The sequence below is a fragment of the Diplotaxodon limnothrissa genome, linkage group LG13, assembly GCF_057381915.1.
Source record: "Diplotaxodon limnothrissa isolate DT_005_m linkage group LG13, D_limnothrissa_male_GT1.1, whole genome shotgun sequence".
In the NCBI taxonomy this organism is placed as follows: domain Eukaryota; kingdom Metazoa; phylum Chordata; class Actinopteri; order Cichliformes; family Cichlidae; genus Diplotaxodon; species Diplotaxodon limnothrissa.
Window position 1 is genome coordinate 28,379,665 of NC_140608.1, and position 144,179 is coordinate 28,523,843.

Consider the following 144,179-nt stretch of genomic DNA (forward strand, 5'->3'; position numbering starts at 1 on the left):
ACTCGACCGAAACAAAGTATAAGTTTTCATTATGTGAATAACTTGGAAATCTTAGCTCAAACAGCTGCAAAACCTGTTTTCCCAGCACGGAGACCTTGAGTTCTATAATATAAGGCCATAAACATGTTTGTCTGAGTCTTCTATCAAAAGTTACAGCTATTTCTATGAAGTTGTACAAAAACGTTTTCTTTCGCCACGACAGTGCGTTTCTCACTGTTACATGCATTTTGAATGGGGAACTCGACCGAAACAAAGTATAGGTTTTCATTATGTGAATAACTTGGAAATCTTAGCTCAAACAGCTGCAAAACCTGTTTTCCCAGCACGGGAACCTTGAGTTCTATAAGATAAAGCCATAAACATGTGTATCCGAGTCTTCTATCAAAAGTTACAGCTATTTATATGAAGTTGTACAAAAACGCTTTCTTTCGCCAAGACAGTGCGTTTCTCACTGTTACATGCATTTGAATGGGGAACTCGACCGAAACAAAGTATAAGTTTTCATTATGTGAATAACTTGGAAATCTTAGCTCAAACAGCTGCAAAACCTGTTTTCCCAGCACGGAGACCTTGAGTTCTATAAGATAAAGCCATAAACATGTTTGTCTGAGTCTTCTATCAAAAGTTACAGCTATTTATATGAAGTTGTACAAAAACGCTTTCTTTCGCCAAGACAGTGCGTTTCTCACTGTTACATGCATTTGAATGGGGAACTCGACCGAAACAAAGTATAGGTTTTCATTATGTGAATAACTTGGAAATCTTAGCTCAAACAGCTGCAAAACCTGTTTGCCCAGCACGGAGACCTTGAGTTCTATAAGATAAAGCCATAAACATGTGTATCCGAGTCTTCTATCAAAAGTTACAGCTATTTATATGAAGTTGTACAAAAACGCTTTCTTTCGCCAAGACAGTGCGTTTCTCACTGTTACATGCATTTGAATGGGGAACTCGACCGAAACAAAGTATAAGTTTTCATTATGTGAATAACTTGGAAATCTTAGCTCAAACAGCTGCAAAACCTGTTTGCCCAGCACGGAGACCTTGAGTTCTATAAGATAAAGCCATAAACATGTTTGTCTGAGTCTTCTATCAAAAGTTACAGCTATTTATATGAAGTTGTACAAAAACGCTTTCTTTCGCCAAGACAGTGCGTTTCTCACTGTTACATGCATTTGAATGGGGAACTCGACCGAAACAAAGTATAAGTTTTCATTATGTGAATAACTTGGAAATCTTAGCTCAAACAGCTGCAAAACCTGTTTTCCCAGCACGGAGAGCTTGAGTTCTATAATATAAGGCCATAAACATGTTTGTCTGAGTCTTCTATCAAAAGTTACAGCTATTTCTATGAAGTTGTACAAAAACGCTTTCTTTCGCCAAGACAGTGCGTTTCTCACTGTTACATGCATTTGAAGTGGGAACTCGACCGAAACAAAGTATAGGTTTTCATTATGTGAATAACTTGGAAATCTTAGCTCAAACAGCTGCAAAACCTGTTTGCCCAGCACGGAGACCTTGAGTTCTATAAGATAAAGCCATATACATGTGTATCCGAGTCTTCTATCAAAAGTTACAGCTATTTATATGAAGTTGTACAAAAACGCTTTCTTTCGCCAAGACAGTGCGTTTCTCACTGTTACATGCATTTGAAGTGGGAACTCGACCGAAACAAAGTATAGGTTTTCATTATGTGAATAACTTGGAAATCTTAGCTCAAACAGCTGCAAAACCTGTTTGCCCAGCACGGAGACCTTGAGTTCTATAAGATAAAGCCATAAACATGTGTATCCGAGTCTTCTATCAAAAGTTACAGCTATTTATATGAAGTTGTACAAAAACGCTTTCTTTCGCCAAGACAGTGCGTTTCTCACTGTTACATGCATTTGAATGGGGAACTCGACCGAAACAAAGTATAAGTTTTCATTATGTGAATAACTTGGAAATCTTAGCTCAAACAGCTGCAAAACCTGTTTGCCCAGCACGGAGACCTTGAGTTCTATAAGATAAAGCCATAAACATGTGTATCCGAGTCTTCTATCAAAAGTTACAGCTATTTATATGAAGTTGTACAAAAACGCTTTCTTTCGCCAAGACAGTGCGTTTCTCACTGTTACATGCATTTGAAGTGGGAACTCGACCGAAACAAAGTATAGGTTTTCATTATGTGAATAACTTGGAAATCTTAGCTCAAACAGCTGCAAAACCTGTTTGCCCAGCACGGAGACCTTGAGTTCTATAAGATAAAGCCATAAACATGTGTATCCGAGTCTTCTATCAAAAGTTACAGCTATTTATATGAAGTTGTACAAAAACGCTTTCTTTCGCCAAGACAGTGCGTTTCTCACTGTTACATGCATTTGAATGGGGAACTCCACCGAAACAAAGTATAAGTTTTCATTATGTGAATAACTTGGAAATCTTAGCTCAAACAGCTGCAAAACCTGTTTTCCCAGCACGGAGAGCTTGAGTTCTATAATATAAGGCCATAAACATGTTTGTCTGAGTCTTCTATCAAAAGTTACAGCTATTTCTATGAAGTTGTACAAAAACGCTTTCTTTCGCCAAGACAGTGCGTTTCTCACTGTTACATGCATTTGAATGGGGAACTCGACCGAAACAAAGTATAGGTTTTCATTATGTGAATAACTTGGAAATCTTAGCTCAAACAGCTGCAAAACCTGTTTGCCCAGCACGGAGACCTTGAGTTCTATAAGATAAAGCCATAAACATGTGTATCCGAGTCTTCTATCAAAAGTTACAGCTATTTATATGAAGTTGTACAAAAACGCTTTCTTTCGCCAAGACAGTGCGTTTCTCACTGTTACATGCATTTGAATGGGGAACTCGACCGAAACAAAGTATAAGTTTTCATTATGTGAATAACTTGGAAATCTTAGCTCAAACAGCTGCAAAACCTGTTTGCCCAGCACGGAGACCTTGAGTTCTATAAGATAAAGCCATAAACATGTGTATCCGAGTCTTCTATCAAAAGTTACAGCTATTCATATGAAGTTGTACAAAAACGCTTTCTTTCGCCAAGACAGTGCGTTTCTCATTGTTACATGCATTTGAATGGGGAACTCGACCGAAACAAAGTATAAGTTTTCATTATGTGAATAACTTGGAAATCTTAGCTCAAACAGCTGCAAAACCTGTTTGCCCAGCACGGAGACCTTGAGTTCTATAAGATAAAGCCATAAACATGTTTGTCTGAGTCTTCTATCAAAAGTTACAGCTATTTATATGAAGTTGTACAAAAACGCTTTCTTTCGCCAAGACAGTGCGTTTCTCACTGTTACATGCATTTGAATGGGGAACTCGACCGAAACAAAGTATAAGTTTTCATTATGTGAATAACTTGGAAATCTTAGCTCAAACAGCTGCAAAACCTGTTTTCCCAGCACGGAGAGCTTGAGTTCTATAATATAAGGCCATAAACATGTTTGTCTGAGTCTTCTATCAAAAGTTACAGCTATTTCTATGAAGTTGTACAAAAACGCTTTCTTTCGCCAAGACAGTGCGTTTCTCACTGTTACATGCATTTGAAGTGGGAACTCGACCGAAACAAAGTATAGGTTTTCATTATGTGAATAACTTGGAAATCTTAGCTCAAACAGCTGCAAAACCTGTTTGCCCAGCACGGAGACCTTGAGTTCTATAAGATAAAGCCATATACATGTGTATCCGAGTCTTCTATCAAAAGTTACAGCTATTTATATGAAGTTGTACAAAAACGCTTTCTTTCGCCAAGACAGTGCGTTTCTCACTGTTACATGCATTTGAAGTGGGAACTCGACCGAAACAAAGTATAGGTTTTCATTATGTGAATAACTTGGAAATCTTAGCTCAAACAGCTGCAAAACCTGTTTGCCCAGCACGGAGACCTTGAGTTCTATAAGATAAAGCCATAAACATGTGTATCCGAGTCTTCTATCAAAAGTTACAGCTATTTATATGAAGTTGTACAAAAACGCTTTCTTTCGCCAAGACAGTGCGTTTCTCACTGTTACATGCATTTGAATGGGGAACTCGACCGAAACAAAGTATAAGTTTTCATTATGTGAATAACTTGGAAATCTTAGCTCAAACAGCTGCAAAACCTGTTTGCCCAGCACGGAGACCTTGAGTTCTATAAGATAAAGCCATAAACATGTGTATCCGAGTCTTCTATCAAAAGTTACAGCTATTTATATGAAGTTGTACAAAAACGCTTTCTTTCGCCAAGACAGTGCGTTTCTCACTGTTACATGCATTTGAAGTGGGAACTCGACCGAAACAAAGTATAGGTTTTCATTATGTGAATAACTTGGAAATCTTAGCTCAAACAGCTGCAAAACCTGTTTGCCCAGCACGGAGACCTTGAGTTCTATAAGATAAAGCCATAAACATGTGTATCCGAGTCTTCTATCAAAAGTTACAGCTATTTATATGAAGTTGTACAAAAACGCTTTCTTTCGCCAAGACAGTGCGTTTCTCACTGTTACATGCATTTGAATGGGGAACTCGACCGAAACAAAGTATAAGTTTTCATTATGTGAATAACTTGGAAATCTTAGCTCAAACAGCTGCAAAACCTGTTTTCCCAGCACGGAGAGCTTGAGTTCTATAATATAAGGCCATAAACATGTTTGTCTGAGTCTTCTATCAAAAGTTACAGCTATTTCTATGAAGTTGTACAAAAACGCTTTCTTTCGCCAAGACAGTGCGTTTCTCACTGTTACATGCATTTGAAGTGGGAACTCGACCGAAACAAAGTATAGGTTTTCATTATGTGAATAACTTGGAAATCTTAGCTCAAACAGCTGCAAAACCTGTTTGCCCAGCACGGAGACCTTGAGTTCTATAAGATAAAGCCATATACATGTGTATCCGAGTCTTCTATCAAAAGTTACAGCTATTTATATGAAGTTGTACAAAAACGCTTTCTTTCGCCAAGACAGTGCGTTTCTCACTGTTACATGCATTTGAAGTGGGAACTCGACCGAAACAAAGTATAGGTTTTCATTATGTGAATAACTTGGAAATCTTAGCTCAAACAGCTGCAAAACCTGTTTGCCCAGCACGGAGACCTTGAGTTCTATAAGATAAAGCCATAAACATGTGTATCCGAGTCTTCTATCAAAAGTTACAGCTATTTATATGAAGTTGTACAAAAACACTTTCTTTCGCCAAGACAGTGCGTTTCTCACTGTTACATGCATTTGAATGGGGAACTCGACCGAAACAAAGTATAAGTTTTCATTATGTGAATAACTTGGAAATCTTAGCTCAAACAGCTGCAAAACCTGTTTTCCCAGCACGGAGAGCTTGAGTTCTATAATATAAGGCCATAAACATGTTTGTCTGAGTCTTCTATCAAAAGTTACAGCTATTTCTATGAAGTTGTACAAAAACGCTTTCTTTCGCCAAGACAGTGCGTTTCTCACTGTTACATGCATTTGAAGTGGGAACTCGACCGAAACAAAGTATAGGTTTTCATTATGTGAATAACTTGGAAATCTTAGCTCAAACAGCTGCAAAACCTGTTTGCCCAGCACGGAGACCTTGAGTTCTATAAGATAAAGCCATAAACATGTGTATCCGAGTCTTCTATCAAAAGTTACAGCTATTTATATGAAGTTGTACAAAAACGCTTTCTTTCGCCAAGACAGTGCGTTTCTCACTGTTACATGCATTTGAATGGGGAACTCGACCGAAACAAAGTATAAGTTTTCATTATGTGAATAACTTGGAAATCTTAGCTCAAACAGCTGCAAAACCTGTTTGCCCAGCACGGAGACCTTGAGTTCTATAAGATAAAGCCATAAACATGTGTATCCGAGTCTTCTATCAAAAGTTACAGCTATTTATATGAAGTTGTACAAAAACGCTTTCTTTCGCCAAGACAGTGGGTTTCTCACTGTTACATGCATTTGAAGTGGGAACTCGACCGAAACAAAGTATAGGTTTTCATTATGTGAATAACTTGGAAATCTTAGCTCAAACAGCTGCAAAACCTGTTTGCCCAGCACGGAGACCTTGAGTTCTATAAGATAAAGCCATAAACATGTGTATCCGAGTCTTCTATCAAAAGTTACAGCTATTTATATGAAGTTGTACAAAAACGCTTTCTTTCGCCAAGACAGTGCGTTTCTCACTGTTACATGCATTTGAATGGGGAACTCGACCGAAACAAAGTATAAGTTTTCATTATGTGAATAACTTGGAAATCTTAGCTCAAACAGCTGCAAAACCTGTTTTCCCAGCACGGAGAGCTTGAGTTCTATAATATAAGGCCATAAACATGTTTGTCTGAGTCTTCTATCAAAAGTTACAGCTATTTCTATGAAGTTGTACAAAAACGCTTTCTTTCGCCAAGACAGTGCGTTTCTCACTGTTACATGCATTTGAAGTGGGAACTCGACCGAAACAAAGTATAGGTTTTCATTATGTGAATAACTTGGAAATCTTAGCTCAAACAGCTGCAAAACCTGTTTGCCCAGCACGGAGACCTTGAGTTCTATAAGATAAAGCCATAAACATGTGTATCCGAGTCTTCTATCAAAAGTTACAGCTATTTATATGAAGTTGTACAAAAACGCTTTCTTTCGCCAAGACAGTGCGTTTCTCACTGTTACATGCATTTGAAGTGGGAACTCGACCGAAACAAAGTATAGGTTTTCATTATGTGAATAACTTGGAAATCTTAGCTCAAACAGCTGCAAAACCTGTTTGCCCAGCACGGAGACCTTGAGTTCTATAAGATAAAGCCATAAACATGTGTATCCGAGTCTTCTATCAAAAGTTACAGCTATTTATATGAAGTTGTACAAAAACGCTTTCTTTCGCCAAGACAGTGCGTTTCTCACTGTTACATGCATTTGAATGGGGAACTCGACCGAAACAAAGTATAGGTTTTCATTATGTGAATAACTTGGAAATCTTAGCTCAAACAGCTGCAAAACCTATTTGCCCAGCACGGAGACCTTGAGTTCTATAAGATAAAGCCATAAACATGTGTATCCGAGTCTTCTATCAAAAGTTACAGCTATTTCTATGAAGTTGTACAAAAACGCTTTCTTTCGCCAAGACAGTGCGTTTCTCACTGTTACATGCATTTGAATGGGGAACTCGACCGAAACAAAGTATAGGTTTTCATTATGTGAATAACTTGGAAATCTTAGCTCAAACAGCTGCAAAACCTATTTGCCCAGCACGGAGACCTTGAGTTCTATAAGATAAAGCCATAAACATGTGTATCCGAGTCTTCTATCAAAAGTTACAGCTATTTATATGAAGTTGTACAAAAACGCTTTCTTTCGCCAAGACAGTGCGTTTCTCACTGTTACATGCATTTGAAGTGGGAACTCGACCGAAACAAAGTATAGGTTTTCATTATGTGAATAACTTGGAAATCTTAGCTCAAACAGCTGCAAAACCTGTTTGCCCAGCACGGAGACCTTGAGTTCTATAATATAAGGCCATAAACATGTTTGTCTGAGTCTTCTATCAAAAGTTACAGCTATTTCTATGAAGTTGTACAAAAACGCTTTCTTTCGCCAAGACAGTGCGTTTCTCACTGTTACATGCATTTGAAGTGGGAACTCGACCGAAACAAAGTATAGGTTTTCATTATGTGAATAACTTGGAAATCTTAGCTCAAACAGCTGCAAAACCTGTTTGCCCAGCACGGAGACCTTGAGTTCTATAAGATAAAGCCATAAACATGTGTATCCGAGTCTTCTATCAAAAGTTACAGCTATTTATATGAAGTTGTACAAAAACGCTTTCTTTCGCCAAGACAGTGCGTTTCTCACTGTTACATGCATTTGAATGGGGAACTCGACCGAAACAAAGTATAAGTTTTCATTATGTGAATAACTTGGAAATCTTAGCTCAAACAGCTGCAAAACCTGTTTTCCCAGCACGGAGAGCTTGAGTTCTATAATATAAGGCCATAAACATGTTTGTCTGAGTCTTCTATCAAAAGTTACAGCTATTTCTATGAAGTTGTACAAAAACGCTTTCTTTCGCCAAGACAGTGCGTTTCTCACTGTTACATGCATTTGAAGTGGGAACTCGACCGAAACAAAGTATAGGTTTTCATTATGTGAATAACTTGGAAATCTTAGCTCAAACAGCTGCAAAACCTGTTTGCCCAGCACGGAGACCTTGAGTTCTATAAGATAAAGCCATAAACATGTGTATCCGAGTCTTCTATCAAAAGTTACAGCTATTTATATGAAGTTGTACAAAAACGCTTTCTTTCGCCAAGACAGTGCGTTTCTCACTGTTACATGCATTTGAATGGGGAACTCGACCGAAACAAAGTATAAGTTTTCATTATGTGAATAACTTGGAAATCTTAGCTCAAACAGCTGCAAAACCTGTTTGCCCAGCACGGAGACCTTGAGTTCTATAAGATAAAGCCATAAACATGTGTATCCGAGTCTTCTATCAAAAGTTACAGCTATTTATATGAAGTTGTACAAAAACGCTTTCTTTCGCCAAGACAGTGGGTTTCTCACTGTTACATGCATTTGAAGTGGGAACTCGACCGAAACAAAGTATAGGTTTTCATTATGTGAATAACTTGGAAATCTTAGCTCAAACAGCTGCAAAACCTGTTTGCCCAGCACGGAGACCTTGAGTTCTATAAGATAAAGCCATAAACATGTGTATCCGAGTCTTCTATCAAAAGTTACAGCTATTTATATGAAGTTGTACAAAAACGCTTTCTTTCGCCAAGACAGTGCGTTTCTCACTGTTACATGCATTTGAAGTGGGAACTCGACCGAAACAAAGTATAGGTTTTCATTATGTGAATAACTTGGAAATCTTAGCTCAAACAGCTGCAAAACCTGTTTGCCCAGCACGGAGACCTTGAGTTCTATAAGATAAAGCCATAAACATGTGTATCCGAGTCTTCTATCAAAAGTTACAGCTATTTATATGAAGTTGTACAAAAACGCTTTCTTTCGCCAAGACAGTGCGTTTCTCACTGTTACATGCATTTGAATGGGGAACTCGACCGAAACAAAGTATAGGTTTTCATTATGTGAATAACTTGGAAATCTTAGCTCAAACAGCTGCAAAACCTATTTGCCCAGCACGGAGACCTTGAGTTCTATAAGATAAAGCCATAAACATGTGTATCCGAGTCTTCTATCAAAAGTTACAGCTATTTATATGAAGTTGTACAAAAACGCTTTCTTTCGCCAAGACAGTGCGTTTCTCACTGTTACATGCATTTGAATGGGGAACTCGACCGAAACAAAGTATAGGTTTTCATTATGTGAATAACTTGGAAATCTTAGCTCAAACAGCTGCAAAACCTATTTGCCCAGCACGGAGACCTTGAGTTCTATAAGATAAAGCCATAAACATGTGTATCCGAGTCTTCTATCAAAAGTTACAGCTATTTATATGAAGTTGTACAAAAACGCTTTCTTTCGCCAAGACAGTGCGTTTCTCACTGTTACATGCATTTGAAGTGGGAACTCGACCGAAACAAAGTATAGGTTTTCATTATGTGAATAACTTGGAAATCTTAGCTCAAACAGCTGCAAAACCTGTTTGCCCAGCACGGAGACCTTGAGTTCTATAAGATAAAGCCATAAACATGTGTATCCGAGTCTTCTATCAAAAGTTACAGCTATTTATATGAAGTTGTACAAAAACGCTTTCTTTCGCCAAGACAGTGCGTTTCTCACTGTTACATGCATTTGAATGGGGAACTCCACCGAAACAAAGTATAGGTTTTCATTATGTGAATAACTTGGAAATCTTAGCTCAAACAGCTGCAAAACCTATTTGCCCAGCACGGAGACCTTGAGTTCTATAAGATAAAGCCATAAACATGTGTATCCGAGTCTTCTATCAAAAGTTACAGCTATTTATATGAAGTTGTACAAAAACGCTTTCTTTCGCCAAGACAGTGCGTTTCTCACTGTTACATGCATTTGAATGGGGAACTCGACCGAAACAAAGTATAAGTTTTCATTATGTGAATAACTTGGAAATCTTAGCTCAAACAGCTGCAAAACCTGTTTGCCCAGCACGGAGACCTTGAGTTCTATAAGATAAAGCCATAAACATGTGTATCCGAGTCTTCTATCAAAAGTTACAGCTATTTATATGAAGTTGTACAAAAACGCTTTCTTTCGCCAAGACAGTGGGTTTCTCACTGTTACATGCATTTGAAGTGGGAACTCGACCGAAACAAAGTATAGGTTTTCATTATGTGAATAACTTGGAAATCTTAGCTCAAACAGCTGCAAAACCTGTTTGCCCAGCACGGAGACCTTGAGTTCTATAAGATAAAGCCATAAACATGTGTATCCGAGTCTTCTATCAAAAGTTACAGCTATTTATATGAAGTTGTACAAAAACGCTTTCTTTCGCCAAGACAGTGCGTTTCTCACTGTTACATGCATTTGAATGGGGAACTCGACCGAAACAAAGTATAAGTTTTCATTATGTGAATAACTTGGAAATCTTAGCTCAAACAGCTGCAAAACCTGTTTTCCCAGCACGGAGAGCTTGAGTTCTATAATATAAGGCCATAAACATGTTTGTCTGAGTCTTCTATCAAAAGTTACAGCTATTTCTATGAAGTTGTACAAAAACGCTTTCTTTCGCCAAGACAGTGCGTTTCTCACTGTTACATGCATTTGAAGTGGGAACTCGACCGAAACAAAGTATAGGTTTTCATTATGTGAATAACTTGGAAATCTTAGCTCAAACAGCTGCAAAACCTGTTTGCCCAGCACGGAGACCTTGAGTTCTATAAGATAAAGCCATAAACATGTGTATCCGAGTCTTCTATCAAAAGTTACAGCTATTTATATGAAGTTGTACAAAAACGCTTTCTTTCGCCAAGACAGTGCGTTTCTCACTGTTACATGCATTTGAATGGGGAACTCGACCGAAACAAAGTATAGGTTTTCATTATGTGAATAACTTGGAAATCTTAGCTCAAACAGCTGCAAAACCTATTTGCCCAGCACGGAGACCTTGAGTTCTATAAGATAAAGCCATAAACATGTGTATCCGAGTCTTCTATCAAAAGTTACAGCTATTTATATGAAGTTGTACAAAAACGCTTTCTTTCGCCAAGACAGTGCGTTTCTCACTGTTACATGCATTTGAAGTGGGAACTCGACCGAAACAAAGTATAGGTTTTCATTATGTGAATAACTTGGAAATCTTAGCTCAAACAGCTGCAAAACCTGTTTGCCCAGCACGGAGACCTTGAGTTCTATAAGATAAAGCCATAAACATGTGTATCCGAGTCTTCTATCAAAAGTTACAGCTATTTATATGAAGTTGTACAAAAACGCTTTCTTTCGCCAAGACAGTGCGTTTCTCACTGTTACATGCATTTGAATGGGGAACTCGACCGAAACAAAGTATAAGTTTTCATTATGTGAATAACTTGGAAATCTTAGCTCAAACAGCTGCAAAACCTGTTTGCCCAGCACGGAGACCTTGAGTTCTATAAGATAAAGCCATAAACATGTGTATCCGAGTCTTCTATCAAAAGTTACAGCTATTTATATGAAGTTGTACAAAAACGCTTTCTTTCGCCAAGACAGTGCGTTTCTCACTGTTACATGCATTTGAAGTGGGAACTCGACCGAAACAAAGTATAGGTTTTCATTATGTGAATAACTTGGAAATCTTAGCTCAAACAGCTGCAAAACCTGTTTGCCCAGCACGGAGACCTTGAGTTCTATAAGATAAAGCCATAAACATGTGTATCCGAGTCTTCTATCAAAAGTTACAGCTATTTATATGAAGTTGTACAAAAATGCTTTCTTTCGCCAAGACAGTGCGTTTCTCACTGTTACATGCATTTGAATGGGGAACTCGACCGAAACAAAGTATAAGTTTTCATTATGTGAATAACTTGGAAATCTTAGCTCAAACAGCTGCAAAACCTGTTTTCCCAGCACGGAGAGCTTGAGTTCTATAATATAAGGCCATAAACATGTTTGTCTGAGTCTTCTATCAAAAGTTACAGCTATTTCTATGAAGTTGTACAAAAACGCTTTCTTTCGCCAAGACAGTGCGTTTCTCACTGTTACATGCATTTGAATGGGGAACTCGACCGAAACAAAGTATAGGTTTTCATTATGTGAATAACTTGGAAATCTTAGCTCAAACAGCTGCAAAACCTGTTTGCCCAGCACGGAGACCTTGAGTTCTATAAGATAAAGCCATAAACATGTGTATCCGAGTCTTCTATCAAAAGTTACAGCTATTCATATGAAGTTGTACAAAAACGCTTTCTTTCGCCAAGACAGTGCGTTTCTCATTGTTACATGCATTTGAATGGGGAACTCGACCGAAACAAAGTATAAGTTTTCATTATGTGAATAACTTGGAAATCTTAGCTCAAACAGCTGCAAAACCTGTTTGCCCAGCACGGAGACCTTGAGTTCTATAAGATAAAGCCATAAACATGTTTGTCTGAGTCTTCTATCAAAAGTTACAGCTATTTATATGAAGTTGTACAAAAACGCTTTCTTTCGCCAAGACAGTGCGTTTCTCACTGTTACATGCATTTGAATGGGGAACTCCACCGAAACAAAGTATAGGTTTTCATTATGTGAATAACTTGGAAATCTTAGCTCAAACAGCTGCAAAACCTATTTGCCCAGCATGGAGACCTTGAGTTCTATAAGATAAAGCCATAAACATGTGTATCCGAGTCTTCTATCAAAAGTTACAGCTATTTATATGAAGTTGTACAAAAACGCTTTCTTTCGCCAAGACAGTGCGTTTCTCACTGTTACATGCATTTGAATGGGGAACTCGACCGAAACAAAGTATAAGTTTTCATTATGTGAATAACTTGGAAATCTTAGCTCAAACAGCTGCAAAACCTGTTTTCCCAGCACGGAGACCTTGAGTTCTATAATATAAGGCCATAAACATGTTTGTCTGAGTCTTCTATCAAAAGTTACAGCTATTTCTATGAAGTTGTACAAAAACGTTTTCTTTCGCCACGACAGTGCGTTTCTCACTGTTACATGCATTTTGAATGGGGAACTCGACCGAAACAAAGTATAGGTTTTCATTATGTGAATAACTTGGAAATCTTAGCTCAAACAGCTGCAAAACCTGTTTTCCCAGCACGGGAACCTTGAGTTCTATAAGATAAAGCCATAAACATGTGTATCCGAGTCTTCTATCAAAAGTTACAGCTATTTATATGAAGTTGTACAAAAACGCTTTCTTTCGCCAAGACAGTGCGTTTCTCACTGTTACATGCATTTGAATGGGGAACTCGACCGAAACAAAGTATAAGTTTTCATTATGTGAATAACTTGGAAATCTTAGCTCAAACAGCTGCAAAACCTGTTTTCCCAGCACGGAGACCTTGAGTTCTATAAGATAAAGCCATAAACATGTTTGTCTGAGTCTTCTATCAAAAGTTACAGCTATTTATATGAAGTTGTACAAAAACGCTTTCTTTCGCCAAGACAGTGCGTTTCTCACTGTTACATGCATTTGAATGGGGAACTCGACCGAAACAAAGTATAGGTTTTCATTATGTGAATAACTTGGAAATCTTAGCTCAAACAGCTGCAAAACCTGTTTGCCCAGCACGGAGACCTTGAGTTCTATAAGATAAAGCCATAAACATGTGTATCCGAGTCTTCTATCAAAAGTTACAGCTATTTATATGAAGTTGTACAAAAACGCTTTCTTTCGCCAAGACAGTGCGTTTCTCACTGTTACATGCATTTGAATGGGGAACTCGACCGAAACAAAGTATAAGTTTTCATTATGTGAATAACTTGGAAATCTTAGCTCAAACAGCTGCAAAACCTGTTTGCCCAGCACGGAGACCTTGAGTTCTATAAGATAAAGCCATAAACATGTGTATCCGAGTCTTCTATCAAAAGTTACAGCTATTTATATGAAGTTGTACAAAAACGCTTTCTTTCGCCAAGACAGTGCGTTTCTCACTGTTACATGCATTTGAAGTGGGAACTCGACCGAAACAAAGTATAGGTTTTCATTATGTGAATAACTTGGAAATCTTAGCTCAAACAGCTGCAAAACCTGTTTGCCCAGCACGGAGACCTTGAGTTCTATAAGATAAAGCCATAAACATGTGTATCCGAGTCTTCTATCAAAAGTTACAGCTATTTATATGAAGTTGTACAAAAATGCTTTCTTTCGCCAAGACAGTGCGTTTCTCACTGTTACATGCATTTGAATGGGGAACTCGACCGAAACAAAGTATAAGTTTTCATTATGTGAATAACTTGGAAATCTTAGCTCAAACAGCTGCAAAACCTGTTTTCCCAGCACGGAGAGCTTGAGTTCTATAATATAAGGCCATAAACATGTTTGTCTGAGTCTTCTATCAAAAGTTACAGCTATTTCTATGAAGTTGTACAAAAACGCTTTCTTTCGCCAAGACAGTGCGTTTCTCACTGTTACATGCATTTGAATGGGGAACTCGACCGAAACAAAGTATAGGTTTTCATTATGTGAATAACTTGGAAATCTTAGCTCAAACAGCTGCAAAACCTGTTTGCCCAGCACGGAGACCTTGAGTTCTATAAGATAAAGCCATAAACATGTGTATCCGAGTCTTCTATCAAAAGTTACAGCTATTCATATGAAGTTGTACAAAAACGCTTTCTTTCGCCAAGACAGTGCGTTTCTCATTGTTACATGCATTTGAATGGGGAACTCGACCGAAACAAAGTATAAGTTTTCATTATGTGAATAACTTGGAAATCTTAGCTCAAACAGCTGCAAAACCTGTTTGCCCAGCACGGAGACCTTGAGTTCTATAAGATAAAGCCATAAACATGTTTGTCTGAGTCTTCTATCAAAAGTTACAGCTATTTATATGAAGTTGTACAAAAACGCTTTCTTTCGCCAAGACAGTGCGTTTCTCACTGTTACATGCATTTGAATGGGGAACTCCACCGAAACAAAGTATAGGTTTTCATTATGTGAATAACTTGGAAATCTTAGCTCAAACAGCTGCAAAACCTATTTGCCCAGCACGGAGACCTTGAGTTCTATAAGATAAAGCCATAAACATGTGTATCCGAGTCTTCTATCAAAAGTTACAGCTATTTATATGAAGTTGTACAAAAACGCTTTCTTTCGCCAAGACAGTGCGTTTCTCACTGTTACATGCATTTGAATGGGGAACTCGACCGAAACAAAGTATAAGTTTTCATTATGTGAATAACTTGGAAATCTTAGCTCAAACAGCTGCAAAACCTATTTGCCCAGCACGGAGACCTTGAGTTCTATAAGATAAAGCCATAAACATGTGTATCCGAGTCTTCTATCAAAAGTTACAGCTATTTATATGAAGTTGTACAAAAACGCTTTCTTTCGCCAAGACAGTGCGTTTCTCACTGTTACATGCATTTGAATGGGGAACTCGACCGAAACAAAGTATAAGTTTTCATTATGTGAATAACTTGGAAATCTTAGCTCAAACAGCTGCAAAACCTGTTTTCCCAGCACGGAGACCTTGAGTTCTATAATATAAGGCCATAAACATGTTTGTCTGAGTCTTCTATCAAAAGTTACAGCTATTTCTATGAAGTTGTACAAAAACGTTTTCTTTCGCCACGACAGTGCGTTTCTCACTGTTACATGCATTTTGAATGGGGAACTCGACCGAAACAAAGTATAGGTTTTCATTATGTGAATAACTTGGAAATCTTAGCTCAAACAGCTGCAAAACCTGTTTTCCCAGCACGGGAACCTTGAGTTCTATAAGATAAAGCCATAAACATGTGTATCCGAGTCTTCTATCAAAAGTTACAGCTATTTATATGAAGTTGTACAAAAACGCTTTCTTTCGCCAAGACAGTGCGTTTCTCACTGTTACATGCATTTGAATGGGGAACTCGACCGAAACAAAGTATAAGTTTTCATTATGTGAATAACTTGGAAATCTTAGCTCAAACAGCTGCAAAACCTGTTTTCCCAGCACGGAGACCTTGAGTTCTATAAGATAAAGCCATAAACATGTTTGTCTGAGTCTTCTATCAAAAGTTACAGCTATTTATATGAAGTTGTACAAAAACGCTTTCTTTCGCCAAGACAGTGCGTTTCTCACTGTTACATGCATTTGAATGGGGAACTCGACCGAAACAAAGTATAGGTTTTCATTATGTGAATAACTTGGAAATCTTAGCTCAAACAGCTGCAAAACCTGTTTGCCCAGCACGGAGACCTTGAGTTCTATAAGATAAAGCCATAAACATGTGTATCCGAGTCTTCTATCAAAAGTTACAGCTATTCATATGAAGTTGTACAAAAACGCTTTCTTTCGCCAAGACAGTGCGTTTCTCATTGTTACATGCATTTGAATGGGGAACTCGACCGAAACAAAGTATAAGTTTTCATTATGTGAATAACTTGGAAATCTTAGCTCAAACAGCTGCAAAACCTGTTTGCCCAGCACGGAGACCTTGAGTTCTATAAGATAAAGCCATAAACATGTTTGTCTGAGTCTTCTATCAAAAGTTACAGCTATTTATATGAAGTTGTACAAAAACGCTTTCTTTCGCCAAGACAGTGCGTTTCTCACTGTTACATGCATTTGAATGGGGAACTCCACCGAAACAAAGTATAGGTTTTCATTATGTGAATAACTTGGAAATCTTAGCTCAAACAGCTGCAAAACCTATTTGCCCAGCACGGAGACCTTGAGTTCTATAAGATAAAGCCATAAACATGTGTATCCGAGTCTTCTATCAAAAGTTACAGCTATTTATATGAAGTTGTACAAAAACGCTTTCTTTCGCCAAGACAGTGCGTTTCTCACTGTTACATGCATTTGAATGGGGAACTCGACCGAAACAAAGTATAAGTTTTCATTATGTGAATAACTTGGAAATCTTAGCTCAAACAGCTGCAAAACCTATTTGCCCAGCACGGAGACCTTGAGTTCTATAAGATAAAGCCATAAACATGTGTATCCGAGTCTTCTATCAAAAGTTACAGCTATTTATATGAAGTTGTACAAAAACGCTTTCTTTCGCCAAGACAGTGCGTTTCTCACTGTTACATGCATTTGAATGGGGAACTCGACCGAAACAAAGTATAAGTTTTCATTATGTGAATAACTTGGAAATCTTAGCTCAAACAGCTGCAAAACCTGTTTTCCCAGCACGGAGACCTTGAGTTCTATAATATAAGGCCATAAACATGTTTGTCTGAGTCTTCTATCAAAAGTTACAGCTATTTCTATGAAGTTGTACAAAAACGTTTTCTTTCGCCACGACAGTGCGTTTCTCACTGTTACATGCATTTTGAATGGGGAACTCGACCGAAACAAAGTATAGGTTTTCATTATGTGAATAACTTGGAAATCTTAGCTCAAACAGCTGCAAAACCTGTTTTCCCAGCACGGGAACCTTGAGTTCTATAAGATAAAGCCATAAACATGTGTATCCGAGTCTTCTATCAAAAGTTACAGCTATTTATATGAAGTTGTACAAAAACGCTTTCTTTCGCCAAGACAGTGCGTTTCTCACTGTTACATGCATTTGAATGGGGAACTCGACCGAAACAAAGTATAAGTTTTCATTATGTGAATAACTTGGAAATCTTAGCTCAAACAGCTGCAAAACCTGTTTTCCCAGCACGGAGACCTTGAGTTCTATAAGATAAAGCCATAAACATGTTTGTCTGAGTCTTCTATCAAAAGTTACAGCTATTTATATGAAGTTGTACAAAAACGCTTTCTTTCGCCAAGACAGTGCGTTTCTCACTGTTACATGCATTTGAATGGGGAACTCGACCGAAACAAAGTATAGGTTTTCATTATGTGAATAACTTGGAAATCTTAGCTCAAACAGCTGCAAAACCTGTTTGCCCAGCACGGAGACCTTGAGTTCTATAAGATAAAGCCATAAACATGTGTATCCGAGTCTTCTATCAAAAGTTACAGCTATTCATATGAAGTTGTACAAAAACGCTTTCTTTCGCCAAGACAGTGCGTTTCTCATTGTTACATGCATTTGAATGGGGAACTCGACCGAAACAAAGTATAAGTTTTCATTATGTGAATAACTTGGAAATCTTAGCTCAAACAGCTGCAAAACCTGTTTGCCCAGCACGGAGACCTTGAGTTCTATAAGATAAAGCCATAAACATGTTTGTCTGAGTCTTCTATCAAAAGTTACAGCTATTTATATGAAGTTGTACAAAAACGCTTTCTTTCGCCAAGACAGTGCGTTTCTCACTGTTACATGCATTTGAATGGGGAACTCCACCGAAACAAAGTATAGGTTTTCATTATGTGAATAACTTGGAAATCTTAGCTCAAACAGCTGCAAAACCTATTTGCCCAGCACGGAGACCTTGAGTTCTATAAGATAAAGCCATAAACATGTGTATCCGAGTCTTCTATCAAAAGTTACAGCTATTTATATGAAGTTGTACAAAAACGCTTTCTTTCGCCAAGACAGTGCGTTTCTCACTGTTACATGCATTTGAATGGGGAACTCGACCGAAACAAAGTATAAGTTTTCATTATGTGAATAACTTGGAAATCTTAGCTCAAACAGCTGCAAAACCTGTTTGCCCAGCACGGAGACCTTGAGTTCTATAAGATAAAGCCATAAACATGTGTATCCGAGTCTTCTATCAAAAGTTACAGCTATTTATATGAAGTTGTACAAAAACGCTTTCTTTCGCCAAGACAGTGCGTTTCTCACTGTTACATGCATTTGAAGTGGGAACTCGACCGAAACAAAGTATAGGTTTTCATTATGTGAATAACTTGGAAATCTTAGCTCAAACAGCTGCAAAACCTGTTTGCCCAGCACGGAGACCTTGAGTTCTATAAGATAAAGCCATAAACATGTGTATCCGAGTCTTCTATCAAAAGTTACAGCTATTCATATGAAGTTGTACAAAAACGCTTTCTTTCGCCAAGACAGTGCGTTTCTCATTGTTACATGCATTTGAATGGGGAACTCGACCGAAACAAAGTATAAGTTTTCATTATGTGAATAACTTGGAAATCTTAGCTCAAACAGCTGCAAAACCTGTTTGCCCAGCACGGAGACCTTGAGTTCTATAAGATAAAGCCATAAACATGTTTGTCTGAGTCTTCTATCAAAAGTTACAGCTATTTATATGAAGTTGTACAAAAACGCTTTCTTTCGCCAAGACAGTGCGTTTCTCACTGTTACATGCATTTGAAGTGGGAACTCGACCGAAACAAAGTATAGGTTTTCATTATGTGAATAACTTGGAAATCTTAGCTCAAACAGCTGCAAAACCTGTTTGCCCAGCACGGAGACCTTGAGTTCTATAAGATAAAGCCATAAACATGTGTATCCGAGTCTTCTATCAAAAGTTACAGCTATTTATATGAAGTTGTACAAAAACGCTTTCTTTCGCCAAGACAGTGCGTTTCTCACTGTTACATGCATTTGAATGGGGAACTCGACCGAAACAAAGTATAAGTTTTCATTATGTGAATAACTTGGAAATCTTAGCTCAAACAGCTGCAAAACCTGTTTTCCCAGCACGGAGACCTTGAGTTCTATAAGATAAAGCCATAAACATGTTTGTCTGAGTCTTCTATCAAAAGTTACAGCTATTTATATGAAGTTGTACAAAAACGCTTTCTTTCGCCAAGACAGTGCGTTTCTCACTGTTACATGCATTTGAATGGGGAACTCGACCGAAACAAAGTATAGGTTTTCATTATGTGAATAACTTGGAAATCTTAGCTCAAACAGCTGCAAAACCTGTTTGCCCAGCACGGAGACCTTGAGTTCTATAAGATAAAGCCATAAACATGTGTATCCGAGTCTTCTATCAAAAGTTACAGCTATTCATATGAAGTTGTACAAAAACGCTTTCTTTCGCCAAGACAGTGCGTTTCTCATTGTTACATGCATTTGAATGGGGAACTCGACCGAAACAAAGTATAAGTTTTCATTATGTGAATAACTTGGAAATCTTAGCTCAAACAGCTGCAAAACCTGTTTGCCCAGCACGGAGACCTTGAGTTCTATAAGATAAAGCCATAAACATGTTTGTCTGAGTCTTCTATCAAAAGTTACAGCTATTTATATGAAGTTGTACAAAAACGCTTTCTTTCGCCAAGACAGTGCGTTTCTCACTGTTACATGCATTTGAATGGGGAACTCCACCGAAACAAAGTATAGGTTTTCATTATGTGAATAACTTGGAAATCTTAGCTCAAACAGCTGCAAAACCTATTTGCCCAGCACGGAGACCTTGAGTTCTATAAGATAAAGCCATAAACATGTGTATCCGAGTCTTCTATCAAAAGTTACAGCTATTTATATGAAGTTGTACAAAAACGCTTTCTTTCGCCAAGACAGTGCGTTTCTCACTGTTACATGCATTTGAATGGGGAACTCGACCGAAACAAAGTATAAGTTTTCATTATGTGAATAACTTGGAAATCTTAGCTCAAACAGCTGCAAAACCTGTTTGCCCAGCACGGAGACCTTGAGTTCTATAAGATAAAGCCATAAACATGTGTATCCGAGTCTTCTATCAAAAGTTACAGCTATTTATATGAAGTTGTACAAAAACGCTTTCTTTCGCCAAGACAGTGCGTTTCTCACTGTTACATGCATTTGAAGTGGGAACTCGACCGAAACAAAGTATAGGTTTTCATTATGTGAATAACTTGGAAATCTTAGCTCAAACAGCTGCAAAACCTGTTTGCCCAGCACGGAGACCTTGAGTTCTATAAGATAAAGCCATAAACATGTGTATCCGAGTCTTCTATCAAAAGTTACAGCTATTCATATGAAGTTGTACAAAAACGCTTTCTTTCGCCAAGACAGTGCGTTTCTCATTGTTACATGCATTTGAATGGGGAACTCGACCGAAACAAAGTATAAGTTTTCATTATGTGAATAACTTGGAAATCTTAGCTCAAACAGCTGCAAAACCTGTTTGCCCAGCACGGAGACCTTGAGTTCTATAAGATAAAGCCATAAACATGTTTGTCTGAGTCTTCTATCAAAAGTTACAGCTATTTATATGAAGTTGTACAAAAACGCTTTCTTTCGCCAAGACAGTGCGTTTCTCACTGTTACATGCATTTGAATGGGGAACTCCACCGAAACAAAGTATAGGTTTTCATTATGTGAATAACTTGGAAATCTTAGCTCAAACAGCTGCAAAACCTATTTGCCCAGCACGGAGACCTTGAGTTCTATAAGATAAAGCCATAAACATGTGTATCCGAGTCTTCTATCAAAAGTTACAGCTATTTATATGAAGTTGTACAAAAACGCTTTCTTTCGCCAAGACAGTGCGTTTCTCACTGTTACATGCATTTGAATGGGGAACTCGACCGAAACAAAGTATAAGTTTTCATTATGTGAATAACTTGGAAATCTTAGCTCAAACAGCTGCAAAACCTGTTTTCCCAGCACGGAGACCTTGAGTTCTATAAGATAAAGCCATAAACATGTTTGTCTGAGTCTTCTATCAAAAGTTACAGCTATTTATATGAAGTTGTACAAAAACGCTTTCTTTCGCCAAGACAGTGCGTTTCTCACTGTTACATGCATTTGAATGGGGAACTCGACCGAAACAAAGTATAGGTTTTCATTATGTGAATAACTTGGAAATCTTAGCTCAAACAGCTGCAAAACCTGTTTGCCCAGCACGGAGACCTTGAGTTCTATAAGATAAAGCCATAAACATGTGTATCCGAGTCTTCTATCAAAAGTTACAGCTATTCATATGAAGTTGTACAAAAACGCTTTCTTTCGCCAAGACAGTGCGTTTCTCATTGTTACATGCATTTGAATGGGGAACTCGACCGAAACAAAGTATAAGTTTTCATTATGTGAATAACTTGGAAATCTTAGCTCAAACAGCTGCAAAACCTGTTTGCCCAGCACGGAGACCTTGAGTTCTATAAGATAAAGCCATAAACATGTTTGTCTGAGTCTTCTATCAAAAGTTACAGCTATTTATATGAAGTTGTACAAAAACGCTTTCTTTCGCCAAGACAGTGCGTTTCTCACTGTTACATGCATTTGAATGGGGAACTCCACCGAAACAAAGTATAGGTTTTCATTATGTGAATAACTTGGAAATCTTAGCTCAAACAGCTGCAAAACCTATTTGCCCAGCACGGAGACCTTGAGTTCTATAAGATAAAGCCATAAACATGTGTATCCGAGTCTTCTATCAAAAGTTACAGCTATTTATATGAAGTTGTACAAAAACGCTTTCTTTCGCCAAGACAGTGCGTTTCTCACTGTTACATGCATTTGAATGGGGAACTCGACCGAAACAAAGTATAAGTTTTCATTATGTGAATAACTTGGAAATCTTAGCTCAAACAGCTGCAAAACCTGTTTTCCCAGCACGGAGACCTTGAGTTCTATAATATAAGGCCATAAACATGTTTGTCTGAGTCTTCTATCAAAAGTTACAGCTATTTCTATGAAGTTGTACAAAAACGTTTTCTTTCGCCACGACAGTGCGTTTCTCACTGTTACATGCATTTTGAATGGGGAACTCGACCGAAACAAAGTATAGGTTTTCATTATGTGAATAACTTGGAAATCTTAGCTCAAACAGCTGCAAAACCTGTTTTCCCAGCACGGGAACCTTGAGTTCTATAAGATAAAGCCATAAACATGTGTATCCGAGTCTTCTATCAAAAGTTACAGCTATTTATATGAAGTTGTACAAAAACGCTTTCTTTCGCCAAGACAGTGCGTTTCTCACTGTTACATGCATTTGAATGGGGAACTCGACCGAAACAAAGTATAAGTTTTCATTATGTGAATAACTTGGAAATCTTAGCTCAAACAGCTGCAAAACCTGTTTTCCCAGCACGGAGACCTTGAGTTCTATAAGATAAAGCCATAAACATGTTTGTCTGAGTCTTCTATCAAAAGTTACAGCTATTTATATGAAGTTGTACAAAAACGCTTTCTTTCGCCAAGACAGTGCGTTTCTCACTGTTACATGCATTTGAATGGGGAACTCGACCGAAACAAAGTATAGGTTTTCATTATGTGAATAACTTGGAAATCTTAGCTCAAACAGCTGCAAAACCTGTTTGCCCAGCACGGAGACCTTGAGTTCTATAAGATAAAGCCATAAACATGTGTATCCGAGTCTTCTATCAAAAGTTACAGCTATTCATATGAAGTTGTACAAAAACGCTTTCTTTCGCCAAGACAGTGCGTTTCTCATTGTTACATGCATTTGAATGGGGAACTCGACCGAAACAAAGTATAAGTTTTCATTATGTGAATAACTTGGAAATCTTAGCTCAAACAGCTGCAAAACCTGTTTGCCCAGCACGGAGACCTTGAGTTCTATAAGATAAAGCCATAAACATGTTTGTCTGAGTCTTCTATCAAAAGTTACAGCTATTTATATGAAGTTGTACAAAAACGCTTTCTTTCGCCAAGACAGTGCGTTTCTCACTGTTACATGCATTTGAATGGGGAACTCCACCGAAACAAAGTATAGGTTTTCATTATGTGAATAACTTGGAAATCTTAGCTCAAACAGCTGCAAAACCTATTTGCCCAGCACGGAGACCTTGAGTTCTATAAGATAAAGCCATAAACATGTGTATCCGAGTCTTCTATCAAAAGTTACAGCTATTTATATGAAGTTGTACAAAAACGCTTTCTTTCGCCAAGACAGTGCGTTTCTCACTGTTACATGCATTTGAAGTGGGAACTCGACCGAAACAAAGTATAGGTTTTCATTATGTGAATAACTTGGAAATCTTAGCTCAAACAGCTGCAAAACCTGTTTGCCCAGCACGGAGACCTTGAGTTCTATAAGATAAAGCCATAAACATGTGTATCCGAGTCTTCTATCAAAAGTTACAGCTATTTATATGAAGTTGTACAAAAATGCTTTCTTTCGCCAAGACAGTGCGTTTCTCACTGTTACATGCATTTGAAGTGGGAACTCGACCGAAACAAAGTATAGGTTTTCATTATGTGAATAACTTGGAAATCTTAGCTCAAACAGCTGCAAAACCTGTTTTCCCAGCACGGAGACCTTGAGTTCTATAAGATAAAGCCATAAACATGTGTATCCGAGTCTTCTATCAAAAGTTACAGCTATTTATATGAAGTTGTACAAAAACGCTTTCTTTCGCCAAGACAGTGCGTTTCTCACTGTTACATGCATTTGAATGGGGAACTCGACCGAAACAAAGTATAAGTTTTCATTATGTGAATAACTTGGAAATCTTAGCTCAAACAGCTGCAAAACCTGTTTGCCCAGCACGGAGACCTTGAGTTCTATAAGATAAAGCCATAAACATGTGTATCCGAGTCTTCTATCAAAAGTTACAGCTATTTATATGAAGTTGTACAAAAACGCTTTCTTTCGCCAAGACAGTGCGTTTCTCACTGTTACATGCATTTGAAGTGGGAACTCGACCGAAACAAAGTATAGGTTTTCATTATGTGAATAACTTGGAAATCTTAGCTCAAACAGCTGCAAAACCTGTTTGCCCAGCACGGAGACCTTGAGTTCTATAAGATAAAGCCATAAACATGTGTATCCGAGTCTTCTATCAAAAGTTACAGCTATTTATATGAAGTTGTACAAAAACGCTTTCTTTCGCCAAGACAGTGCGTTTCTCACTGTTACATGCATTTGAATGGGGAACTCGACCGAAACAAAGTATAAGTTTTCATTATGTGAATAACTTGGAAATCTTAGCTCAAACAGCTGCAAAACCTGTTTGCCCAGCACGGAGACCTTGAGTTCTATAAGATAAAGCCATAAACATGTTTGTCTGAGTCTTCTATCAAAAGTTACAGCTATTTATATGAAGTTGTACAAAAACGCTTTCTTTCGCCAAGACAGTGCGTTTCTCACTGTTACATGCATTTGAAGTGGGAACTCGACCGAAACAAAGTATAGGTTTTCATTATGTGAATAACTTGGAAATCTTAGCTCAAACAGCTGCAAAACCTGTTTGCCCAGCACGGAGACCTTGAGTTCTATAAGATAAAGCCATAAACATGTGTATCCGAGTCTTCTATCAAAAGTTACAGCTATTTATATGAAGTTGTACAAAAACGCTTTCTTTCGCCAAGACAGTGCGTTTCTCACTGTTACATGCATTTGAATGGGGAACTCCACCGAAACAAAGTATAGGTTTTCATTATGTGAATAACTTGGAAATCTTAGCTCAAACAGCTGCAAAACCTATTTGCCCAGCACGGAGACCTTGAGTTCTATAAGATAAAGCCATAAACATGTGTATCCGAGTCTTCTATCAAAAGTTACAGCTATTTATATGAAGTTGTACAAAAACGCTTTCTTTCGCCAAGACAGTGCGTTTCTCACTGTTACATGCATTTGAATGGGGAACTCGACCGAAACAAAGTATAAGTTTTCATTATGTGAATAACTTGGAAATCTTAGCTCAAACAGCTGCAAAACCTGTTTGCCCAGCACGGAGACCTTGAGTTCTATAAGATAAAGCCATAAACATGTGTATCCGAGTCTTCTATCAAAAGTTACAGCTATTTATATGAAGTTGTACAAAAACGCTTTCTTTCGCCAAGACAGTGCGTTTCTCACTGTTACATGCATTTGAAGTGGGAACTCGACCGAAACAAAGTATAGGTTTTCATTATGTGAATAACTTGGAAATCTTAGCTCAAACAGCTGCAAAACCTGTTTGCCCAGCACGGAGACCTTGAGTTCTATAAGATAAAGCCATAAACATGTGTATCCGAGTCTTCTATCAAAAGTTACAGCTATTTATATGAAGTTGTACAAAAACGCTTTCTTTCGCCAAGACAGTGCGTTTCTCACTGTTACATGCATTTGAATGGGGAACTCGACCGAAACAAAGTATAAGTTTTCATTATGTGAATAACTTGGAAATCTTAGCTCAAACAGCTGCAAAACCTGTTTTCCCAGCACGGAGAGCTTGAGTTCTATAATATAAGGCCATAAACATGTTTGTCTGAGTCTTCTATCAAAAGTTACAGCTATTTCTATGAAGTTGTACAAAAACGCTTTCTTTCGCCAAGACAGTGCGTTTCTCACTGTTACATGCATTTGAAGTGGGAACTCGACCGAAACAAAGTATAGGTTTTCATTATGTGAATAACTTGGAAATCTTAGCTCAAACAGCTGCAAAACCTGTTTGCCCAGCACGGAGACCTTGAGTTCTATAAGATAAAGCCATAAACATGTGTATCCGAGTCTTCTATCAAAAGTTACAGCTATTTATATGAAGTTGTACAAAAACGCTTTCTTTCGCCAAGACAGTGCGTTTCTCACTGTTACATGCATTTGAATGGGGAACTCGACCGAAACAAAGTATAAGTTTTCATTATGTGAATAACTTGGAAATCTTAGCTCAAACAGCTGCAAAACCTGTTTGCCCAGCACGGAGACCTTGAGTTCTATAAGATAAAGCCATAAACATGTGTATCCGAGTCTTCTATCAAAAGTTACAGCTATTTATATGAAGTTGTACAAAAACGCTTTCTTTCGCCAAGACAGTGGGTTTCTCACTGTTACATGCATTTGAAGTGGGAACTCGACCGAAACAAAGTATAGGTTTTCATTATGTGAATAACTTGGAAATCTTAGCTCAAACAGCTGCAAAACCTGTTTGCCCAGCACGGAGACCTTGAGTTCTATAAGATAAAGCCATAAACATGTGTATCCGAGTCTTCTATCAAAAGTTACAGCTATTTATATGAAGTTGTACAAAAACGCTTTCTTTCGCCAAGACAGTGCGTTTCTCACTGTTACATGCATTTGAATGGGGAACTCGACCGAAACAAAGTATAAGTTTTCATTATGTGAATAACTTGGAAATCTTAGCTCAAACAGCTGCAAAACCTGTTTTCCCAGCACGGAGAGCTTGAGTTCTATAATATAAGGCCATAAACATGTTTGTCTGAGTCTTCTATCAAAAGTTACAGCTATTTCTATGAAGTTGTACAAAAACGCTTTCTTTCGCCAAGACAGTGCGTTTCTCACTGTTACATGCATTTGAAGTGGGAACTCGACCGAAACAAAGTATAGGTTTTCATTATGTGAATAACTTGGAAATCTTAGCTCAAACAGCTGCAAAACCTGTTTGCCCAGCACGGAGACCTTGAGTTCTATAAGATAAAGCCATAAACATGTGTATCCGAGTCTTCTATCAAAAGTTACAGCTATTTATATGAAGTTGTACAAAAACGCTTTCTTTCGCCAAGACAGTGCGTTTCTCACTGTTACATGCATTTGAAGTGGGAACTCGACCGAAACAAAGTATAGGTTTTCATTATGTGAATAACTTGGAAATCTTAGCTCAAACAGCTGCAAAACCTGTTTGCCCAGCACGGAGACCTTGAGTTCTATAAGATAAAGCCATAAACATGTGTATCCGAGTCTTCTATCAAAAGTTACAGCTATTTATATGAAGTTGTACAAAAACGCTTTCTTTCGCCAAGACAGTGCGTTTCTCACTGTTACATGCATTTGAAGTGGGAACTCGACCGAAACAAAGTATAGGTTTTCATTATGTGAATAACTTGGAAATCTTAGCTCAAACAGCTGCAAAACCTGTTTGCCCAGCACGGAGACCTTGAGTTCTATAAGATAAAGCCATAAACATGTGTATCCGAGTCTTCTATCAAAAGTTACAGCTATTTATATGAAGTTGTACAAAAATGCTTTCTTTCGCCAAGACAGTGCGTTTCTCACTGTTACATGCATTTGAAGTGGGAACTCGACCGAAACAAAGTATAGGTTTTCATTATGTGAATAACTTGGAAATCTTAGCTCAAACAGCTGCAAAACCTGTTTTCCCAGCACGGAGACCTTGAGTTCTATAAGATAAAGCCATAAACATGTGTATCCGAGTCTTCTATCAAAAGTTACAGCTATTTATATGAAGTTGTACAAAAACGCTTTCTTTCGCCAAGACAGTGCGTTTCTCACTGTTACATGCATTTGAATGGGGAACTCGACCGAAACAAAGTATAAGTTTTCATTATGTGAATAACTTGGAAATCTTAGCTCAAACAGCTGCAAAACCTGTTTGCCCAGCACGGAGACCTTGAGTTCTATAAGATAAAGCCATAAACATGTGTATCCGAGTCTTCTATCAAAAGTTACAGCTATTTATATGAAGTTGTACAAAAACGCTTTCTTTCGCCAAGACAGTGCGTTTCTCACTGTTACATGCATTTGAAGTGGGAACTCGACCGAAACAAAGTATAGGTTTTCATTATGTGAATAACTTGGAAATCTTAGCTCAAACAGCTGCAAAACCTGTTTGCCCAGCACGGAGACCTTGAGTTCTATAAGATAAAGCCATAAACATGTGTATCCGAGTCTTCTATCAAAAGTTACAGCTATTTATATGCAGTTGTACAAAAACGCTTTCTTTCGCCAAGACAGTGCGTTTCTCACTGTTACATGCATTTGAATGGGGAACTCGACCGAAACAAAGTATAAGTTTTCATTATGTGAATAACTTGGAAATCTTAGCTCAAACAGCTGCAAAACCTGTTTGCCCAGCACGGAGACCTTGAGTTCTATAAGATAAAGCCATAAACATGTTTGTCTGAGTCTTCTATCAAAAGTTACAGCTATTTATATGAAGTTGTACAAAAACGCTTTCTTTCGCCAAGACAGTGCGTTTCTCACTGTTACATGCATTTGAAGTGGGAACTCGACCGAAACAAAGTATAGGTTTTCATTATGTGAATAACTTGGAAATCTTAGCTCAAACAGCTGCAAAACCTGTTTGCCCAGCACGGAGACCTTGAGTTCTATAAGATAAAGCCATAAACATGTGTATCCGAGTCTTCTATCAAAAGTTACAGCTATTTATATGAAGTTGTACAAAAACGCTTTCTTTCGCCAAGACAGTGCGTTTCTCACTGTTACATGCATTTGAATGGGGAACTCCACCGAAACAAAGTATAGGTTTTCATTATGTGAATAACTTGGAAATCTTAGCTCAAACAGCTGCAAAACCTATTTGCCCAGCACGGAGACCTTGAGTTCTATAAGATAAAGCCATAAACATGTGTATCCGAGTCTTCTATCAAAAGTTACAGCTATTTATATGAAGTTGTACAAAAACGCTTTCTTTCGCCAAGACAGTGCGTTTCTCACTGTTACATGCATTTGAATGGGGAACTCGACCGAAACAAAGTATAAGTTTTCATTATGTGAATAACTTGGAAATCTTAGCTCAAACAGCTGCAAAACCTGTTTGCCCAGCACGGAGACCTTGAGTTCTATAAGATAAAGCCATAAACATGTGTATCCGAGTCTTCTATCAAAAGTTACAGCTATTTATATGAAGTTGTACAAAAACGCTTTCTTTCGCCAAGACAGTGCGTTTCTCACTGTTACATGCATTTGAAGTGGGAACTCGACCGAAACAAAGTATAGGTTTTCATTATGTGAATAACTTGGAAATCTTAGCTCAAACAGCTGCAAAACCTGTTTGCCCAGCACGGAGACCTTGAGTTCTATAAGATAAAGCCATAAACATGTGTATCCGAGTCTTCTATCAAAAGTTACAGCTATTTATATGAAGTTGTACAAAAACGCTTTCTTTCGCCAAGACAGTGCGTTTCTCACTGTTACATGCATTTGAATGGGGAACTCGACCGAAACAAAGTATAAGTTTTCATTATGTGAATAACTTGGAAATCTTAGCTCAAACAGCTGCAAAACCTGTTTTCCCAGCACGGAGAGCTTGAGTTCTATAATATAAGGCCATAAACATGTTTGTCTGAGTCTTCTATCAAAAGTTACAGCTATTTCTATGAAGTTGTACAAAAACGCTTTCTTTCGCCAAGACAGTGCGTTTCTCACTGTTACATGCATTTGAAGTGGGAACTCGACCGAAACAAAGTATAGGTTTTCATTATGTGAATAACTTGGAAATCTTAGCTCAAACAGCTGCAAAACCTGTTTGCCCAGCACGGAGACCTTGAGTTCTATAAGATAAAGCCATAAACATGTGTATCCGAGTCTTCTATCAAAAGTTACAGCTATTTATATGAAGTTGTACAAAAACGCTTTCTTTCGCCAAGACAGTGCGTTTCTCACTGTTACATGCATTTGAATGGGGAACTCGACCGAAACAAAGTATAAGTTTTCATTATGTGAATAACTTGGAAATCTTAGCTCAAACAGCTGCAAAACCTGTTTGCCCAGCACGGAGACCTTGAGTTCTATAAGATAAAGCCATAAACATGTGTATCCGAGTCTTCTATCAAAAGTTACAGCTATTTATATGAAGTTGTACAAAAACGCTTTCTTTCGCCAAGACAGTGGGTTTCTCACTGTTACATGCATTTGAAGTGGGAACTCGACCGAAACAAAGTATAGGTTTTCATTATGTGAATAACTTGGAAATCTTAGCTCAAACAGCTGCAAAACCTGTTTGCCCAGCACGGAGACCTTGAGTTCTATAAGATAAAGCCATAAACATGTGTATCCGAGTCTTCTATCAAAAGTTACAGCTATTTATATGAAGTTGTACAAAAACGCTTTCTTTCGCCAAGACAGTGCGTTTCTCACTGTTACATGCATTTGAATGGGGAACTCGACCGAAACAAAGTATAAGTTTTCATTATGTGAATAACTTGGAAATCTTAGCTCAAACAGCTGCAAAACCTGTTTGCCCAGCACGGAGACCTTGAGTTCTATAAGATAAAGCCATAAACATGTGTATCCGAGTCTTCTATCAAAAGTTACAGCTATTTATATGAAGTTGTACAAAAACGCTTTCTTTCGCCAAGACAGTGCGTTTCTCACTGTTACATGCATTTGAAGTGGGAACTCGACCGAAACAAAGTATAGGTTTTCATTATGTGAATAACTTGGAAATCTTAGCTCAAACAGCTGCAAAACCTGTTTGCCCAGCACGGAGACCTTGAGTTCTATAAGATAAAGCCATAAACATGTGTATCCGAGTCTTCTATCAAAAGTTACAGCTATTTATATGAAGTTGTACAAAAACGCTTTCTTTCGCCAAGACAGTGCGTTTCTCACTGTTACATGCATTTGAATGGGGAACTCGACCGAAACAAAGTATAAGTTTTCATTATGTGAATAACTTGGAAATCTTAGCTCAAACAGCTGCAAAACCTGTTTTCCCAGCACGGAGAGCTTGAGTTCTATAATATAAGGCCATAAACATGTTTGTCTGAGTCTTCTATCAAAAGTTACAGCTATTTCTATGAAGTTGTACAAAAACGCTTTCTTTCGCCAAGACAGTGCGTTTCTCACTGTTACATGCATTTGAAGTGGGAACTCGACCGAAACAAAGTATAGGTTTTCATTATGTGAATAACTTGGAAATCTTAGCTCAAACAGCTGCAAAACCTGTTTGCCCAGCACGGAGACCTTGAGTTCTATAAGATAAAGCCATAAACATGTGTATCCGAGTCTTCTATCAAAAGTTACAGCTATTTATATGAAGTTGTACAAAAACGCTTTCTTTCGCCAAGACAGTGCGTTTCTCACTGTTACATGCATTTGAATGGGGAACTCGACCGAAACAAAGTATAAGTTTTCATTATGTGAATAACTTGGAAATCTTAGCTCAAACAGCTGCAAAACCTGTTTGCCCAGCACGGAGACCTTGAGTTCTATAAGATAAAGCCATAAACATGTGTATCCGAGTCTTCTATCAAAAGTTACAGCTATTTATATGAAGTTGTACAAAAACGCTTTCTTTCGCCAAGACAGTGGGTTTCTCACTGTTACATGCATTTGAAGTGGGAACTCGACCGAAACAAAGTATAGGTTTTCATTATGTGAATAACTTGGAAATCTTAGCTCAAACAGCTGCAAAACCTGTTTGCCCAGCACGGAGACCTTGAGTTCTATAAGATAAAGCCATAAACATGTGTATCCGAGTCTTCTATCAAAAGTTACAGCTATTTATATGAAGTTGTACAAAAACGCTTTCTTTCGCCAAGACAGTGCGTTTCTCACTGTTACATGCATTTGAATGGGGAACTCGACCGAAACAAAGTATAAGTTTTCATTATGTGAATAACTTGGAAATCTTAGCTCAAACAGCTGCAAAACCTGTTTTCCCAGCACGGAGAGCTTGAGTTCTATAATATAAGGCCATAAACATGTTTGTCTGAGTCTTCTATCAAAAGTTACAGCTATTTCTATGAAGTTGTACAAAAACGCTTTCTTTCGCCAAGACAGTGCGTTTCTCACTGTTACATGCATTTGAAGTGGGAACTCGACCGAAACAAAGTATAGGTTTTCATTATGTGAATAACTTGGAAATCTTAGCTCAAACAGCTGCAAAACCTGTTTGCCCAGCACGGAGACCTTGAGTTCTATAAGATAAAGCCATAAACATGTGTATCCGAGTCTTCTATCAAAAGTTACAGCTATTTATATGAAGTTGTACAAAAACGCTTTCTTTCGCCAAGACAGTGCGTTTCTCACTGTTACATGCATTTGAAGTGGGAACTCGACCGAAACAAAGTATAGGTTTTCATTATGTGAATAACTTGGAAATCTTAGCTCAAACAGCTGCAAAACCTGTTTGCCCAGCACGGAGACCTTGAGTTCTATAAGATAAAGCCATAAACATGTGTATCCGAGTCTTCTATCAAAAGTTACAGCTATTTATATGAAGTTGTACAAAAACGCTTTCTTTCGCCAAGACAGTGCGTTTCTCACTGTTACATGCATTTGAATGGGGAACTCCACCGAAACAAAGTATAGGTTTTCATTATGTGAATAACTTGGAAATCTTAGCTCAAACAGCTGCAAAACCTATTTGCCCAGCACGGAGACCTTGAGTTCTATAAGATAAAGCCATAAACATGTGTATCCGAGTCTTCTATCAAAAGTTACAGCTATTTATATGAAGTTGTACAAAAACGCTTTCTTTCGCCAAGACAGTGCGTTTCTCACTGTTACATGCATTTGAAGTGGGAACTCGACCGAAACAAAGTATAGGTTTTCATTATGTGAATAACTTGGAAATCTTAGCTCAAACAGCTGCAAAACCTGTTTGCCCAGCACGGAGACCTTGAGTTCTATAAGATAAAGCCATAAACATGTGTATCCGAGTCTTCTATCAAAAGTTACAGCTATTTATATGAAGTTGTACAAAAACGCTTTCTTTCGCCAAGACAGTGCGTTTCTCACTGTTACATGCATTTGAATGGGGAACTCGACCGAAACAAAGTATAAGTTTTCATTATGTGAATAACTTGGAAATCTTAGCTCAAACAGCTGCAAAACCTGTTTGCCCAGCACGGAGAACTTGAGTTCTATAAGATAAAGCCATAAACATGTGTATCCGAGTCTTCTATCAAAAGTTACAGCTATTTATATGAAGTTGTACAAAAACGCTTTCTTTCGCCAAGACAGTGCGTTTCTCACTGTTACATGCATTTGAATGGGGAACTCGACCGAAACAAAGTATAAGTTTTCATTATGTGAATAACTTGGAAATCTTAGCTCAAACAGCTGCAAAACCTGTTTTCCCAGCACGGAGAGCTTGAGTTCTATAATATAAGGCCATAAACATGTTTGTCTGAGTCTTCTATCAAAAGTTACAGCTATTTCTATGAAGTTGTACAAAAACGCTTTCTTTCGCCAAGACAGTGCGTTTCTCACTGTTACATGCATTTGAAGTGGGAACTCGACCGAAACAAAGTATAGGTTTTCATTATGTGAATAACTTGGAAATCTTAGCTCAAACAGCTGCAAAACCTGTTTGCCCAGCACGGAGACCTTGAGTTCTATAAGATAAAGCCATAAACATGTGTATCCGAGTCTTCTATCAAAAGTTACAGCTATTTATATGAAGTTGTACAAAAACGCTTTCTTTCGCCAAGACAGTGCGTTTCTCACTGTTACATGCATTTGAATGGGGAACTCGACCGAAACAAAGTATAAGTTTTCATTATGTGAATAACTTGGAAATCTTAGCTCAAACAGCTGCAAAACCTGTTTGCCCAGCACGGAGACCTTGAGTTCTATAAGATAAAGCCATAAACATGTGTATCCGAGTCTTCTATCAAAAGTTACAGCTATTTATATGAAGTTGTACAAAAACGCTTTCTTTCGCCAAGACAGTGCGTTTCTCACTGTTACATGCATTTGAATGGGGAACTCGACCGAAACAAAGTATAAGTTTTCATTATGTGAATAACTTGGAAATCTTAGCTCAAACAGCTGCAAAACCTGTTTTCCCAGCACGGAGAGCTTGAGTTCTATAATATAAGGCCATAAACATGTTTGTCTGAGTCTTCTATCAAAAGTTACAGCTATTTCTATGAAGTTGTACAAAAACGCTTTCTTTCGCCAAGACAGTGCGTTTCTCACTGTTACATGCATTTGAAGTGGGAACTCGACCGAAACAAAGTATAGGTTTTCATTATGTGAATAACTTGGAAATCTTAGCTCAAACAGCTGCAAAACCTGTTTGCCCAGCACGGAGACCTTGAGTTCTATAAGATAAAGCCATAAACATGTGTATCCGAGTCTTCTATCAAAAGTTACAGCTATTTATATGAAGTTGTACAAAAACGCTTTCTTTCGCCAAGACAGTGCGTTTCTCACTGTTACATGCATTTGAATGGGGAACTCGACCGAAACAAAGTATAAGTTTTCATTATGTGAATAACTTGGAAATCTTAGCTCAAACAGCTGCAAAACCTGTTTGCCCAGCACGGAGACCTTGAGTTCTATAAGATAAAGCCATAAACATGTGTATCCGAGTCTTCTATCAAAAGTTACAGCTATTTATATGAAGTTGTACAAAAACGCTTTCTTTCGCCAAGACAGTGGGTTTCTCACTGTTACATGCATTTGAAGTGGGAACTCGACCGAAACAAAGTATAGGTTTTCATTATGTGAATAACTTGGAAATCTTAGCTCAAACAGCTGCAAAACCTGTTTGCCCAGCACGGAGACCTTGAGTTCTATAAGATAAAGCCATAAACATGTGTATCCGAGTCTTCTATCAAAAGTTACAGCTATTTATATGAAGTTGTACAAAAACGCTTTCTTTCGCCAAGACAGTGCGTTTCTCACTGTTACATGCATTTGAATGGGGAACTCGACCGAAACAAAGTATAAGTTTTCATTATGTGAATAACTTGGAAATCTTAGCTCAAACAGCTGCAAAACCTGTTTTCCCAGCACGGAGAGCTTGAGTTCTATAATATAAGGCCATAAACATGTTTGTCTGAGTCTTCTATCAAAAGTTACAGCTATTTCTATGAAGTTGTACAAAAACGCTTTCTTTCGCCAAGACAGTGCGTTTCTCACTGTTACATGCATTTGAAGTGGGAACTCGACCGAAACAAAGTATAGGTTTTCATTATGTGAATAACTTGGAAATCTTAGCTCAAACAGCTGCAAAACCTGTTTGCCCAGCACGGAGACCTTGAGTTCTATAAGATAAAGCCATAAACATGTGTATCCGAGTCTTCTATCAAAAGTTACAGCTATTTATATGAAGTTGTACAAAAACGCTTTCTTTCGCCAAGACAGTGCGTTTCTCACTGTTACATGCATTTGAAGTGGGAACTCGACCGAAACAAAGTATAGGTTTTCATTATGTGAATAACTTGGAAATCTTAGCTCAAACAGCTGCAAAACCTGTTTGCCCAGCACGGAGACCTTGAGTTCTATAAGATAAAGCCATAAACATGTGTATCCGAGTCTTCTATCAAAAGTTACAGCTATTTATATGAAGTTGTACAAAAACGCTTTCTTTCGCCAAGACAGTGCGTTTCTCACTGTTACATGCATTTGAATGGGGAACTCCACCGAAACAAAGTATAGGTTTTCATTATGTGAATAACTTGGAAATCTTAGCTCAAACAGCTGCAAAACCTATTTGCCCAGCACGGAGACCTTGAGTTCTATAAGATAAAGCCATAAACATGTGTATCCGAGTCTTCTATCAAAAGTTACAGCTATTTATATGAAGTTGTACAAAAACGCTTTCTTTCGCCAAGACAGTGCGTTTCTCACTGTTACATGCATTTGAAGTGGGAACTCGACCGAAACAAAGTATAGGTTTTCATTATGTGAATAACTTGGAAATCTTAGCTCAAACAGCTGCAAAACCTGTTTGCCCAGCACGGAGACCTTGAGTTCTATAAGATAAAGCCATAAACATGTGTATCCGAGTCTTCTATCAAAAGTTACAGCTATTTATATGAAGTTGTACAAAAACGCTTTCTTTCGCCAAGACAGTGCGTTTCTCACTGTTACATGCATTTGAATGGGGAACTCCACCGAAACAAAGTATAGGTTTTCATTATGTGAATAACTTGGAAATCTTAGCTCAAACAGCTGCAAAACCTATTTGCCCAGCACGGAGACCTTGAGTTCTATAAGATAAAGCCATAAACATGTGTATCCGAGTCTTCTATCAAAAGTTACAGCTATTTATATGAAGTTGTACAAAAACGCTTTCTTTCGCCAAGACAGTGCGTTTCTCACTGTTACATGCATTTGAATGGGGAACTCGACCGAAACAAAGTATAAGTTTTCATTATGTGAATAACTTGGAAATCTTAGCTCAAACAGCTGCAAAACCTGTTTGCCCAGCACGGAGACCTTGAGTTCTATAAGATAAAGCCATAAACATGTGTATCCGAGTCTTCTATCAAAAGTTACAGCTATTTATATGAAGTTGTACAAAAACGCTTTCTTTCGCCAAGACAGTGCGTTTCTCACTGTTACATGCATTTGAATGGGGAACTCCACCGAAACAAAGTATAGGTTTTCATTATGTGAATAACTTGGAAATCTTAGCTCAAACAGCTGCAAAACCTATTTGCCCAGCACGGAGACCTTGAGTTCTATAAGATAAAGCCATAAACATGTGTATCCGAGTCTTCTATCAAAAGTTACAGCTATTTATATGAAGTTGTACAAAAACGCTTTCTTTCGCCAAGACAGTGCGTTTCTCACTGTTACATGCATTTGAATGGGGAACTCGACCGAAACAAAGTATAAGTTTTCATTATGTGAATAACTTGGAAATCTTAGCTCAAACAGCTGCAAAACCTGTTTGCCCAGCACGGAGACCTTGAGTTCTATAAGATAAAGCCATAAACATGTGTATCCGAGTCTTCTATCAAAAGTTACAGCTATTTATATGAAGTTGTACAAAAACGCTTTCTTTCGCCAAGACAGTGCGTTTCTCACTGTTACATGCATTTGAAGTGGGAACTCCACCGAAACAAAGTATAGGTTTTCATTATGTGAATAACTTGGAAATCTTAGCTCAAACAGCTGCAAAACCTGTTTGCCCAGCACGGAGACCTTGAGTTCTATAAGATAAAGCCATATACATGTGTATCCGAGTCTTCTATCAAAAGTTACAGCTATTTATATGAAGTTGTACAAAAACGCTTTCTTTCGCCAAGACAGTGCGTTTCTCACTGTTACATGCATTTGAAGTGGGAACTCGACCGAAACAAAGTATAGGTTTTCATTATGTGAATAACTTGGAAATCTTAGCTCAAACAGCTGCAAAACCTGTTTGCCCAGCACGGAGACCTTGAGTTCTATAAGATAAAGCCATAAACATGTGTATCCGAGTCTTCTATCAAAAGTTACAGCTATTTATATGAAGTTGTACAAAAACGCTTTCTTTCGCCAAGACAGTGCGTTTCTCACTGTTACATGCATTTGAATGGGGAACTCGACCGAAACAAAGTATAAGTTTTCATTATGTGAATAACTTGGAAATCTTAGCTCAAACAGCTGCAAAACCTGTTTGCCCAGCACGGAGACCTTGAGTTCTATAAGATAAAGCCATAAACATGTGTATCCGAGTCTTCTATCAAAAGTTACAGCTATTTATATGAAGTTGTACAAAAACGCTTTCTTTCGCCAAGACAGTGCGTTTCTCACTGTTACATGCATTTGAATGGGGAACTCGACCGAAACAAAGTATAGGTTTTCATTATGTGAATAACTTGGAAATCTTAGCTCAAACAGCTGCAAAACCTGTTTGCCCAGCACGGAGACCTTGAGTTCTATAAGATAAAGCCATAAACATGTGTATCCGAGTCTTCTATCAAAAGTTACAGCTATTTCATATGAAGTTGTACAAAAACGCTTTCTTTCGCCAAGACAGTGCGTTTCTCACTGTTACATGCATTTGAATGGGGAACTCGACCGAAACAAAGTATAGGTTTTCATTATGTGAATAACTTGGAAATCTTAGCTCAAACAGCTGCAAAACCTGTTTGCCCAGCACGGAGACCTTGAGTTCTATAAGATAAAGCCATAAACATGTGTATCCGAGTCTTCTATCAAAAGTTACAGCTATTTATATGAAGTTGTACAAAAACGCTTTCTTTCGCCAAGACAGTGCGTTTCTCACTGTTACATGCATTTGAATGGGGAACTCGACCGAAACAAAGTATAAGTTTTCATTATGTGAATAACTTGGAAATCTTAGCTCAAACAGCTGCAAAACCTGTTTTCCCAGCACGGAGAGCTTGAGTTCTATAATATAAGGCCATAAACATGTTTGTCTGAGTCTTCTATCAAAAGTTACAGCTATTTCTATGAAGTTGTACAAAAACGCTTTCTTTCGCCAAGACAGTGCGTTTCTCACTGTTACATGCATTTGAAGTGGGAACTCGACCGAAACAAAGTATAGGTTTTCATTATGTGAATAACTTGGAAATCTTAGCTCAAACAGCTGCAAAACCTGTTTGCCCAGCACGGAGACCTTGAGTTCTATAAGATAAAGCCATAAACATGTGTATCCGAGTCTTCTATCAAAAGTTACAGCTATTTATATGAAGTTGTACAAAAACGCTTTCTTTCGCCAAGACAGTGCGTTTCTCACTGTTACATGCATTTGAAGTGGGAACTCGACCGAAACAAAGTATAGGTTTTCATTATGTGAATAACTTGGAAATCTTAGCTCAAACAGCTGCAAAACCTGTTTGCCCAGCACGGAGACCTTGAGTTCTATAAGATAAAGCCATAAACATGTGTATCCGAGTCTTCTATCAAAAGTTACAGCTATTTATATGAAGTTGTACAAAAACGCTTTCTTTCGCCAAGACAGTGCGTTTCTCACTGTTACATGCATTTGAATGGGGAACTCCACCGAAACAAAGTATAGGTTTTCATTATGTGAATAACTTGGAAATCTTAGCTCAAACAGCTGCAAAACCTATTTGCCCAGCACGGAGACCTTGAGTTCTATAAGATAAAGCCATAAACATGTGTATCCGAGTCTTCTATCAAAAGTTACAGCTATTTATATGAAGTTGTACAAAAACGCTTTCTTTCGCCAAGACAGTGCGTTTCTCACTGTTACATGCATTTGAAGTGGGAACTCGACCGAAACAAAGTATAGGTTTTCATTATGTGAATAACTTGGAAATCTTAGCTCAAACAGCTGCAAAACCTGTTTGCCCAACACGGAGACCTTGAGTTCTATAAGATAAAGCCATAAACATGTGTATCCGAGTCTTCTATCAAAAGTTACAGCTATTTATATGAAGTTGTACAAAAACGCTTTCTTTCGCCAAGACAGTGCGTTTCTCACTGTTACATGCATTTGAATGGGGAACTCGACCGAAACAAAGTATAAGTTTTCATTATGTGAATAACTTGGAAATCTTAGCTCAAACAGCTGCAAAACCTGTTTGCCCAGCACGGAGAACTTGAGTTCTATAAGATAAAGCCATAAACATGTGTATCCGAGTCTTCTATCAAAAGTTACAGCTATTTATATGAAGTTGTACAAAAACGCTTTCTTTCGCCAAGACAGTGCGTTTCTCACTGTTACATGCATTTGAATGGGGAACTCGACCGAAACAAAGTATAAGTTTTCATTATGTGAATAACTTGGAAATCTTAGCTCAAACAGCTGCAAAACCTGTTTTCCCAGCACGGAGAGCTTGAGTTCTATAATATAAGGCCATAAACATGTTTGTCTGAGTCTTCTATCAAAAGTTACAGCTATTTCTATGAAGTTGTACAAAAACGCTTTCTTTCGCCAAGACAGTGCGTTTCTCACTGTTACATGCATTTGAAGTGGGAACTCGACCGAAACAAAGTATAGGTTTTCATTATGTGAATAACTTGGAAATCTTAGCTCAAACAGCTGCAAAACCTGTTTGCCCAGCACGGAGACCTTGAGTTCTATAAGATAAAGCCATAAACATGTGTATCCGAGTCTTCTATCAAAAGTTACAGCTATTTATATGAAGTTGTACAAAAACGCTTTCTTTCGCCAAGACAGTGCGTTTCTCACTGTTACATGCATTTGAATGGGGAACTCGACCGAAACAAAGTATAAGTTTTCATTATGTGAATAACTTGGAAATCTTAGCTCAAACAGCTGCAAAACCTGTTTGCCCAGCACGGAGACCTTGAGTTCTATAAGATAAAGCCATAAACATGTGTATCCGAGTCTTCTATCAAAAGTTACAGCTATTTATATGAAGTTGTACAAAAACGCTTTCTTTCGCCAAGACAGTGCGTTTCTCACTGTTACATGCATTTGAATGGGGAACTCGACCGAAACAAAGTATAAGTTTTCATTATGTGAATAACTTGGAAATCTTAGCTCAAACAGCTGCAAAACCTGTTTTCCCAGCACGGAGAGCTTGAGTTCTATAATATAAGGCCATAAACATGTTTGTCTGAGTCTTCTATCAAAAGTTACAGCTATTTCTATGAAGTTGTACAAAAACGCTTTCTTTCGCCAAGACAGTGCGTTTCTCACTGTTACATGCATTTGAAGTGGGAACTCGACCGAAACAAAGTATAGGTTTTCATTATGTGAATAACTTGGAAATCTTAGCTCAAACAGCTGCAAAACCTGTTTGCCCAGCACGGAGACCTTGAGTTCTATAAGATAAAGCCATAAACATGTGTATCCGAGTCTTCTATCAAAAGTTACAGCTATTTATATGAAGTTGTACAAAAACGCTTTCTTTCGCCAAGACAGTGCGTTTCTCACTGTTACATGCATTTGAATGGGGAACTCGACCGAAACAAAGTATAAGTTTTCATTATGTGAATAACTTGGAAATCTTAGCTCAAACAGCTGCAAAACCTGTTTGCCCAGCACGGAGACCTTGAGTTCTATAAGATAAAGCCATAAACATGTGTATCCGAGTCTTCTATCAAAAGTTACAGCTATTTATATGAAGTTGTACAAAAACGCTTTCTTTCGCCAAGACAGTGCGTTTCTCACTGTTACATGCATTTGAATGGGGAACTCGACCGAAACAAAGTATAAGTTTTCATTATGTGAATAACTTGGAAATCTTAGCTCAAACAGCTGCAAAACCTGTTTTCCCAGCACGGAGAGCTTGAGTTCTATAATATAAGGCCATAAACATGTTTGTCTGAGTCTTCTATCAAAAGTTACAGCTATTTCTATGAAGTTGTACAAAAACGCTTTCTTTCGCCAAGACAGTGCGTTTCTCACTGTTACATGCATTTGAAGTGGGAACTCGACCGAAACAAAGTATAGGTTTTCATTATGTGAATAACTTGGAAATCTTAGCTCAAACAGCTGCAAAACCTGTTTGCCCAGCACGGAGACCTTGAGTTCTATAAGATAAAGCCATAAACATGTGTATCCGAGTCTTCTATCAAAAGTTACAGCTATTTATATGAAGTTGTACAAAAACGCTTTCTTTCGCCAAGACAGTGCGTTTCTCACTGTTACATGCATTTGAATGGGGAACTCGACCGAAACAAAGTATAAGTTTTCATTATGTGAATAACTTGGAAATCTTAGCTCAAACAGCTGCAAAACCTGTTTGCCCAGCACGGAGACCTTGAGTTCTATAAGATAAAGCCATAAACATGTGTATCCGAGTCTTCTATCAAAAGTTACAGCTATTTATATGAAGTTGTACAAAAACGCTTTCTTTCGCCAAGACAGTGGGTTTCTCACTGTTACATGCATTTGAAGTGGGAACTCGACCGAAACAAAGTATAGGTTTTCATTATGTGAATAACTTGGAAATCTTAGCTCAAACAGCTGCAAAACCTGTTTGCCCAGCACGGAGACCTTGAGTTCTATAAGATAAAGCCATAAACATGTGTATCCGAGTCTTCTATCAAAAGTTACAGCTATTTATATGAAGTTGTACAAAAACGCTTTCTTTCGCCAAGACAGTGCGTTTCTCACTGTTACATGCATTTGAATGGGGAACTCGACCGAAACAAAGTATAAGTTTTCATTATGTGAATAACTTGGAAATCTTAGCTCAAACAGCTGCAAAACCTGTTTTCCCAGCACGGAGAGCTTGAGTTCTATAATATAAGGCCATAAACATGTTTGTCTGAGTCTTCTATCAAAAGTTACAGCTATTTCTATGAAGTTGTACAAAAACGCTTTCTTTCGCCAAGACAGTGCGTTTCTCACTGTTACATGCATTTGAAGTGGGAACTCGACCGAAACAAAGTATAGGTTTTCATTATGTGAATAACTTGGAAATCTTAGCTCAAACAGCTGCAAAACCTGTTTGCCCAGCACGGAGACCTTGAGTTCTATAAGATAAAGCCATAAACATGTGTATCCGAGTCTTCTATCAAAAGTTACAGCTATTTATATGAAGTTGTACAAAAACGCTTTCTTTCGCCAAGACAGTGCGTTTCTCACTGTTACATGCATTTGAAGTGGGAACTCGACCGAAACAAAGTATAGGTTTTCATTATGTGAATAACTTGGAAATCTTAGCTCAAACAGCTGCAAAACCTGTTTGCCCAGCACGGAGACCTTGAGTTCTATAAGATAAAGCCATAAACATGTGTATCCGAGTCTTCTATCAAAAGTTACAGCTATTTATATGAAGTTGTACAAAAACGCTTTCTTTCGCCAAGACAGTGCGTTTCTCACTGTTACATGCATTTGAATGGGGAACTCCACCGAAACAAAGTATAGGTTTTCATTATGTGAATAACTTGGAAATCTTAGCTCAAACAGCTGCAAAACCTATTTGCCCAGCACGGAGACCTTGAGTTCTATAAGATAAAGCCATAAACATGTGTATCCGAGTCTTCTATCAAAAGTTACAGCTATTTATATGAAGTTGTACAAAAACGCTTTCTTTCGCCAAGACAGTGCGTTTCTCACTGTTACATGCATTTGAAGTGGGAACTCGACCGAAACAAAGTATAGGTTTTCATTATGTGAATAACTTGGAAATCTTAGCTCAAACAGCTGCAAAACCTGTTTGCCCAGCACGGAGACCTTGAGTTCTATAAGATAAAGCCATAAACATGTGTATCCGAGTCTTCTATCAAAAGTTACAGCTATTTATATGAAGTTGTACAAAAACGCTTTCTTTCGCCAAGACAGTGCGTTTCTCACTGTTACATGCATTTGAATGGGGAACTCCACCGAAACAAAGTATAGGTTTTCATTATGTGAATAACTTGGAAATCTTAGCTCAAACAGCTGCAAAACCTATTTGCCCAGCACGGAGACCTTGAGTTCTATAAGATAAAGCCATAAACATGTGTATCCGAGTCTTCTATCAAAAGTTACAGCTATTTATATGAAGTTGTACAAAAACGCTTTCTTTCGCCAAGACAGTGCGTTTCTCACTGTTACATGCATTTGAATGGGGAACTCGACCGAAACAAAGTATAAGTTTTCATTATGTGAATAACTTGGAAATCTTAGCTCAAACAGCTGCAAAACCTGTTTGCCCAGCACGGAGACCTTGAGTTCTATAAGATAAAGCCATAAACATGTGTATCCGAGTCTTCTATCAAAAGTTACAGCTATTTATATGAAGTTGTACAAAAACGCTTTCTTTCGCCAAGACAGTGCGTTTCTCACTGTTACATGCATTTGAATGGGGAACTCCACCGAAACAAAGTATAGGTTTTCATTATGTGAATAACTTGGAAATCTTAGCTCAAACAGCTGCAAAACCTATTTGCCCAGCACGGAGACCTTGAGTTCTATAAGATAAAGCCATAAACATGTGTATCCGAGTCTTCTATCAAAAGTTACAGCTATTTATATGAAGTTGTACAAAAACGCTTTCTTTCGCCAAGACACTGCGTTTCTCACTGTTACATGCATTTGAATGGGGAACTCGACCGAAACAAAGTATAAGTTTTCATTATGTGAATAACTTGGAAATCTTAGCTCAAACAGCTGCAAAACCTGTTTGCCCAGCACGGAGACCTTGAGTTCTATAAGATAAAGCCATAAACATGTGTATCCGAGTCTTCTATCAAAAGTTACAGCTATTTATATGAAGTTGTACAAAAACGCTTTCTTTCGCCAAGACAGTGCGTTTCTCACTGTTACATGCATTTGAAGTGGGAACTCGACCGAAACAAAGTATAGGTTTTCATTATGTGAATAACTTGGAAATCTTAGCTCAAACAGCTGCAAAACCTGTTTGCCCAGCACGGAGACCTTGAGTTCTATAAGATAAAGCCATATACATGTGTATCCGAGTCTTCTATCAAAAGTTACAGCTATTTATATGAAGTTGTACAAAAACGCTTTCTTTCGCCAAGACAGTGCGTTTCTCACTGTTACATGCATTTGAAGTGGGAACTCGACCGAAACAAAGTATAGGTTTTCATTATGTGAATAACTTGGAAATCTTAGCTCAAACAGCTGCAAAACCTGTTTGCCCAGCACGGAGACCTTGAGTTCTATAAGATAAAGCCATAAACATGTGTATCCGAGTCTTCTATCAAAAGTTACAGCTATTTATATGAAGTTGTACAAAAACGCTTTCTTTCGCCAAGACAGTGCGTTTCTCACTGTTACATGCATTTGAATGGGGAACTCGACCGAAACAAAGTATAAGTTTTCATTATGTGAATAACTTGGAAATCTTAGCTCAAACAGCTGCAAAACCTGTTTGCCCAGCACGGAGACCTTGAGTTCTATAAGATAAAGCCATAAACATGTGTATCCGAGTCTTCTATCAAAAGTTACAGCTATTTATATGAAGTTGTACAAAAACGCTTTCTTTCGCCAAGACAGTGCGTTTCTCACTGTTACATGCATTTGAATGGGGAACTCGACCGAAACAAAGTATAAGTTTTCATTATGTGAATAACTTGGAAATCTTAGCTCAAACAGCTGCAAAACCTGTTTTCCCAGCACGGAGAGCTTGAGTTCTATAATATAAGGCCATAAACATGTTTGTCTGAGTCTTCTATCAAAAGTTACAGCTATTTCTATGAAGTTGTACAAAAACGCTTTCTTTCGCCAAGACAGTGCGTTTCTCACTGTTACATGCATTTGAAGTGGGAACTCGACCGAAACAAAGTATAGGTTTTCATTATGTGAATAACTTGGAAATCTTAGCTCAAACAGCTGCAAAACCTGTTTGCCCAGCACGGAGACCTTGAGTTCTATAAGATAAAGCCATAAACATGTGTATCCGAGTCTTCTATCAAAAGTTACAGCTATTTATATGAAGTTGTACAAAAACGCTTTCTTTCGCCAAGACAGTGCGTTTCTCACTGTTACATGCATTTGAATGGGGAACTCGACCGAAACAAAGTATAAGTTTTCATTATGTGAATAACTTGGAAATCTTAGCTCAAACAGCTGCAAAACCTGTTTGCCCAGCACGGAGACCTTGAGTTCTATAAGATAAAGCCATAAACATGTGTATCCGAGTCTTCTATCAAAAGTTACAGCTATTTATATGAAGTTGTACAAAAACGCTTTCTTTCGCCAAGACAGTGGGTTTCTCACTGTTACATGCATTTGAAGTGGGAACTCGACCGAAACAAAGTATAGGTTTTCATTATGTGAATAACTTGGAAATCTTAGCTCAAACAGCTGCAAAACCTGTTTGCCCAGCACGGAGACCTTGAGTTCTATAAGATAAAGCCATAAACATGTGTATCCGAGTCTTCTATCAAAAGTTACAGCTATTTATATGAAGTTGTACAAAAACGCTTTCTTTCGCCAAGACAGTGCGTTTCTCACTGTTACATGCATTTGAATGGGGAACTCGACCGAAACAAAGTATAAGTTTTCATTATGTGAATAACTTGGAAATCTTAGCTCAAACAGCTGCAAAACCTGTTTTCCCAGCACGGAGAGCTTGAGTTCTATAATATAAGGCCATAAACATGTTTGTCTGAGTCTTCTATCAAAAGTTACAGCTATTTCTATGAAGTTGTACAAAAACGCTTTCTTTCGCCAAGACAGTGCGTTTCTCACTGTTACATGCATTTGAAGTGGGAACTCGACCGAAACAAAGTATAGGTTTTCATTATGTGAATAACTTGGAAATCTTAGCTCAAACAGCTGCAAAACCTGTTTGCCCAGCACGGAGACCTTGAGTTCTATAAGATAAAGCCATAAACATGTGTATCCGAGTCTTCTATCAAAAGTTACAGCTATTTATATGAAGTTGTACAAAAACGCTTTCTTTCGCCAAGACAGTGCGTTTCTCACTGTTACATGCATTTGAAGTGGGAACTCGACCGAAACAAAGTATAGGTTTTCATTATGTGAATAACTTGGAAATCTTAGCTCAAACAGCTGCAAAACCTGTTTGCCCAGCACGGAGACCTTGAGTTCTATAAGATAAAGCCATAAACATGTGTATCCGAGTCTTCTATCAAAAGTTACAGCTATTTATATGAAGTTGTACAAAAACGCTTTCTTTCGCCAAGACAGTGCGTTTCTCACTGTTACATGCATTTGAATGGGGAACTCCACCGAAACAAAGTATAGGTTTTCATTATGTGAATAACTTGGAAATCTTAGCTCAAACAGCTGCAAAACCTATTTGCCCAGCACGGAGACCTTGAGTTCTATAAGATAAAGCCATAAACATGTGTATCCGAGTCTTCTATCAAAAGTTACAGCTATTTATATGAAGTTGTACAAAAACGCTTTCTTTCGCCAAGACAGTGCGTTTCTCACTGTTACATGCATTTGAAGTGGGAACTCGACCGAAACAAAGTATAGGTTTTCATTATGTGAATAACTTGGAAATCTTAGCTCAAACAGCTGCAAAACCTGTTTGCCCAGCACGGAGACCTTGAGTTCTATAAGATAAAGCCATAAACATGTGTATCCGAGTCTTCTATCAAAAGTTACAGCTATTTATATGAAGTTGTACAAAAACGCTTTCTTTCGCCAAGACAGTGCGTTTCTCACTGTTACATGCATTTGAATGGGGAACTCCACCGAAACAAAGTATAGGTTTTCATTATGTGAATAACTTGGAAATCTTAGCTCAAACAGCTGCAAAACCTATTTGCCCAGCACGGAGACCTTGAGTTCTATAAGATAAAGCCATAAACATGTGTATCCGAGTCTTCTATCAAAAGTTACAGCTATTTATATGAAGTTGTACAAAAACGCTTTCTTTCGCCAAGACAGTGCGTTTCTCACTGTTACATGCATTTGAATGGGGAACTCGACCGAAACAAAGTATAAGTTTTCATTATGTGAATAACTTGGAAATCTTAGCTCAAACAGCTGCAAAACCTGTTTGCCCAGCACGGAGACCTTGAGTTCTATAAGATAAAGCCATAAACATGTGTATCCGAGTCTTCTATCAAAAGTTACAGCTATTTATATGAAGTTGTACAAAAACGCTTTCTTTCGCCAAGACAGTGCGTTTCTCACTGTTACATGCATTTGAATGGGGAACTCCACCGAAACAAAGTATAGGTTTTCATTATGTGAATAACTTGGAAATCTTAGCTCAAACAGCTGCAAAACCTATTTGCCCAGCACGGAGACCTTGAGTTCTATAAGATAAAGCCATAAACATGTGTATCCGAGTCTTCTATCAAAAGTTACAGCTATTTATATGAAGTTGTACAAAAACGCTTTCTTTCGCCAAGACAGTGCGTTTCTCACTGTTACATGCATTTGAATGGGGAACTCGACCGAAACAAAGTATAAGTTTTCATTATGTGAATAACTTGGAAATCTTAGCTCAAACAGCTGCAAAACCTGTTTGCCCAGCACGGAGACCTTGAGTTCTATAAGATAAAGCCATAAACATGTGTATCCGAGTCTTCTATCAAAAGTTACAGCTATTTATATGAAGTTGTACAAAAACGCTTTCTTTCGCCAAGACAGTGCGTTTCTCACTGTTACATGCATTTGAAGTGGGAACTCGACCGAAACAAAGTATAGGTTTTCATTATGTGAATAACTTGGAAATCTTAGCTCAAACAGCTGCAAAACCTGTTTGCCCAGCACGGAGACCTTGAGTTCTATAAGATAAAGCCATATACATGTGTATCCGAGTCTTTTATCAAAAGTTACAGCTATTTATATGAAGTTGTACAAAAACGCTTTCTTTCGCCAAGACAGTGCGTTTCTCACTGTTACATGCATTTGAAGTGGGAACTCGACCGAAACAAAGTATAGGTTTTCATTATGTGAATAACTTGGAAATCTTAGCTCAAACAGCTGCAAAACCTGTTTGCCCAGCACGGAGACCTTGAGTTCTATAAGATAAAGCCATAAACATGTGTATCCGAGTCTTCTATCAAAAGTTACAGCTATTTATATGAAGTTGTACAAAAACGCTTTCTTTCGCCAAGACAGTGCGTTTCTCACTGTTACATGCATTTGAATGGGGAACTCGACCGAAACAAAGTATAAGTTTTCATTATGTGAATAACTTGGAAATCTTAGCTCAAACAGCTGCAAAACCTGTTTTCCCAGCACGGAGAGCTTGAGTTCTATAATATAAGGCCATAAACATGTTTGTCTGAGTCTTCTATCAAAAGTTACAGCTATTTCTATGAAGTTGTACAAAAACGCTTTCTTTCGCCAAGACAGTGCGTTTCTCACTGTTACATGCATTTGAAGTGGGAACTCGACCGAAACAAAGTATAGGTTTTCATTATGTGAATAACTTGGAAATCTTAGCTCAAACAGCTGCAAAACCTGTTTGCCCAGCACGGAGACCTTGAGTTCTATAAGATAAAGCCATAAACATGTGTATCCGAGTCTTCTATCAAAAGTTACAGCTATTTATATGAAGTTGTACAAAAACGCTTTCTTTCGCCAAGACAGTGCGTTTCTCACTGTTACATGCATTTGAATGGGGAACTCGACCGAAACAAAGTATAGGTTTTCATTATGTGAATAACTTGGAAATCTTAGCTCAAACAGCTGCAAAACCTGTTTTCCCAGCACGGGAACCTTGAGTTCTATAAGATAAAGCCATAAACATGTGTATCCGAGTCTTCTATCAAAAGTTACAGCTATTCATATGAAGTTGTACAAAAACGCTTTCTTTCGCCAAGACAGTGCGTTTCTCACTGTTACATGCATTTGAATGGGGAACTCCACCGAAACAAAGTATAGGTTTTCATTATGTGAATAACTTGGAAATCTTAGCTCAAACAGCTGCAAAACCTATTTGCCCAGCACGGAGACCTTGAGTTCTATAAGATAAAGCCATAAACATGTGTATCCGAGTCTTCTATCAAAAGTTACAGCTATTTATATGAAGTTGTACAAAAACGCTTTCTTTCGCCAAGACAGTGCGTTTCTCACTGTTACATGCATTTGAAGTGGGAACTCGACCGAAACAAAGTATAGGTTTTCATTATGTGAATAACTTGGAAATCTTAGCTCAAACAGCTGCAAAACCTGTTTGCCCAGCACGGAGACCTTGAGTTCTATAAGATAAAGCCATATACATGTGTATCCGAGTCTTCTATCAAAAGTTACAGCTATTTATATGAAGTTGTACAAAAACGCTTTCTTTCGCCAAGACAGTGCGTTTCTCACTGTTACATGCATTTGAAGTGGGAACTCGACCGAAACAAAGTATAGGTTTTCATTATGTGAATAACTTGGAAATCTTAGCTCAAACAGCTGCAAAACCTGTTTGCCCAGCACGGAGACCTTGAGTTCTATAAGATAAAGCCATAAACATGTGTATCCGAGTCTTCTATCAAAAGTTACAGCTATTTATATGAAGTTGTACAAAAACGCTTTCTTTCGCCAAGACAGTGCGTTTCTCACTGTTACATGCATTTGAATGGGGAACTCGACCGAAACAAAGTATAAGTTTTCATTATGTGAATAACTTGGAAATCTTAGCTCAAACAGCTGCAAAACCTGTTTTCCCAGCACGGAGAGCTTGAGTTCTATAATATAAGGCCATAAACATGTTTGTCTGAGTCTTCTATCAAAAGTTACAGCTATTTCTATGAAGTTGTACAAAAACGCTTTCTTTCGCCAAGACAGTGCGTTTCTCACTGTTACATGCATTTGAAGTGGGAACTCGACCGAAACAAAGTATAGGTTTTCATTATGTGAATAACTTGGAAATCTTAGCTCAAACAGCTGCAAAACCTGTTTGCCCAGCACGGAGACCTTGAGTTCTATAAGATAAAGCCATAAACATGTGTATCCGAGTCTTCTATCAAAAGTTACAGCTATTTATATGAAGTTGTACAAAAACGCTTTCTTTCGCCAAGACAGTGCGTTTCTCACTGTTACATGCATTTGAATGGGGAACTCGACCGAAACAAAGTATAGGTTTTCATTATGTGAATAACTTGGAAATCTTAGCTCAAACAGCTGCAAAACCTGTTTTCCCAGCACGGGAACCTTGAGTTCTATAAGATAAAGCCATAAACATGTGTATCCGAGTCTTCTATCAAAAGTTACAGCTATTCATATGAAGTTGTACAAAAACGCTTTCTTTCGCCAAGACAGTGCGTTTCTCACTGTTACATGCATTTGAATGGGGAACTCCACCGAAACAAAGTATAGGTTTTCATTATGTGAATAACTTGGAAATCTTAGCTCAAACAGCTGCAAAACCTATTTGCCCAGCACGGAGACCTTGAGTTCTATAAGATAAAGCCATAAACATGTGTATCCGAGTCTTCTATCAAAAGTTACAGCTATTTATATGAAGTTGTACAAAAACGCTTTCTTTCGCCAAGACAGTGCGTTTCTCACTGTTACATGCATTTGAATGGGGAACTCGACCGAAACAAAGTATAAGTTTTCATTATGTGAATAACTTGGAAATCTTAGCTCAAAAAGCTGCAAAACCTGTTTGCCCAGCACGGAGACCTTGAGTTCTATAAGATAAAGCCATAAACATGTGTATCCGAGTCTTCTATCAAAAGTTACAGCTATTTATATGAAGTTGTACAAAAACGCTTTCTTTCGCCAAGACAGTGCGTTTCTCACTGTTACATGCATTTGAAGTGGGAACTCGACCGAAACAAAGTATAGGTTTTCATTATGTGAATAACTTGGAAATCTTAGCTCAAACAGCTGCAAAACCTGTTTGCCCAGCACGGAGACCTTGAGTTCTATAAGATAAAGCCATAAACATGTGTATCCGAGTCTTCTATCAAAAGTTACAGCTATTTATATGAAGTTGTACAAAAACGCTTTCTTTCGCCAAGACAGTGCGTTTCTCACTGTTACATGCATTTGAATGGGGAACTCGACCGAAACAAAGTATAAGTTTTCATTATGTGAATAACTTGGAAATCTTAGCTCAAACAGCTGCAAAACCTGTTTTCCCAGCACGGAGAGCTTGAGTTCTATAATATAAGGCCATAAACATGTTTGTCTGAGTCTTCTATCAAAAGTTACAGCTATTTCTATGAAGTTGTACAAAAACGCTTTCTTTCGCCAAGACAGTGCGTTTCTCACTGTTACATGCATTTGAAGTGGGAACTCGACCGAAACAAAGTATAGGTTTTCATTATGTGAATAACTTGGAAATCTTAGCTCAAACAGCTGCAAAACCTGTTTGCCCAGCACGGAGACCTTGAGTTCTATAAGATAAAGCCATAAACATGTGTATCCGAGTCTTCTATCAAAAGTTACAGCTATTTATATGAAGTTGTACAAAAACGCTTTCTTTCGCCAAGACAGTGCGTTTCTCACTGTTACATGCATTTGAATGGGGAACTCGACCGAAACAAAGTATAAGTTTTCATTATGTGAATAACTTGGAAATCTTAGCTCAAACAGCTGCAAAACCTGTTTGCCCAGCACGGAGACCTTGAGTTCTATAAGATAAAGCCATAAACATGTGTATCCGAGTCTTCTATCAAAAGTTACAGCTATTTATATGAAGTTGTACAAAAACGCTTTCTTTCGCCAAGACAGTGGGTTTCTCACTGTTACATGCATTTGAAGTGGGAACTCGACCGAAACAAAGTATAGGTTTTCATTATGTGAATAACTTGGAAATCTTAGCTCAAACAGCTGCAAAACCTGTTTGCCCAGCACGGAGACCTTGAGTTCTATAAGATAAAGCCATAAACATGTGTATCCGAGTCTTCTATCAAAAGTTACAGCTATTTATATGAAGTTGTACAAAAACGCTTTCTTTCGCCAAGACAGTGCGTTTCTCACTGTTACATGCATTTGAATGGGGAACTCGACCGAAACAAAGTATAAGTTTTCATTATGTGAATAACTTGGAAATCTTAGCTCAAACAGCTGCAAAACCTGTTTTCCCAGCACGGAGAGCTTGAGTTCTATAATATAAGGCCATAAACATGTTTGTCTGAGTCTTCTATCAAAAGTTACAGCTATTTCTATGAAGTTGTACAAAAACGCTTTCTTTCGCCAAGACAGTGCGTTTCTCACTGTTACATGCATTTGAAGTGGGAACTCGACCGAAACAAAGTATAGGTTTTCATTATGTGAATAACTTGGAAATCTTAGCTCAAACAGCTGCAAAACCTGTTTGCCCAGCACGGAGACCTTGAGTTCTATAAGATAAAGCCATAAACATGTGTATCCGAGTCTTCTATCAAAAGTTACAGCTATTTATATGAAGTTGTACAAAAACGCTTTCTTTCGCCAAGACAGTGCGTTTCTCACTGTTACATGCATTTGAAGTGGGAACTCGACCGAAACAAAGTATAGGTTTTCATTATGTGAATAACTTGGAAATCTTAGCTCAAACAGCTGCAAAACCTGTTTGCCCAGCACGGAGACCTTGAGTTCTATAAGATAAAGCCATAAACATGTGTATCCGAGTCTTCTATCAAAAGTTACAGCTATTTATATGAAGTTGTACAAAAACGCTTTCTTTCGCCAAGACAGTGCGTTTCTCACTGTTACATGCATTTGAATGGGGAACTCCACCGAAACAAAGTATAGGTTTTCATTATGTGAATAACTTGGAAATCTTAGCTCAAACAGCTGCAAAACCTATTTGCCCAGCACGGAGACCTTGAGTTCTATAAGATAAAGCCATAAACATGTGTATCCGAGTCTTCTATCAAAAGTTACAGCTATTTATATGAAGTTGTACAAAAACGCTTTCTTTCGCCAAGACAGTGCGTTTCTCACTGTTACATGCATTTGAAGTGGGAACTCGACCGAAACAAAGTATAGGTTTTCATTATGTGAATAACTTGGAAATCTTAGCTCAAACAGCTGCAAAACCTGTTTGCCCAGCACGGAGACCTTGAGTTCTATAAGATAAAGCCATAAACATGTGTATCCGAGTCTTCTATCAAAAGTTACAGCTATTTATATGAAGTTGTACAAAAACGCTTTCTTTCGCCAAGACAGTGCGTTTCTCACTGTTACATGCATTTGAAGTGGGAACTCGACCGAAACAAAGTATAGGTTTTCATTATGTGAATAACTTGGAAATCTTAGCTCAAACAGCTGCAAAACCTGTTTGCCCAGCACGGAGACCTTGAGTTCTATAAGATAAAGCCATAAACATGTGTATCCGAGTCTTCTATCAAAAGTTACAGCTATTTATATGAAGTTGTACAAAAACGCTTTCTTTCGCCAAGACAGTGCGTTTCTCACTGTTACATGCATTTGAATGGGGAACTCGACCGAAACAAAGTATAAGTTTTCATTATGTGAATAACTTGGAAATCTTAGCTCAAACAGCTGCAAAACCTGTTTGCCCAGCACGGAGACCTTGAGTTCTATAAGATAAAGCCATAAACATGTGTATCCGAGTCTTCTATCAAAAGTTACAGCTATTTATATGAAGTTGTACAAAAACGCTTTCTTTCGCCAAGACAGTGCGTTTCTCACTGTTACATGCATTTGAATGGGGAACTCCACCGAAACAAAGTATAGGTTTTCATTATGTGAATAACTTGGAAATCTTAGCTCAAACAGCTGCAAAACCTATTTGCCCAGCACGGAGACCTTGAGTTCTATAAGATAAAGCCATAAACATGTGTATCCGAGTCTTCTATCAAAAGTTACAGCTATTTATATGAAGTTGTACAAAAACGCTTTCTTTCGCCAAGACAGTGCGTTTCTCACTGTTACATGCATTTGAATGGGGAACTCGACCGAAACAAAGTATAAGTTTTCATTATGTGAATAACTTGGAAATCTTAGCTCAAACAGCTGCAAAACCTGTTTGCCCAGCACGGAGACCTTGAGTTCTATAAGATAAAGCCATAAACATGTGTATCCGAGTCTTCTATCAAAAGTTACAGCTATTTATATGAAGTTGTACAAAAACGCTTTCTTTCGCCAAGACAGTGGGTTTCTCACTGTTACATGCATTTGAAGTGGGAACTCGACCGAAACAAAGTATAGGTTTTCATTATGTGAATAACTTGGAAATCTTAGCTCAAACAGCTGCAAAACCTGTTTGCCCAGCACGGAGACCTTGAGTTCTATAAGATAAAGCCATAAACATGTGTATCCGAGTCTTCTATCAAAAGTTACAGCTATTTATATGAAGTTGTACAAAAACGCTTTCTTTCGCCAAGACAGTGCGTTTCTCACTGTTACATGCATTTGAATGGGGAACTCGACCGAAACAAAGTATAAGTTTTCATTATGTGAATAACTTGGAAATCTTAGCTCAAACAGCTGCAAAACCTGTTTTCCCAGCACGGAGAGCTTGAGTTCTATAATATAAGGCCATAAACATGTTTGTCTGAGTCTTCTATCAAAAGTTACAGCTATTTCTATGAAGTTGTACAAAAACGCTTTCTTTCGCCAAGACAGTGCGTTTCTCACTGTTACATGCATTTGAAGTGGGAACTCGACCGAAACAAAGTATAGGTTTTCATTATGTGAATAACTTGGAAATCTTAGCTCAAACAGCTGCAAAACCTGTTTGCCCAGCACGGAGACCTTGAGTTCTATAAGATAAAGCCATAAACATGTGTATCCGAGTCTTCTATCAAAAGTTACAGCTATTTATATGAAGTTGTACAAAAACGCTTTCTTTCGCCAAGACAGTGCGTTTCTCACTGTTACATGCATTTGAAGTGGGAACTCGACCGAAACAAAGTATAGGTTTTCATTATGTGAATAACTTGGAAATCTTAGCTCAAACAGCTGCAAAACCTGTTTGCCCAGCACGGAGACCTTGAGTTCTATAAGATAAAGCCATAAACATGTGTATCCGAGTCTTCTATCAAAAGTTACAGCTATTTATATGAAGTTGTACAAAAACGCTTTCTTTCGCCAAGACAGTGCGTTTCTCACTGTTACATGCATTTGAATGGGGAACTCCACCGAAACAAAGTATAGGTTTTCATTATGTGAATAACTTGGAAATCTTAGCTCAAACAGCTGCAAAACCTATTTGCCCAGCACGGAGACCTTGAGTTCTATAAGATAAAGCCATAAACATGTGTATCCGAGTCTTCTATCAAAAGTTACAGCTATTTATATGAAGTTGTACAAAAACGCTTTCTTTCGCCAAGACAGTGCGTTTCTCACTGTTACATGCATTTGAAGTGGGAACTCGACCGAAACAAAGTATAGGTTTTCATTATGTGAATAACTTGGAAATCTTAGCTCAAACAGCTGCAAAACCTGTTTGCCCAGCACGGAGACCTTGAGTTCTATAAGATAAAGCCATAAACATGTGTATCCGAGTCTTCTATCAAAAGTTACAGCTATTTATATGAAGTTGTACAAAAACGCTTTCTTTCGCCAAGACAGTGCGTTTCTCACTGTTACATGCATTTGAAGTGGGAACTCGACCGAAACAAAGTATAGGTTTTCATTATGTGAATAACTTGGAAATCTTAGCTCAAACAGCTGCAAAACCTGTTTGCCCAGCACGGAGACCTTGAGTTCTATAAGATAAAGCCATATACATGTGTATCCGAGTCTTCTATCAAAAGTTACAGCTATTTATATGAAGTTGTACAAAAACGCTTTCTTTCGCCAAGACAGTGCGTTTCTCACTGTTACATGCATTTGAAGTGGGAACTCGACCGAAACAAAGTATAGGTTTTCATTATGTGAATAACTTGGAAATCTTAGCTCAAACAGCTGCAAAACCTGTTTGCCCAGCACGGAGACCTTGAGTTCTATAAGATAAAGCCATAAACATGTGTATCCGAGTCTTCTATCAAAAGTTACAGCTATTTATATGAAGTTGTACAAAAACGCTTTCTTTCGCCAAGACAGTGCGTTTCTCACTGTTACATGCATTTGAATGGGGAACTCGACCGAAACAAAGTATAAGTTTTCATTATGTGAATAACTTGGAAATCTTAGCTCAAACAGCTGCAAAACCTGTTTTCCCAGCACGGAGAGCTTGAGTTCTATAATATAAGGCCATAAACATGTTTGTCTGAGTCTTCTATCAAAAGTTACAGCTATTTCTATGAAGTTGTACAAAAACGCTTTCTTTCGCCAAGACAGTGCGTTTCTCACTGTTACATGCATTTGAAGTGGGAACTCGACCGAAACAAAGTATAGGTTTTCATTATGTGAATAACTTGGAAATCTTAGCTCAAACAGCTGCAAAACCTGTTTGCCCAGCACGGAGACCTTGAGTTCTATAAGATAAAGCCATAAACATGTGTATCCGAGTCTTCTATCAAAAGTTACAGCTATTTATATGAAGTTGTACAAAAACGCTTTCTTTCGCCAAGACAGTGCGTTTCTCACTGTTACATGCATTTGAATGGGGAACTCGACCGAAACAAAGTATAGGTTTTCATTATGTGAATAACTTGGAAATCTTAGCTCAAACAGCTGCAAAACCTGTTTTCCCAGCACGGGAACCTTGAGTTCTATAAGATAAAGCCATAAACATGTGTATCCGAGTCTTCTATCAAAAGTTACAGCTATTCATATGAAGTTGTACAAAAACGCTTTCTTTCGCCAAGACAGTGCGTTTCTCACTGTTACATGCATTTGAATGGGGAACTCCACCGAAACAAAGTATAGGTTTTCATTATGTGAATAACTTGGAAATCTTAGCTCAAACAGCTGCAAAACCTATTTGCCCAGCACGGAGACCTTGAGTTCTATAAGATAAAGCCATAAACATGTGTATCCGAGTCTTCTATCAAAAGTTACAGCTATTTATATGAAGTTGTACAAAAACGCTTTCTTTCGCCAAGACAGTGCGTTTCTCACTGTTACATGCATTTGAATGGGGAACTCGACCGAAACAAAGTATAAGTTTTCATTATGTGAATAACTTGGAAATCTTAGCTCAAAAAGCTGCAAAACCTGTTTGCCCAGCACGGAGACCTTGAGTTCTATAAGATAAAGCCATAAACATGTGTATCCGAGTCTTCTATCAAAAGTTACAGCTATTTATATGAAGTTGTACAAAAACGCTTTCTTTCGCCAAGACAGTGCGTTTCTCACTGTTACATGCATTTGAAGTGGGAACTCGACCGAAACAAAGTATAGGTTTTCATTATGTGAATAACTTGGAAATCTTAGCTCAAACAGCTGCAAAACCTGTTTGCCCAGCACGGAGACCTTGAGTTCTATAAGATAAAGCCATAAACATGTGTATCCGAGTCTTCTATCAAAAGTTACAGCTATTTATATGAAGTTGTACAAAAACGCTTTCTTTCGCCAAGACAGTGCGTTTCTCACTGTTACATGCATTTGAATGGGGAACTCGACCGAAACAAAGTATAAGTTTTCATTATGTGAATAACTTGGAAATCTTAGCTCAAACAGCTGCAAAACCTGTTTTCCCAGCACGGAGAGCTTGAGTTCTATAATATAAGGCCATAAACATGTTTGTCTGAGTCTTCTATCAAAAGTTACAGCTATTTCTATGAAGTTGTACAAAAACGCTTTCTTTCGCCAAGACAGTGCGTTTCTCACTGTTACATGCATTTGAAGTGGGAACTCGACCGAAACAAAGTATAGGTTTTCATTATGTGAATAACTTGGAAATCTTAGCTCAAACAGCTGCAAAACCTGTTTGCCCAGCACGGAGACCTTGAGTTCTATAAGATAAAGCCATAAACATGTGTATCCGAGTCTTCTATCAAAAGTTACAGCTATTTATATGAAGTTGTACAAAAACGCTTTCTTTCGCCAAGACAGTGCGTTTCTCACTGTTACATGCATTTGAATGGGGAACTCGACCGAAACAAAGTATAAGTTTTCATTATGTGAATAACTTGGAAATCTTAGCTCAAACAGCTGCAAAACCTGTTTGCCCAGCACGGAGACCTTGAGTTCTATAAGATAAAGCCATAAACATGTGTATCCGAGTCTTCTATCAAAAGTTACAGCTATTTATATGAAGTTGTACAAAAACGCTTTCTTTCGCCAAGACAGTGGGTTTCTCACTGTTACATGCATTTGAAGTGGGAACTCGACCGAAACAAAGTATAGGTTTTCATTATGTGAATAACTTGGAAATCTTAGCTCAAACAGCTGCAAAACCTGTTTGCCCAGCACGGAGACCTTGAGTTCTATAAGATAAAGCCATAAACATGTGTATCCGAGTCTTCTATCAAAAGTTACAGCTATTTATATGAAGTTGTACAAAAACGCTTTCTTTCGCCAAGACAGTGCGTTTCTCACTGTTACATGCATTTGAATGGGGAACTCGACCGAAACAAAGTATAAGTTTTCATTATGTGAATAACTTGGAAATCTTAGCTCAAACAGCTGCAAAACCTGTTTTCCCAGCACGGAGAGCTTGAGTTCTATAATATAAGGCCATAAACATGTTTGTCTGAGTCTTCTATCAAAAGTTACAGCTATTTCTATGAAGTTGTACAAAAACGCTTTCTTTCGCCAAGACAGTGCGTTTCTCACTGTTACATGCATTTGAAGTGGGAACTCGACCGAAACAAAGTATAGGTTTTCATTATGTGAATAACTTGGAAATCTTAGCTCAAACAGCTGCAAAACCTGTTTGCCCAGCACGGAGACCTTGAGTTCTATAAGATAAAGCCATAAACATGTGTATCCGAGTCTTCTATCAAAAGTTACAGCTATTTATATGAAGTTGTACAAAAACGCTTTCTTTCGCCAAGACAGTGCGTTTCTCACTGTTACATGCATTTGAAGTGGGAACTCGACCGAAACAAAGTATAGGTTTTCATTATGTGAATAACTTGGAAATCTTAGCTCAAACAGCTGCAAAACCTGTTTGCCCAGCACGGAGACCTTGAGTTCTATAAGATAAAGCCATAAACATGTGTATCCGAGTCTTCTATCAAAAGTTACAGCTATTTATATGAAGTTGTACAAAAACGCTTTCTTTCGCCAAGACAGTGCGTTTCTCACTGTTACATGCATTTGAATGGGGAACTCCACCGAAACAAAGTATAGGTTTTCATTATGTGAATAACTTGGAAATCTTAGCTCAAACAGCTGCAAAACCTATTTGCCCAGCACGGAGACCTTGAGTTCTATAAGATAAAGCCATAAACATGTGTATCCGAGTCTTCTATCAAAAGTTACAGCTATTTATATGAAGTTGTACAAAAACGCTTTCTTTCGCCAAGACAGTGCGTTTCTCACTGTTACATGCATTTGAAGTGGGAACTCGACCGAAACAAAGTATAGGTTTTCATTATGTGAATAACTTGGAAATCTTAGCTCAAACAGCTGCAAAACCTGTTTGCCCAGCACGGAGACCTTGAGTTCTATAAGATAAAGCCATAAACATGTGTATCCGAGTCTTCTATCAAAAGTTACAGCTATTTATATGAAGTTGTACAAAAACGCTTTCTTTCGCCAAGACAGTGCGTTTCTCACTGTTACATGCATTTGAAGTGGGAACTCGACCGAAACAAAGTATAGGTTTTCATTATGTGAATAACTTGGAAATCTTAGCTCAAACAGCTGCAAAACCTGTTTGCCCAGCACGGAGACCTTGAGTTCTATAAGATAAAGCCATAAACATGTGTATCCGAGTCTTCTATCAAAAGTTACAGCTATTTATATGAAGTTGTACAAAAACGCTTTCTTTCGCCAAGACAGTGCGTTTCTCACTGTTACATGCATTTGAATGGGGAACTCGACCGAAACAAAGTATAAGTTTTCATTATGTGAATAACTTGGAAATCTTAGCTCAAACAGCTGCAAAACCTGTTTGCCCAGCACGGAGACCTTGAGTTCTATAAGATAAAGCCATAAACATGTGTATCCGAGTCTTCTATCAAAAGTTACAGCTATTTATATGAAGTTGTACAAAAACGCTTTCTTTCGCCAAGACAGTGCGTTTCTCACTGTTACATGCATTTGAATGGGGAACTCCACCGAAACAAAGTATAGGTTTTCATTATGTGAATAACTTGGAAATCTTAGCTCAAACAGCTGCAAAACCTATTTGCCCAGCACGGAGACCTTGAGTTCTATAAGATAAAGCCATAAACATGTGTATCCGAGTCTTCTATCAAAAGTTACAGCTATTTATATGAAGTTGTACAAAAACGCTTTCTTTCGCCAAGACAGTGCGTTTCTCACTGTTACATGCATTTGAATGGGGAACTCGACCGAAACAAAGTATAAGTTTTCATTATGTGAATAACTTGGAAATCTTAGCTCAAACAGCTGCAAAACCTGTTTGCCCAGCACGGAGACCTTGAGTTCTATAAGATAAAGCCATAAACATGTGTATCCGAGTCTTCTATCAAAAGTTACAGCTATTTATATGAAGTTGTACAAAAACGCTTTCTTTCGCCAAGACAGTGCGTTTCTCACTGTTACATGCATTTGAAGTGGGAACTCGACCGAAACAAAGTATAGGTTTTCATTATGTGAATAACTTGGAAATCTTAGCTCAAACAGCTGCAAAACCTGTTTGCCCAGCACGGAGACCTTGAGTTCTATAAGATAAAGCCATAAACATGTGTATCCGAGTCTTCTATCAAAAGTTACAGCTATTCATATGAAGTTGTACAAAAACGCTTTCTTTCGCCAAGACAGTGCGTTTCTCACTGTTACATGCATTTGAATGGGGAACTCGACCGAAACAAAGTATAAGTTTTCATTATGTGAATAACTTGGAAATCTTAGCTCAAACAGCTGCAAAACCTGTTTTCCCAGCACGGAGAGCTTGAGTTCTATAATATAAGGCCATAAACATGTTTGTCTGAGTCTTCTATCAAAAGTTACAGCTATTTCTATGAAGTTGTACAAAAACGCTTTCTTTCGCCAAGACAGTGCGTTTCTCACTGTTACATGCATTTGAAGTGGGAACTCGACCGAAACAAAGTATAGGTTTTCATTATGTGAATAACTTGGAAATCTTAGCTCAAACAGCTGCAAAACCTGTTTGCCCAGCACGGAGACCTTGAGTTCTATAAGATAAAGCCATAAACATGTGTATCCGAGTCTTCTATCAAAAGTTACAGCTATTTATATGAAGTTGTACAAAAACGCTTTCTTTCGCCAAGACAGTGCGTTTCTCACTGTTACATGCATTTGAATGGGGAACTCGACCGAAACAAAGTATAAGTTTTCATTATGTGAATAACTTGGAAATCTTAGCTCAAACAGCTGCAAAACCTGTTTGCCCAGCACGGAGACCTTGAGTTCTATAAGATAAAGCCATAAACATGTGTATCCGAGTCTTCTATCAAAAGTTACAGCTATTTATATGAAGTTGTACAAAAACGCTTTCTTTCGCCAAGACAGTGGGTTTCTCACTGTTACATGCATTTGAAGTGGGAACTCGACCGAAACAAAGTATAGGTTTTCATTATGTGAATAACTTGGAAATCTTAGCTCAAACAGCTGCAAAACCTGTTTGCCCAGCACGGAGACCTTGAGTTCTATAAGATAAAGCCATAAACATGTGTATCCGAGTCTTCTATCAAAAGTTACAGCTATTTATATGAAGTTGTACAAAAACGCTTTCTTTCGCCAAGACAGTGCGTTTCTCACTGTTACATGCATTTGAATGGGGAACTCGACCGAAACAAAGTATAAGTTTTCATTATGTGAATAACTTGGAAATCTTAGCTCAAACAGCTGCAAAACCTGTTTTCCCAGCACGGAGAGCTTGAGTTCTATAATATAAGGCCATAAACATGTTTGTCTGAGTCTTCTATCAAAAGTTACAGCTATTTCTATGAAGTTGTACAAAAACGCTTTCTTTCGCCAAGACAGTGCGTTTCTCACTGTTACATGCATTTGAAGTGGGAACTCGACCGAAACAAAGTATAGGTTTTCATTATGTGAATAACTTGGAAATCTTAGCTCAAACAGCTGCAAAACCTGTTTGCCCAGCACGGAGACCTTGAGTTCTATAAGATAAAGCCATAAACATGTGTATCCGAGTCTTCTATCAAAAGTTACAGCTATTTATATGAAGTTGTACAAAAACGCTTTCTTTCGCCAAGACAGTGCGTTTCTCACTGTTACATGCATTTGAAGTGGGAACTCGACCGAAACAAAGTATAGGTTTTCATTATGTGAATAACTTGGAAATCTTAGCTCAAACAGCTGCAAAACCTGTTTGCCCAGCACGGAGACCTTGAGTTCTATAAGATAAAGCCATAAACATGTGTATCCGAGTCTTCTATCAAAAGTTACAGCTATTTATATGAAGTTGTACAAAAACGCTTTCTTTCGCCAAGACAGTGCGTTTCTCACTGTTACATGCATTTGAATGGGGAACTCCACCGAAACAAAGTATAGGTTTTCATTATGTGAATAACTTGGAAATCTTAGCTCAAACAGCTGCAAAACCTATTTGCCCAGCACGGAGACCTTGAGTTCTATAAGATAAAGCCATAAACATGTGTATCCGAGTCTTCTATCAAAAGTTACAGCTATTTATATGAAGTTGTACAAAAACGCTTTCTTTCGCCAAGACAGTGCGTTTCTCACTGTTACATGCATTTGAAGTGGGAACTCGACCGAAACAAAGTATAGGTTTTCATTATGTGAATAACTTGGAAATCTTAGCTCAAACAGCTGCAAAACCTGTTTGCCCAGCACGGAGACCTTGAGTTCTATAAGATAAAGCCATAAACATGTGTATCCGAGTCTTCTATCAAAAGTTACAGCTATTTATATGAAGTTGTACAAAAACGCTTTCTTTCGCCAAGACAGTGCGTTTCTCACTGTTACATGCATTTGAAGTGGGAACTCGACCGAAACAAAGTATAGGTTTTCATTATGTGAATAACTTGGAAATCTTAGCTCAAACAGCTGCAAAACCTGTTTGCCCAGCACGGAGACCTTGAGTTCTATAAGATAAAGCCATAAACATGTGTATCCGAGTCTTCTATCAAAAGTTACAGCTATTTATATGAAGTTGTACAAAAACGCTTTCTTTCGCCAAGACAGTGCGTTTCTCACTGTTACATGCATTTGAATGGGGAACTCGACCGAAACAAAGTATAAGTTTTCATTATGTGAATAACTTGGAAATCTTAGCTCAAACAGCTGCAAAACCTGTTTGCCCAGCACGGAGACCTTGAGTTCTATAAGATAAAGCCATAAACATGTGTAACCGAGTCTTCTATCAAAAGTTACAGCTATTTATATGAAGTTGTACAAAAACGCTTTCTTTCGCCAAGACAGTGCGTTTCTCACTGTTACATGCATTTGAATGGGGAACTCCACCGAAACAAAGTATAGGTTTTCATTATGTGAATAACTTGGAAATCTTAGCTCAAACAGCTGCAAAACCTATTTGCCCAGCACGGAGACCTTGAGTTCTATAAGATAAAGCCATAAACATGTGTATCCGAGTCTTCTATCAAAAGTTACAGCTATTTATATGAAGTTGTACAAAAACGCTTTCTTTCGCCAAGACAGTGCGTTTCTCACTGTTACATGCATTTGAATGGGGAACTCGACCGAAACAAAGTATAAGTTTTCATTATGTGAATAACTTGGAAATCTTAGCTCAAACAGCTGCAAAACCTGTTTGCCCAGCACGGAGACCTTGAGTTCTATAAGATAAAGCCATAAACATGTGTATCCGAGTCTTCTATCAAAAGTTACAGCTATTTATATGAAGTTGTACAAAAACGCTTTCTTTCGCCAAGACAGTGCGTTTCTCACTGTTACATGCATTTGAAGTGGGAACTCGACCGAAACAAAGTATAGGTTTTCATTATGTGAATAACTTGGAAATCTTAGCTCAAACAGCTGCAAAACCTGTTTGCCCAGCACGGAGACCTTGAGTTCTATAAGATAAAGCCATAAACATGTGTATCCGAGTCTTCTATCAAAAGTTACAGCTATTTATATGAAGTTGTACAAAAACGCTTTCTTTCGCCAAGACAGTGCGTTTCTCACTGTTACATGCATTTGAATGGGGAACTCGACCGAAACAAAGTATAAGTTTTCATTATGTGAATAACTTGGAAATCTTAGCTCAAACAGCTGCAAAACCTGTTTTCCCAGCACGGAGAGCTTGAGTTCTATAATATAAGGCCATAAACATGTTTGTCTGAGTCTTCTATCAAAAGTTACAGCTATTTCTATGAAGTTGTACAAAAACGCTTTCTTTCGCCAAGACAGTGCGTTTCTCACTGTTACATGCATTTGAAGTGGGAACTCGACCGAAACAAAGTATAGGTTTTCATTATGTGAATAACTTGGAAATCTTAGCTCAAACAGCTGCAAAACCTGTTTGCCCAGCACGGAGACCTTGAGTTCTATAAGATAAAGCCATAAACATGTGTATCCGAGTCTTCTATCAAAAGTTACAGCTATTTATATGAAGTTGTACAAAAACGCTTTCTTTCGCCAAGACAGTGCGTTTCTCACTGTTACATGCATTTGAAGTGGGAACTCGACCGAAACAAAGTATAGGTTTTCATTATGTGAATAACTTGGAAATCTTAGCTCAAACAGCTGCAAAACCTGTTTGCCCAGCACGGAGACCTTGAGTTCTATAAGATAAAGCCATAAACATGTGTATCCGAGTCTTCTATCAAAAGTTACAGCTATTTATATGAAGTTGTACAAAAACGCTTTCTTTCGCCAAGACAGTGCGTTTCTCACTGTTACATGCATTTGAATGGGGAACTCGACCGAAACAAAGTATAAGTTTTCATTATGTGAATAACTTGGAAATCTTAGCTCAAACAGCTGCAAAACCTGTTTGCCCAGCACGGAGACCTTGAGTTCTATAAGATAAAGCCATAAACATGTGTATCCGAGTCTTCTATCAAAAGTTACAGCTATTTATATGAAGTTGTACAAAAACGCTTTCTTTCGCCAAGACAGTGCGTTTCTCACTGTTACATGCATTTGAATGGGGAACTCCACCGAAACAAAGTATAGGTTTTCATTATGTGAATAACTTGGAAATCTTAGCTCAAACAGCTGCAAAACCTATTTGCCCAGCACGGAGACCTTGAGTTCTATAAGATAAAGCCATAAACATGTGTATCCGAGTCTTCTATCAAAAGTTACAGCTATTTATATGAAGTTGTACAAAAACGCTTTCTTTCGCCAAGACAGTGCGTTTCTCACTGTTACATGCATTTGAATGGGGAACTCGACCGAAACAAAGTATAAGTTTTCATTATGTGAATAACTTGGAAATCTTAGCTCAAACAGCTGCAAAACCTGTTTGCCCAGCACGGAGACCTTGAGTTCTATAAGATAAAGCCATAAACATGTGTATCCGAGTCTTCTATCAAAAGTTACAGCTATTTATATGAAGTTGTACAAAAACGCTTTCTTTCGCCAAGACAGTGCGTTTCTCACTGTTACATGCATTTGAAGTGGGAACTCGACCGAAACAAAGTATAGGTTTTCATTATGTGAATAACTTGGAAATCTTAGCTCAAACAGCTGCAAAACCTGTTTGCCCAGCACGGAGACCTTGAGTTCTATAAGATAAAGCCATAAACATGTGTATCCGAGTCTTCTATCAAAAGTTACAGCTATTTATATGAAGTTGTACAAAAACGCTTTCTTTCGCCAAGACAGTGCGTTTCTCACTGTTACATGCATTTGAATGGGGAACTCGACCGAAACAAAGTATAAGTTTTCATTATGTGAATAACTTGGAAATCTTAGCTCAAACAGCTGCAAAACCTGTTTTCCCAGCACGGAGAGCTTGAGTTCTATAATATAAGGCCATAAACATGTTTGTCTGAGTCTTCTATCAAAAGTTACAGCTATTTCTATGAAGTTGTACAAAAACGCTTTCTTTCGCCAAGACAGTGCGTTTCTCACTGTTACATGCATTTGAAGTGGGAACTCGACCGAAACAAAGTATAGGTTTTCATTATGTGAATAACTTGGAAATCTTAGCTCAAACAGCTGCAAAACCTGTTTGCCCAGCACGGAGACCTTGAGTTCTATAAGATAAAGCCATAAACATGTGTATCCGAGTCTTCTATCAAAAGTTACAGCTATTTATATGAAGTTGTACAAAAACGCTTTCTTTCGCCAAGACAGTGCGTTTCTCACTGTTACATGCATTTGAATGGGGAACTCGACCGAAACAAAGTATAAGTTTTCATTATGTGAATAACTTGGAAATCTTAGCTCAAACAGCTGCAAAACCTGTTTGCCCAGCACGGAGACCTTGAGTTCTATAAGATAAAGCCATAAACATGTGTATCCGAGTCTTCTATCAAAAGTTACAGCTATTTATATGAAGTTGTACAAAAACGCTTTCTTTCGCCAAGACAGTGGGTTTCTCACTGTTACATGCATTTGAAGTGGGAACTCGACCGAAACAAAGTATAGGTTTTCATTATGTGAATAACTTGGAAATCTTAGCTCAAACAGCTGCAAAACCTGTTTGCCCAGCACGGAGACCTTGAGTTCTATAAGATAAAGCCATAAACATGTGTATCCGAGTCTTCTATCAAAAGTTACAGCTATTTATATGAAGTTGTACAAAAACGCTTTCTTTCGCCAAGACAGTGCGTTTCTCACTGTTACATGCATTTGAATGGGGAACTCGACCGAAACAAAGTATAAGTTTTCATTATGTGAATAACTTGGAAATCTTAGCTCAAACAGCTGCAAAACCTGTTTTCCCAGCACGGAGAGCTTGAGTTCTATAATATAAGGCCATAAACATGTTTGTCTGAGTCTTCTATCAAAAGTTACAGCTATTTCTATGAAGTTGTACAAAAACGCTTTCTTTCGCCAAGACAGTGCGTTTCTCACTGTTACATGCATTTGAAGTGGGAACTCGACCGAAACAAAGTATAGGTTTTCATTATGTGAATAACTTGGAAATCTTAGCTCAAACAGCTGCAAAACCTGTTTGCCCAGCACGGAGACCTTGAGTTCTATAAGATAAAGCCATAAACATGTGTATCCGAGTCTTCTATCAAAAGTTACAGCTATTTATATGAAGTTGTACAAAAACGCTTTCTTTCGCCAAGACAGTGCGTTTCTCACTGTTACATGCATTTGAAGTGGGAACTCGACCGAAACAAAGTATAGGTTTTCATTATGTGAATAACTTGGAAATCTTAGCTCAAACAGCTGCAAAACCTATTTGCCCAGCACGGAGACCTTGAGTTCTATAAGATAAAGCCATAAACATGTGTATCCGAGTCTTCTATCAAAAGTTACAGCTATTTATATGAAGTTGTACAAAAACGCTTTCTTTCGCCAAGACAGTGCGTTTCTCACTGTTACATGCATTTGAATGGGGAACTCCACCGAAACAAAGTATAGGTTTTCATTATGTGAATAACTTGGAAATCTTAGCTCAAACAGCTGCAAAACCTGTTTGCCCAGCACGGAGACCTTGAGTTCTATAAGATAAAGCCATAAACATGTGTATCCGAGTCTTCTATCAAAAGTTACAGCTATTTATATGAAGTTGTACAAAAACGCTTTCTTTCGCCAAGACAGTGCGTTTCTCACTGTTACATGCATTTGAAGTGGGAACTCGACCGAAACAAAGTATAGGTTTTCATTATGTGAATAACTTGGAAATCTTAGCTCAAACAGCTGCAAAACCTGTTTGCCCAGCACGGAGACCTTGAGTTCTATAAGATAAAGCCATAAACATGTGTATCCGAGTCTTCTATCAAAAGTTACAGCTATTTATATGAAGTTGTACAAAAACGCTTTCTTTCGCCAAGACAGTGCGTTTCTCACTGTTACATGCATTTGAATGGGGAACTCGACCGAAACAAAGTATAAGTTTTCATTATGTGAATAACTTGGAAATCTTAGCTCAAACAGCTGCAAAACCTGTTTTCCCAGCACGGAGAGCTTGAGTTCTATAATATAAGGCCATAAACATGTTTGTCTGAGTCTTCTATCAAAAGTTACAGCTATTTCTATGAAGTTGTACAAAAACGCTTTCTTTCGCCAAGACAGTGCGTTTCTCACTGTTACATGCATTTGAAGTGGGAACTCGACCGAAACAAAGTATAGGTTTTCATTATGTGAATAACTTGGAAATCTTAGCTCAAACAGCTGCAAAACCTGTTTGCCCAGCACGGAGACCTTGAGTTCTATAAGATAAAGCCATAAACATGTGTATCCGAGTCTTCTATCAAAAGTTACAGCTATTTATATGAAGTTGTACAAAAACGCTTTCTTTCGCCAAGACAGTGCGTTTCTCACTGTTACATGCATTTGAATGGGGAACTCGACCGAAACAAAGTATAGGTTTTCATTATGTGAATAACTTGGAAATCTTAGCTCAAACAGCTGCAAAACCTGTTTGCCCAGCACGGAGACCTTGAGTTCTATAAGATAAAGCCATAAACATGTGTATCCGAGTCTTCTATCAAAAGTTACAGCTATTCATATGAAGTTGTACAAAAACGCTTTCTTTCGCCAAGACAGTGCGTTTCTCATTGTTACATGCATTTGAATGGGGAACTCGACCGAAACAAAGTATAAGTTTTCATTATGTGAATAACTTGGAAATCTTAGCTCAAACAGCTGCAAAACCTGTTTGCCCAGCACGGAGACCTTGAGTTCTATAAGATAAAGCCATAAACATGTTTGTCTGAGTCTTCTATCAAAAGTTACAGCTATTTATATGAAGTTGTACAAAAACGCTTTCTTTCGCCAAGACAGTGCGTTTCTCACTGTTACATGCATTTGAAGTGGGAACTCGACCGAAACAAAGTATAGGTTTTCATTATGTGAATAACTTGGAAATCTTAGCTCAAACAGCTGCAAAACCTGTTTGCCCAGCACGGAGACCTTGAGTTCTATAAGATAAAGCCATAAACATGTGTATCCGAGTCTTCTATCAAAAGTTACAGCTATTTATATGAAGTTGTACAAAAACGCTTTCTTTCGCCAAGACAGTGCGTTTCTCACTGTTACATGCATTTGAATGGGGAACTCGACCGAAACAAAGTATAAGTTTTCATTATGTGAATAACTTGGAAATCTTAGCTCAAACAGCTGCAAAACCTGTTTTCCCAGCACGGAGAGCTTGAGTTCTATAATATAAGGCCATAAACATGTTTGTCTGAGTCTTCTATCAAAAGTTACAGCTATTTCTATGAAGTTGTACAAAAACGCTTTCTTTCGCCAAGACAGTGCGTTTCTCACTGTTACATGCATTTGAAGTGGGAACTCGACCGAAACAAAGTATAGGTTTTCATTATGTGAATAACTTGGAAATCTTAGCTCAAACAGCTGCAAAACCTGTTTGCCCAGCACGGAGACCTTGAGTTCTATAAGATAAAGCCATAAACATGTGTATCCGAGTCTTCTATCAAAAGTTACAGCTATTTATATGAAGTTGTACAAAAACGCTTTCTTTCGCCAAGACAGTGCGTTTCTCACTGTTACATGCATTTGAATGGGGAACTCGACCGAAACAAAGTATAAGTTTTCATTATGTGAATAACTTGGAAATCTTAGCTCAAACAGCTGCAAAACCTGTTTGCCCAGCACGGAGACCTTGAGTTCTATAAGATAAAGCCATAAACATGTGTATCCGAGTCTTCTATCAAAAGTTACAGCTATTTATATGAAGTTGTACAAAAACGCTTTCTTTCGCCAAGACAGTGGGTTTCTCACTGTTACATGCATTTGAAGTGGGAACTCGACCGAAACAAAGTATAGGTTTTCATTATGTGAATAACTTGGAAATCTTAGCTCAAACAGCTGCAAAACCTGTTTGCCCAGCACGGAGACCTTGAGTTCTATAAGATAAAGCCATAAACATGTGTATCCGAGTCTTCTATCAAAAGTTACAGCTATTTATATGAAGTTGTACAAAAACGCTTTCTTTCGCCAAGACAGTGCGTTTCTCACTGTTACATGCATTTGAATGGGGAACTCGACCGAAACAAAGTATAAGTTTTCATTATGTGAATAACTTGGAAATCTTAGCTCAAACAGCTGCAAAACCTGTTTTCCCAGCACGGAGAGCTTGAGTTCTATAATATAAGGCCATAAACATGTTTGTCTGAGTCTTCTATCAAAAGTTACAGCTATTTCTATGAAGTTGTACAAAAACGCTTTCTTTCGCCAAGACAGTGCGTTTCTCACTGTTACATGCATTTGAAGTGGGAACTCGACCGAAACAAAGTATAGGTTTTCATTATGTGAATAACTTGGAAATCTTAGCTCAAACAGCTGCAAAACCTGTTTTCCCAGCACGGAGACCTTGAGTTCTATAAGATAAAGCCATAAACATGTGTATCCGAGTCTTCTATCAAAAGTTACAGCTATTTATATGAAGTTGTACAAAAACGCTTTCTTTCGCCAAGACAGTGCGTTTCTCACTGTTACATGCATTTGAAGTGGGAACTCGACCGAAACAAAGTATAGGTTTTCATTATGTGAATAACTTGGAAATCTTAGCTCAAACAGCTGCAAAACCTGTTTGCCCAGCACGGAGACCTTGAGTTCTATAAGATAAAGCCATAAACATGTGTATCCGAGTCTTCTATCAAAAGTTACAGCTATTTATATGAAGTTGTACAAAAACGCTTTCTTTCGCCAAGACAGTGCGTTTCTCACTGTTACATGCATTTGAATGGGGAACTCGACCGAAACAAAGTATAGGTTTTCATTATGTGAATAACTTGGAAATCTTAGCTCAAACAGCTGCAAAACCTGTTTTCCCAGCACGGGAACCTTGAGTTCTATAAGATAAAGCCATAAACATGTGTATCCGAGTCTTCTATCAAAAGTTACAGCTAGTCATATGAAGTTGTACAAAAACGCTTTCTTTCGCCAAGACAGTGCGTTTCTCACTGTTACATGCATTTGAATGGGGAACTCGACCGAAACAAAGTATAAGTTTTCATTATGTGAATAACTTGGAAATCTTAGCTCAAACAGCTGCAAAACCTATTTGCCCAGCACGGAGACCTTGAGTTCTATAAGATAAAGCCATAAACATGTGTATCCGAGTCTTCTATCAAAAGTTACAGCTATTTATATGAAGTTGTACAAAAACGCTTTCTTTCGCCAAGACAGTGCGTTTCTCACTGTTACATGCATTTGAATGGGGAACTCGACCGAAACAAAGTATAGGTTTTCATTATGTGAATAACTTGGAAATCTTAGCTCAAACAGCTGCAAAACCTGTTTGCCCAGCACGGAGACCTTGAGTTCTATAAGATAAAGCCATAAACATGTGTATCCGAGTCTTCTATCAAAAGTTACAGCTATTTCTATGAAGTTGTACAAAAACGCTTTCTTTCGCCAAGACAGTGCGTTTCTCACTGTTACATGCATTTGAATGGGGAACTCGACCGAAACAAAGTATAAGTTTTCATTATGTGAATAACTTGGAAATCTTAGCTCAAACAGCTGCAAAACCTGTTTGCCCAGCACGGAGACCTTGAGTTCTATAAGATAAAGCCATAAACATGTGTATCCGAGTCTTCTATCAAAAGTTACAGCTATTTATATGAAGTTGTACAAAAACGCTTTCTTTCGCCAAGACAGTGCGTTTCTCACTGTTACATGCATTTGAAGTGGGAACTCGACCGAAACAAAGTATAGGTTTTCATTATGTGAATAACTTGGAAATCTTAGCTCAAACAGCTGCAAAACCTGTTTGCCCAGCACGGAGACCTTGAGTTCTATAAGATAAAGCCATAAACATGTGTATCCGAGTCTTCTATCAAAAGTTACAGCTATTCATATGAAGTTGTACAAAAACGCTTTCTTTCGCCAAGACAGTGCGTTTCTCACTGTTACATGCATTTGAATGGGGAACTCGACCGAAACAAAGTATAAGTTTTCATTATGTGAATAACTTGGAAATCTTAGCTCAAACAGCTGCAAAACCTGTTTTCCCAGCACGGAGAGCTTGAGTTCTATAATATAAGGCCATAAACATGTTTGTCTGAGTCTTCTATCAAAAGTTACAGCTATTTCTATGAAGTTGTACAAAAACGCTTTCTTTCGCCAAGACAGTGCGTTTCTCACTGTTACATGCATTTGAAGTGGGAACTCGACCGAAACAAAGTATAGGTTTTCATTATGTGAATAACTTGGAAATCTTAGCTCAAACAGCTGCAAAACCTGTTTGCCCAGCACGGAGACCTTGAGTTCTATAAGATAAAGCCATAAACATGTGTATCCGAGTCTTCTATCAAAAGTTACAGCTATTTATATGAAGTTGTACAAAAACGCTTTCTTTCGCCAAGACAGTGCGTTTCTCACTGTTACATGCATTTGAATGGGGAACTCGACCGAAACAAAGTATAAGTTTTCATTATGTGAATAACTTGGAAATCTTAGCTCAAACAGCTGCAAAACCTGTTTGCCCAGCACGGAGACCTTGAGTTCTATAAGATAAAGCCATAAACATGTGTATCCGAGTCTTCTATCAAAAGTTACAGCTATTTATATGAAGTTGTACAAAAACGCTTTCTTTCGCCAAGACAGTGGGTTTCTCACTGTTACATGCATTTGAAGTGGGAACTCGACCGAAACAAAGTATAGGTTTTCATTATGTGAATAACTTGGAAATCTTAGCTCAAACAGCTGCAAAACCTATTTGCCCAGCACGGAGACCTTGAGTTCTATAAGATAAAGCCATAAACATGTGTATCCGAGTCTTCTATCAAAAGTTACAGCTATTTATATGAAGTTGTACAAAAACGCTTTCTTTCGCCAAGACAGTGCGTTTCTCACTGTTACATGCATTTGAATGGGGAACTCGACCGAAACAAAGTATAGGTTTTCATTATGTGAATAACTTGGAAATCTTAGCTCAAACAGCTGCAAAACCTGTTTGCCCAGCACGGAGACCTTGAGTTCTATAAGATAAAGCCATAAACATGTGTATCCGAGTCTTCTATCAAAAGTTACAGCTATTTCTATGAAGTTGTACAAAAACGCTTTCTTTCGCCAAGACAGTGCGTTTCTCACTGTTACATGCATTTGAATGGGGAACTCGACCGAAACAAAGTATAAGTTTTCATTATGTGAATAACTTGGAAATCTTAGCTCAAACAGCTGCAAAACCTGTTTGCCCAGCACGGAGACCTTGAGTTCTATAAGATAAAGCCATAAACATGTGTATCCGAGTCTTCTATCAAAAGTTACAGCTATTTATATGAAGTTGTACAAAAACGCTTTCTTTCGCCAAGACAGTGCGTTTCTCACTGTTACATGCATTTGAAGTGGGAACTCGACCGAAACAAAGTATAGGTTTTCATTATGTGAATAACTTGGAAATCTTAGCTCAAACAGCTGCAAAACCTGTTTGCCCAGCACGGAGACCTTGAGTTCTATAAGATAAAGCCATAAACATGTGTATCCGAGTCTTCTATCAAAAGTTACAGCTATTCATATGAAGTTGTACAAAAACGCTTTCTTTCGCCAAGACAGTGCGTTTCTCACTGTTACATGCATTTGAATGGGGAACTCGACCGAAACAAAGTATAAGTTTTCATTATGTGAATAACTTGGAAATCTTAGCTCAAACAGCTGCAAAACCTGTTTTCCCAGCACGGAGAGCTTGAGTTCTATAATATAAGGCCATAAACATGTTTGTCTGAGTCTTCTATCAAAAGTTACAGCTATTTCTATGAAGTTGTACAAAAACGCTTTCTTTCGCCAAGACAGTGCGTTTCTCACTGTTACATGCATTTGAAGTGGGAACTCGACCGAAACAAAGTATAGGTTTTCATTATGTGAATAACTTGGAAATCTTAGCTCAAACAGCTGCAAAACCTGTTTGCCCAGCACGGAGACCTTGAGTTCTATAAGATAAAGCCATAAACATGTGTATCCGAGTCTTCTATCAAAAGTTACAGCTATTTATATGAAGTTGTACAAAAACGCTTTCTTTCGCCAAGACAGTGCGTTTCTCACTGTTACATGCATTTGAATGGGGAACTCGACCGAAACAAAGTATAAGTTTTCATTATGTGAATAACTTGGAAATCTTAGCTCAAACAGCTGCAAAACCTGTTTGCCCAGCACGGAGACCTTGAGTTCTATAAGATAAAGCCATAAACATGTGTATCCGAGTCTTCTATCAAAAGTTACAGCTATTTATATGAAGTTGTACAAAAACGCTTTCTTTCGCCAAGACAGTGGGTTTCTCACTGTTACATGCATTTGAAGTGGGAACTCGACCGAAACAAAGTATAGGTTTTCATTATGTGAATAACTTGGAAATCTTAGCTCAAACAGCTGCAAAACCTGTTTGCCCAGCACGGAGACCTTGAGTTCTATAAGATAAAGCCATAAACATGTGTATCCGAGTCTTCTATCAAAAGTTACAGCTATTTATATGAAGTTGTACAAAAACGCTTTCTTTCGCCAAGACAGTGCGTTTCTCACTGTTACATGCATTTGAATGGGGAACTCGACCGAAACAAAGTATAAGTTTTCATTATGTGAATAACTTGGAAATCTTAGCTCAAACAGCTGCAAAACCTGTTTTCCCAGCACGGAGAGCTTGAGTTCTATAATATAAGGCCATAAACATGTTTGTCTGAGTCTTCTATCAAAAGTTACAGCTATTTCTATGAAGTTGTACAAAAACGCTTTCTTTCGCCAAGACAGTGCGTTTCTCACTGTTACATGCATTTGAAGTGGGAACTCGACCGAAACAAAGTATAGGTTTTCATTATGTGAATAACTTGGAAATCTTAGCTCAAACAGCTGCAAAACCTGTTTGCCCAGCACGGAGACCTTGAGTTCTATAAGATAAAGCCATAAACATGTGTATCCGAGTCTTCTATCAAAAGTTACAGCTATTTATATGAAGTTGTACAAAAACGCTTTCTTTCGCCAAGACAGTGCGTTTCTCACTGTTACATGCATTTGAAGTGGGAACTCGACCGAAACAAAGTATAGGTTTTCATTATGTGAATAACTTGGAAATCTTAGCTCAAACAGCTGCAAAACCTGTTTGCCCAGCACGGAGACCTTGAGTTCTATAAGATAAAGCCATAAACATGTGTATCCGAGTCTTCTATCAAAAGTTACAGCTATTTATATGAAGTTGTACAAAAACGCTTTCTTTCGCCAAGACAGTGCGTTTCTCACTGTTACATGCATTTGAATGGGGAACTCCACCGAAACAAAGTATAGGTTTTCATTATGTGAATAACTTGGAAATCTTAGCTCAAACAGCTGCAAAACCTATTTGCCCAGCACGGAGACCTTGAGTTCTATAAGATAAAGCCATAAACATGTGTATCCGAGTCTTCTATCAAAAGTTACAGCTATTTATATGAAGTTGTACAAAAACGCTTTCTTTCGCCAAGACAGTGCGTTTCTCACTGTTACATGCATTTGAAGTGGGAACTCGACCGAAACAAAGTATAGGTTTTCATTATGTGAATAACTTGGAAATCTTAGCTCAAACAGCTGCAAAACCTGTTTGCCCAGCACGGAGACCTTGAGTTCTATAAGATAAAGCCATAAACATGTGTATCCGAGTCTTCTATCAAAAGTTACAGCTATTTATATGAAGTTGTACAAAAACGCTTTCTTTCGCCAAGACAGTGCGTTTCTCACTGTTACATGCATTTGAAGTGGGAACTCGACCGAAACAAAGTATAGGTTTTCATTATGTGAATAACTTGGAAATCTTAGCTCAAACAGCTGCAAAACCTGTTTGCCCAGCACGGAGACCTTGAGTTCTATAAGATAAAGCCATAAACATGTGTATCCGAGTCTTCTATCAAAAGTTACAGCTATTTATATGAAGTTGTACAAAAACGCTTTCTTTCGCCAAGACAGTGCGTTTCTCACTGTTACATGCATTTGAATGGGGAACTCGACCGAAACAAAGTATAAGTTTTCATTATGTGAATAACTTGGAAATCTTAGCTCAAACAGCTGCAAAACCTGTTTGCCCAGCACGGAGACCTTGAGTTCTATAAGATAAAGCCATAAACATGTGTAACCGAGTCTTCTATCAAAAGTTACAGCTATTTATATGAAGTTGTACAAAAACGCTTTCTTTCGCCAAGACAGTGCGTTTCTCACTGTTACATGCATTTGAATGGGGAACTCCACCGAAACAAAGTATAGGTTTTCATTATGTGAATAACTTGGAAATCTTAGCTCAAACAGCTGCAAAACCTATTTGCCCAGCACGGAGACCTTGAGTTCTATAAGATAAAGCCATAAACATGTGTATCCGAGTCTTCTATCAAAAGTTACAGCTATTTATATGAAGTTGTACAAAAACGCTTTCTTTCGCCAAGACAGTGCGTTTCTCACTGTTACATGCATTTGAATGGGGAACTCGACCGAAACAAAGTATAAGTTTTCATTATGTGAATAACTTGGAAATCTTAGCTCAAACAGCTGCAAAACCTGTTTGCCCAGCACGGAGACCTTGAGTTCTATAAGATAAAGCCATAAACATGTGTATCCGAGTCTTCTATCAAAAGTTACAGCTATTTATATGAAGTTGTACAAAAACGCTTTCTTTCGCCAAGACAGTGCGTTTCTCACTGTTACATGCATTTGAAGTGGGAACTCGACCGAAACAAAGTATAGGTTTTCATTATGTGAATAACTTGGAAATCTTAGCTCAAACAGCTGCAAAACCTGTTTGCCCAGCACGGAGACCTTGAGTTCTATAAGATAAAGCCATAAACATGTGTATCCGAGTCTTCTATCAAAAGTTACAGCTATTTATATGAAGTTGTACAAAAACGCTTTCTTTCGCCAAGACAGTGCGTTTCTCACTGTTACATGCATTTGAATGGGGAACTCGACCGAAACAAAGTATAAGTTTTCATTATGTGAATAACTTGGAAATCTTAGCTCAAACAGCTGCAAAACCTGTTTTCCCAGCACGGAGAGCTTGAGTTCTATAATATAAGGCCATAAACATGTTTGTCTGAGTCTTCTATCAAAAGTTACAGCTATTTCTATGAAGTTGTACAAAAACGCTTTCTTTCGCCAAGACAGTGCGTTTCTCACTGTTACATGCATTTGAAGTGGGAACTCGACCGAAACAAAGTATAGGTTTTCATTATGTGAATAACTTGGAAATCTTAGCTCAAACAGCTGCAAAACCTGTTTGCCCAGCACGGAGACCTTGAGTTCTATAAGATAAAGCCATAAACATGTGTATCCGAGTCTTCTATCAAAAGTTACAGCTATTTATATGAAGTTGTACAAAAACGCTTTCTTTCGCCAAGACAGTGCGTTTCTCACTGTTACATGCATTTGAAGTGGGAACTCGACCGAAACAAAGTATAGGTTTTCATTATGTGAATAACTTGGAAATCTTAGCTCAAACAGCTGCAAAACCTGTTTGCCCAGCACGGAGACCTTGAGTTCTATAAGATAAAGCCATAAACATGTGTATCCGAGTCTTCTATCAAAAGTTACAGCTATTTATATGAAGTTGTACAAAAACGCTTTCTTTCGCCAAGACAGTGCGTTTCTCACTGTTACATGCATTTGAATGGGGAACTCGACCGAAACAAAGTATAAGTTTTCATTATGTGAATAACTTGGAAATCTTAGCTCAAACAGCTGCAAAACCTGTTTGCCCAGCACGGAGACCTTGAGTTCTATAAGATAAAGCCATAAACATGTGTATCCGAGTCTTCTATCAAAAGTTACAGCTATTTATATGAAGTTGTACAAAAACGCTTTCTTTCGCCAAGACAGTGCGTTTCTCACTGTTACATGCATTTGAATGGGGAACTCCACCGAAACAAAGTATAGGTTTTCATTATGTGAATAACTTGGAAATGTTAGCTCAAACAGCTGCAAAACCTATTTGCCCAGCACGGAGACCTTGAGTTCTATAAGATAAAGCCATAAACATGTGTATCCGAGTCTTCTATCAAAAGTTACAGCTATTTATATGAAGTTGTACAAAAACGCTTTCTTTCGCCAAGACAGTGCGTTTCTCACTGTTACATGCATTTGAATGGGGAACTCGACCGAAACAAAGTATAAGTTTTCATTATGTGAATAACTTGGAAATCTTAGCTCAAACAGCTGCAAAACCTGTTTGCCCAGCACGGAGACCTTGAGTTCTATAAGATAAAGCCATAAACATGTGTATCCGAGTCTTCTATCAAAAGTTACAGCTATTTATATGAAGTTGTACAAAAACGCTTTCTTTCGCCAAGACAGTGCGTTTCTCACTGTTACATGCATTTGAAGTGGGAACTCGACCGAAACAAAGTATAGGTTTTCATTATGTGAATAACTTGGAAATCTTAGCTCAAACAGCTGCAAAACCTGTTTGCCCAGCACGGAGACCTTGAGTTCTATAAGATAAAGCCATAAACATGTGTATCCGAGTCTTCTATCAAAAGTTACAGCTATTTATATGAAGTTGTACAAAAACGCTTTCTTTCGCCAAGACAGTGCGTTTCTCACTGTTACATGCATTTGAATGGGGAACTCGACCGAAACAAAGTATAAGTTTTCATTATGTGAATAACTTGGAAATCTTAGCTCAAACAGCTGCAAAACCTGTTTTCCCAGCACGGAGAGCTTGAGTTCTATAATATAAGGCCATAAACATGTTTGTCTGAGTCTTCTATCAAAAGTTACAGCTATTTCTATGAAGTTGTACAAAAACGCTTTCTTTCGCCAAGACAGTGCGTTTCTCACTGTTACATGCATTTGAAGTGGGAACTCGACCGAAACAAAGTATAGGTTTTCATTATGTGAATAACTTGGAAATCTTAGCTCAAACAGCTGCAAAACCTGTTTGCCCAGCACGGAGACCTTGAGTTCTATAAGATAAAGCCATAAACATGTGTATCCGAGTCTTCTATCAAAAGTTACAGCTATTTATATGAAGTTGTACAAAAACGCTTTCTTTCGCCAAGACAGTGCGTTTCTCACTGTTACATGCATTTGAATGGGGAACTCGACCGAAACAAAGTATAAGTTTTCATTATGTGAATAACTTGGAAATCTTAGCTCAAACAGCTGCAAAACCTGTTTGCCCAGCACGGAGACCTTGAGTTCTATAAGATAAAGCCATAAACATGTGTATCCGAGTCTTCTATCAAAAGTTACAGCTATTTATATGAAGTTGTACAAAAACGCTTTCTTTCGCCAAGACAGTGGGTTTCTCACTGTTACATGCATTTGAAGTGGGAACTCGACCGAAACAAAGTATAGGTTTTCATTATGTGAATAACTTGGAAATCTTAGCTCAAACAGCTGCAAAACCTGTTTGCCCAGCACGGAGACCTTGAGTTCTATAAGATAAAGCCATAAACATGTGTATCCGAGTCTTCTATCAAAAGTTACAGCTATTTATATGAAGTTGTACAAAAACGCTTTCTTTCGCCAAGACAGTGCGTTTCTCACTGTTACATGCATTTGAATGGGGAACTCGACCGAAACAAAGTATAAGTTTTCATTATGTGAATAACTTGGAAATCTTAGCTCAAACAGCTGCAAAACCTGTTTTCCCAGCACGGAGAGCTTGAGTTCTATAATATAAGGCCATAAACATGTTTGTCTGAGTCTTCTATCAAAAGTTACAGCTATTTCTATGAAGTTGTACAAAAACGCTTTCTTTCGCCAAGACAGTGCGTTTCTCACTGTTACATGCATTTGAAGTGGGAACTCGACCGAAACAAAGTATAGGTTTTCATTATGTGAATAACTTGGAAATCTTAGCTCAAACAGCTGCAAAACCTGTTTGCCCAGCACGGAGACCTTGAGTTCTATAAGATAAAGCCATAAACATGTGTATCCGAGTCTTCTATCAAAAGTTACAGCTATTTATATGAAGTTGTACAAAAACGCTTTCTTTCGCCAAGACAGTGCGTTTCTCACTGTTACATGCATTTGAAGTGGGAACTCGACCGAAACAAAGTATAGGTTTTCATTATGTGAATAACTTGGAAATCTTAGCTCAAACAGCTGCAAAACCTATTTGCCCAGCACGGAGACCTTGAGTTCTATAAGATAAAGCCATAAACATGTGTATCCGAGTCTTCTATCAAAAGTTACAGCTATTTATATGAAGTTGTACAAAAACGCTTTCTTTCGCCAAGACAGTGCGTTTCTCACTGTTACATGCATTTGAATGGGGAACTCCACCGAAACAAAGTATAGGTTTTCATTATGTGAATAACTTGGAAATCTTAGCTCAAACAGCTGCAAAACCTATTTGCCCAGCACGGAGACCTTGAGTTCTATAAGATAAAGCCATAAACATGTGTATCCGAGTCTTCTATCAAAAGTTACAGCTATTTATATGAAGTTGTACAAAAACGCTTTCTTTCGCCAAGACAGTGCGTTTCTCACTGTTACATGCATTTGAAGTGGGAACTCGACCGAAACAAAGTATAGGTTTTCATTATGTGAATAACTTGGAAATCTTAGCTCAAACAGCTGCAAAACCTGTTTGCCCAGCACGGAGACCTTGAGTTCTATAAGATAAAGCCATAAACATGTGTATCCGAGTCTTCTATCAAAAGTTACAGCTATTTATATGAAGTTGTACAAAAACGCTTTCTTTCGCCAAGACAGTGCGTTTCTCACTGTTACATGCATTTGAATGGGGAACTCCACCGAAACAAAGTATAGGTTTTCATTATGTGAATAACTTGGAAATCTTAGCTCAAACAGCTGCAAAACCTATTTGCCCAGCACGGAGACCTTGAGTTCTATAAGATAAAGCCATAAACATGTGTATCCGAGTCTTCTATCAAAAGTTACAGCTATTTATATGAAGTTGTACAAAAACGCTTTCTTTCGCCAAGACAGTGCGTTTCTCACTGTTACATGCATTTGAAGTGGGAACTCGACCGAAACAAAGTATAGGTTTTCATTATGTGAATAACTTGGAAATCTTAGCTCAAACAGCTGCAAAACCTGTTTGCCCAGCACGGAGACCTTGAGTTCTATAAGATAAAGCCATAAACATGTGTATCCGAGTCTTCTATCAAAAGTTACAGCTATTTATATGAAGTTGTACAAAAACGCTTTCTTTCGCCAAGACAGTGCGTTTCTCACTGTTACATGCATTTGAAGTGGGAACTCGACCGAAACAAAGTATAGGTTTTCATTATGTGAATAACTTGGAAATCTTAGCTCAAACAGCTGCAAAACCTGTTTGCCCAGCACGGAGACCTTGAGTTCTATAAGATAAAGCCATAAACATGTGTATCCGAGTCTTCTATCAAAAGTTACAGCTATTTATATGAAGTTGTACAAAAACGCTTTCTTTCGCCAAGACAGTGCGTTTCTCACTGTTACATGCATTTGAATGGGGAACTCGACCGAAACAAAGTATAAGTTTTCATTATGTGAATAACTTGGAAATCTTAGCTCAAACAGCTGCAAAACCTGTTTTCCCAGCACGGAGAGCTTGAGTTCTATAATATAAGGCCATAAACATGTTTGTCTGAGTCTTCTATCAAAAGTTACAGCTATTTCTATGAAGTTGTACAAAAACGCTTTCTTTCGCCAAGACAGTGCGTTTCTCACTGTTACATGCATTTGAAGTGGGAACTCGACCGAAACAAAGTATAGGTTTTCATTATGTGAATAACTTGGAAATCTTAGCTCAAACAGCTGCAAAACCTGTTTGCCCAGCACGGAGACCTTGAGTTCTATAAGATAAAGCCATAAACATGTGTATCCGAGTCTTCTATCAAAAGTTACAGCTATTTATATGAAGTTGTACAAAAACGCTTTCTTTCGCCAAGACAGTGCGTTTCTCACTGTTACATGCATTTGAATGGGGAACTCGACCGAAACAAAGTATAGGTTTTCATTATGTGAATAACTTGGAAATCTTAGCTCAAACAGCTGCAAAACCTGTTTGCCCAGCACGGAGACCTTGAGTTCTATAAGATAAAGCCATAAACATGTGTATCCGAGTCTTCTATCAAAAGTTACAGCTATTCATATGAAGTTGTACAAAAACGCTTTCTTTCGCCAAGACAGTGCGTTTCTCATTGTTACATGCATTTGAATGGGGAACTCGACCGAAACAAAGTATAAGTTTTCATTATGTGAATAACTTGGAAATCTTAGCTCAAACAGCTGCAAAACCTGTTTGCCCAGCACGGAGACCTTGAGTTCTATAAGATAAAGCCATAAACATGTTTGTCTGAGTCTTCTATCAAAAGTTACAGCTATTTATATGAAGTTGTACAAAAACGCTTTCTTTCGCCAAGACAGTGCGTTTCTCACTGTTACATGCATTTGAATGGGGAACTCCACCGAAACAAAGTATAGGTTTTCATTATGTGAATAACTTGGAAATCTTAGCTCAAACAGCTGCAAAACCTATTTGCCCAGCACGGAGACCTTGAGTTCTATAAGATAAAGCCATAAACATGTGTATCCGAGTCTTCTATCAAAAGTTACAGCTATTTATATGAAGTTGTACAAAAACGCTTTCTTTCGCCAAGACAGTGCGTTTCTCACTGTTACATGCATTTGAATGGGGAACTCGACCGAAACAAAGTATAAGTTTTCATTATGTGAATAACTTGGAAATCTTAGCTCAAACAGCTGCAAAACCTGTTTGCCCAGCACGGAGACCTTGAGTTCTATAAGATAAAGCCATAAACATGTGTATCCGAGTCTTCTATCAAAAGTTACAGCTATTTATATGAAGTTGTACAAAAACGCTTTCTTTCGCCAAGACAGTGCGTTTCTCACTGTTACATGCATTTGAAGTGGGAACTCGACCGAAACAAAGTATAGGTTTTCATTATGTGAATAACTTGGAAATCTTAGCTCAAACAGCTGCAAAACCTGTTTGCCCAGCACGGAGACCTTGAGTTCTATAAGATAAAGCCATAAACATGTGTATCCGAGTCTTCTATCAAAAGTTACAGCTATTTATATGAAGTTGTACAAAAACGCTTTCTTTCGCCAAGACAGTGCGTTTCTCACTGTTACATGCATTTGAATGGGGAACTCGACCGAAACAAAGTATAAGTTTTCATTATGTGAATAACTTGGAAATCTTAGCTCAAACAGCTGCAAAACCTGTTTTCCCAGCACGGAGAGCTTGAGTTCTATAATATAAGGCCATAAACATGTTTGTCTGAGTCTTCTATCAAAAGTTACAGCTATTTCTATGAAGTTGTACAAAAACGCTTTCTTTCGCCAAGACAGTGCGTTTCTCACTGTTACATGCATTTGAAGTGGGAACTCGACCGAAACAAAGTATAGGTTTTCATTATGTGAATAACTTGGAAATCTTAGCTCAAACAGCTGCAAAACCTGTTTGCCCAGCACGGAGACCTTGAGTTCTATAAGATAAAGCCATAAACATGTGTATCCGAGTCTTCTATCAAAAGTTACAGCTATTTATATGAAGTTGTACAAAAACGCTTTCTTTCGCCAAGACAGTGCGTTTCTCACTGTTACATGCATTTGAATGGGGAACTCGACCGAAACAAAGTATAAGTTTTCATTATGTGAATAACTTGGAAATCTTAGCTCAAACAGCTGCAAAACCTGTTTGCCCAGCACGGAGACCTTGAGTTCTATAAGATAAAGCCATAAACATGTGTATCCGAGTCTTCTATCAAAAGTTACAGCTATTTATATGAAGTTGTACAAAAACGCTTTCTTTCGCCAAGACAGTGGGTTTCTCACTGTTACATGCATTTGAAGTGGGAACTCGACCGAAACAAAGTATAGGTTTTCATTATGTGAATAACTTGGAAATCTTAGCTCAAACAGCTGCAAAACCTGTTTGCCCAGCACGGAGACCTTGAGTTCTATAAGATAAAGCCATAAACATGTGTATCCGAGTCTTCTATCAAAAGTTACAGCTATTTATATGAAGTTGTACAAAAACGCTTTCTTTCGCCAAGACAGTGCGTTTCTCACTGTTACATGCATTTGAATGGGGAACTCGACCGAAACAAAGTATAAGTTTTCATTATGTGAATAACTTGGAAATCTTAGCTCAAACAGCTGCAAAACCTGTTTTCCCAGCACGGAGAGCTTGAGTTCTATAATATAAGGCCATAAACATGTTTGTCTGAGTCTTCTATCAAAAGTTACAGCTATTTCTATGAAGTTGTACAAAAACGCTTTCTTTCGCCAAGACAGTGCGTTTCTCACTGTTACATGCATTTGAAGTGGGAACTCGACCGAAACAAAGTATAGGTTTTCATTATGTGAATAACTTGGAAATCTTAGCTCAAACAGCTGCAAAACCTGTTTTCCCAGCACGGAGACCTTGAGTTCTATAAGATAAAGCCATAAACATGTGTATCCGAGTCTTCTATCAAAAGTTACAGCTATTTATATGAAGTTGTACAAAAACGCTTTCTTTCGCCAAGACAGTGCGTTTCTCACTGTTACATGCATTTGAAGTGGGAACTCGACCGAAACAAAGTATAGGTTTTCATTATGTGAATAACTTGGAAATCTTAGCTCAAACAGCTGCAAAACCTGTTTGCCCAGCACGGAGACCTTGAGTTCTATAAGATAAAGCCATAAACATGTGTATCCGAGTCTTCTATCAAAAGTTACAGCTATTTATATGAAGTTGTACAAAAACGCTTTCTTTCGCCAAGACAGTGCGTTTCTCACTGTTACATGCATTTGAAGTGGGAACTCGACCGAAACAAAGTATAGGTTTTCATTATGTGAATAACTTGGAAATCTTAGCTCAAACAGCTGCAAAACCTGTTTTCCCAGCACGGGAACCTTGAGTTCTATAAGATAAAGCCATAAACATGTGTATCCGAGTCTTCTATCAAAAGTTACAGCTATTCATATGAAGTTGTACAAAAACGCTTTCTTTCGCCAAGACAGTGCGTTTCTCACTGTTACATGCATTTGAATGGGGAACTCGACCGAAACAAAGTATAAGTTTTCATTATGTGAATAACTTGGAAATCTTAGCTCAAACAGCTGCAAAACCTGTTTGCCCAGCACGGAGACCTTGAGTTCTATAAGATAAAGCCATAAACATGTGTATCCGAGTCTTCTATCAAAAGTTACAGCTATTTATATGAAGTTGTACAAAAACGCTTTCTTTCGCCAAGACAGTGCGTTTCTCACTGTTACATGCATTTGAAGTGGGAACTCGACCGAAACAAAGTATAGGTTTTCATTATGTGAATAACTTGGAAATCTTAGCTCAAACAGCTGCAAAACCTGTTTGCCCAGCACGGAGACCTTGAGTTCTATAAGATAAAGCCATAAACATGTGTATCCGAGTCTTCTATCAAAAGTTACAGCTATTTATATGAAGTTGTACAAAAACGCTTTCTTTCGCCAAGACAGTGCGTTTCTCACTGTTACATGCATTTGAATGGGGAACTCGACCGAAACAAAGTATAAGTTTTCATTATGTGAATAACTTGGAAATCTTAGCTCAAACAGCTGCAAAACCTGTTTTCCCAGCACGGAGAGCTTGAGTTCTATAATATAAGGCCATAAACATGTTTGTCTGAGTCTTCTATCAAAAGTTACAGCTATTTCTATGAAGTTGTACAAAAACGCTTTCTTTCGCCAAGACAGTGCGTTTCTCACTGTTACATGCATTTGAAGTGGGAACTCGACCGAAACAAAGTATAGGTTTTCATTATGTGAATAACTTGGAAATCTTAGCTCAAACAGCTGCAAAACCTGTTTGCCCAGCACGGAGACCTTGAGTTCTATAAGATAAAGCCATAAACATGTGTATCCGAGTCTTCTATCAAAAGTTACAGCTATTTATATGAAGTTGTACAAAAACGCTTTCTTTCGCCAAGACAGTGCGTTTCTCACTGTTACATGCATTTGAATGGGGAACTCGACCGAAACAAAGTATAAGTTTTCATTATGTGAATAACTTGGAAATCTTAGCTCAAACAGCTGCAAAACCTGTTTGCCCAGCACGGAGACCTTGAGTTCTATAAGATAAAGCCATAAACATGTGTATCCGAGTCTTCTATCAAAAGTTACAGCTATTTATATGAAGTTGTACAAAAACGCTTTCTTTCGCCAAGACAGTGGGTTTCTCACTGTTACATGCATTTGAAGTGGGAACTCGACCGAAACAAAGTATAGGTTTTCATTATGTGAATAACTTGGAAATCTTAGCTCAAACAGCTGCAAAACCTGTTTGCCCAGCACGGAGACCTTGAGTTCTATAAGATAAAGCCATAAACATGTGTATCCGAGTCTTCTATCAAAAGTTACAGCTATTTATATGAAGTTGTACAAAAACGCTTTCTTTCGCCAAGACAGTGCGTTTCTCACTGTTACATGCATTTGAATGGGGAACTCGACCGAAACAAAGTATAAGTTTTCATTATGTGAATAACTTGGAAATCTTAGCTCAAACAGCTGCAAAACCTGTTTTCCCAGCACGGAGAGCTTGAGTTCTATAATATAAGGCCATAAACATGTTTGTCTGAGTCTTCTATCAAAAGTTACAGCTATTTCTATGAAGTTGTACAAAAACGCTTTCTTTCGCCAAGACAGTGCGTTTCTCACTGTTACATGCATTTGAATGGGGAACTCGACCGAAACAAAGTATAGGTTTTCATTATGTGAATAACTTGGAAATCTTAGCTCAAACAGCTGCAAAACCTATTTGCCCAGCACGGAGACCTTGAGTTCTATAAGATAAAGCCATAAACATGTGTATCCGAGTCTTCTATCAAAAGTTACAGCTATTTATATGAAGTTGTACAAAAACGCTTTCTTTCGCCAAGACAGTGCGTTTCTCACTGTTACATGCATTTGAAGTGGGAACTCGACCGAAACAAAGTATAGGTTTTCATTATGTGAATAACTTGGAAATCTTAGCTCAAACAGCTGCAAAACCTGTTTGCCCAGCACGGAGACCTTGAGTTCTATAAGATAAAGCCATAAACATGTGTATCCGAGTCTTCTATCAAAAGTTACAGCTATTTATATGAAGTTGTACAAAAACGCTTTCTTTCGCCAAGACAGTGCGTTTCTCACTGTTACATGCATTTGAATGGGGAACTCGACCGAAACAAAGTATAAGTTTTCATTATGTGAATAACTTGGAAATCTTAGCTCAAACAGCTGCAAAACCTGTTTTCCCAGCACGGAGAGCTTGAGTTCTATAATATAAGGCCATAAACATGTTTGTCTGAGTCTTCTATCAAAAGTTACAGCTATTTCTATGAAGTTGTACAAAAACGCTTTCTTTCGCCAAGACAGTGCGTTTCTCACTGTTACATGCATTTGAAGTGGGAACTCGACCGAAACAAAGTATAGGTTTTCATTATGTGAATAACTTGGAAATCTTAGCTCAAACAGCTGCAAAACCTGTTTGCCCAGCACGGAGACCTTGAGTTCTATAAGATAAAGCCATAAACATGTGTATCCGAGTCTTCTATCAAAAGTTACAGCTATTTATATGAAGTTGTACAAAAACGCTTTCTTTCGCCAAGACAGTGCGTTTCTCACTGTTACATGCATTTGAATGGGGAACTCGACCGAAACAAAGTATAGGTTTTCATTATGTGAATAACTTGGAAATCTTAGCTCAAACAGCTGCAAAACCTGTTTGCCCAGCACGGAGACCTTGAGTTCTGTAAGATAAAGCCATAAACATGTGTATCCGAGTCTTCTATCAAAAGTTACAGCTATTCATATGAAGTTGTACAAAAACGCTTTCTTTCGCCAAGACAGTGCGTTTCTCATTGTTACATGCATTTGAATGGGGAACTCGACCGAAACAAAGTATAAGTTTTCATTATGTGAATAACTTGGAAATCTTAGCTCAAACAGCTGCAAAACCTGTTTGCCCAGCACGGAGACCTTGAGTTCTATAAGATAAAGCCATAAACATGTTTGTCTGAGTCTTCTATCAAAAGTTACAGCTATTTATATGAAGTTGTACAAAAACGCTTTCTTTCGCCAAGACAGTGCGTTTCTCACTGTTACATGCATTTGAATGGGGAACTCCACCGAAACAAAGTATAGGTTTTCATTATGTGAATAACTTGGAAATCTTAGCTCAAACAGCTGCAAAACCTATTTGCCCAGCACGGAGACCTTGAGTTCTATAAGATAAAGCCATAAACATGTGTATCCGAGTCTTCTATCAAAAGTTACAGCTATTTATATGAAGTTGTACAAAAACGCTTTCTTTCGCCAAGACAGTGCGTTTCTCACTGTTACATGCATTTGAATGGGGAACTCGACCGAAACAAAGTATAAGTTTTCATTATGTGAATAACTTGGAAATCTTAGCTCAAACAGCTGCAAAACCTGTTTGCCCAGCACGGAGACCTTGAGTTCTATAAGATAAAGCCATAAACATGTGTATCCGAGTCTTCTATCAAAAGTTACAGCTATTTATATGAAGTTGTACAAAAACGCTTTCTTTCGCCAAGACAGTGCGTTTCTCACTGTTACATGCATTTGAAGTGGGAACTCGACCGAAACAAAGTATAGGTTTTCATTATGTGAATAACTTGGAAATCTTAGCTCAAACAGCTGCAAAACCTGTTTGCCCAGCACGGAGACCTTGAGTTCTATAAGATAAAGCCATAAACATGTGTATCCGAGTCTTCTATCAAAAGTTACAGCTATTTATATGAAGTTGTACAAAAACGCTTTCTTTCGCCAAGACAGTGCGTTTCTCACTGTTACATGCATTTGAATGGGGAACTCGACCGAAACAAAGTATAAGTTTTCATTATGTGAATAACTTGGAAATCTTAGCTCAAACAGCTGCAAAACCTGTTTTCCCAGCACGGAGAGCTTGAGTTCTATAATATAAGGCCATAAACATGTTTGTCTGAGTCTTCTATCAAAAGTTACAGCTATTTCTATGAAGTTGTACAAAAACGCTTTCTTTCGCCAAGACAGTGCGTTTCTCACTGTTACATGCATTTGAAGTGGGAACTCGACCGAAACAAAGTATAGGTTTTCATTATGTGAATAACTTGGAAATCTTAGCTCAAACAGCTGCAAAACCTGTTTGCCCAGCACGGAGACCTTGAGTTCTATAAGATAAAGCCATAAACATGTGTATCCGAGTCTTCTATCAAAAGTTACAGCTATTTATATGAAGTTGTACAAAAACGCTTTCTTTCGCCAAGACAGTGCGTTTCTCACTGTTACATGCATTTGAATGGGGAACTCGACCGAAACAAAGTATAAGTTTTCATTATGTGAATAACTTGGAAATCTTAGCTCAAACAGCTGCAAAACCTGTTTGCCCAGCACGGAGACCTTGAGTTCTATAAGATAAAGCCATAAACATGTGTATCCGAGTCTTCTATCAAAAGTTACAGCTATTTATATGAAGTTGTACAAAAACGCTTTCTTTCGCCAAGACAGTGGGTTTCTCAATGTTACATGCATTTGAAGTGGGAACTCGACCGAAACAAAGTATAGGTTTTCATTATGTGAATAACTTGGAAATCTTAGCTCAAACAGCTGCAAAACCTGTTTGCCCAGCACGGAGACCTTGAGTTCTATAAGATAAAGCCATAAACATGTGTATCCGAGTCTTCTATCAAAAGTTACAGCTATTTATATGAAGTTGTACAAAAACGCTTTCTTTCGCCAAGACAGTGTGTTTCTCACTGTTACATGCATTTGAATGGGGAACTCGACCGAAACAAAGTATAAGTTTTCATTATGTGAATAACTTGGAAATCTTAGCTCAAACAGCTGCAAAACCTGTTTTCCCAGCACGGAGAGCTTGAGTTCTATAATATAAGGCCATAAACATGTTTGTCTGAGTCTTCTATCAAAAGTTACAGCTATTTCTATGAAGTTGTACAAAAACGCTTTCTTTCGCCAAGACAGTGCGTTTCTCACTGTTACATGCATTTGAAGTGGGAACTCGACCGAAACAAAGTATAGGTTTTCATTATGTGAATAACTTGGAAATCTTAGCTCAAACAGCTGCAAAACCTGTTTGCCCAGCACGGAGACCTTGAGTTCTATAAGATAAAGCCATAAACATGTGTATCCGAGTCTTCTATCAAAAGTTACAGCTATTTATATGAAGTTGTACAAAAACGCTTTCTTTCGCCAAGACAGTGCGTTTCTCACTGTTACATGCATTTGAATGGGGAACTCGACCGAAACAAAGTATAGGTTTTCATTATGTGAATAACTTGGAAATCTTAGCTCAAACAGCTGCAAAACCTGTTTGCCCAGCACGGAGACCTTGAGTTCTATAAGATAAAGCCATAAACATGTGTATCCGAGTCTTCTATCAAAAGTTACAGCTATTTATATGAAGTTGTACAAAAACGCTTTCTTTCGCCAAGACAGTGCGTTTCTCACTGTTACATGCATTTGAATGGGGAACTCCACCGAAACAAAGTATAGGTTTTCATTATGTGAATAACTTGGAAATCTTAGCTCAAACAGCTGCAAAACCTATTTGCCCAGCACGGAGACCTTGAGTTCTATAAGATAAAGCCATAAACATGTGTATCCGAGTCTTCTATCAAAAGTTACAGCTATTTATATGAAGTTGTACAAAAACGCTTTCTTTCGCCAAGACAGTGCGTTTCTCACTGTTACATGCATTTGAATGGGGAACTCGACCGAAACAAAGTATAAGTTTTCATTATGTGAATAACTTGGAAATCTTAGCTCAAACAGCTGCAAAACCTGTTTGCCCAGCACGGAGACCTTGAGTTCTATAAGATAAAGCCATAAACATGTGTATCCGAGTCTTCTATCAAAAGTTACAGCTATTTATATGAAGTTGTACAAAAACGCTTTCTTTCGCCAAGACAGTGCGTTTCTCACTGTTACATGCATTTGAAGTGGGAACTCGACCGAAACAAAGTATAGGTTTTCATTATGTGAATAACTTGGAAATCTTAGCTCAAACAGCTGCAAAACCTGTTTGCCCAGCACGGAGACCTTGAGTTCTATAAGATAAAGCCATAAACATGTGTATCCGAGTCTTCTATCAAAAGTTACAGCTATTTATATGAAGTTGTACAAAAATGCTTTCTTTCGCCAAGACAGTGCGTTTCTCACTGTTACATGCATTTGAATGGGGAACTCGACCGAAACAAAGTATAAGTTTTCATTATGTGAATAACTTGGAAATCTTAGCTCAAACAGCTGCAAAACCTGTTTTCCCAGCACGGAGAGCTTGAGTTCTATAATATAAGGCCATAAACATGTTTGTCTGAGTCTTCTATCAAAAGTTACAGCTATTTCTATGAAGTTGTACAAAAACGCTTTCTTTCGCCAAGACAGTGCGTTTCTCACTGTTACATGCATTTGAATGGGGAACTCGACCGAAACAAAGTATAGGTTTTCATTATGTGAATAACTTGGAAATCTTAGCTCAAACAGCTGCAAAACCTATTTGCCCAGCACGGAGACCTTGAGTTCTATAAGATAAAGCCATAAACATGTGTATCCGAGTCTTCTATCAAAAGTTACAGCTATTTATATGAAGTTGTACAAAAACGCTTTCTTTCGCCAAGACAGTGCGTTTCTCACTGTTACATGCATTTGAAGTGGGAACTCGACCGAAACAAAGTATAGGTTTTCATTATGTGAATAACTTGGAAATCTTAGCTCAAACAGCTGCAAAACCTGTTTGCCCAGCACGGAGACCTTGAGTTCTATAAGATAAAGCCATAAACATGTGTATCCGAGTCTTCTATCAAAAGTTACAGCTATTTATATGAAGTTGTACAAAAACGCTTTCTTTCGCCAAGACAGTGCGTTTCTCACTGTTACATGCATTTGAAGTGGGAACTCGACCGAAACAAAGTATAAGTTTTCATTATGTGAATAACTTGGAAATCTTAGCTCAAACAGCTGCAAAACCTGTTTGCCCAGCACGGAGACCTTGAGTTCTATAAGATAAAGCCATAAACATGTGTATCCGAGTCTTCTATCAAAAGTTACAGCTATTTATATGAAGTTGTACAAAAATGCTTTCTTTCGCCAAGACAGTGCGTTTCTCACTGTTACATGCATTTGAATGGGGAACTCGACCGAAACAAAGTATAAGTTTTCATTATGTGAATAACTTGGAAATCTTAGCTCAAACAGCTGCAAAACCTGTTTTCCCAGCACGGAGAGCTTGAGTTCTATAATATAAGGCCATAAACATGTTTGTCTGAGTCTTCTATCAAAAGTTACAGCTATTTCTATGAAGTTGTACAAAAACGCTTTCTTTCGCCAAGACAGTGCGTTTCTCACTGTTACATGCATTTGAATGGGGAACTCGACCGAAACAAAGTATAGGTTTTCATTATGTGAATAACTTGGAAATCTTAGCTCAAACAGCTGCAAAACCTATTTGCCCAGCACGGAGACCTTGAGTTCTATAAGATAAAGCCATAAACATGTGTATCCGAGTCTTCTATCAAAAGTTACAGCTATTTATATGAAGTTGTACAAAAACGCTTTCTTTCGCCAAGACAGTGCGTTTCTCACTGTTACATGCATTTGAATGGGGAACTCGACCGAAACAAAGTATAGGTTTTCATTATGTGAATAACTTGGAAATCTTAGCTCAAACAGCTGCAAAACCTGTTTGCCCAGCACGGAGACCTTGAGTTCTATAAGATAAAGCCATAAACATGTGTATCCGAGTCTTCTATCAAAAGTTACAGCTATTTATATGAAGTTGTACAAAAACGCTTTCTTTCGCCAAGACAGTGCGTTTCTCACTGTTACATGCATTTGAATGGGGAACTCGACCGAAACAAAGTATAAGTTTTCATTATGTGAATAACTTGGAAATCTTAGCTCAAACAGCTGCAAAACCTATTTGCCCAGCACGGAGACCTTGAGTTCTATAAGATAAAGCCATAAACATGTGTATCCGAGTCTTCTATCAAAAGTTACAGCTATTTATATGAAGTTGTACAAAAACGCTTTCTTTCGCCAAGACAGTGCGTTTCTCACTGTTACATGCATTTGAATGGGGAACTCGACCGAAACAAAGTATAAGTTTTCATTATGTGAATAACTTGGAAATCTTAGCTCAAACAGCTGCAAAACCTGTTTTCCCAGCACGGAGAGCTTGAGTTCTATAATATAAGGCCATAAACATGTTTGTCTGAGTCTTCTATCAAAAGTTACAGCTATTTCTATGAAGTTGTACAAAAACGCTTTCTTTCGCCAAGACAGTGCGTTTCTCACTGTTACATGCATTTGAAGTGGGAACTCGACCGAAACAAAGTATAGGTTTTCATTATGTGAATAACTTGGAAATCTTAGCTCAAACAGCTGCAAAACCTGTTTGCCCAGCACGGAGACCTTGAGTTCTATAAGATAAAGCCATAAACATGTGTATCCGAGTCTTCTATCAAAAGTTACAGCTATTTATATGAAGTTGTACAAAAACGCTTTCTTTCGCCAAGACAGTGCGTTTCTCACTGTTACATGCATTTGAATGGGGAACTCGACCGAAACAAAGTATAAGTTTTCATTATGTGAATAACTTGGAAATCTTAGCTCAAACAGCTGCAAAACCTGTTTGCCCAGCACGGAGACCTTGAGTTCTATAAGATAAAGCCATAAACATGTGTATCCGAGTCTTCTATCAAAAGTTACAGCTATTTATATGAAGTTGTACAAAAACGCTTTCTTTCGCCAAGACAGTGGGTTTCTCACTGTTACATGCATTTGAAGTGGGAACTCGACCGAAACAAAGTATAGGTTTTCATTATGTGAATAACTTGGAAATCTTAGCTCAAACAGCTGCAAAACCTGTTTTCCCAGCACGGGAACCTTGAGTTCTATAAGATAAAGCCATAAACATGTGTATCCGAGTCTTCTATCAAAAGTTACAGCTATTCATATGAAGTTGTACAAAAACGCTTTCTTTCGCCAAGACAGTGCGTTTCTCACTGTTACATGCATTTGAATGGGGAACTCGACCGAAACAAAGTATAAGTTTTCATTATGTGAATAACTTGGAAATCTTAGCTCAAACAGCTGCAAAACCTGTTTTCCCAGCACGGGAACCTTGAGTTCTATAAGATAAAGCCATAAACATGTGTATCCGAGTCTTCTATCAAAAGTTACAGCTATTTATATGAAGTTGTACAAAAACGCTTTCTTTCGCCAAGACAGTGCGTTTCTCACTGTTACATGCATTTGAATGGGGAACTCGACCGAAACAAAGTATAAGTTTTCATTATGTGAATAACTTGGAAATCTTAGCTCAAACAGCTGCAAAACCTGTTTGCCCAGCACGGAGACCTTGAGTTCTATAAGATAAAGCCATAAACATGTGTATCCGAGTCTTCTATCAAAAGTTACAGCTATTTATATGAAGTTGTACAAAAACGCTTTCTTTCGCCAAGACAGTGCGTTTCTCACTGTTACATGCATTTGAATGGGGAACTCGACCGAAACAAAGTATAAGTTTTCATTATGTGAATAACTTGGAAATCTTGGCTCAAACAGCTGCAAAACCTGTTTTCCCAGCACGGAGACCTTGAGTTCTATAAGATAAAGCCATAAACATGTGTATCCGAGTCTTCTATCAAAAGTTACAGCTATTCATATGAAGTTGTACAAAAACGCTTTCTTTCGCCAAGACAGTGCGTTTCTCACTGTTACATGCATTTGAATGGGGAACTCGACCGAAACAAAGTATAAGTTTTCATTATGTGAATAACTTGGAAATCTTAGCTCAAACAGCTGCAAAACCTGTTTTCCCAGCACGGGAACCTTGAGTTCTATAAGATAAAGCCATAAACATGTGTATCCGAGTCTTCTATCAAAAGTTACAGCTATTTATATGAAGTTGTACAAAAACGCTTTCTTTCGCCAAGACAGTGCGTTTCTCACTGTTACATGCATTTGAATGGGGAACTCGACCGAAACAAAGTATAAGTTTTCATTATGTGAATAACTTGGAAATCTTAGCTCAAACAGCTGCAAAACCTGTTTGCCCAGCACGGAGACCTTGAGTTCTATAAGATAAAGCCATAAACATGTGTATCCGAGTCTTCTATCAAAAGTTACAGCTATTTATATGAAGTTGTACAAAAACGCTTTCTTTCGCCAAGACAGTGCGTTTCTCACTGTTACATGCATTTGAATGGGGAACTCGACCGAAACAAAGTATAAGTTTTCATTATGTGAATAACTTGGAAATCTTAGCTCAAACAGCTGCAAAACCTGTTTTCCCAGCACGGAGAGCTTGAGTTCTATAATATAAGGCCATAAACATGTTTGTCTGAGTCTTCTATCAAAAGTTACAGCTATTTCTATGAAGTTGTACAAAAACGCTTTCTTTCCCCAAGACAGTGCGTTTCTCACTGTTACATGCATTTGAATGGGGAACTCCACCGAAACAAAGTATAGGTTTTCATTATGTGAATAACTTGGAAATCTTAGCTCAAACAGCTGCAAAACCTATTTGCCCAGCACGGAGACCTTGAGTTCTATAAGATAAAGCCATAAACATGTGTATCCGAGTCTTCTATCAAAAGTTACAGCTATTTATATGAAGTTGTACAAAAACGCTTTCTTTCGCCAAGACAGTGCGTTTCTCACTGTTACATGCATTTGAATGGGGAACTCCACCGAAACAAAGTATAGGTTTTCATTATGTGAATAACTTGGAAATCTTAGCTCAAACAGCTGCAAAACCTATTTGCCCAGCACGGAGACCTTGAGTTCTATAAGATAAAGCCATAAACATGTTTATCCGAGTCTTCTATCAAAAGTTACAGCTATTTATATGAAGTTGTACAAAAACGCTTTCTTTCGCCAAGACAGTGCGTTTCTCACTGTTACATGCATTTGAATGGGGAACTCCACCGAAACAAAGTATAGGTTTTCATTATGTGAATAACTTGGAAATCTTAGCTCAAACAGCTGCAAAACCTATTTGCCCAGCACGGAGACCTTGAGTTCTATAAGATAAAGCCATAAACATGTGTATCCGAGTCTTCTATCAAAAGTTACAGCTATTTATATGAAGTTGTACAAAAACGCTTTCTTTCGCCAAGACAGTGCGTTTCTCACTGTTACATGCATTTGAATGGGGAACTCGACCGAAACAAAGTATAAGTTTTCATTATGTGAATAACTTGGAAATCTTAGCTCAAACAGCTGCAAAACCTGTTTGCCCAGCACGGAGACCTTGAGTTCTATAAGATAAAGCCATAAACATGTGTATCCGAGTCTTCTATCAAAAGTTACAGCTATTTATATGAAGTTGTACAAAAACGCTTTCTTTCGCCAAGACAGTGCGTTTCTCACTGTTACATGCATTTGAATGGGGAACTCCACCGAAACAAAGTATAAGTTTTCATTATGTGAATAACTTGGAAATCTTAGCTCAAACAGCTGCAAAACCTGTTTGCCCAGCACGGAGACCTTGAGTTCTATAAGATAAAGCCATAAACATGTGTATCCGAGTCTTCTATCAAAAGTTACAGCTATTTATATGAAGTTGTACAAAAACGCTTTCTTTCGCCAAGACAGTGCGTTTCTCACTGTTACATGCATTTGAATGGGGAACTCGACCGAAACAAAGTATAGGTTTTCATTATGTGAATAACTTGGAAATCTTAGCTCAAACAGCTGCAAAACCTGTTTGCCCAGCACGGAGACCTTGAGTTCTATAAGATAAAGCCATAAACATGTGTATCCGAGTCTTCTATCAAAAGTTACAGCTATTTCTATGAAGTTGTACAAAAACGCTTTCTTTCGCCAAGACAGTGCGTTTCTCACTGTTACATGCATTTGAATGGGGAACTCGACCGAAACAAAGTATAAGTTTTCATTATGTGAATAACTTGGAAATCTTAGCTCAAACAGCTGCAAAACCTGTTTTCCCAGCACAGAGACCTTGAGTTCTATAATATAAGGCCATAAACATGTTTGTCTGAGTCTTCTATCAAAAGTTACAGCTATTTATATGAAGTTGTACAAAAACGCTTTCTTTCGCCAAGACAGTGCGTTTCTCACTGTTACATGCATTTGAATGGGGAACTCGACCGAAACAAAGTATAAGTTTTCATTATGTGAATAACTTGGAAATCTTAGCTCAAACAGCTGCAAAACCTGTTTTCCCAGCACGGAGACCTTGAGTTCTATAATATAAGGCCATAAACATGTTTGTCTGAGTCTTCTATCAAAAGTTACAGCTATTTATATGAAGTTGTACAAAATAGCTTTCTTTCGCCAAGACAGTGCGTTTCTCACTGTTACATGCATTTGAATGGGGAACTCGACCGAAACAAAGTATAGGTTTTCATTATGTGAATAACTTGGAAATCTTAGCTCAAACAGCTGCAAAACCTGTTTGCCCAGCACGGAGACCTTGAGTTCTATAATATAAGGCCATAAACATGTGTATCCGAGTCTTCTATCAAAAGTTACAGCTATTTATATGAAGTTGTACAAAAACGCTTTCTTTCGCCAAGACAGTGCGTTTCTCACTGTTACATGCATTTGAATGGGGAACTCGACCGAAACAAAGTATAGGTTTTCATTATGTGAATAACTTGGAAATCTTAGCTCAAACAGCTGCAAAACCTATTTGCCCAGCACGGAGACCTTGAGTTCTATAAGATAAAGCCATAAACATGTGTATCCGAGTCTTCTATCAAAAGTTACAGCTATTTATATGAAGTTGTACAAAAACGCTTTCTTTCGCCAAGACAGTGCGTTTCTCACTGTTACATGCATTTGAATGGGGAACTCGACCGAAACAAAGTATAAGTTTTCATTATGTGAATAACTTGGAAATCTTAGCTCAAACAGCTGCAAAACCTGTTTGCCCAGCACGGAGACCTTGAGTTCTATAAGATAAAGCCATAAACATGTGTATCCGAGTCTTCTATCAAAAGTTACAGCTATTTATATGAAGTTGTACAAAAACGCTTTCTTTCGCCAAGACAGTGCGTTTCTCACTGTTACATGCATTTGAATGGGGAACTCGACCGAAACAAAGTATAAGTTTTCATTATGTGAATAACTTGGAAATCTTAGCTCAAACAGCTGCAAAACCTGTTTTCCCAGCACAGAGACCTTGAGTTCTATAATATAAGGCCATAAACATGTTTGTCTGAGTCTTCTATCAAAAGTTACAGCTATTTATATGAAGTTGTACAAAAACGCTTTCTTTCGCCAAGACAGTGCGTTTCTCACTGTTACATGCATTTGAATGGGGAACTCGACCGAAACAAAGTATAAGTTTTCATTATGTGAATAACTTGGAAATCTTAGCTCAAACAGCTGCAAAACCTGTTTTCCCAGCACGGAGACCTTGAGTTCTATAAGATAAAGCCATAAACATGTTTGTCTGAGTCTTCTATCAAAAGTTACAGCTATTTATATGAAGTTGTACAAAATAGCTTTCTTTCGCCAAGACAGTGCGTTTCTCACTGTTACATGCATTTGAATGGGGAACTCGACCGAAACAAAGTATAAGTTTTCATTATGTGAATAACTTGGAAATCTTAGCTCAAACAGCTGCAAAACCTGTTTGCCCAGCACGGGAACCTTGAGTTCTATAAGATAAAGCCATAAACATGTGTATCCGAGTCTTCTATCAAAAGTTACAGCTATTTATATGAAGTTGTACAAAAACGCTTTCTTTCGCCAAGACAGTGCGTTTCTCACTGTTACATGCATTTGAATGGGGAACTCGACCGAAACAAAGTATAGGTTTTCATTATGTGAATAACTTGGTAATCTTAGCTCAAACAGCTGCAAAACCTGTTTGCCCAGCACGGAGACCTTGAGTTCTATAAGATAAAGCCATAAACATGTGTATCCGAGTCTTCTATCAAAAGTTACAGCTATTTATATGAAGTTGTACAAAAACGCTTTCTTTCGCCAAGACAGTGCGTTTCTCACTGTTACATGCATTTGAATGGGGAACTCGACCGAAGCAAAGTATAAGTTTTCATTATGTGAATAACTTGGAAATCTTAGCTCAAACAGCTGCAAAACCTGTTTGACCAGCACGGAGACCTTGAGTTCTATAATATAAGGCCATAAACATGTTTGTCTGAGTCTTCTATCAAAAGTTACAGCTATTTCTATGAAGTTGTACAAAATAGCTTTCTTTCGCCAAGACAGTGCGTTTCTCACTGTTACATGCATTTGAATGGGGAACTCCACCGAAACAAAGTATAGGTTTTCATTATGTGAATAACTTGGAAATCTTAGCTCAAACAGCTGCAAAACCTGTTTGCCCAGCACGGAGACCTTGAGTTCTATAAGATAAAGCCATAAACATGTGTATCCGAGTCTTCTATCAAAAGTTACAGCTATTTATATGAAGTTGTACAAAAACGCTTTCTTTCGCCAAGACAGTGCGTTTCTCACTGTTACATGCATTTGAATGGGGAACTCGACCGAAACAAAGTATAAGTTTTCATTATGTTAATAACTTGGAAATCTTAGCTCAAACAGCTGCAAAACCTGTTTTCCCAGCACGGAGACCTTGAGTTCTATAATATAAGGCCATAAACATGTTTGTCTGAGTCTTCTATCAAAAGTTACAGCTATTTCTATGAAGTTGTACAAAAACGTTTTCTTTCGCCACGACAGTGCGTTTCTCACTGTTACATGCATTTTGAATGGGGAACTCCACCGAAACAAAGTATAGGTTTTCATTATGTGAATAACTTGGAAATCTTAGCTCAAACAGCTGCAAAACCTGTTTGCCCAGCACGGAGACCTTGAGTTCTATAAGATAAAGCCATAAACATGTGTATCCGAGTCTTCTATCAAAAGTTACAGCTATTTATATGAAGTTGTACAAAAACGCTTTCTTTCGCCAAGACAGTGCGTTTCTCACTGTTACATGCATTTGAATGGGGAACTCGACCGAAACAAAGTATAAGTTTTCATTATGTTAATAACTTGGAAATCTTAGCTCAAACAGCTGCAAAACCTGTTTTCCCAGCACGGAGACCTTGAGTTCTATAATATAAGGCCATAAACATGTTTGTCTGAGTCTTCTATCAAAAGTTACAGCTATTTCTATGAAGTTGTACAAAAACGTCTTCTTTCGCCACGACAGTGCGTTTCTCACTGTTACATGCATTTTGAATGGGGAACTCGACCGAAACAAAGTATAGGTTTTCATTATGTGAATAACTTGGAAATCTTAGCTCAAACAGCTGCAAAACCTGTTTGCCCAGCACGGAGACCTTGAGTTCTATAAGATAAAGCCATAAACATGTGTATCCGAGTCTTCTATCAAAAGTTACAGCTATTTCTATGAAGTTGTACAAAAACGCTTTCTTTCGCCAAGACAGTGCGTTTCTCACTGTTACATGCATTTGAATGGGGAACTCGACCGAAACAAAGTATAAGTTTTCATTATGTGAATAACTTGGAAATCTTAGCTCAAACAGCTGCAAAACCTGTTTGCCCAGCACGGAGACCTTGAGTTCTATAAGATAAAGCCATAAACATGTGTATCCGAGTCTTCTATCAAAAGTTACAGCTATTTCTATGAAGTTGTACAAAAACGCTTTCTTTCGCCAAGACAGTGCGTTTCTCACTGTTACATGCATTTGAATGGGGAACTCGACCGAAACAAAGTATAGGTTTTCATTATGTGAATAACTTGGAAATCTTAGCTCAAACAGCTGCAAAACCTGTTTTCCCAGCACGGAGACCTTGAGTTCTATAAGATAAAGCCATAAACATGTTTGTTTGAGTCTTCTATCAAAAGTTACAGCTATTTCTATGAAGTTGTACAAAAACGCTTTCTTTCGCCAAGACAGTGCGTTTCTCACTGTTACATGCATTTTGAATGGGGAACTCGACCGAAACAAAGTATAGGTTTTCATTATGTGAATAACTTGGAAATCTTAGCTCAAACAGCTGCAAAACCTGTTTGCCCAGCACGGAGACCTTGAGTTCTATAAGATAAAGCCATAAACATGTGTATCCGAGTCTTCTATCAAAAGTTACAGCTATTTATATGAAGTTGTACAAAAACGCTTTCTTTCGCCAAGACAGTGCGTTTCTCACTGTTACATGCATTTGAATGGGGAACTCGACCGAAACAAAGTATAAGTTTTCATTATGTGAATAACTTGGAAATATTAGCTCAAACAGCTGCAAAACCTGTTTTCCCAGCACGGAGACCTTGAGTTCTATAAGATAAAGCCATAAACATGTGTATCCGAGTCTTCTATCAAAAGTTACAGCTATTTCTATGAAGTTGTACAAAAACGCTTTCTTTCGCCAAGACAGTGCGTTTCTCACTGTTACATGCATTTGAATGGGGAACTCGACCGAAACAAAGTATAAGTTTTCATTATGTGAATAACTTGGAAATCTTAGCTCAAACAGCTGCAAAACCTGTTTTCCCAGCACGGAGACCTTGAGTTCTATAAGATAAAGCCATAAACATGTTTGTTTGAGTCTTCTATCAAAAGTTACAGCTATTTCTATGAAGTTGTACAAAAACGCTTTCTTTCGCCAAGACAGTGCGTTTCTCACTGTTACATGCATTTTGAATGGGGAACTCGACCGAAACAAAGTATAGGTTTTCATTATGTGAATAACTTGGAAATCTTAGCTCAAACAGCTGCAAAACCTGTTTTCCCAGCACGGAGACCTTGAGTTCTATAAGATAAAGCCATAAACATGTTTGTTTTGAGTCTTCTATCTAAAGTTACAGCTATTTCTATGAAGTTGTACAAAAACGCTTTCTTTCGCCAAGACAGTGCGTTTCTCACTGTTACATGCATTTGAATGGGGAACTCGACCGAAACAAAGTATAGGTTTTCATTATGTGAATAACTTGGAAATCTTAGCTCAAACAGCTGCAAAACCTGTTTGCCCAGCACGGAGACCTTGAGTTCTATAAGATAAAGCCATAAACATGTGTATCCGAGTCTTCTATCAAAAGTTACAGCTATTCATATGAAGTTGTACAAAAACGCTTTCTTTCGCCAAGACAGTGCGTTTCTCACTGTTACATGCATTTGAATGGGGAACTCGACCGAAACAAAGTATAAGTTTTCATTATGTGAATAACTTGGAAATCTTAGCTCAAACAGCTGCAAAACCTGTTTTCCCAGCACGGAGACCTTGAGTTCTATAATATGAGGCCATAAACATGTTTGTCTGAGTCTTCTATCAAAAGTTACAGCTATTTATATGAAGTTGTACAAAATAGCTTTCTTTCGCCAAGACAGTGCGTTTCTCACTGTTACATGCATTTGAATGGGGAACTCGACCGAAACAAAGTATAGGTTTTCATTATTTGAATAACTTGGAAATCTTAGCTCAAACAGCTGCAAAACCTATTTGCCCAGCACGGAGACCTTGAGTTCTATAAGATAAAGCCATAAACATGTGTATCCGAGTCTTCTATCAAAAGTTACAGCTATTTATATGAAGTTGTACAAAAACGCTTTCTTTCGCCAAGACAGTGCGTTTCTCACTGTTACATGCATTTGAATGGGGAACTCGACCGAAACAAAGTATAAGTTTTCATTATGTGAATAACTTGGAAATCTTAGCTCAAACAGCTGCAAAACCTGTTTTCCCAGCACGGAGAGCTTGAGTTCTATAAGATAAAGCCATAAACATGTTTGTCTGAGTCTTCTATCAAAAGTTACAGCTATTTATATGAAGTTGTACAAAATAGCTTTCTTTCGCCAAGACAGTGCGTTTCTCACTGTTACATGCATTTGAATGGGGAACTCGACCGAAACAAAGTATAAGTTTTCATTATGTGAATAACTTGGAAATCTTAGCTCAAACAGCTGCAAAACCTGTTTGCCCAGCACGGGAACCTTGAGTTCTATAAGATAAAGCCATAAACATGTGTATCCGAGTCTTCTATCAAAAGTTACAGCTATTTATATGAAGTTGTACAAAAACGCTTTCTTTCGCCAAGACAGTGCGTTTCTCACTGTTACATGCATTTGAATGGGGAACTCGACCGAAGCAAAGTATAAGTTTTCATTATGTGAATAACTTGGAAATCTTAGCTCAAACAGCTGCAAAACCTGTTTGACCAGCACGGAGACCTTGAGTTCTATAATATAAGGCCATAAACATGTTTGTCTGAGTCTTCTATCAAAAGTTACAGCTATTTCTATGAAGTTGTACAAAAACGCTTTCTTTCGCCAAGACAGTGCGTTTCTCACTGTTACATGCATTTTGAATGGGGAACTCGACCGAAACAAAGTATAGGTTTTCATTATGTGAATAACTTGGAAATCTTAGCTCAAACAGCTGCAAAACCTGTTTTCCCAGCACGGAGACCTTGAGTTCTATAAGATAAAGCCATAAACATGTTTGTTTGAGTCTTCTATCAAAAGTTACAGCTATTTATATGAAGTTGTACAAAAACGCTTTCTTTCGCCAAGACAGTGCGTTTCTCACTGTTACATGCATTTGAATGGGGAACTCGACCGAAACAAAGTATAAGTTTTCATTATGTGAATAACTTGGAAATCTTAGCTCAAACAGCTGCAAAACCTGTTTGCCCAGCACGGAGACCTTGAGTTCTATAAGATAAAGCCATAAACATGTTTGTTTGAGTCTTCTATCAAAAGTTACAGCTATTTCTATGAAGTTGTACAAAAACGCTTTCTTTCGCCAAGACAGTGCGTTTCTCACTGTTACATGCATTTGAATGGGGAACTCGACCGAAACAAAGTATAGGTTTTCATTATGTGAATAACTTGGAAATCTTAGCTCAAACAGCTGCAAAACCTGTTTGCCCAGCACGGAGACCTTGAGTTCTATAAGATAAAGCCATAAACATGTTTGTTTGAGTCTTCTATCAAAAGTTACAGCTATTTATATGAAGTTGTACAAAAACGCTTTCTTTCGCCAAGACAGTGCGTTTCTCACTGTTACATGCATTTGAATGGGGAACTCGACCGAAACAAAGTATAGGTTTTCATTATGTGAATAACTTGGAAATCTTAGCTCAAACAGCTGCAAAACCTGTTTGCCCAGCACGGAGACCTTGAGTTCTATAAGATAAAGCCATAAACATGTTGGTTTGAGTCTTCTATCAAAAGTTACAGCTATTTCTATGAAGTTGTACAAAAACGCTTTCTTTCGCCAAGACAGTGCGTTTCTCACTGTTACATGCATTTTGAATGGGGAACTCGACCGAAACAAAGTATAGGTTTTCATTATGTGAATAACTTGGAAATCTTAGCTCAAACAGCTGCAAAACCTGTTTGCCCAGCACGGAGACCTTGAGTTCTATAAGATAAAGCCATAAACATGTGTATCCGAGTCTTCTATCAAAAGTTACAGCTATTTCTATGAAGTTGTACAAAAACGCTTTCTTTCGCCAAGACAGTGCGTTTCTCACTGTTACATGCATTTGAATGGGGAACTCGACCGAAACAAAGTATAAGTTTTCATTATGTGAATAACTTGGAAATCTTAGCTCAAACAGCTGCAAAACCTGTTTGCCCAGCACGGAGACCTTGAGTTCTATAAGATAAAGCCATAAACATGTTTGTTTGAGTCTTCTATCAAAAGTTACAGCTATTTATATGAAGTTGTACAAAAACGCTTTCTTTCGCCAAGACAGTGCGTTTCTCACTGTTACATGCATTTGAATGGGGAACTCGACCGAAACAAAGTATAGGTTTTCATTATGTGAATAACTTGGAAATCTTAGCTCAAACAGCTGCAAAACCTGTTTGCCCAGCACGGAGACCTTGAGTTCTATAAGATAAAGCCATAAACATGTTTGTTTGAGTCTTCTATCAAAAGTTACAGCTATTTCTATGAAGTTGTACAAAAACGCTTTCTTTCGCCAAGACAGTGCGTTTCTCACTGTTACATGCATTTTCAATGGGGAACTCGACCGAAACAAAGTATAGGTTTTCATTATGTGAATAACTTGGAAATCTTAGCTCAAACAGCTGCAAAACCTGTTTGCCCAGCACGGAGACCTTGAGTTCTATAAGATAAAGCCATAAACATGTGTATCCGAGTCTTCTATCAAAAGTTACAGCTATTTCTATGAAGTTGTACAAAAACGCTTTCTTTCGCCAAGACAGTGCGTTTCTCACTGTTACATGCATTTTCAATGGGGAACTCGACCGAAACAAAGTATAGGTTTTCATTATGTGAATAACTTGGAAATCTTAGCTCAAACAGCTGCAAAACCTGTTTTCCCAGCACGGAGACCTTGAGTTCTATAAGATAAAGCCATAAACATGTTTGTTTGAGTCTTCTATCAAAAGTTACAGCTATTTCTATGAAGTTGTACAAAAACGCTTTCTTTCGCCAAGACAGTGCGTTTCTCACTGTTACATGCATTTGAATGGGGAACTCGACCGAAACAAAGTATAAGTTTTCATTATGTGAATAACTTGGAAATCTTAGCTCAAACAGCTGCAAAACCTGTTTTCCCAGCACGGAGACCTTGAGTTCTATAAGATAAAGCCATAAACATGTTTGTTTGAGTCTTCTATCAAAAGTTACAGCTATTTCTATGAAGTTGTACAAAAACGCTTTCTTTCGCCAAGACAGTGCGTTTCTCACTGTTACATGCATTTGAATGGGGAACTCGACCGAAACAAAGTATAAGTTTTCATTATGTGAATAACTTGGAAATCTTAGCTCAAACAGCTGCAAAACCTGTTTGCCCAGCACGGAGACCTTGAGTTCTATAAGATAAAGCCATAAACATGTTTGTTTGAGTCTTCTATCAAAAGTTACAGCTATTTATATGAAGTTGTACAAAAACGCTTTCTTTCGCCAAGACAGTGCGTTTCTCACTGTTACATGCATTTGAATGGGGAACTCGACCGAAACAAAGTATAGGTTTTCATTATGTGAATAACTTGGAAATCTTAGCTCAAACAGCTGCAAAACCTGTTTGCCCAGCACGGAGACCTTGAGTTCTATAAGATAAAGCCATAAACATGTTTGTTTGAGTCTTCTATCAAAAGTTACAGCTATTTCTATGAAGTTGTACAAAAACGCTTTCTTTCGCCAAGACAGTGCGTTTCTCACTGTTACATGCATTTTCAATGGGGAACTCGACCGAAACAAAGTATAGGTTTTCATTATGTGAATAACTTGGAAATCTTAGCTCAAACAGCTGCAAAACCTGTTTGCCCAGCACGGAGACCTTGAGTTCTATAAGATAAAGCCATAAACATGTGTATCCGAGTCTTCTATCAAAAGTTACAGCTATTTCTATGAAGTTGTACAAAAACGCTTTCTTTCGCCAAGACAGTGCGTTTCTCACTGTTACATGCATTTTCAATGGGGAACTCGACCGAAACAAAGTATAGGTTTTCATTATGTGAATAACTTGGAAATCTTAGCTCAAACAGCTGCAAAACCTGTTTTCCCAGCACGGAGACCTTGAGTTCTATAAGATAAAGCCATAAACATGTTTGTTTGAGTCTTCTATCAAAAGTTACAGCTATTTCTATGAAGTTGTACAAAAACGCTTTCTTTCGCCAAGACAGTGCGTTTCTCACTGTTACATGCATTTGAATGGGGAACTCGACCGAAACAAAGTATAAGTTTTCATTATGTGAATAACTTGGAAATCTTAGCTCAAACAGCTGCAAAACCTGTTTTCCCAGCACGGAGACCTTGAGTTCTATAAGATAAAGCCATAAACATGTTTGTTTGAGTCTTCTATCAAAAGTTACAGCTATTTCTATGAAGTTGTACAAAAACGCTTTCTTTCGCCAAGACAGTGCGTTTCTCACTGTTACATGCATTTGAATGGGGAACTCGACCGAAACAAAGTATAGGTTTTCATTATGTGAATAACTTGGAAATCTTAGCTCAAACAGCTGCAAAACCTGTTTTCCCAGCACGGAGACCTTGAGTTCTATAAGATAAAGCCATAAACATGTTTGTTTGAGTCTTCTATCAAAAGTTACAGCTATTTATATGAAGTTGTACAAAAACGCTTTCTTTCGCCAAGACAGTGCGTTTCTCACTGTTACATGCATTTGAATGGGGAACTCGACCGAAACAAAGTATAAGTTTTCATTATGTGAATAACTTGGAAATCTTAGCTCAAACAGCTGCAAAACCTGTTTGCCCAGCACGGAGACCTTGAGTTCTATAAGATAAAGCCATAAACATGTTTGTTTGAGTCTTCTATCAAAAGTTACAGCTATTTCTATGAAGTTGTACAAAAACGCTTTCTTTCGCCAAGACAGTGCGTTTCTCACTGTTACATGCATTTGAATGGGGAACTCGACCGAAACAAAGTATAGGTTTTCATTATGTGAATAACTTGGAAATCTTAGCTCAAACAGCTGCAAAACCTGTTTGCCCAGCACGGAGACCTTGAGTTCTATAAGATAAAGCCATAAACATGTTTGTTTGAGTCTTCTATCAAAAGTTACAGCTATTTATATGAAGTTGTACAAAAACGCTTTCTTTCGCCAAGACAGTGCGTTTCTCACTGTTACATGCATTTGAATGGGGAACTCGACCGAAACAAAGTATAGGTTTTCATTATGTGAATAACTTGGAAATCTTAGCTCAAACAGCTGCAAAACCTGTTTGCCCAGCACGGAGACCTTGAGTTCTATAAGATAAAGCCATAAACATGTTTGTTTGAGTCTTCTATCAAAAGTTACAGCTATTTCTATGAAGTTGTACAAAAACGCTTTCTTTCGCCAAGACAGTGCGTTTCTCACTGTTACATGCATTTTCAATGGGGAACTCGACCGAAACAAAGTATAGGTTTTCATTATGTGAATAACTTGGAAATCTTAGCTCAAACAGCTGCAAAACCTGTTTGCCCAGCACGGAGACCTTGAGTTCTATAAGATAAAGCCATAAACATGTGTATCCGAGTCTTCTATCAAAAGTTACAGCTATTTCTATGAAGTTGTACAAAAACGCTTTCTTTCGCCAAGACAGTGCGTTTCTCACTGTTACATGCATTTGAATGGGGAACTCGACCGAAACAAAGTATAAGTTTTCATTATGTGAATAACTTGGAAATCTTAGCTCAAACAGCTGCAAAACCTGTTTTCCCAGCACGGAGACCTTGAGTTCTATAAGATAAAGCCATAAACATGTTTGTTTGAGTCTTCTATCAACAGTTACAGCTATTTATATGAAGTTGTACAAAAACGCTTTCTTTCGCCAAGACAGTGCGTTTCTCACTGTTACATGCATTTGAATGGGGAACTCCACCGAAACAAAGTATAGGTTTTCATTATGTGAATAACTTGGAAATCTTAGCTCAAACAGCTGCAAAACCTGTTTTCCCAGCACGGAGACCTTGAGTTCTATAAGATAAAGCCATAAACATGTTTGTTTGAGTCTTCTATCAAAAGTTACAGCTATTTAATGAAGTTGTACAAAAACGCTTTCTTTCGCCAAGACAGTGCGTTTCTCACTGTTACATGCATTTGAATGGGGAACTCGACCGAAACAAAGTATAGGTTTTCATTATGTGAATAACTTGGAAATCTTAGCTCAAACAGCTGCAAAACCTGTTTGCCCAGCACGGAGACCTTGAGTTCTATAAGATAAAGCCATAAACATGTGTATCCGAGTCTTCTATCAAAAGTTACAGCTATTTCTATGAAGTTGTACAAAAACGCTTTCTTTCGCCAAGACAGTGCGTTTCTCACTGTTACATGCATTTGAATGGGGAACTCGACCGAAACAAAGTATAAGTTTTCATTATGTGAATAACTTGGAAATCTTAGCTCAAACAGCTGCAAAACCTGTTTGCCCAGCACGGAGACCTTGAGTTCTATAAGATAAAGCCATAAACATGTTTGTTTGAGTCTTCTATCAAAAGTTACAGCTATTTCTATGAAGTTGTACAAAAACGCTTTCTTTCGCCAAGACAGTGCGTTTCTCACTGTTACATGCATTTGAATGGGGAACTCGACCGAAACAAAGTATAGGTTTTCATTATGTGAATAACTTGGAAATCTTAGCTCAAACAGCTGCAAAACCTGTTTGCCCAGCACGGAGACCTTGAGTTCTATAAGATAAAGCCATAAACATGTTTGTTTGAGTCTTCTATCAAAAGTTACAGCTATTTCTATGAAGTTGTACAAAAACGCTTTCTTTCGCCAAGACAGTGCGTTTCTCACTGTTACATGCATTTTCAATGGGGAACTCGACCGAAACAAAGTATAGGTTTTCATTATGTGAATAACTTGGAAATCTTAGCTCAAACAGCTGCAAAACCTGTTTGCCCAGCACGGAGACCTTGAGTTCTATAAGATAAAGCCATAAACATGTGTATCCGAGTCTTCTATCAAAAGTTACAGCTATTTCTATGAAGTTGTACAAAAACGCTTTCTTTCGCCAAGACAGTGCGTTTCTCACTGTTACATGCATTTGAATGGGGAACTCGACCGAAACAAAGTATAAGTTTTCATTATGTGAATAACTTGGAAATCTTAGCTCAAACAGCTGCAAAACCTGTTTTCCCAGCACGGAGACCTTGAGTTCTATAAGATAAAGCCATAAACATGTTTGTTTGAGTCTTCTATCAACAGTTACAGCTATTTATATGAAGTTGTACAAAAACGCTTTCTTTCGCCAAGACAGTGCGTTTCTCACTGTTACATGCATTTGAATGGGGAACTCCACCGAAACAAAGTATAGGTTTTCATTATGTGAATAACTTGGAAATCTTAGCTCAAACAGCTGCAAAACCTGTTTTCCCAGCACGGAGACCTTGAGTTCTATAAGATAAAGCCATAAACATGTTTGTTTGAGTCTTCTATCAAAAGTTACAGCTATTTAATGAAGTTGTACAAAAACGCTTTCTTTCGCCAAGACAGTGCGTTTCTCACTGTTACATGCATTTGAATGGGGAACTCGACCGAAACAAAGTATAGGTTTTCATTATGTGAATAACTTGGAAATCTTAGCTCAAACAGCTGCAAAACCTGTTTGCCCAGCACGGAGACCTTGAGTTCTATAAGATAAAGCCATAAACATGTGTATCCGAGTCTTCTATCAAAAGTTACAGCTATTTCTATGAAGTTGTACAAAAACGCTTTCTTTCGCCAAGACAGTGCGTTTCTCACTGTTACATGCATTTGAATGGGGAACTCGACCGAAACAAAGTATAAGTTTTCATTATGTGAATAACTTGGAAATCTTAGCTCAAACAGCTGCAAAACCTGTTTGCCCAGCACGGAGACCTTGAGTTCTATAAGATAAAGCCATAAACATGTTTGTTTGAGTCTTCTATCAAAAGTTACAGCTATTTCTATGAAGTTGTACAAAAACGCTTTCTTTCGCCAAGACAGTGCGTTTCTCACTGTTACATGCATTTGAATGGGGAACTCGACCGAAACAAAGTATAGGTTTTCATTATGTGAATAACTTGGAAATCTTAGCTCAAACAGCTGCAAAACCTGTTTGCCCAGCACGGAGACCTTGAGTTCTATAAGATAAAGCCATAAACATGTTTGTTTGAGTCTTCTATCAAAAGTTACAGCTATTTCTATGAAGTTGTACAAAAACGCTTTCTTTCGCCAAGACAGTGCGTTTCTCACTGTTACATGCATTTTCAATGGGGAACTCGACCGAAACAAAGTATAGGTTTTCATTATGTGAATAACTTGGAAATCTTAGCTCAAACAGCTGCAAAACCTGTTTGCCCAGCACGGAGACCTTGAGTTCTATAAGATAAAGCCATAAACATGTGTATCCGAGTCTTCTATCAAAAGTTACAGCTATTTCTATGAAGTTGTACAAAAACGCTTTCTTTCGCCAAGACAGTGCGTTTCTCACTGTTACATGCATTTGAATGGGGAACTCGACCGAAACAAAGTATAAGTTTTCATTATGTGAATAACTTGGAAATCTTAGCTCAAACAGCTGCAAAACCTGTTTTCCCAGCACGGGAACCTTGAGTTCTATAAGATAAAGCCATAAACATGTGTATCCGAGTCTTCTATCAAAAGTTACAGCTATTCATATGAAGTTGTACAAAAACGCTTTCTTTCGCCAAGACAGTGCGTTTCTCACTGTTACATGCATTTGAATGGGGAACTCGACCGAAACAAAGTATAAGTTTTCATTATGTGAATAACTTGGAAATCTTAGCTCAAACAGCTGCAAAACCTGTTTTCCCAGCACGGGAACCTTGAGTTCTATAAGATAAAGCCATAAACATGTGTATCCGAGTCTTCTATCAAAAGTTACAGCTATTCATATGAAGTTGTACAAAAACGCTTTCTTTCGCCAAGACAGTGCGTTTCTCACTGTTACATGCATTTGAATGGGGAACTCGACCGAAACAAAGTATAAGTTTTCATTATGTGAATAACTTGGAAATCTTAGCTCAAACAGCTGCAAAACCTGTTTTCCCAGCACGGAGACCTTGAGTTCTATAAGATAAAGCCATAAACATGTTTGTTTGAGTCTTCTATCAAAAGTTACAGCTATTTCTATGAAGTTGTACAAAAACGCTTTCTTTCGCCAAGACAGTGCGTTTCTCACTGTTACATGCATTTTCAATGGGGAACTCGACCGAAACAAAGTATAGGTTTTCATTATGTGAATAACTTGGAAATCTTAGCTCAAACAGCTGCAAAACCTGTTTGCCCAGCACGGAGACCTTGAGTTCTATAAGATAAAGCCATAAACATGTGTATCCGAGTCTTCTATCAAAAGTTACAGCTATTTCTATGAAGTTGTACAAAAACGCTTTCTTTCGCCAAGACAGTGCGTTTCTCACTGTTACATGCATTTGAATGGGGAACTCGACCGAAACAAAGTATAAGTTTTCATTATGTGAATAACTTGGAAATCTTAGCTCAAACAGCTGCAAAACCTGTTTTCCCAGCACGGGAACCTTGAGTTCTATAAGATAAAGCCATAAACATGTGTATCCGAGTCTTCTATCAAAAGTTACAGCTATTCATATGAAGTTGTACAAAAACGCTTTCTTTCGCCAAGACAGTGCGTTTCTCACTGTTACATGCATTTGAATGGGGAACTCGACCGAAACAAAGTATAAGTTTTCATTATGTGAATAACTTGGAAATCTTAGCTCAAACAGCTGCAAAACCTGTTTTCCCAGCACGGGAACCTTGAGTTCTATAAGATAAAGCCATAAACATGTGTATCCGAGTCTTCTATCAAAAGTTACAGCTATTCATATGAAGTTGTACAAAAACGCTTTCTTTCGCCAAGACAGTGCGTTTCTCACTGTTACATGCATTTTGAATGGGGAACTCGACCGAAACAAAGTATAGGTTTTCATTATGTGAATAACTTGGAAATCTTAGCTCAAACAGCTGCAAAACCTGTTTGCCCAGCACGGAGACCTTGAGTTCTATAAGATAAAGCCATAAACATGTGTATCCGAGTCTTCTATCAAAAGTTACAGCTATTTCTATGAAGTTGTACAAAAACGCTTTCTTTCGCCAAGACAGTGCGTTTCTCACTGTTACATGCATTTTCAATGGGGAACTCGACCGAAACAAAGTATAGGTTTTCATTATGTGAATAACTTGGAAATCTTAGCTCAAACAGCTGCAAAACCTGTTTGCCCAGCACGGAGACCTTGAGTTCTATAAGATAAAGCCATAAACATGTGTATCCGAGTCTTCTATCAAAAGTTACAGCTATTTCTATGAAGTTGTACAAAAACGCTTTCTTTCGCCAAGACAGTGCGTTTCTCACTGTTACATGCATTTGAATGGGGAACTCGACCGAAACAAAGTATAAGTTTTCATTATGTGAATAACTTGGAAATCTTAGCTCAAACAGCTGCAAAACCTGTTTTCCCAGCACGGGAACCTTGAGTTCTATAAGATAAAGCCATAAACATGTGTATCCGAGTCTTCTATCAAAAGTTACAGCTATTCATATGAAGTTGTACAAAAACGCTTTCTTTCGCCAAGACAGTGCGTTTCTCACTGTTACATGCATTTGAATGGGGAACTCGACCGAAACAAAGTATAAGTTTTCATTATGTGAATAACTTGGAAATCTTAGCTCAAACAGCTGCAAAACCTGTTTTCCCAGCACGGAGACCTTGAGTTCTATAAGATAAAGCCATAAACATGTTTGTTTGAGTCTTCTATCAAAAGTTACAGCTATTTCTATGAAGTTGTACAAAAACGCTTTCTTTCGCCAAGACAGTGCGTTTCTCACTGTTACATGCATTTTGAATGGGGAACTCGACCGAAACAAAGTATAGGTTTTCATTATGTGAATAACTTGGAAATCTTAGCTCAAACAGCTGCAAAACCTGTTTGCCCAGCACGGAGACCTTGAGTTCTATAAGATAAAGCCATAAACATGTGTATCCGAGTCTTCTATCAAAAGTTACAGCTATTTCTATGAAGTTGTACAAAAACGCTTTCTTTCGCCAAGACAGTGCGTTTCTCACTGTTACATGCATTTTGAATGGGGAACTCGACCGAAACAAAGTATAGGTTTTCATTATGTGAATAACTTGGAAATCTTAGCTCAAACAGCTGCAAAACCTGTTTTCCCAGCACGGAGACCTTGAGTTCTATAAGATAAAGCCATAAACATGTTTGTTTGAGTCTTCTATCAAAAGTTACAGCTATTTCTATGAAGTTGTACAAAAACGCTTTCTTTCGCCAAGACAGTGCGTTTCTCACTGTTACATGCATTTGAATGGGGAACTCGACCGAAACAAAGTATAAGTTTTCATTATGTGAATAACTTGGAAATCTTAGCTCAAACAGCTGCAAAACCTGTTTTCCCAGCACGGAGACCTTGAGTTCTATAAGATAAAGCCATAAACATGTTTGTTTGAGTCTTCTATCAAAAGTTACAGCTATTTATATGAAGTTGTACAAAAACGCTTTCTTTCGCCAAGACAGTGCGTTTCTCACTGTTACATGCATTTGAATGGGGAACTCGACCGAAACAAAGTATAGGTTTTCATTATGTGAATAACTTGGAAATCTTAGCTCAAACAGCTGCAAAACCTGTTTGCCCAGCACGGAGACCTTGAGTTCTATAAGATAAAGCCATAAACATGTGTATCCGAGTCTTCTATCAAAAGTTACAGCTATTTCTATGAAGTTGTACAAAAACGCTTTCTTTCGCCAAGACAGTGCGTTTCTCACTGTTACATGCATTTGAATGGGGAACTCGACCGAAACAAAGTATAAGTTTTCATTATGTGAATAACTTGGAAATCTTAGCTCAAACAGCTGCAAAACCTGTTTGCCCAGCACGGAGACCTTGAGTTCTATAAGATAAAGCCATAAACATGTTTGTTTGAGTCTTCTATCAAAAGTTACAGCTATTTCTATGAAGTTGTACAAAAACGCTTTCTTTCGCCAAGACAGTGCGTTTCTCACTGTTACATGCATTTGAATGGGGAACTCGACCGAAACAAAGTATAGGTTTTCATTATGTGAATAACTTGGAAATCTTAGCTCAAACAGCTGCAAAACCTGTTTGCCCAGCACGGAGACCTTGAGTTCTATAAGATAAAGCCATAAACATGTTTGTTTGAGTCTTCTATCAAAAGTTACAGCTATTTCTATGAAGTTGTACAAAAACGCTTTCTTTCGCCAAGACAGTGCGTTTCTCACTGTTACATGCATTTTCAATGGGGAACTCGACCGAAACAAAGTATAGGTTTTCATTATGTGAATAACTTGGAAATCTTAGCTCAAACAGCTGCAAAACCTGTTTGCCCAGCACGGAGACCTTGAGTTCTATAAGATAAAGCCATAAACATGTGTATCCGAGTCTTCTATCAAAAGTTACAGCTATTTCTATGAAGTTGTACAAAAACGCTTTCTTTCGCCAAGACAGTGCGTTTCTCACTGTTACATGCATTTGAATGGGGAACTCGACCGAAACAAAGTATAAGTTTTCATTATGTGAATAACTTGGAAATCTTAGCTCAAACAGCTGCAAAACCTGTTTTCCCAGCACGGGAACCTTGAGTTCTATAAGATAAAGCCATAAACATGTGTATCCGAGTCTTCTATCAAAAGTTACAGCTATTCATATGAAGTTGTACAAAAACGCTTTCTTTCGCCAAGACAGTGCGTTTCTCACTGTTACATGCATTTGAATGGGGAACTCGACCGAAACAAAGTATAAGTTTTCATTATGTGAATAACTTGGAAATCTTAGCTCAAACAGCTGCAAAACCTGTTTTCCCAGCACGGAGACCTTGAGTTCTATAAGATAAAGCCATAAACATGTTTGTTTGAGTCTTCTATCAAAAGTTACAGCTATTTCTATGAAGTTGTACAAAAACGCTTTCTTTCGCCAAGACAGTGCGTTTCTCACTGTTACATGCATTTTCAATGGGGAACTCGACCGAAACAAAGTATAGGTTTTCATTATGTGAATAACTTGGAAATCTTAGCTCAAACAGCTGCAAAACCTGTTTGCCCAGCACGGAGACCTTGAGTTCTATAAGATAAAGCCATAAACATGTGTATCCGAGTCTTCTATCAAAAGTTACAGCTATTTCTATGAAGTTGTACAAAAACGCTTTCTTTCGCCAAGACAGTGCGTTTCTCACTGTTACATGCATTTGAATGGGGAACTCGACCGAAACAAAGTATAAGTTTTCATTATGTGAATAACTTGGAAATCTTAGCTCAAACAGCTGCAAAACCTGTTTTCCCAGCACGGGAACCTTGAGTTCTATAAGATAAAGCCATAAACATGTGTATCCGAGTCTTCTATCAAAAGTTACAGCTATTCATATGAAGTTGTACAAAAACGCTTTCTTTCGCCAAGACAGTGCGTTTCTCACTGTTACATGCATTTGAATGGGGAACTCGACCGAAACAAAGTATAAGTTTTCATTATGTGAATAACTTGGAAATCTTAGCTCAAACAGCTGCAAAACCTGTTTTCCCAGCACGGGAACCTTGAGTTCTATAAGATAAAGCCATAAACATGTGTATCCGAGTCTTCTATCAAAAGTTACAGCTATTCATATGAAGTTGTACAAAAACGCTTTCTTTCGCCAAGACAGTGCGTTTCTCACTGTTACATGCATTTTGAATGGGGAACTCGACCGAAACAAAGTATAGGTTTTCATTATGTGAATAACTTGGAAATCTTAGCTCAAACAGCTGCAAAACCTGTTTGCCCAGCACGGAGACCTTGAGTTCTATAAGATAAAGCCATAAACATGTGTATCCGAGTCTTCTATCAAAAGTTACAGCTATTTCTATGAAGTTGTACAAAAACGCTTTCTTTCGCCAAGACAGTGCGTTTCTCACTGTTACATGCATTTTCAATGGGGAACTCGACCGAAACAAAGTATAGGTTTTCATTATGTGAATAACTTGGAAATCTTAGCTCAAACAGCTGCAAAACCTGTTTTCCCAGCACGGAGACCTTGAGTTCTATAAGATAAAGCCATAAACATGTGTATCCGAGTCTTCTATCAAAAGTTACAGCTATTTCTATGAAGTTGTACAAAAACGCTTTCTTTCGCCAAGACAGTGCGTTTCTCACTGTTACATGCATTTGAATGGGGAACTCGACCGAAACAAAGTATAAGTTTTCATTATGTGAATAACTTGGAAATCTTAGCTCAAACAGCTGCAAAACCTGTTTTCCCAGCACGGGAACCTTGAGTTCTATAAGATAAAGCCATAAACATGTGTATCCGAGTCTTCTATCAAAAGTTACAGCTATTCATATGAAGTTGTACAAAAACGCTTTCTTTCGCCAAGACAGTGCGTTTCTCACTGTTACATGCATTTGAATGGGGAACTCGACCGAAACAAAGTATAAGTTTTCATTATGTGAATAACTTGGAAATCTTAGCTCAAACAGCTGCAAAACCTGTTTTCCCAGCACGGAGACCTTGAGTTCTATAAGATAAAGCCATAAACATGTTTGTTTGAGTCTTCTATCAAAAGTTACAGCTATTTCTATGAAGTTGTACAAAAACGCTTTCTTTCGCCAAGACAGTGCGTTTCTCACTGTTACATGCATTTTGAATGGGGAACTCGACCGAAACAAAGTATAGGTTTTCATTATGTGAATAACTTGGAAATCTTAGCTCAAACAGCTGCAAAACCTGTTTGCCCAGCACGGAGACCTTGAGTTCTATAAGATAAAGCCATAAACATGTGTATCCGAGTCTTCTATCAAAAGTTACAGCTATTTCTATGAAGTTGTACAAAAACGCTTTCTTTCGCCAAGACAGTGCGTTTCTCACTGTTACATGCATTTTCAATGGGGAACTCGACCGAAACAAAGTATAGGTTTTCATTATGTGAATAACTTGGAAATCTTAGCTCAAACAGCTGCAAAACCTGTTTTCCCAGCACGGAGACCTTGAGTTCTATAAGATAAAGCCATAAACATGTTTGTTTGAGTCTTCTATCAAAAGTTACAGCTATTTCTATGAAGTTGTACAAAAACGCTTTCTTTCGCCAAGACAGTGCGTTTCTCACTGTTACATGCATTTGAATGGGGAACTCGACCGAAACAAAGTATAAGTTTTCATTATGTGAATAACTTGGAAATCTTAGCTCAAACAGCTGCAAAACCTGTTTTCCCAGCACGGAGACCTTGAGTTCTATAAGATAAAGCCATAAACATGTTTGTTTGAGTCTTCTATCAAAAGTTACAGCTATTTCTATGAAGTTGTACAAAAACGCTTTCTTTCGCCAAGACAGTGCGTTTCTCACTGTTACATGCATTTTGAATGGGGAACTCGACCGAAACAAAGTATAGGTTTTCATTATGTGAATAACTTGGAAATCTTAGCTCAAACAGCTGCAAAACCTGTTTGCCCAGCACGGAGACCTTGAGTTCTATAAGATAAAGCCATAAACATGTGTATCCGAGTCTTCTATCAAAAGTTACAGCTATTTCTATGAAGTTGTACAAAAACGCTTTCTTTCGCCAAGACAGTGCGTTTCTCACTGTTACATGCATTTTGAATGGGGAACTCGACCGAAACAAAGTATAGGTTTTCATTATGTGAATAACTTGGAAATCTTAGCTCAAACAGCTGCAAAACCTGTTTTCCCAGCACGGAGACCTTGCGTTCTATAAGATAAAGCCATAAACATGTTTGTTTGAGTCTTCTATCAAAAGTTACAGCTATTTATATGAAGTTGTACAAAAACGCTTTCTTTCGCCAAGACAGTGCGTTTCTCACTGTTACATGCATTTGAATGGGGAACTCGACCGAAACAAAGTATAGGTTTTCATTATGTGAATAACTTGGAAATCTTAGCTCAAACAGCTGCAAAACCTGTTTGCCCAGCACGGAGACCTTGAGTTCTATAAGATAAAGCCATAAACATGTGTATCCGAGTCTTCTATCAAAAGTTACAGCTATTTCTATGAAGTTGTACAAAAACGCTTTCTTTCGCCAAGACAGTGCGTTTCTCACTGTTACATGCATTTGAATGGGGAACTCGACCGAAACAAAGTATAAGTTTTCATTATGTGAATAACTTGGAAATCTTAGCTCAAACAGCTGCAAAACCTGTTTGCCCAGCACGGAGACCTTGAGTTCTATAAGATAAAGCCATAAACATGTTTGTTTGAGTCTTCTATCAAAAGTTACAGCTATTTCTATGAAGTTGTACAAAAACGCTTTCTTTCGCCAAGACAGTGCGTTTCTCACTGTTACATGCATTTGAATGGGGAACTCGACCGAAACAAAGTATAGGTTTTCATTATGTGAATAACTTGGAAATCTTAGCTCAAACAGCTGCAAAACCTGTTTGCCCAGCACGGAGACCTTGAGTTCTATAAGATAAAGCCATAAACATGTTTGTTTGAGTCTTCTATCAAAAGTTACAGCTATTTCTATGAAGTTGTACAAAAACGCTTTCTTTCGCCAAGACAGTGCGTTTCTCACTGTTACATGCATTTGAATGGGGAACTCGACCGAAACAAAGTATAGGTTTTCATTATGTGAATAACTTGGAAATCTTAGCTCAAACAGCTGCAAAACCTGTTTGCCCAGCACGGAGACCTTGAGTTCTATAAGATAAAGCCATAAACATGTTTGTTTGAGTCTTCTATCAAAAGTTACAGCTATTTCTATGAAGTTGTACAAAAACGCTTTCTTTCGCCAAGACAGTGCGTTTCTCACTGTTACATGCATTTTCAATGGGGAACTCGACCGAAACAAAGTATAGGTTTTCATTATGTGAATAACTTGGAAATCTTAGCTCAAACAGCTGCAAAACCTGTTTGCCCAGCACGGAGACCTTGAGTTCTATAAGATAAAGCCATAAACATGTGTATCTGAGTCTTCTATCAAAAGTTACAGCTATTTCTATGAAGTTGTACAAAAACGCTTTCTTTCGCCAAGACAGTGCGTTTCTCACTGTTACATGCATTTGAATGGGGAACTCGACCGAAACAAAGTATAAGTTTTCATTATGTGAATAACTTGGAAATCTTAGCTCAAACAGCTGCAAAACCTGTTTTCCCAGCACGGGAACCTTGAGTTCTATAAGATAAAGCCATAAACATGTGTATCCGAGTCTTCTATCAAAAGTTACAGCTATTCATATGAAGTTGTACAAAAACGCTTTCTTTCGCCAAGACAGTGCGTTTCTCACTGTTACATGCATTTGAATGGGGAACTCGACCGAAACAAAGTATAAGTTTTCATTATGTGAATAACTTGGAAATCTTAGCTCAAACAGCTGCAAAACCTGTTTTCCCAGCACGGGAACCTTGAGTTCTATAAGATAAAGCCATAAACATGTGTATCCGAGTCTTCTATCAAAAGTTACAGCTATTCATATGAAGTTGTACAAAAACGCTTTCTTTCGCCAAGACAGTGCGTTTCTCACTGTTACATGCATTTGAATGGGGAACTCGACCGAAACAAAGTATAAGTTTTCATTATGTGAATAACTTGGAAATCTTAGCTCAAACAGCTGCAAAACCTGTTTTCCCAGCACGGAGACCTTGAGTTCTATAAGATAAAGCCATAAACATGTTTGTTTGAGTCTTCTATCAAAAGTTACAGCTATTTCTATGAAGTTGTACAAAAACGCTTTCTTTCGCCAAGACAGTGCGTTTCTCACTGTTACATGCATTTTGAATGGGGAACTCGACCGAAACAAAGTATAGGTTTTCATTATGTGAATAACTTGGAAATCTTAGCTCAAACAGCTGCAAAACCTGTTTGCCCAGCACGGAGACCTTGAGTTCTATAAGATAAAGCCATAAACATGTTTGTTTGAGTCTTCTATCAAAAGTTACAGCTATTTCTATGAAGTTGTACAAAAACGCTTTCTTTCGCCAAGACAGTGCGTTTCTCACTGTTACATGCATTTTCAATGGGGAACTCGACCGAAACAAAGTATAGGTTTTCATTATGTGAATAACTTGGAAATCTTAGCTCAAACAGCTGCAAAACCTGTTTTCCCAGCACGGAGACCTTGAGTTCTATAAGATAAAGCCATAAACATGTTTGTTTGAGTCTTCTATCAAAAGTTACAGCTATTTCTATGAAGTTGTACAAAAACGCTTTCTTTCGCCAAGACAGTGCGTTTCTCACTGTTACATGCATTTTGAATGGGGAACTCGACCGAAACAAAGTATAGGTTTTCATTATGTGAATAACTTGGAAATCTTAGCTCAAACAGCTGCAAAACCTGTTTGCCCAGCACGGAGACCTTGAGTTCTATAAGATAAAGCCATAAACATGTTTGTTTGAGTCTTCTATCAAAAGTTACAGCTATTTCTATGAAGTTGTACAAAAACGCTTTCTTTCGCCAAGACAGTGCGTTTCTCACTGTTACATGCATTTTGAATGGGGAACTCGACCGAAACAAAGTATAGGTTTTCATTATGTGAATAACTTGGAAATCTTAGCTCAAACAGCTGCAAAACCTGTTTGCCCAGCACGGAGACCTTGAGTTCTATAAGATAAAGCCATAAACATGTTTGTTTGAGTCTTCTATCAAAAGTTACAGCTATTTATATGAAGTTGTACAAAAACGCTTTCTTTCGCCAAGACAGTGCGTTTCTCACTGTTACATGCATTTGAATGGGGAACTCGACCGAAACAAAGTATAGGTTTTCATTATGTGAATAACTTGGAAATCTTAGCTCAAACAGCTGCAAAACCTGTTTGCCCAGCACGGAGACCTTGAGTTCTATAAGATAAAGCCATAAACATGTTTGTTTGAGTCTTCTATCAAAAGTTACAGCTATTTCTATGAAGTTGTACAAAAACGCTTTCTTTCGCCAAGACAGTGCGTTTCTCACTGTTACATGCATTTTCAATGGGGAACTCGACCGAAACAAAGTATAGGTTTTCATTATGTGAATAACTTGGAAATCTTAGCTCAAACAGCTGCAAAACCTGTTTGCCCAGCACGGAGACCTTGAGTTCTATAAGATAAAGCCATAAACATGTGTATCCGAGTCTTCTATCAAAAGTTACAGCTATTTCTATGAAGTTGTACAAAAACGCTTTCTTTCGCCAAGACAGTGCGTTTCTCACTGTTACATGCATTTGAATGGGGAACTCGACCGAAACAAAGTATAAGTTTTCATTATGTGAATAACTTGGAAATCTTAGCTCAAACAGCTGCAAAACCTGTTTTCCCAGCACGGGAACCTTGAGTTCTATAAGATAAAGCCATAAACATGTGTATCCGAGTCTTCTATCAAAAGTTACAGCTATTCATATGAAGTTGTACAAAAACGCTTTCTTTCGCCAAGACAGTGCGTTTCTCACTGTTACATGCATTTGAATGGGGAACTCGACCGAAACAAAGTATAAGTTTTCATTATGTGAATAACTTGGAAATCTTAGCTCAAACAGCTGCAAAACCTGTTTTCCCAGCACGGGAACCTTGAGTTCTATAAGATAAAGCCATAAACATGTGTATCCGAGTCTTCTATCAAAAGTTACAGCTATTCATATGAAGTTGTACAAAAACGCTTTCTTTCGCCAAGACAGTGCGTTTCTCACTGTTACATGCATTTGAATGGGGAACTCGACCGAAACAAAGTATAAGTTTTCATTATGTGAATAACTTGGAAATCTTAGCTCAAACAGCTGCAAAACCTGTTTTCCCAGCACGGAGACCTTGAGTTCTATAAGATAAAGCCATAAACATGTTTGTTTGAGTCTTCTATCAAAAGTTACAGCTATTTCTATGAAGTTGTACAAAAACGCTTTCTTTCGCCAAGACAGTGCGTTTCTCACTGTTACATGCATTTTGAATGGGGAACTCGACCGAAACAAAGTATAGGTTTTCATTATGTGAATAACTTGGAAATCTTAGCTCAAACAGCTGCAAAACCTGTTTGCCCAGCACGGAGACCTTGAGTTCTATAAGATGAAGCCATAAACATGTTTGTTTGAGTCTTCTATCAAAAGTTACAGCTATTTATATGAAGTTGTACAAAAACGCTTTCTTTCGCCAAGACAGTGCGTTTCTCACTGTTACATGCATTTGAATGGGGAACTCGACCGAAACAAAGTATAGGTTTTCATTATGTGAATAACTTGGAAATCTTAGCTCAAACAGCTGCAAAACCTGTTTGCCCAGCACGGAGACCTTGAGTTCTATAAGATAAAGCCATAAACATGTTTGTTTGAGTCTTCTATCAAAAGTTACAGCTATTTCTATGAAGTTGTACAAAAACGCTTTCTTTCGCCAAGACAGTGCGTTTCTCACTGTTACATGCATTTTCAATGGGGAACTCGACCGAAACAAAGTATAGGTTTTCATTATGTGAATAACTTGGAAATCTTAGCTCAAACAGCTGCAAAACCTGTTTGCCCAGCACGGAGACCTTGAGTTCTATAAGATAAAGCCATAAACATGTGTATCCGAGTCTTCTATCAAAAGTTACAGCTATTTCTATGAAGTTGTACAAAAACGCTTTCTTTCGCCAAGACAGTGCGTTTCTCACTGTTACATGCATTTGAATGGGGAACTCGACCGAAACAAAGTATAGGTTTTCATTATGTGAATAACTTGGAAATCTTAGCTCAAACAGCTGCAAAACCTGTTTGCCCAGCACGGAGACCTTGAGTTCTATAAGATAAAGCCATAAACATGTGTATCCGAGTCTTCTATCAAAAGTTACAGCTATTTCTATGAAGTTGTACAAAAACGCTTTCTTTCGCCAAGACAGTGCGTTTCTCACTGTTACATGCATTTGAATGGGGAACTCGACCGAAACAAAGTATAGGTTTTCATTATGTGAATAACTTGGAAATCTTAGCTCAAACAGCTACAAAACCTGTTTTCCCAGCACGGAGACCTTGAGTTCTATAAGATAAAGCCATAAACATGTTTGTCTGAGTCTTCTATCAAAAGTTACAGCTATTTATATGAAGTTGTACAAAAACGCTTTCTTTTGCCAAGACAGTGCGTTTCTCACTGTTACATGCATTTGAATGGGGAACTCGACCGAAACAAAGTATAGGTTTTCATTATGTGAATAACTTGGAAATCTTAGCTCAAACAGCTGCAAAACCTGTTTGCCCAGCACGGAGACCTTGAGTTCTATAAGATAAAGCCATAAACATGTGTATCCGAGTCTTCTATCAAAAGTTACAGCTATTTATATGAAGTTGTACAAAATAGCTTTCTTTCGCCAAGACAGTGCGTTTCTCACTGTTACATGCATTTGAATGGGGAACTCGACCGAAACAAAGTATAAGTTTTCATTATGTGAATAACTTGGAAATCTTAGCTCAAACAGCTGCAAAACCTGTTTTCCCAGCACGGAGACCTTGAGTTCTATAAGATAAAGCCATAAACATGTGTATCCGAGTCTTCTATCAAAAGTTACAGCTATTTCTATGAAGTTGTACAAAAACGCTTTCTTTCGCCAAGACAGTGCGTTTCTCACTGTTACATGCATTTTGAATGGGGAACTCGACCGAAACAAAGTATAGGTTTTCATTATGTGAATAACTTGGAAATCTTAGCTCAAACAGCTGCAAAACCTGTTTTCCCAGCACGGAGACCTTGAGTTCTATAAGATAAAGCCATAAACATGTTTGTTTGAGTCTTCTATCAACAGTTACAGCTATTTATATGAAGTTGTACAAAAACGCTTTCTTTCGCCAAGACAGTGCGTTTCTCACTGTTACATGCATTTGAATGGGGAACTCGACCGAAACAAAGTATAGGTTTTCATTATGTGAATAACTTGGAAATCTTAGCTCAAACAGCTGCAAAACCTGTTTGCCCAGCACGGAGACCTTGAGTTCTATAAGATAAAGCCATAAACATGTGTATCCGAGTCTTCTATCAAAAGTTACAGCTATTTCTATGAAGTTGTACAAAAACGCTTTCTTTCGCCAAGACAGTGCGTTTCTCACTGTTACATGCATTTTGAATGGGGAACTCGACCGAAACAAAGTATAGGTTTTCATTATGTGAATAACTTGGAAATCTTAGCTCAAACAGCTGCAAAACCTGTTTTCCCAGCACGGAGACCTTGAGTTCTATAAGATAAAGCCATAAACATGTTTGTTTGAGTCTTCTATCAACAGTTACAGCTATTTATATGAAGTTGTACAAAAACGCTTTCTTTCGCCAAGACAGTGCGTTTCTCACTGTTACATGCATTTTGAATGGGGAACTCGACCGAAACAAAGTATAGGTTTTCATTATGTGAATAACTTGGAAATCTTAGCTCAAACAGCTGCAAAACCTGTTTGCCCAGCACGGAGACCTTGAGTTCTATAAGATAAAGCCATAAACATGTGTATCCGAGTCTTCTATCAAAAGTTACAGCTATTTCTATGAAGTTGTACAAAAACGCTTTCTTTCGCCAAGACAGTGCGTTTCTCACTGTTACATGCATTTTGAATGGGGAACTCGACCGAAACAAAGTATAGGTTTTCATTATGTGAATAACTTGGAAATCTTAGCTCAAACAGCTGCAAAACCTGTTTTCCCAGCACGGAGACCTTGAGTTCTATAAGATAAAGCCATAAACATGTGTATCCGAGTCTTCTATCAAAAGTTACAGCTATTTATATGAAGTTGTACAAAATAGCTTTCTTTCGCCAAGACAGTGCGTTTCTCACTGTTACATGCATTTGAATGGGGAACTCGACCGAAACAAAGTATAAGTTTTCATTATGTGAATAACTTGGAAATCTTAGCTCAAACAGCTGCAAAACCTGTTTTCCCAGCACGGAGACCTTGAGTTCTATAAGATAAAGCCATAAACATGTGTATCCGAGTCTTCTATCAAAAGTTACAGCTATTTCTATGAAGTTGTACAAAAACGCTTTCTTTCGCCAAGACAGTGCGTTTCTCACTGTTACATGCATTTTGAATGGGGAACTCGACCGAAACAAAGTATAGGTTTTCATTATGTGAATAACTTGGAAATCTTAGCTCAAACAGCTGCAAAACCTGTTTTCCCAGCACGGAGACCTTGAGTTCTATAAGATAAAGCCATAAACATGTTTGTTTGAGTCTTCTATCAACAGTTACAGCTATTTATATGAAGTTGTACAAAAACGCTTTCTTTCGCCAAGACAGTGCGTTTCTCACTGTTACATGCATTTTGAATGGGGAACTCGACCGAAACAAAGTATAGGTTTTCATTATGTGAATAACTTGGAAATCTTAGCTCAAACAGCTGCAAAACCTGTTTGCCCAGCACGGAGACCTTGAGTTCTATAAGATAAAGCCATAAACATGTTTGTTTGAGTCTTCTATCAAAAGTTACAGCTATTTATATGAAGTTGTACAAAAACGCTTTCTTTCGCCAAGACAGTGCGTTTCTCACTGTTACATGCATTTGAATGGGGAACTCGACCGAAACAAAGTATAGGTTTTCATTATGTGAATAACTTGGAAATCTTAGCTCAAACAGCTGCAAAACCTGTTTGCCCAGCACGGAGACCTTGAGTTCTATAAGATAAAGCCATAAACATGTTTGTTTGAGTCTTCTATCAAAAGTTACAGCTATTTCTATGAAGTTGTACAAAAACGCTTTCTTTCGCCAAGACAGTGCGTTTCTCACTGTTACATGCATTTTCAATGGGGAACTCGACCGAAACAAAGTATAGGTTTTCATTATGTGAATAACTTGGAAATCTTAGCTCAAACAGCTGCAAAACCTGTTTGCCCAGCACGGAGACCTTGAGTTCTATAAGATAAAGCCATAAACATGTGTATCCGAGTCTTCTATCAAAAGTTACAGCTATTTCTATGAAGTTGTACAAAAACGCTTTCTTTCGCCAAGACAGTGCGTTTCTCACTGTTACATGCATTTGAATGGGGAACTCGACCGAAACAAAGTATAGGTTTTCATTATGTGAATAACTTGGAAATCTTAGCTCAAACAGCTGCAAAACCTGTTTGCCCAGCACGGAGACCTTGAGTTCTATAAGATAAAGCCATAAACATGTGTATCCGAGTCTTCTATCAAAAGTTACAGCTATTTCTATGAAGTTGTACAAAAACGCTTTCTTTCGCCAAGACAGTGCGTTTCTCACTGTTACATGCATTTGAATGGGGAACTCGACCGAAACAAAGTATAGGTTTTCATTATGTGAATAACTTGGAAATCTTAGCTCAAACAGCTACAAAACCTGTTTTCCCAGCACGGAGACCTTGAGTTCTATAAGATAAAGCCATAAACATGTTTGTCTGAGTCTTCTATCAAAAGTTACAGCTATTTATATGAAGTTGTACAAAAACGCTTTCTTTTGCCAAGACAGTGCGTTTCTCACTGTTACATGCATTTGAATGGGGAACTCGACCGAAACAAAGTATAGGTTTTCATTATGTGAATAACTTGGAAATCTTAGCTCAAACAGCTGCAAAACCTGTTTGCCCAGCACGGAGACCTTGAGTTCTATAAGATAAAGCCATAAACATGTGTATCCGAGTCTTCTATCAAAAGTTACAGCTATTTATATGAAGTTGTACAAAATAGCTTTCTTTCGCCAAGACAGTGCGTTTCTCACTGTTACATGCATTTGAATGGGGAACTCGACCGAAACAAAGTATAAGTTTTCATTATGTGAATAACTTGGAAATCTTAGCTCAAACAGCTGCAAAACCTGTTTTCCCAGCACGGAGACCTTGAGTTCTATAAGATAAAGCCATAAACATGTGTATCCGAGTCTTCTATCAAAAGTTACAGCTATTTCTATGAAGTTGTACAAAAACGCTTTCTTTCGCCAAGACAGTGCGTTTCTCACTGTTACATGCATTTTGAATGGGGAACTCGACCGAAACAAAGTATAGGTTTTCATTATGTGAATAACTTGGAAATCTTAGCTCAAACAGCTGCAAAACCTGTTTTCCCAGCACGGAGACCTTGAGTTCTATAAGATAAAGCCATAAACATGTTTGTTTGAGTCTTCTATCAACAGTTACAGCTATTTATATGAAGTTGTACAAAAACGCTTTCTTTCGCCAAGACAGTGCGTTTCTCACTGTTACATGCATTTGAATGGGGAACTCGACCGAAACAAAGTATAGGTTTTCATTATGTGAATAACTTGGAAATCTTAGCTCAAACAGCTGCAAAACCTGTTTGCCCAGCACGGAGACCTTGAGTTCTATAAGATAAAGCCATAAACATGTGTATCCGAGTCTTCTATCAAAAGTTACAGCTATTTCTATGAAGTTGTACAAAAACGCTTTCTTTCGCCAAGACAGTGCGTTTCTCACTGTTACATGCATTTTGAATGGGGAACTCGACCGAAACAAAGTATAGGTTTTCATTATGTGAATAACTTGGAAATCTTAGCTCAAACAGCTGCAAAACCTGTTTTCCCAGCACGGAGACCTTGAGTTCTATAAGATAAAGCCATAAACATGTTTGTTTGAGTCTTCTATCAACAGTTACAGCTATTTATATGAAGTTGTACAAAAACGCTTTCTTTCGCCAAGACAGTGCGTTTCTCACTGTTACATGCATTTGAATGGGGAACTCGACCGAAACAAAGTATAGGTTTTCATTATGTGAATAACTTGGAAATCTTAGCTCAAACAGCTGCAAAACCTGTTTGCCCAGCACGGAGACCTTGAGTTCTATAAGATAAAGCCATAAACATGTGTATCCGAGTCTTCTATCAAAAGTTACAGCTATTTCTATGAAGTTGTACAAAAACGCTTTCTTTCGCCAAGACAGTGCGTTTCTCACTGTTACATGCATTTGAATGGGGAACTCGACCGAAACAAAGTATAAGTTTTCATTATGTGAATAACTTGGAAATCTTAGCTCAAACAGCTGCAAAACCTGTTTTCCCAGCACGGAGACCTTGAGTTCTATAAGATAAAGCCATAAACATGTTTGTTTGAGTCTTCTATCAAAAGTTACAGCTATTTATATGAAGTTGTACAAAAACGCTTTCTTTCGCCAAGACAGTGCGTTTCTCACTGTTACATGCATTTTGAATGGGGAACTCGACCGAAACAAAGTATAGGTTTTCATTATGTGAATAACTTGGAAATCTTAGCTCAAACAGCTGCAAAACCTGTTTGCCCAGCACGGAGACCTTGAGTTCTATAAGATAAAGCCATAAACATGTGTATCCGAGTCTTCTATCAAAAGTTACAGCTATTTCTATGAAGTTGTACAAAAACGCTTTCTTTCGCCAAGACAGTGCGTTTCTCACTGTTACATGCATTTTGAATGGGGAACTCGACCGAAACAAAGTATAGGTTTTCATTATGTGAATAACTTGGAAATCTTAGCTCAAACAGCTGCAAAACCTGTTTTCCCAGCACGGAGACCTTGAGTTCTATAAGATAAAGCCATAAACATGTGTATCCGAGTCTTCTATCAAAAGTTACAGCTATTTATATGAAGTTGTACAAAATAGCTTTCTTTCGCCAAGACAGTGCGTTTCTCACTGTTACATGCATTTGAATGGGGAACTCGACCGAAACAAAGTATAAGTTTTCATTATGTGAATAACTTGGAAATCTTAGCTCAAACAGCTGCAAAACCTGTTTTCCCAGCACGGAGACCTTGAGTTCTATAAGATAAAGCCATAAACATGTGTATCCGAGTCTTCTATCAAAAGTTACAGCTATTTCTATGAAGTTGTACAAAAACGCTTTCTTTCGCCAAGACAGTGCGTTTCTCACTGTTACATGCATTTTGAATGGGGAACTCGACCGAAACAAAGTATAGGTTTTCATTATGTGAATAACTTGGAAATCTTAGCTCAAACAGCTGCAAAACCTGTTTTCCCAGCACGGAGACCTTGAGTTCTATAAGATAAAGCCATAAACATGTTTGTTTGAGTCTTCTATCAACAGTTACAGCTATTTATATGAAGTTGTACAAAAACGCTTTCTTTCGCCAAGACAGTGCGTTTCTCACTGTTACATGCATTTGAATGGGGAACTCGACCGAAACAAAGTATAGGTTTTCATTATGTGAATAACTTGGAAATCTTAGCTCAAACAGCTGCAAAACCTGTTTGCCCAGCACGGAGACCTTGAGTTCTATAAGATAAAGCCATAAACATGTGTATCCGAGTCTTCTATCAAAAGTTACAGCTATTTCTATGAAGTTGTACAAAAACGCTTTCTTTCGCCAAGACAGTGCGTTTCTCACTGTTACATGCATTTGAATGGGGAACTCGACCGAAACAAAGTATAAGTTTTCATTATGTGAATAACTTGGAAATCTTAGCTCAAACAGCTGCAAAACCTGTTTTCCCAGCACGGAGACCTTGAGTTCTATAAGATAAAGCCATAAACATGTTTGTTTGAGTCTTCTATCAAAAGTTACAGCTATTTATATGAAGTTGTACAAAAACGCTTTCTTTCGCCAAGACAGTGCGTTTCTCACTGTTACATGCATTTTGAATGGGGAACTCGACCGAAACAAAGTATAGGTTTTCATTATGTGAATAACTTGGAAATCTTAGCTCAAACAGCTGCAAAACCTGTTTGCCCAGCACGGAGACCTTGAGTTCTATAAGATAAAGCCATAAACATGTGTATCCGAGTCTTCTATCAAAAGTTACAGCTATTTCTATGAAGTTGTACAAAAACGCTTTCTTTCGCCAAGACAGTGCGTTTCTCACTGTTACATGCATTTTGAATGGGGAACTCGACCGAAACAAAGTATAGGTTTTCATTATGTGAATAACTTGGAAATCTTAGCTCAAACAGCTGCAAAACCTGTTTTCCCAGCACGGAGACCTTGAGTTCTATAAGATAAAGCCATAAACATGTTTGTTTGAGTCTTCTATCAACAGTTACAGCTATTTATATGAAGTTGTACAAAAACGCTTTCTTTCGCCAAGACAGTGCGTTTCTCACTGTTACATGCATTTGAATGGGGAACTCGACCGAAACAAAGTATAGGTTTTCATTATGTGAATAACTTGGAAATCTTAGCTCAAACAGCTGCAAAACCTGTTTGCCCAGCACGGAGACCTTGAGTTCTATAAGATAAAGCCATAAACATGTGTATCCGAGTCTTCTATCAAAAGTTACAGCTATTTCTATGAAGTTGTACAAAAACGCTTTCTTTCGCCAAGACAGTGCGTTTCTCACTGTTACATGCATTTGAATGGGGAACTCGACCGAAACAAAGTATAAGTTTTCATTATGTGAATAACTTGGAAATCTTAGCTCAAACAGCTGCAAAACCTGTTTTCCCAGCACGGAGACCTTGAGTTCTATAAGATAAAGCCATAAACATGTTTGTTTGAGTCTTCTATCAAAAGTTACAGCTATTTATATGAAGTTGTACAAAAACGCTTTCTTTCGCCAAGACAGTGCGTTTCTCACTGTTACATGCATTTTGAATGGGGAACTCGACCGAAACAAAGTATAGGTTTTCATTATGTGAATAACTTGGAAATCTTAGCTCAAACAGCTGCAAAACCTGTTTGCCCAGCACGGAGACCTTGAGTTCTATAAGATAAAGCCATAAACATGTGTATCCGAGTCTTCTATCAAAAGTTACAGCTATTTCTATGAAGTTGTACAAAAACGCTTTCTTTCGCCAAGACAGTGCGTTTCTCACTGTTACATGCATTTTGAATGGGGAACTCGACCGAAACAAAGTATAGGTTTTCATTATGTGAATAACTTGGAAATCTTAGCTCAAACAGCTGCAAAACCTGTTTTCCCAGCACGGAGACCTTGAGTTCTATAAGATAAAGCCATAAACATGTTTGTTTGAGTCTTCTATCAAAAGTTACAGCTATTTATATGAAGTTGTACAAAAACGCTTTCTTTCGCCAAGACAGTGCGTTTCTCACTGTTACATGCATTTGAATGGGGAACTCGACCGAAACAAAGTATAGGTTTTCATTATGTGAATAACTTGGAAATCTTAGCTCAAACAGCTGCAAAACCTGTTTTCCCAGCACGGAGACCTTGAGTTCTATAAGATAAAGCCATAAACATGTTTGTCTGAGTCTTCTATCAAAAGTTACAGCTATTTATATGAAGTTGTACAAAAACGCTTTCTTTCGCCAAGACAGTGCGTTTCTCACTGTTACATGCATTTGAATGGGGAACTCGACCGAAACAAAGTATAGGTTTTCATTATGTGAATAACTTGGAAATCTTAGCTCAAACAGCTACAAAACCTGTTTTCCCAGCACGGAGACCTTGAGTTCTATAAGATAAAGCCATAAACATGTTTGTTTGAGTCTTCTATCAAAAGTTACAGCTATTTATATGAAGTTGTACAAAAACGCTTTCTTTCGCCAAGACAGTGCGTTTCTCACTGTTACATGCATTTGAATGGGGAACTCGACCGAAACAAAGTATAGGTTTTCATTATGTGAATAACTTGGAAATCTTAGCTCAAACAGCTGCAAAACCTGTTTTCCCAGCACGGAGACCTTGAGTTCTATAAGATAAAGCCATAAACATGTTTGTCTGAGTCTTCTATCAAAAGTTACAGCTATTTATATGAAGTTGTACAAAAACGCTTTCTTTCGCCAAGACAGTGCGTTTCTCACTGTTACATGCATTTGAATGGGGAACTCGACCGAAACAAAGTATAGGTTTTCATTATGTGAATAACTTGGAAATCTTAGCTCAAACAGCTGCAAAACCTGTTTGCCCAGCACGGAGACCTTGAGTTCTATAAGATAAAGCCATAAACATGTGTATCCGAGTCTTCTATCAAAAGTTACAGCTATTTATATGAAGTTGTACAAAATAGCTTTCTTTCGCCAAGACAGTGCGTTTCTCACTGTTACATGCATTTGAATGGGGAACTCGACCGAAACAAAGTATAAGTTTTCATTATGTGAATAACTTGGAAATCTTAGCTCAAACAGCTGCAAAACCTGTTTTCCCAGCACGGAGACCTTGAGTTCTATAAGATAAAGCCATAAACATGTTTGTTTGAGTCTTCTATCAACAGTTACAGCTATTTATATGAAGTTGTACAAAAACGCTTTCTTTCGCCAAGACAGTGCGTTTCTCACTGTTACATGCATTTGAATGGGGAACTCGACCGAAACAAAGTATAGGTTTTCATTATGTGAATAACTTGGAAATCTTAGCTCAAACAGCTGCAAAACCTGTTTGCCCAGCACGGAGACCTTGAGTTCTATAAGATAAAGCCATAAACATGTGTATCCGAGTCTTCTATCAAAAGTTACAGCTATTTCTATGAAGTTGTACAAAAACGCTTTCTTTCGCCAAGACAGTGCGTTTCTCACTGTTACATGCATTTGAATGGGGAACTCGACCGAAACAAAGTATAAGTTTTCATTATGTGAATAACTTGGAAATCTTAGCTCAAACAGCTGCAAAACCTGTTTTCCCAGCACGGAGACCTTGAGTTCTATAAGATAAAGCCATAAACATGTTTGTTTGAGTCTTCTATCAAAAGTTACAGCTATTTATATGAAGTTGTACAAAAACGCTTTCTTTCGCCAAGACAGTGCGTTTCTCACTGTTACATGCATTTGAATGGGGAACTCGACCGAAACAAAGTATAGGTTTTCATTATGTGAATAACTTGGAAATCTTAGCTCAAACAGCTGCAAAACCTGTTTTCCCAGCACGGAGACCTTGAGTTCTATAAGATAAAGCCATAAACATGTTTGTCTGAGTCTTCTATCAAAAGTTACAGCTATTTATATGAAGTTGTACAAAAACGCTTTCTTTCGCCAAGATAGTGCGTTTCTCACTGTTACATGCATTTGAATGGGGAACTCGACCGAAACAAAGTATAGGTTTTCATTATGTGAATAACTTGGAAATCTTAGCTCAAACAGCTACAAAACCTGTTTTCCCAGCACGGAGACCTTGAGTTCTATAAGATAAAGCCATAAACATGTTTGTCTGAGTCTTCTATCAAAAGTTACAGCTATTTATATGAAGTTGTACAAAAACGCTTTCTTTCGCCAAGACAGTGCGTTTCTCACTGTTACATGCATTTGAATGGGGAACTCGACCGAAACAAAGTATAGGTTTTCATTATGTGAATAACTTGGAAATCTTAGCTCAAACAGCTGCAAAACCTGTTTGCCCAGCACGGAGACCTTGAGTTCTATAAGATAAAGCCATAAACATGTGTATCCGAGTCTTCTATCAAAAGTTACAGCTATTTATATGAAGTTGTACAAAATAGCTTTCTTTCGCCAAGACAGTGCGTTTCTCACTGTTACATGCATTTGAATGGGGAACTCGACCGAAACAAAGTATAAGTTTTCATTATGTGAATAACTTGGAAATCTTAGCTCAAACAGCTGCAAAACCTGTTTTCCCAGCACGGAGACCTTGAGTTCTATAAGATAAAGCCATAAACATGTTTGTTTGAGTCTTTTATCAACAGTTACAGCTATTTATATGAAGTTGTACAAAAACGCTTTCTTTCGCCAAGACAGTGCGTTTCTCACTGTTACATGCATTTTGAATGGGGAACTCGACCGAAACAAAGTATAGGTTTTCATTATGTGAATAACTTGGAAATCTTAGCTCAAACAGCTGCAAAACCTGTTTTCCCAGCACGGAGACCTTGAGTTCTATAAGATAAAGCCATAAACATGTTTGTTTGAGTCTTTTATCAACAGTTACAGCTATTTATATGAAGTTGTACAAAAACGCTTTCTTTCGCCAAGACAGTGTGTTTCTCACTGTTACATGCATTTGAATGGGGAACTCGACCGAAACAAAGTATAGGTTTTCATTATGTGAATAACTTGGAAATCTTAGCTCAAACAGCTGCAAAACCTGTTTGCCCAGCACGGAGACCTTGAGTTCTATAAGATAAAGCCATAAACATGTGTATCCGAGTCTTCTATCAAAAGTTACAGCTATTTCTATGAAGTTGTACAAAAACGCTTTCTTTCGCCAAGACAGTGCGTTTCTCACTGTTACATGCATTTTGAATGGGGAACTCGACCGAAACAAAGTATAGGTTTTCATTATGTGAATAACTTGGAAATCTTAGCTCAAACAGCTGCAAAACCTGTTTTCCCAGCACGGAGACCTTGAGTTCTATAATATAAAGCCATAAACATGTGTATCCGAGTCTTCTATCAAAAGTTACAGCTATTTATATGAAGTTGTACAAAATAGCTTTCTTTCGCCAAGACAGTGCGTTTCTCACTGTTACATGCATTTGAATGGGGAACTCGACCGAAACAAAGTATAAGTTTTCATTATGTGAATAACTTGGAAATCTTAGCTCAAACAGCTGCAAAACCTGTTTTCCCAGCACGGAGACCTTGAGTTCTATAAGATAAAGCCATAAACATGTGTATCCGAGTCTTCTATCAAAAGTTACAGCTATTCATATGAAGTTGTACAAAAACGCTTTCTTTCGCCAAGACAGTGCGTTTCTCACTGTTACATGCATTTGAATGGGGAACTCGACCGAAACAAAGTATAAGTTTTCATTATGTGAATAACTTGGAAATCTTAGCTCAAACAGCTGCAAAACCTGTTTTCCCAGCACGGGAACCTTGAGTTCTATAAGATAAAGCCATAAACATGTGTATCCGAGTCTTCTATCAAAAGTTACAGCTATTCATATGAAGTTGTACAAAAACGCTTTCTTTCGCCAAGACAGTGCGTTTCTCACTGTTACATGCATTTGAATGGGGAACTCGACCGAAACAAAGTATAAGTTTTCATTATGTGAATAACTTGGAAATCTTAGCTCAAACAGCTGCAAAACCTGTTTTCCCAGCACGGAGACCTTGAGTTCTATAATATAAGGCCATAAACATGTTTGTCTGAGTCTTCTATCAAAAGTTACAGCTATTTCTATGAAGTTGTACAAAAACGTTTTCTTTCGCCAAGACAGTGCGTTTCTCACTGTTACATGCATTTTGAATGGGGAACTCGATCGAAACAAAGTATAGGTTTTCATTATGTGAATAACTTGGAAATCTTAGCTCAAACAGCTGCAAAACCTGTTTGCCCAGCACGGAGACCTTGAGTTCTATAAGATAAAGCCATAAACATGTGTATCCGAGTCTTCTATCAAAAGTTACAGCTATTTCTATGAAGTTGTACAAAAACGCTTTCTTTCGCCAAGACAGTGCGTTTCTCACTGTTACATGCATTTTGAATGGGGAACTCGACCGAAACAAAGTATAGGTTTTCATTATGTGAATAACTTGGAAATCTTAGCTCAAACAGCTGCAAAACCTGTTTTCCCAGCACGGAGACCTTGAGTTCTATAAGATAAAGCCATAAACATGTTTGTTTGAGTCTTCTATCAAAAGTTACAGCTATTTCTATGAAGTTGTACAAAAACGCTTTCTTTCGCCAAGACAGTGCGTTTCTCACTGTTACATGCATTTTGAATGGGGAACTCGATCGAAACAAAGTATAGGTTTTCATTATGTGAATAACTTGGAAATCTTAGCTCAAACAGCTGCAAAACCTGTTTGCCCAGCACGGAGACCTTGAGTTCTATAAGATAAAGCCATAAACATGTGTATCCGAGTCTTCTATCAAAAGTTACAGCTATTTCTATGAAGTTGTACAAAAACGCTTTCTTTCGCCAAGACAGTGCGTTTCTCACTGTTACATGCATTTTGAATGGGGAACTCGACCGAAACAAAGTATAGGTTTTCATTATGTGAATAACTTGGAAATCTTAGCTCAAACAGCTGCAAAACCTGTTTTCCCAGCACGGAGACCTTGAGTTCTATAATATAAAGCCATAAACATGTGTATCCGAGTCTTCTATCAAAAGTTACAGCTATTTATATGAAGTTGTACAAAATAGCTTTCTTTCGCCAAGACAGTGCGTTTCTCACTGTTACATGCATTTGAATGGGGAACTCGACCGAAACAAAGTATAAGTTTTCATTATGTGAATAACTTGGAAATCTTAGCTCAAACAGCTGCAAAACCTGTTTTCCCAGCACGGAGACCTTGAGTTCTATAAGATAAAGCCATAAACATGTGTATCCGAGTCTTCTATCAAAAGTTACAGCTATTTATATGAAGTTGTACAAAAACGCTTTCTTTCGCCAAGACAGTGCGTTTCTCACTGTTACATGCATTTTGAATGGGGAACTCGACCGAAACAAAGTATAGGTTTTCATTATGTGAATAACTTGGAAATCTTAGCTCAAACAGCTGCAAAACCTGTTTTCCCAGCACGGAGACCTTGAGTTCTATAAGATAAAGCCATAAACATGTGTATCCGAGTCTTCTATCAAAAGTTACAGCTATTTCTATGAAGTTGTACAAAAACGCTTTCTTTCGCCAAGACAGTGCGTTTCTCACTGTTACATGCATTTTGAATAGGGAACTCGACCGAAACAAAGTATAGGTTTTCATTATGTGAATAACTTGGAAATCTTAGCTCAAACAGCTGCAAAACCTGTTTGCCCAGCACGGAGACCTTGAGTTCTATAAGATAAAGCCATAAACATGTTTGTCTGAGTCTTCTATCAAAAGTTACAGCTATTTATATGAAGTTGTACAAAAACGCTTTCTTTCGCCAAGACAGTGCGTTTCTCACTGTTACATGCATTTGAATGGGGAACTCGACCGAAACAAAGTATAGGTTTTCATTATGTGAATAACTTGGAAATCTTATCTCAAACAGCTGCAAAACCTGTTTGCCCAGCACGGAGACCTTGAGTTCTATAAGATAAAGCCATAAACATGTGTATCCGAGTCTTCTATCAAAAGTTACAGCTATTCATATGAAGTTGTACAAAAACGCTTTCTTTCGCCAAGACAGTGCGTTTCTCACTGTTACATGCATTTGAATGGGGAACTCGACCGAAACAAAGTATAAGTTTTCATTATGTGAATAACTTGGAAATCTTAGCTCAAACAGCTGCAAAACCTGTTTTCCCAGCACGGGAACCTTGAGTTCTATAAGATAAAGCCATAAACATGTGTATCCGAGTCTTCTATCAAAAGTTACAGCTATTCATATGAAGTTGTACAAAAACGCTTTCTTTCGCCAAGACAGTGCGTTTCTCACTGTTACATGCATTTGAATGGGGAACTCGACCGAAACAAAGTATAAGTTTTCATTATGTGAATAACTTGGAAATCTTAGCTCAAACAGCTGCAAAACCTGTTTTCCCAGCACGGAGACCTTGAGTTCTATAATATAAGGCCATAAACATGTTTGTCTGAGTCTTCTATCAAAAGTTACAGCTATTTCTATGAAGTTGTACAAAAACGTTTTCTTTCGCCAAGACAGTGCGTTTCTCACTGTTACATGCATTTTGAATGGGGAACTCGATCGAAACAAAGTATAGGTTTTCATTATGTGAATAACTTGGAAATCTTAGCTCAAACAGCTGCAAAACCTGTTTGCCCAGCACGGAGACCTTGAGTTCTATAAGATAAAGCCATAAACATGTGTATCCGAGTCTTCTATCAAAAGTTACAGCTATTTCTATGAAGTTGTACAAAAACGCTTTCTTTCGCCAAGACAGTGCGTTTCTCACTGTTACATGCATTTTGAATGGGGAACTCGACCGAAACAAAGTATAGGTTTTCATTATGTGAATAACTTGGAAATCTTAGCTCAAACAGCTGCAAAACCTGTTTTCCCAGCACGGAGACCTTGAGTTCTATAAGATAAAGCCATAAACATGTTTGTTTGAGTCTTCTATCAAAAGTTACAGCTATTTCTATGAAGTTGTACAAAAACGCTTTCTTTCGCCAAGACAGTGCGTTTCTCACTGTTACATGCATTTTGAATGGGGAACTCGATCGAAACAAAGTATAGGTTTTCATTATGTGAATAACTTGGAAATCTTAGCTCAAACAGCTGCAAAACCTGTTTGCCCAGCACGGAGACCTTGAGTTCTATAAGATAAAGCCATAAACATGTGTATCCGAGTCTTCTATCAAAAGTTACAGCTATTTCTATGAAGTTGTACAAAAACGCTTTCTTTCGCCAAGACAGTGCGTTTCTCACTGTTACATGCATTTTGAATGGGGAACTCGACCGAAACAAAGTATAGGTTTTCATTATGTGAATAACTTGGAAATCTTAGCTCAAACAGCTGCAAAACCTGTTTTCCCAGCACGGAGACCTTGAGTTCTATAAGATAAAGCCATAAACATGTTTGTTTGAGTCTTCTATCAAAAGTTACAGCTATTTCTATGAAGTTGTACAAAAACGCTTTCTTTCGCCAAGACAGTGCGTTTCTCACTGTTACATGCATTTTGAATGGGGAACTCGACCGAAACAAAGTATAGGTTTTCATTATGTGAATAACTTGGAAATCTTAGCTCAAACAGCTGCAAAACCTGTTTTCCCAGCACGGAGACCTTGAGTTCTATAAGATAAAGCCATAAACATGTTTGTTTGAGTCTTCTATCAAAAGTTACAGCTATTTATATGAAGTTGTACAAAAACGCTTTCTTTCGCCAAGACAGTGCGTTTCTCACTGTTACATGCATTTGAATGGGGAACTCGACCGAAACAAAGTATAGGTTTTCATTATGTGAATAACTTGGAAATCTTAGCTCAAACAGCTGCAAAACCTGTTTGCCCAGCACGGAGACCTTGAGTTCTATAAGATAAAGCCATAAACATGTGTATCCGAGTCTTCTATCAAAAGTTACAGCTATTTCTATGAAGTTGTACAAAAACGCTTTCTTTCGCCAAGACAGTGCGTTTCTCACTGTTACATGCATTTTGAATGGGGAACTCGACCGAAACAAAGTATAGGTTTTCATTATGTGAATAACTTGGAAATCTTAGCTCAAACAGCTGCAAAACCTGTTTTCCCAGCACGGAGACCTTGAGTTCTATAAGATAAAGCCATAAACATGTTTGTTTGAGTCTTCTATCAAAAGTTACAGCTATTTCTATGAAGTTGTACAAAAACGCTTTCTTTCGCCAAGACAGTGCGTTTCTCACTGTTACATGCATTTTGAATGGGGAACTCGACCGAAACAAAGTATAGGTTTTCATTATGTGAATAACTTGGAAATCTTAGCTCAAACAGCTGCAAAACCTGTTTTCCCAGCACGGAGACCTTGAGTTCTATAAGATAAAGCCATAAACATGTTTGTTTGAGTCTTCTATCAAAAGTTACAGCTATTTCTATGAAGTTGTACAAAAACGCTTTCTTTCGCCAAGACAGTGCGTTTCTCACTGTTACATGCATTTTGAATGGGGAACTCGACCGAAACAAAGTATAGGTTTTCATTATGTGAATAACTTGGAAATCTTAGCTCAAACAGCTGCAAAACCTGTTTGCCCAGCACGGAGACCTTGAGTTCTATAAGATAAAGCCATAAACATGTTTGTCTGAGTCTTCTATCAAAAGTTACAGCTATTTATATGAAGTTGTACAAAAACGCTTTCTTTCGCCAAGACAGTGCGTTTCTCACTGTTACATGCATTTGAATGGGGAACTCGACCGAAACAAAGTATAGGTTTTCATTATGTGAATAACTTGGAAATCTTATCTCAAACAGCTGCAAAACCTGTTTGCCCAGCACGGAGACCTTGAGTTCTATAAGATAAAGCCATAAACATGTGTATCCGAGTCTTCTATCAAAAGTTACAGCTATTCATATGAAGTTGTACAAAAACGCTTTCTTTCGCCAAGACAGTGCGTTTCTCACTGTTACATGCATTTGAATGGGGAACTCGACCGAAACAAAGTATAAGTTTTCATTATGTGAATAACTTGGAAATCTTAGCTCAAACAGCTGCAAAACCTGTTTTCCCAGCACGGGAACCTTGAGTTCTATAAGATAAAGCCATAAACATGTGTATCCGAGTCTTCTATCAAAAGTTACAGCTATTCATATGAAGTTGTACAAAAACGCTTTCTTTCGCCAAGACAGTGCGTTTCTCACTGTTACATGCATTTGAATGGGGAACTCGACCGAAACAAAGTATAAGTTTTCATTATGTGAATAACTTGGAAATCTTAGCTCAAACAGCTGCAAAACATGTTTGCCCAGCACGGAGACCTTGAGTTCTATAATATAAGGCCATAAACATGTTTGTCTGAGTCTTCTATCAAAAGTTACAGCTATTTCTATGAAGTTGTACAAAAACGTTTTCTTTCGCCAAGACAGTGCGTTTCTCACTGTTACATGCATTTTGAATGGGGAACTCGATCGAAACAAAGTATAGGTTTTCATTATGTGAATAACTTGGAAATCTTAGCTCAAACAGCTGCAAAACCTGTTTGCCCAGCACGGAGACCTTGAGTTCTATAAGATAAAGCCATAAACATGTGTATCCGAGTCTTCTATCAAAAGTTACAGCTATTTATATGAAGTTGTACAAAAACGCTTTCTTTCGCCAAGACAGTGCGTTTCTCACTGTTACATGCATTTTGAATGGGGAACTCGACCGAAACAAAGTATAGGTTTTCATTATGTGAATAACTTGGAAATCTTAGCTCAAACAGCTGCAAAACCTGTTTTCCCAGCACGGAGACCTTGAGTTCTATAAGATAAAGCCATAAACATGTTTGTTTGAGTCTTCTATCAAAAGTTACAGCTATTTCTATGAAGTTGTACAAAAACGCTTTCTTTCGCCAAGACAGTGCGTTTCTCACTGTTACATGCATTTTGAATGGGGAACTCGACCGAAACAAAGTATAGGTTTTCATTATGTGAATAACTTGGAAATCTTAGCTCAAACAGCTGCAAAACCTGTTTTCCCAGCACGGAGACCTTGAGTTCTATAAGATAAAGCCATAAACATGTTTGTTTGAGTCTTCTATCAAAAGTTACAGCTATTTATATGAAGTTGTACAAAAACGCTTTCTTTCGCCAAGACAGTGCGTTTCTCACTGTTACATGCATTTGAATGGGGAACTCGACCGAAACAAAGTATAGGTTTTCATTATGTGAATAACTTGGAAATCTTAGCTCAAACAGCTGCAAAACCTGTTTGCCCAGCACGGAGACCTTGAGTTCTATAAGATAAAGCCATAAACATGTGTATCCGAGTCTTCTATCAAAAGTTACAGCTATTTCTATGAAGTTGTACAAAAACGCTTTCTTTCGCCAAGACAGTGCGTTTCTCACTGTTACATGCATTTGAATGGGGAACTCGACCGAAACAAAGTATAAGTTTTCATTATGTGAATAACTTGGAAATCTTAGCTCAAACAGCTGCAAAACCTGTTTGCCCAGCACGGAGACCTTGAGTTCTATAAGATAAAGCCATAAACATGTGTATCCGAGTCTTCTATCAAAAGTTACAGCTATTTCTATGAAGTTGTACAAAAACGCTTTCTTTCGCCAAGACAGTGCGTTTCTCACTGTTACATGCATTTGAATGGGGAACTCGACCGAAACAAAGTATAGGTTTTCATTATGTGAATAACATGGAAATCTTAGCTCAAACAGCTGCAAAACCTGTTTGCCCAGCACGGAGACCTTGAGTTCTATAAGATAAAGCCAAAAACATGTGTATCCGAGTCTTCTATCAAAAGTTACAGCTATTTCTATGAAGTTGTACAAAAACGCTTTCTTTCGCCAAGACAGTGCGTTTCTCACTGTTACATGCATTTTGAATGGGGAACTCGACCGAAACAAAGTATAGGTTTTCATTATGTGAATAACTTGGAAATCTTAGCTCAAACAGCTGCAAAACCTGTTTTCCCAGCACGGAGACCTTGAGTTCTATAAGATAAAGCCATAAACATGTTTGTTTGAGTCTTCTATCAAAAGTTACAGCTATTTCTATGAAGTTGTACAAAAACGCTTTCTTTCGCCAAGACAGTGCGTTTCTCACTGTTACATGCATTTTGAATGGGGAACTCGACCGAAACAAAGTATAGGTTTTCATTATGTGAATAACTTGGAAATCTTAGCTCAAACAGCTGCAAAACCTGTTTTCCCAGCACGGAGACCTTGAGTTCTATAAGATAAAGCCATAAACATGTGTATCCGAGTCTTCTATCAAAAGTTACAGCTATTTCTATGAAGTTGTACAAAAACGCTTTCTTTCGCCAAGACAGTGCGTTTCTCACTGTTACATGCATTTTGAATGGGGAACTCGACCGAAACAAAGTATAAGTTTTCATTATGTGAATAACTTGGAAATCTTAGCTCAAACAGCTGCAAAACCTGTTTTCCCAGCACGGAGACCTTGAGTTCTATAAGATAAAGCCATAAACATGTTTGTTTGAGTCTTCTATCAAAAGTTACAGCTATTTATATGAAGTTGTACAAAAACGCTTTCTTTCGCCAAGACAGTGCGTTTCTCACTGTTACATGCATTTGAATGGGGAACTCGACCGAAACAAAGTATAGGTTTTCATTATGTGAATAACTTGGAAATCTTAGCTCAAACAGCTGCAAAACCTGTTTTCCCAGCACGGAGACCTTGAGTTCTATAAGATAAAGCCATAAACATGTTTGTTTGAGTCTTCTATCAAAAGTTACAGCTATTTCTATGAAGTTGTACAAAAACGCTTTCTTTCGCCAAGACAGTGCGTTTCTCACTGTTACATGCATTTTGAATGGGGAACTCGACCGAAACAAAGTATAGGTTTTCATTATGTGAATAACTTGGAAATCTTAGCTCAAACAGCTGCAAAACCTGTTTTCCCAGCACGGAGACCTTGAGTTCTATAAGATAAAGCCATAAACACGTTTGTTTGAGTCTTCTATCAAAAGTTACAGCTATTTCTATGAAGTTGTACAAAAACGCTTTCTTTCGCCAAGACAGTGCGTTTCTCACTGTTACATGCATTTTGAATGGGGAACTCGACCGAAACAAAGTATAGGTTTTCATTATGTGAATAACTTGGAAATCTTAGCTCAAACAGCTGCAAAACCTGTTTTCCCAGCACGGGAACCTTGAGTTCTATAAGATAAAGCCATAAACATGTGTATCCGAGTCTTCTATCAAAAGTTACAGCTATTCATATGAAGTTGTACAAAAACGCTTTCTTTCGCCAAGACAGTGCGTTTCTCACTGTTACATGCATTTGAATGGGGAACTCGACCGAAACAAAGTATAAGTTTTCATTATGTGAATAACTTGGAAATCTTAGCTCAAACAGCTGCAAAACCTGTTTTCCCAGCACGGAGACCTTGAGTTCTATAATATAAGGCCATAAACATGTTTGTCTGAGTCTTCTATCAAAAGTTACAGCTATTTCTATGAAGTTGTACAAAAACGTTTTCTTTCGCCAAGACAGTGCGTTTCTCACTGTTACATGCATTTTGAATGGGGAACTCGATCGAAACAAAGTATAGGTTTTCATTATGTGAATAACTTGGAAATCTTAGCTCAAACAGCTGCAAAACCTGTTTGCCCAGCACGGAGACCTTGAGTTCTATAAGATAAAGCCATAAACATGTGTATCCGAGTCTTCTATCAAAAGTTACAGCTATTTCTATGAAGTTGTACAAAAACGCTTTCTTTCGCCAAGACAGTGCGTTTCTCACTGTTACATGCATTTTGAATGGGGAAC